This window comes from Drosophila sechellia, chromosome 2R, assembly GCF_004382195.2.
Source record: "Drosophila sechellia strain sech25 chromosome 2R, ASM438219v1, whole genome shotgun sequence".
Classification (NCBI taxonomy): Eukaryota; Metazoa; Arthropoda; class Insecta; order Diptera; family Drosophilidae; genus Drosophila; species Drosophila sechellia.
Window position 1 is genome coordinate 17,778,274 of NC_045950.1, and position 117,891 is coordinate 17,896,164.

The following is a 117,891-nucleotide window of genomic DNA, read 5'->3' on the forward strand; positions in this document are numbered from 1 at the left end:
GCAGATAAATATGAGTTTGAGCTGTCTTTTTATCCTGCCACTAAGCATTATGCACGATATCCTTGCTCCTTGGCTCTGCCTGCATATGGGAGCAACTTTGGCCAAAGCAAACCATTTAAATTCATTTTAATTCAAGCGAATAGCAAACCGACCTCTTGCCACATCCTTTGCCACATATAGCCGATCCCTCAGCTCATAATAATTTCTCAACGCATACACACTAGCCGTAAAATAATTTTCCAGCATTTTTTGTCTTTCCACCGCCCCAGCTGATCCTAGTGTACTGTCTGGCCCGGAAAGTGTTCTGTTTTTCTTGGGGGTTTTCCTATTTTTATTCATTTTCTGGCGTGTCTAGTGCGTCTCAAAGGGTTTCACACTTTGTATGTTTGCGCCAGGAGCCAAAGGCTGCATATGAAAATATGTGAAAGCAGTTTATGTGACTGGGACAAGTCTGGGGGAAAGTTTAAATGTACATATTTAAGGTTGTTGTTGGTTCATTACAAGAAGACTGCCTTAAATTATAGGTTGTAAAATCATGTTAAAACATGATTTTCGAAAAAATTGAGAAAACTTCTTTCATGCTGTATTTTTAGTTCATACAATTTTAATTGCCAGTTGAATGGAGAGCAATCAATTTGTTGAATGGTTCTTGTGCAAACACCTTAAAATGCCATAAATTCTGGACGACTATTTATTGTTTTTATCGGCTGACCCAATTTTCCAGAGAAAACGAGCAGAACCAGAAGCTTTTGTCTGCAAAATGGATGACCCTACTACACATCATTCATTCAATGCCAAATGAAGCAGCCGAAACAGCCAGGCTCCTGTCAGAACCTCTCTTTGACTCCGAGTCGATACCCCAGGCCACGGAAGAGGAAATCAGCAATTTAATAGCGGCAATGGGTAACCACAAGGCTCCAGGCGATGATGCCATCAATGCCATTGCTTTAAAGCTCCTCCCCCCTATTAGCAAGTCACTAATCACGACCATAATAAATAAGTGCTTGCAATTGGGGCACTTCCCTTCATCATGGAAACGCGCCGAAGTAGTTATGATCCTGAAGCCTGGTAAACACGAAGCCAATCCCGCCTCCTACCGCCCGATCAGCCTACTACCAGTACTCTCCAAGATACTCGAAAGAGTATTTTTGACCAGAGTATTGCCGGTGATTGAGGAGGCTGGTCTGATCCCTGATCACCAGTTTGGCTTTAGGCGCCGCCACGGGACACCAGAGCAAGGCCACCGAGTAGCGCAATATATCCTGGACGCCTTTGAGAATAAGAAATACTGCCTAGCAGTAATGCTGGACATTAAGCAAGCCTTTGATCGTGTTTGGCACCCCGGTCTCCTCCTAAAGCTCAAAAACGGCCTGCCCCAGCCATATTTCAAGTTCTTAAAATCGTTCCTGGAGGGCAGAAGATTCGCCGTCAGGTGTGGAGAAACGCGCTCAGACGTCAAAGAAGCCCGTGCAGGAGTTCCCCAAGGAAGCGTTCTCGGTCCGCTCCTCTACAACGCGTATACGGCTGACCTGCCGGTGATACCGAGCCAGTACATTATGGCAGCCACTTACGCCGATGATACTGCGTTCCTAACAACAGCAGATACCAAAGCAGAGGCCTCCCAGACTATGCAGGAGCAACTAGATCTACTGAACACGTGGCACACGAGATGGAATATATCGGTAAACAGCGACAAGTCAACCGCTACCACCTTCGCAACTAGACGCGGCACTTGCCCACCAGTCAGTTTCAACGGGTTCCCAATCCCAGAGGTAGCCAATCCAAATTATCTTGGCTTTACACTGGACAGGAGACTTACATGGAGACCACACCTGCTAAAGAAGCGGAAACAGGCGGAGAACCGAGTCCGTGAATTCTACTGGCTGATGGGCAGACAATCTAAGCTACCGACTTCCACTAAGCTCCTTATCTACAAAGCGATCATAAGGCCAATCTGGACGTATGGCATTCAACTGTGGGGCACTGCATCGAAAAGTAACATCAACATTATCCAGACATTCGAAAACAAAACGCTCCGCACAGTCACAAACGCTCACCCTTTCCACGATAATGCCACTATACACGAGGTCCTCAGCTTCCCCTGGGTGAAGGATGAGATTAAGAAAAGCAGCAGGCAGTACATGCAGAGGCTTCAAGACCACCCAAACAACCTGGCACAAGACCTGATGGACACCAGTCAACGCACCAGGAGGCTGCACCGATCACACCCTTTGGACCTCTCTGGGATTAGACACGCAAATTAAATTAAATTATATACATACATTATTATATACTTCATACATACAATATCGACAGTTATTGTATAGTTTCGCAACAATTTATGTAATCAATTAATTCTCTACCGTTAAGTTTAGTCATCAAATTTAATGATTGTCCGCGAAGGACAGTTTTAAATTAATATATCCAAAAAAAAAAAAAAAAAAATATCTTTCGTTACCTAAGCCATTGTTTTTTGGCCATTGGCAAACAATACGACAAATTGGTATTGCATTGTCTATCTCTGCTCTCTATCGGTTTATGCAATTTTCGCAAATTGTTTTCACGCAAAATATTTGCGTTTAACTGCTGTTTCGAGTGTGTGAGTGTGCGCGTGTGTGTGTGGATATCGGGATATAGTATATCTGCCATTTATATAGGCCATTAATATTGCACTTTTGTTGCACTCGAAACATTCATCGATTGCTGAATGCGATTGTTGTCAGCCCTTTTTGCATCCGTCGCGCTTCGAATATCGCAAATTCCTCGACATTTTCGCAGATTTGAATGTTTTTCGCAGTTTTGCATTTTCTCATTTTTGCAGCGAAATTAATTTGCGTAAATTGTATTAAATGTTTTGCCATGCCCAGCAAACTGTGCAAATTTTAATTGAATGCCTTTTGTTTGCCTTCGAATAATTCAGCAATGTTTGCCTTTGTTGCTGTAGTTTTTGGCCTTGTTAAATCGTTTTTCAACTCCAATTTGATGGCCCCAAAAAAAAGTGGTGCGGATTGGTCGCGGCGCGATAAACGGATAAAGCGGAAAACCACCGCAAGTCCGGTAAATGCAATTTGAACGGTTCGATACTAATTGCTTTATAGATTTCATTATGCTTTAATTATATCTCTAAAAATAAATGTGCCTTTGTCACGTGTAATTTGTTGTTTTCAGCTTATCCTTAGAAATTCTCCTATGAGTTTCTTGAACCGATACTAGAACTACTTATCCTTGAACTCCTTGCAAGTTCATTGGTTCCTTTTAGACATCCATCCATCAATCAATTCTGGCCAAGCATGCCCAGCATCCATAACCATGTTATTGATGAATGGCCTCCCCCCTTCAGCCAGTGGCCAGAAAATATAAAAAAGACTTTAATTAAAAGCCGGCGAGGCGGGCAAGTTGCACTTGCACTGCAACGAATAAATCTTTTGGCGCGACCGCAAGACACGAGGCGCATTCAAAATGCTAAATTAGTAAAATGTCACTTTCGCTTTCAAGTCGAGAGGCAAAATTCCAGGGGGCAAAAATGCGGCGTGCATTGTTGTCGGCACTGATCAAAGCCGCTAAATCCAACGACGACGGAGATGCGGCAGCCACATAAATTATCGCGGCCTAAGCAGGCGCAGACACTTGCCAAATGTGTTGGCCAAAAAAGGGGGGCCACCGATGGGGGGCGGAAAAAGGGGTGAAATGCGAACGGGTGTCGTGCGAAATGTTCCACATGTGGCAAGCGATGCATTGACACACTTCAAAGGCGCCTTATGTGCACCTAAGTGGGCTGAAAAATTTAAAGGGAGAGTTTAACGACTGCTTAGACTTCTTAAAATTTACCAAATAGTATTAAAATTAATTAACAAAATAAGTGTTAACTTAAAGATATGATTATGACATTAGAATGTAAACGCACTATTTTTAGTAGTTTTGTTAAGAAGGCTTGTTTTCATCCATAAAAAAATTTATTGGAAAAAAGGTGTGATTACCAGATTATTATTATTTAAATAAATTAGCACAGTTTAATATCAGTTACCACACATGATTTGTTTAACTACTGCCCTACGGATATCAAATTGAGTGTGAAAATGGTAAAGTACTATTGGATAGCTGGAAATCTATACCATATCTTTCGGTTGGCACACATTTTAGAGAACTGGATTCTTTGCTGTTCGCAATTGCAATTTGAATTGGGTATCGATTCTCGTAAATATTGCCATTTTGGCCAGCGGATATGGCTGGCAACAAGAGGTGGAACTGGATTTGGGCCAATAAAACGACGGCATGCATTAATCTTGAGCCGTTTATTGGACAATCCCCGCTTGGAAGGAGTATCTCATGGATCGTTTAGAATAGTCTAATAATGTTTGCCAACTGGACTTGTGTGCAGCAGATTAGTCAAATGTCGAAAAGATTTATAGAAAGCATTTATGAAATGTATCTTTTATTTCACCTAAGCCCAGTTCGAGTATTGACTTAAAATTGATTTCCATGGGATCCCATTGGACAACTTCATTTTATCGCTGCGGACGTGACTTGGCCGCTTTCACGATGACCATGTCCGTCGCCTAGTCAATCAAACAAAGTTTGCTGTCGAGTAGCTGGCTGCATTTCCATAAGTTAACTACCGTTCTGGCACTCTGAAACACATGTCACGCACTTCCCGAACAACTGGGAAAAGCTGGAAAAGCCCACGCGCTGGCAATTTCAACTGCACTTCACAGCTGGCCAGTCTTTGGCCAGTCGGAGCCACATGAAGCCAGTCTTTGGGAACAAGCCCACGCCGGAGCAAAGTCTCCGGGCCATCTGTAAGTGGAGCGAACAAAATAATCAAAATGAGAATAAAATCAAAACATCGCGGTCACTGGCAATTTGCATGTGCAGTACCAAGATGAATCTGTTGCGATTTCAGCTTGAAAAGAGCTATTTTTGAAATAAAGATATTTGGTAATTAAACCCTAATAAAATTATAAAGGATGTATTTGACAACATATATACTATTTCTACTAGTAGTATGTAGGTATTTATAATATTTTAATAGCTTATTGTCATTAGTACAACCACAATTCAATAGCAACAATTTCATTTTTCGAATATATTTCAGTTTTTTAGCTAGCAAACTACCATGTGCGCATCTCTACGCTGCGGGCTACTTGAAGACATCGCTGGAGGCGCCTCCTTTGCAGTTGGCAGCGCGAAGTGGAGTGGAAGTGTGTTTGAAGACACTTGTTGGCTGCCCGCCAGTTGAGGATGACGATGAGAATGGGTATGGGGATGGGATGATGATGGTGATTGCGAATATAGCGGCGATGATGATCGCGACCGACGACAGCATAACAAATGAACATTTAGATGGAGTTGCAGGCATCTCTGCACTGCCATCCCACTCGAGGAACTCCTCCAGATGGAGCTTTAATTTAAAACATCAAGCTTACAGATAGAAAATTGTTGAACAGAATTTTAAGATGACAAAAATCAAGATATAGCTAAGTCTTAAAATATTAAGGTAGTCAAAAGGTCAAAAGAACTCACATAAAGTTTTAAAACAGTTTGAAAGACATTCTTAAAGGTCTTTAAATATATATATTTTGTATACTAACAAAGACTTATTTTGATTACAACTCAGCATATAAGTCCGCTTAACAACGTACATCTATCCCATCTCTAAAAGTTTCCATTCTTAATCATATTCCTCAACTTGAGTGACTCTTGTTAGTTAACCAGAGGCCGTTGACGGACTCATCGTGCTCATCGCACAGGAGCAGGAATAACTAGGATTGCAGTGACTCCGCCTCCAACTCTAACTCCAATTGCCTTTATTAAACGCTGGGCTGTCAGGCTCAGATTGGGGCTTTTTTTTCAGGGCGCCAGATGCGCGATGAGTTGTTGAAAAGTTAAAATGGATTTTACGCAAAGTTTTTAATTTGCCGCTCTTTTGCCACAAATCGTTGACCTTTGCAGCACGTTCCATTCTCCTTACTGCGCGTAATTAAAATGTTTAACAGAGAACAAAAAACTTTACTAGTGAAAGGAATACAATTATTATAGTTAAAAAGCTAGTGTTCGATTTTCTTTAAATTTTACTTCAAATTTGAATGGGTACTTATTAAAAACTTTGATTTTCATTCCATATCGCAACCATTTTCTTCTCCTGCCTTTTGTGCAAAGGTCTTATTGTTTGTGGTAACTTTTTGCTGTTGTTATGAAACACTTTAAGCCCAGTTTGCCTTCAATTTTATCAGCCACACACTTTTTGCATTAAAAGTTACACAATGCCTTTAAAGGACAACCCACGCACCGTGGATGCAGCTTTTGAGCCAAGTCACCATCGGCGTCTAGACGTTGGTAAACAAAGGACAAAAGACGCTTTTGCCACTATAGCCAAAGAACAAAAGATCCAAGGAATTCAACCAAAAAGTGCGTTGGAAGTTTTAGAGGTTTTCTTATTATACTTTTTGGCTCCTGATATTCGGCATAATGCACTCGACGAACATAATTGCGGTTAGGTGTCGGATTGTGAGGATCTTTCAACGGAACTTTATTTGAGTGTGACTGGCACTAAATTAAATGGATTTCATTGTGTATTTATCGGATATTGTTGAAGTTTTAGCTCTTACAACATGAAAAGTCAAATTGGATTGGATTTTGATGCAATACATTTCATATCAAATGTTAGATCCCTTCTTCAGTTTATATATTCTCGACTATCCAACTGCAGCTCTCCAGTTAGTCAGTCAATCTACCCACTGCGCAGCCTTTCTTTTGGCCATGCTAAGGTATTCACTGAGCAATTTGCAATTTATATTTGGTTAGCCAGGTTGTCAAGGAAGCGGCTGCAGTTGCAGTTGCAGTGGCAGTGGCCGTGGCACTGCTGCAACGTGAGACAATTGCAACGAGCTGCACAAATTAGTTAAATTACAGGCAGTTGATTAGAAAAAGTGGCTTTGGCTGTTGCATCTTCTTCTTGGCATCCAAGGCACTCCACTCGTTTCCCTGCCGATTGTTCGTTCAGATTGCCGTCTCTTTTTGCAGCCTTTGCCGCTAACGAAGCTCAATTCGAGCGCCAAATTGAAATTGATTGTGACATTTGATCATGCGTTTGTCTTGCCTTTCTGCTTCCAGACCCAGATGGAAAGAGACGGCAACAGGGCGAGGGGAAAGAGACGACAGGCTGTCATTGGAATTTGTGCGGAAAATTGCTGAATCGGTAGGCGCGCAGGTGTGCCTAGTTTTCCTTTCCATTTTCCATCTTCTCTTTTTAAGCCGTAGCTTCGGCTTTTCTTGGCTGATACGCACTGGATTAATTGGACGGATGTGCATTGGTTTGATGAGTTGAGCCGAGACAACTGGAGAAAACTAGGGAGCTGTAGGCTCAAATGCCAGCTGGTGGGCCTCTTTGTCAGAGATTAAGATGAGCTTTATTTTAAGGCGCCAGCTGAAAAAAAAGTTTAAATTGCTTCGGTCTTGGGTGAGTGGAAAAATGTTGCCTGTTTACTTGAAGTGTGGGATGTGGTAGTGAAATTTTGATGGAAAAATAACATCTGCAACTGAAAAATATATTTTCCATTTAGTCATTTATAGATTTGCCCAAAGTCATTACCAAAATGTAATTCATTTGATTAACCTTTGCACCAGGTCTAAATAACTATGAATATATAGAAGGTGTCTTTGGGACTTGGGGGCTAACCCAGCACTTGAGTTCATCTGGAGAGCATTTGAGCGGGGAAATGGGGGAATCCCCACATGAATAATTACAGCGCACGCAGTTCATTTCATTTCATTTGAGGGGGTGGAAAACCCTTTCGAGGCGAAAAGCGCGTGGCACATGAATGAAAATATTTAATGAAGAAATTTATAACAAACTTTTGCAAATGGCAGCAGACTGCTGGAAATGGCTGTGGATAAAGAGAAGAACGGCGTGGTAAAAAATTATGAACATTAAATGTAAATTAAGCTAATCAATTTTGTCCAGAATGTGCTTAAGATTGGCAACGCTTTTCTCAGTGCACCGAAAGAAATTGTATATATTTAAGATACACAAGTACTATAAATAAGTAGAATAATTAAAACAAATAGAATATAGAACATGTGAAACTTTGCTTTGTAGTAAATAGCTTTATATACAAGTTGAAATAATATCAATTCAAAATTGTGCGCAGTGTAAACCAGTTAAAGTTCTATCCACTAGCGACTTCCTGCCCATTTGCTGCCTAACCCAATTAGCCAAAGCCGTCGAATTCCTTCGCTTTTCACCCTTCATCCGCTATAAATGACCGACATTTAAATTGTGATCAATTGAGGAGTCTTCTCATCACCACGCCCAATCCCCTGAACCCTTTCAATCCTCTCGAGCTACTCCACAGTATCTGTTGCCATTGCATAGCTGAGTTAATGATTGGAAATTAATTCGTCAGCCGGGGGAATGGGCCAATGGGATTACGCAATTGCGTAGACAAATTGCTGACAATTAGCAGGGAGTTCAAAGACGAAGACAAAGGCATTGTTCGTCAGGCGATTTCTGGGTGATTTCCAGCAGTTCTGCTCAGGTGAACGGACCTCTGGCTCCAGCTCCACTTAGTGGACAATGGCTATCGATCTGCGCCAGGTGTGGCGATGGGGTATTGATGTGAATTAAGTAGTTGATTAATTGATTCTATGGGAGACGGATAAAGTACACAGTTAACACCTAAATAGATCATCAGTCTTTGAATGCATTTTATTGCTATTTATATACAGCTGTTAATTGGAAGTAAGGTTCTTTAACAATGATTCTTCCAGCTTTCTGGCAATTTTTCCTACAACCCAACCACTTTTTTGCTTTCACATACTGTGTAAACTCTTTCTTGAATACCCCGCAAAGTAACATTCTTAATGGTCGTTCTAAACGAACCGAGAAATTCCAGTCAAAAACAATAAAAAGGCGTCACCAAGAACGAGAACTTGCTGCCAGCTTGAATAGCCTAATCAAATTAAGTACTAATCCTTGGCAAAAACCGCGAACAATTTAAAATGATTGTTAAGTAAATTTCCCAAAACAATTACCATGGTCTAGTGCACACTGAGGCGAAATCCTTGAAAGAGATTCAATTTAATGCGCAGGCGCGATGAGAGGAGATTTCTTATTGCATGCGATAAATTTGTAGCATGTCGGGCATAAAGAATGATTAAGGACGAAGGACTGGCGCTTTACATATGTGTAAACTGTTAGCAGATGGCCATTGAACAAGACAAGACAACAATAATGAGTTGGCCCTTTGGTTCTGGTGAGGGGGTAACTTTTTGAAGCAACTGAAGAAAGGATAATCCACTTAGGAGTGCCTTTAGCTACAGTGTGTGTATGGGCAATGTCCTGGCGACAACAAAGTTGTGCACACTGTGAAAAAAACTTAATATCCATAACATAAATTATTACTTATTAAATTTGCTTTCCTACAACTATATTTAATAAGTGCAGTCTTTAACTTTGGAAAGAATTATATCAATATTACCTAAACATTTCAAAAAATAACAGATTTTATTCATGTTTTCTTTGTGTAAACTTGTGAGATGGGGCGAAATTGTTTTATTACCAGGGCGAAGCCGTTGAGTGTGTGTTGACTGAAAACAAAGGTGCGCACAATAAATTACATTGTTACACGGAAACTTACGACCAGGACACGGACACACTCGCATATCTGTGCACACATGTGGAGGAGGTCCTGGCAGGAAGTCAGCAACAAGCGCCGCGTTAATGAAAAGGATTTCTCCGGCATCCACATGTCTGCAGTTAGTTTTGCCACCTAACTCCCATCTGTCAACGGAACTCACTTCCCTCTTTGGGTTATTTAATATTTAAACTCCAGCCAGACAGTGGATTTCCTAAGCAGGAGGACAAGGGAGCCATAGTCCTGTCTTTGATGTCCTCGACCCATTAGTTGAGGTCTGAACTTTTGCATAAATAAACGCCTTAGTTCATTAGTGAGTCTCGCCTTCAGCATCTCCCGATTCTCGATTGCAAAAAGGGTTTCCTTTGGGTTCCCTTTGCGGTTCCATGAGCCATCGGTTACTGCGGTTAGCCTTTCGGCCCAGAGTTTCGGTGAAAGTGTCATAAGCCTGGCTAAAAGGGAAGATTTTATGACGGCCCAAACCGCAGTTACAGCTGGCAAATAGTTGGCTTGTTGTTTTGCGGCTTGTGTTTAATGCCTAATGATTTTTTAATCAAAATGTGAAAATCACTGAAATTTAAAAGCTCCCAGAAGATATTTAAAAATGTCACTTTTTGTATCACCAAGCATTTCAAGCAATCTCTGTGAAACTGAGCAACTGATGTTCTGTTTTTCAAAAACATTCAGTCGAAAACGGTTGCTCAAAATTCCATTGCCTCAAGCCTCGCTTCCCCCTTTCCCGAACATTTTCGGATCCATCCGGACATTCCATGGGTACGGTGGTCAGCACCCTGCAGCGACCCAATCTCTACGTGAGCATGGACAGCTCACATGCGCAGTTCGTGCGGGACACAATCAGCAGCAACAAGGTGGTGATCTTCAGCAAGAGCTACTGCCCCTACTGCAGCATGGCCAAGGAGCAGTTCCGGAAGATCAACATCAAGGCAACGGTGATCGAGCTGGACCAGCGGGAGGATGGCAACGAGATCCAGGCGGTTCTTGGCGAGATGACGGGTTCGAGGACCGTTCCGCGCTGCTTCATCGATGGCAAGTTCGTGGGCGGCGGCACCGACGTGAAGCGGCTATACGAACAGGGCATACTGCAGAAGTATTTTCTGTGAAAATGGGCCTTTTGCTTTTCTGCAGTAATAAAGATAGCAGTTGGGACCCATAAAATACAAAGTATTATTTAATTTAATAAACTTTGATCAATTAAAGCCAGCCCTTGAGCCATTTTAAAAATGTCTCCATCGGGGAAAATGAGTTAAGTGCGGCGACAAAGGAAATGCAAACAGGAGGCGGAAACACAGAGCAGCCTTTTATCTGCTCAATATGATGCTTAAGTTGCACCTGACAGGGATCACAATTGTCTGAGGGCGGGGAGTGAGCAATTAAGGAGCGAGTCCTTTCGGAGGCTCTGCTGAATGCGCTTTCCTTTCACCTGCTGCCGGCAGTCGTGTTCCATTGTTCGCCTGCATCCTCCATCACGGGCTCCATTTTCCACCCCCTTCCCCTTGCAATCCATTTGCATGTGGAGAAGTTGAGTGCAACGTCATGAGGTCAAGGCTCGGAGCATTAAAGTTTCAAGACCCCATCGAAAAATTGTCAAAGGGCATGCACGATAGTGAAATACATACATATTTTTCGTAATTCAGGCAGCAACGTTTGCTTAAATTGATTGAAATGTGCTCCAGATTGATTGTAATTTGTTTGCCAAATTTTGTTCTTATCTTTTTCGTTTTCAAAATTACTTTAACAATGCCGAATGCAATGACGAAATATAATCGCATGATTCATATCATGCTGTCTCTTTCGATGCTATTCTTGAAGCGGTCAGTTAGAGCAAAACAAAAACATGAATAAATTTGAATAGCTAGACCAATTATGAGAAAGTAATGATACATTTAAAGTCAAAATTTGGACTATGATTTTTTTATTTTTGGCCTATGGGGGGAGGGAACCACTGTGCAAACGTATGAAAAATGTCACGACACACGTGTCGTATGCGTAATTTGGCTCATTCAATTGTTTTTGGGGCACAATTTCGCGACGAAAGGATTTATAAAAATTGGTGAGCCATCACTTCATAACACCTGAAAGTGGTAAACAAATTTTGTACTGCTGTTTTTCGTTTAAATTTGGTTATTGTGAAAATATCTTTATAATATGAAGCTAAATTAATTACCAGATCAATTACGACTTAAGCGTTAAGATTTAAAATGTGTATGTTAGTCTTTGAACTTTAACTCTAAAACTTCATTCGACTTATCAAGTACGAAAACTTGTTATGACTACCGACACAAAGAATTTACAACTCAAATGAAATGGAAATTTTTTTACGATGCCCAACACTGTCCATAACTTTTTTTCGCTTTTTTTTTAGCTAGCTACAAAAGCTGAAGGGAGTGAAAAAAAGTGTTGCAGTGGCATATAACTTTGTTTTAATTTGTTGAAGGATGAATGCAATTGCCACCGATGAATTGTGAGAGTGCGACGATGGGTGCCAGTCGCTGACTAACTCAATAAAAAATGCATTTGGCATTTTGATTGCGATATTATCTAGTCAGTGGGGCAACATTGTAGACGGGCCTTAATTTCATTTGCCTAGACATTTTTTAATGGCTAATATAATTGGGCGTGTCCGAACAATGTATGCGGCACTCAATCTTTCAATTATCAGCGTGTTAAGTTCCATAAAACCAGAAATTCCAGCATGAAAAGAATTTATTAGAATTTTCTTTGACCAGACGAGTTGCGGGCTTGCATAGTTTTCGTGGCTCCACACCATTTCCGCCCGCTTCCTGATCCCAAAAATTGTGGCAGCCAGACCAGACCAGACTCCTGTTCGACCCATCCATATATCATATAGTTTCCACCAACTCTCCCTATGCCCTACTGCATGTGCGAGTTGCAGCGGCGGCTCCTTCGCCTTTGATAGACGATTTATTAAGCGTTTTATTATTAGTTTTCCCGTTCGGTGGCTTTTGTGGCATTTTTGATTACAAATTCCAGGGCATCGGAGTCTTGTAATTACCAAAAAACGACTGAAAAATGGCCGGATATCCAATTGTTGGAGATTCTTTTTGCGGCTATCTGTAAGATAGATGGTTCGCTAAAGTGTTTACTCTAACAATTAGCCAACTTTAGTGTTTAAAGCTTTTACTAAGCATTTTTACTTTGTTAAAGACTCAACACCCACGTCTATCAAATTTCCATCGTGCATCTAATGACATCCCATCAGTCGTGAAACACAGGCCTCTCTGGAGTTTTGCGACTTTGGGGGGAAAACGTGTTAAAATTTCTGAAAACGACACTTGCACGTAACATGTCATGCCAACATATAATTATATTATTGCTGTATTTCTTTGTTTTTACACATGCTCAGTTTTGGCCATGGCCATGCAACTGAGATCTTAACCAGCTGATAAACATTACAGGAGTACAGATACACTGAAAGCAAACATGTGGCTGCCTGTTTTTAAAGAAAAAATATAAGTTCACACATTTAAGTTAATAAATTAACTTGTAAAATATTAACTAAGTGTATTCTTAACTTAACAAATTATGTATATGAGATATATTTCTTTTTTAAGTGTACACTGCAATAGAAAAAGCAATAGCAACAATGGGGAAGCAACGCACGTGTTAACAAGGATGCGATAAAAAAATAGTAGAAGTGAGGAAGTAAATGCCGGAATGACAGGAAATATGTGTGCGTGACATTGTTACTTGGCTCTGCCGACCGGAACCAAAAGTGGGTGGCTCCCATTGTCGCTATGCCACGTCTGCTGGATGTCAACACGAAAGCAACAGGATATGTGTATACATAATTATATAGAATATATACCAGATAGAATTTTATGTACTCACAGAGTTATCTGCAATGCAATAAAAGATCAATGCCAGAAAAATCGTAGCAATCTTAGAAGAATTTTTGAGAGTATCATAAATAATAAATGTGGAATTCCGCACCTATACAATACATTTTCCATGAGATGCTAAAGTTGCTACCAAAGTTTGCCACGAACTTTGCGCCCAAACTCCCCGTGGGATCATCGGTCCCATCCCCGCCCACATTCAATGGAAATTTGATACCTTGCGATAGCAAAGCATTTTAGCTAAACTTTCAACTTTTGGGGTCCATTAATCAATTAATTAAGTATTTTATGAATATTTCACGGGGCAGTGACGACTTGGCATCATCACAATCGTTTGGCTTGCGGGAGTTATCTGGGGAAATGGGTATTTTCGAAAGGAGTATACCGCATGAATATTTTAAGGATGTGCTCCAGACAACCGGGAAAAGAGTTTTGCCGGCATAATCGAGGGCCCGTTGACGAGATAATAAGTTAAGGCCGGCAGAAAGGGATAATGAGTTCGAGTTGATGAACAGCCAACTTTCCGAGGAATAAGCAATAAGAATATGCGAGAAAGGGCTGCAAGCGAAAAAAAAAAAAAACTTTCCGACTAATTAATTAAATGTTTGCTGTTCTTGGTCGGGCAAAAGTTGAAGCATTAAAAATGGGCGGCAGCCAAAGGAAATGGCGGAAAAGAGTGCACGACAAATGTTTAAGTTATGCGAAAATGTTGACTCAAAAAATTATGCAGGTGGCAAAAACGGTTGGTTGTTTGAGCTCCCACTGTATTGACATTTTTTCTTCCAGCATCACGATAAGGAAAAGTTTTTAATGAGTTTACCAAATGCCGCGCAATGCTTAGAAGCACTCGAGATGTTCAGTTGCCAGCGAAAAGTTTCGAGTTCCGCTCGTGTATGTCACGATTAATTTATTAGAATTTTATTTGGAGCTTAAAAGTTCCGGAGGCATTTTCAGTTAATAATAATCCAAGGCATTTCTAATTTATGAACTAACTTAACTAAAAAAAGGTCAACGGCAGCTCTATCTTTGGATTATAAGAAGCAAATTTATTAATGATTTATAAAATCTTTATCATAGATATTTATTCGAATAATTTCTTATAAATGGAAATTGATTTATTATAAGTTTCCATTCGTTTGGTGGAATACAAATCCTTTACTATTACTTTAATATTTTTTCTTGTTTCAGTAATGGCATGTAAGTTCCTTGTGCTGTAAATATCCTTGAACCGAGTAGGTCTAGTGTCTAGTGCAGGTTCCTTAGCTCGACAGGACTCACAATCGCTCATTTGTCAACATCATTCACAATAGCTGTCAATGGCAAGGAACTCGGGGGGATTACCAGCGCTATTCAATGCACCTTGCTACCAATTGCACATACACATATACACCCTTGGGGCACATACATTCCCATATTTACCTGCCCCACACATTAATGGTCAATTTCATTCCTATTTGATTGCATAGGATTGTATATGCCTGGGCCAGAGAAGAGTGGACCGGACCTCTTGCAAATTACCGCAGACTCCTGTGGAGCACACTAAATGCGCGTTCGTGGGGCTCATTCGGTTTACGGGCACCCCGAATCTCCTTCGCATCCCCCGAAGGACCTCATGTGGGTTTTGTCAAATTAGCGCATCGTTTGTTGTGCGCTCCATTTGGGCTCGTCGAACAGAAAAACGCAAAAACTTGTTAATTTAAAGTCGAATACCCAGCTGGCCATTTCCTCAGTAGTCGCCACTTGGCTCCAAGTGGTTCACAGTGGGGTTCTAGCATTTATTCACAAGATGGGTATGCAAATAAAACAATACCATTAAGAGAAATATGAACACAGTGGTATTTTTATCATATATATTATAAGGCCGTTACTGAATCAATGGAGGGAGAGTATATATGGTTTAGGAAGCCTTCCTATGATCTATTTTTCGTCAGGTTGCAAATTCCATCCAGAACAACAGACATCAAACTTCAATTAACGAGCCTAGGACGAGTTGTTGAATGTCTCCTATCCGGCAGCTTTCTAGCCGAATTTCCCCCTGGCAATCCGTACACCAATCCGTATCTAACCCATGGCCAACATCGTTGGCATCCGTTGGGCATCGTTATTTGATGTCCTCGAATATCCAGCCGTTACAATTCATCAAACAAGCGAATGGATATTACTTCATCGAGTGCTATATTAAATACTTGAACCGAGCGAACAACGAAATTGTCAACGAACAGCAATTGAAACGACCTCAAAAGTGGGTGGGTGGGCATGGGTCTTTTGTGGGGGGGGTTAGGTAAAAGTGACTGCTGCGAGCTCGAAACAAAAGTAAATTGCAATAAAAGTTTTGTAATTGACAAACGGACAACAAACAAAACTCCACTTCAGTTGTCGGTTGTCGTTGTTTGCTGGACAGAAGCTCGGTCAACGGATGGGATGTGGTTAGGTGGGTGGGCGGTAGTCCCAATCGGTTGGGCTCAAGGGGCTGTTGGGGAGGGACAACGAGGGGTTAGTGGGCTGACTGAAGTCTGCGCTGTTGGAGGCTAAACAACTGGCGCTGGCATCAACAAAAACCGATTTTCCAAAAAACAGGAAGCGGCAACAGCAGCGCGAATGTTGGCAAAATCAGGGGCCCAGTTTTGGGCCACATCAACATTACACTTAAAAATAAAGTTATTAATTTGTACAAAAATTTATAAATTTCTCTTATTTCAATTGTTATTTATTTTAAGCGGTAAGAACAAAGCACGCTTTGAGCTAGCATATAAAGTGTTTCATAGTTTTATTTAATGAATTCTTAATAATTTTTAGCAGTGCAGTTACCAACCTACTGACAAGTCTGTCTCATCATTTCGTACATTTGCGCCCGCATATTGACTTTGAGCGAGGCGCACAAACGATTCACAGATTTAAGAAATAAAAGTTTAGTGCTCCGGCGAGCAAATCTGTAGCCGCCAATGCCAAAACACAGAGAATCGGGTGGTGTGGGTGGTGCACCCTCTGTCAAAGCAAACAAAAGACGCGTCTGTGGTCGTTGCTACCCCTACCGCTCCTCCAGAATCCAGTGAATCAGCCAGCGAACCACCCATCTACAACTACACACTGTGCCTGCGGCTGTCGAACGCAAAATGTCGTCGGTGGCTTGGGGACTTTGACTTGTCGGATCTGGATCTGAATCGGAATCGGTATCGAAATCGGAATAGGGATCCGAAAGGATGCTGGCGCGTTTTGGAGCGGCACAAAAAAGGCCATGGAAAAGGGCAGTAGAACAAAGGGAGAGCCGGGTTTAATCCAAGCATCATGATAATTTCACTTTTTTTTTTTTTAAGATTTTTAAAGATTTTATACGATTTCGACTTGTACATAATAGTGCCATTAAATGCCTTAGTTACTTAACAAACACCTACCTTATGCATGGTCTGTTAAATATACAAATTTACTATAATTTACTTTATTCAAATAAATGCGATTAAATACAGAACAGAACCGTTATGAAAATGCCATTTAAAACAATTTGTCAACGGCACCAAAAACCCAAGGAAACTGGACAGAGGAATCCACAAAGAAACACGGACAAGGAAACTGAAAATGTGAAAATGAAAATAATAATGAAAGAATGAATTATGAACTTATACGCGCCAGACCCGAAGGACCTTGCCAACTGAATATTGCACTACCAACCCACTTCCTGGCCCAGCCCCACCCACCAGTTTGTGGGACGTGAGAGGAAAGCAAAAATGGCGCGGCACAAAAATGATTGTGTATGTTAAGTTTGGCACGCGCCACGCCTACAATAAACCGCAAAAGTCAAAAGGAGCGTCCGGATGGGGGATATAAAGATGGAGGGAGATAGAGTGCCCACAAAAGTATGCAACATATTTCACAGTTCGAGGCAGATGGCGATGGAAAAGGACAAAACAGACCCAAGGGAAAGCCCCACTGTCGCCACACGCCCACAAGCCCACTCTCAAAAGCGTGACTGTTACTTCCAGCATCCCAGAGCACCCCACGCCCCCCATCCGGTCACCCCCGCAACCCCACCCCTTCCCTGAATCACCCCTTCCATTCGAAGCAGAATTTGAATTATGTGCGCTCTGGGCGTAAGTTATACTTAACTACATGCCGCAAAAGTTGCTACGCTCTGTGTCATGTTTATTGCGATTTCATGTGCCATTACACCCACAAGAGCGACAGGGACGGAGCTAAGGAGGGCGAAAGAGATGGCGACAGCCAACGAAACTGCCTGCTAATCTGTTGATAAATAAACAGAGTGCACAACTTGATGGCTTCATATCAACTAAAGGTACACGTAAAAAAAAATTAAAGCTTAAATTAGAGGAAATCGTGCTTGCAGTGCATGAAAATCGTTCTTATACTATACAAATTTTACTAAGATACTTTATAGAATGATAAATACAAAACATCAACCTATTTGTTATGCTTTGTCAGTAGAGCGTACATATTACTTATATTTTCGGATTTATTTATACACAATGAATTATTTTCTGTGTAATAAAGACAAATGTCAAAGCATTTTTACCTGTGCCATGGCCACACTTTCGCACCCCCTACGAATTTTTACATGCATCTCACGTCGCTCTCGCACGCAAATGTGACCAGAGTCATGAGAGCTGCCATTGTTGTTTTTGTCATTCATCACGGTCGTGGAGGAGGGGGGAAGTGTAAATAAAAAATTGTCACTTTGACACGTCTGATGGGTGCCAATTTCCCTATTTTCAACCCACCCTCGACACTTTGAATTTATTCGCCTATTTCCGAGCTTTTATTCGATATCGAATTTATTCATTGAAAATAGCTAGATTTCTGATTCAGGCGAATCGTATTTAGATTAGACTTTGACTTTAACTTTGGTGTGATGTATTAATTTATTTCGATTCAGTTGGTTGACAATGTTAAAGCGACACTATCCGATTAAATAGTAATGAAATAAATAAATTCCAATTTATTCAGTTAGTTTCCATGCAGAGACTTAACGAACGAAATGGGAATTTTTTGGATTGCAGCTATATCGTTCTCGTGGCAATTTTCAGACGCCTTTTATTATATGCCCAAATTCCTTTGCATTCCACCATATGTGGCCATTAATGGAAGCTGCTTGATTCCTACCCCCACAGAACCCACGATCCTGGTAAGGATAACTGATAATAAAATCGTAATTATGCTTTAACTAGCTTCGATACCAAAACTTTTATATCTTTTTCAACGTTTATTATTTGTAGCCCTGTTTGAAGAACCTTCAAAACTCAACGGTGTTTCCGAAAAATCGTGAAGTAGTTACCGTTAGTCCCCCGAATTTAATACCGGAAGATGGTGATACTATCGGAGAAGGCCATTCGAAAGATAAAAAGCCTAATATTCCTATCAAAATACCAGTAAAGGTGACTACTCACTACACATTTATTTTCAAGATAATAATATTTACTTAGCCTATTTCGGAGAATTCACCAATAAATCAAATACCTCAGGAAGCAGGAGCCGGAGTTGAAGGCGATAAGACAAAGGAAGATTTAAGTCCGGTACGGAACTAAGAAGTTATACATCAGTGCACGAGTTCATTTATTATTTTAATAGGCTGTTCCGGATGCAAATAAAGTGCCTACTGAGAGTTCGGAAAATACCTTGGATTTGGAGTCCAATGACAACAATATTGGTAAACCTGAAGACTCCAATCAAAACGAAAGTAATCCGGATAGTATAACACAGGTAAGAACTTTATAGGCGTGTCAACATTTTTAGATACATTGTAATTCATTAAATAGAGTAAACATAAAAATTCGACCTTAATTTCAACAAGTCCTGGACAGGAAACAAATGGAAACAATCTTCCGGAAAAAGGTTCTAATACAAACAGTAAATTAAAACCGGTATGAAAATTGCTTGTTTTTGTAGAAAAACCCAACAGTCGAGGGTTTTCGAGATTAAACACTACTAATATTTTTTTTAGCCAATTTCGGAATATTCCCAAATAAATAATATACCCCCGGAAGAAGGATCATTTGAAGGCGATAATACAAACAAAGATTTAAATCCGGTAATGAACTAAAAAATTACACATCAGTGCTAGTGATTTTTTTTAAATATTCAAATAGACCGTTCCTGAAGAGAGCAAAGTGCCTACTGAAAGTTCAGAAAATACCTTAGATTCGGAATCCAATGACAACTATGTTGGTAAACCCGAAGACTCTGATCAAAACGAAAGTAATCCGGATATTATAACACCGGTAAGAACATTATAGGTGTGCCAACATTCTTAGATCCATTGTATTTCATTAAATAGAGTCAACATGAAAATTCGAGCCTAATTTCGACAAACCACGGACAAGAAACAAATGAAAGCTACCTTCCAGAAAATGGATATAGTACAGGCAGTAAATTAAAACCGGTAAGAAAATTGTATTGTTTATGATTGCAGAAAACATTGTAGTAGAGTAACCCAGCCCGAGTTTAAACAATAATAATAATTACTTAGCCTACTCCGAAAAATTCCCAAATAAATCAAACATCTCCGGAAGCAGGAGCAGTCGCAGGCGATAATACAAACCAAGATTTAAATCCGGTAAGAAACAAAGAAGTTATACATCAATCCACCTGTTTTTATTATTATTTTAATAGACCGTTACCGATGCAAATAAATTGCCTACTGAAAGTTCAGAAAATATCTTAGATTCGGAATTCAATGCCAACAATATTGGTAAGCCCGAAGACTCCAATCAAAACGAAAGTAATCCGGATATTATAACACCGGTAAGAACATTATAGGTGTGCCAAAATTCTTAGATACATTGTAATTCATTAAATAGAGTCAACATGAAAATTCGAGCCTAATTTCAACAAATCCTGGACAAGAAACAAATGGAATCAGAGATCCTGTAAATGGATCTAAATCAATCAGCATATTAAAACCAGTAAGAAAGTTTGCAGAAGATTGCAAAAAATATTTTTGTAGAGAAACCTAACAGTCCTATTTATTAGCCTATTTTGGAAAATTCCCAAATAAATAAAATACCTACGGAATCAGGAGCAGTTGAAGGTGATAAGACAAACAAAGATTTAAATCTGGTAACGAACTACGAAGTTATACAATAGATCACCTGTTATTTTTATTATTTTAATAGGATGTTCCTTATGTAAATAAGTTTAGCTCAAAAAACACTATAAATTCGCAGTCCAACAATACGAATATTAGTAAGCCTGAAGACTCCGACCAAAACGAAAATAATCCCAATATCATTACATTGGTAGATGAATATAGTTTTGTTAACTTCCTTAGATACCTTTCAATTCATTTAATAGAATAAAACTGCGAATTCGAGCGTTACTTTAACCAATCCTGGACAAGAAACAAATGGAATCAGAGATCCTGTAAATGGATCGAGTGCAAGCAGCATACAGAATGTTTCGAAACCAAGAAAGCTTGATGGTAAAAATTTTGAAAGTAACCTAGGCGTAGGAAACGATATTAGGCCTGGAAACATTGTAAGTACTAATGCAGATTTTACATGTTTTATTACTAATACTGCCGAAATTATGAACTCAAACGATACAAAGGCAGAAGACCGCAACCAGAATCTGAAAAAAGAAAACACAATTGTGTCGGTAAGGAAACACTGTTTTTACCTTTGATAAAAAATGACAAGTGTTTCAATAATTAAATAGTCAATTTCGGAAAATCCTACAATGAACAAAACTGGTGATTTACTACCCGAAAACATGGAAAGTCCAACAAAGCTATCAAGTGTTTCCTTAGCTAAGGTAAGAGGGTTTATATACCTGAAAACCAAATTCATAAGTTTGCTATTCAGTTTGTAAATGATTGAAGTTTACCAATTATTGATCGAATACGATTTCAGAATTAATATCCTAAAAGCATAGGCAAACTTGTTTTTCAGATACCTAGTACAAGACCTACTATTTCTCAACCTCCTAAAAAGGGAATTAGTATTTTGCCGCCCAAAATGCCCCCAAGAATTTACTATGTAAGTTCCAAACAATTGTCCAAAAATACGTTATTAAATAAGTCTTTTTTTTAAATTAGGATTTGAATCCTCCAAAATCCGAAATACCTTCGGTAAGCATTATATTATTATATAATATTAAAAATTAATGCCAAATAACAACTCTTTATGTTAGATTTCAGGAGCAGATGCTGGCTTTCTTCCGATAAGTCCTTCAATTCCTGATACAGATAAATTAAGCAGTGGCATCTTACCATCAGAAATACAAATACAAACAGCTTTACCCGGTGTAAGTTATAAAAATGAATATGAAAGAAAAGTTTAATAATAATTTTATTTATTGCGCTAAGGATTTAAATCCTTCAAAAGATCCTTCGGTATGTTCCGAATTTCTAATCTGTAATCCAGACTTTATGAATACTTTGTTGTAGATGCCCGAAATGGTACCAGTGAGAGATCCTTCAATTCCTGACACAGAAAATTTGATTAAAAATACATTGCCATCCGAAGGGCTGTCAAAAATTGTCTCCCCCGGAGTAAGGTTTTAAAAGATTTCTGAATAATATTTTTTTAAGTTCAAATGTATTTAAGGATTTGCATACACCGATAATTCCTGATACTAATGAAGTTATAAATGGTTTATTACCATCCGAACGTCCGAATCAAATACCATTGTCTGGGGTAAGAATGGAAAGAAATTCGTAAAAATTCTTATATATTATATATTATATTTTCTTTGTTAGAATAAGGGTCATCCAAATACTCACCCAGTATGTATTGTAGTCACATCTGACTCCAGTATCATGATAACTATCTATATTTTAGATAACTGGGGTAGTATCTGCAACTAAGCCAGTAGTTCCTGCTCTTCCTGGCACACATAATTTGGTAAACAGATAAAACAAGCAAGAATCTATCAATCCGAGTTATATAAAAATATATGACTCAAATATTTTTTGAACATTATTAAAAACAATAAGTTCATTCTTTATTACAGGTGCCTGTGCCCAAACAGCCAATACTGCCAAAGATTCCTGATGCGGATCATTCGATAAATGAAGAAGATTTGAACGCTAAACCACAATCACCTAAAATTCACATACCCGGGGTAAAGAATTTAAAACAATCATAAGAAAACTTAATTTATTGGTAAGACTATGCTTTTCAGGCGCCGAAGATAATTGATCCCAAAATTCATATTCCTGAGTCAAAAGAGCCCATACTACCAAAGATTCCTGAAACGGATCATTTGATAAATGAAGAAGATTTGATCGGTAAACCACAATCACCCAAAATTCACATACCCGGGGTAAAAATTATAAAGAAGTCATAAAGAAACTTAATTTATTGGTAAAACTATGCTTTTTAGGCGCCGAAGATAATTGATCCCAAAATTCATATTCCTGATTCCAAAGAGCCCATACTACCAAAGATTTCTGAAACGGATTATTTGATAAATGAAGAAGATTTGATCGGTAAACCACAATCACCCAAAATTCACATACCCGGGGTAAAAATTATAAAGACGTCATAAAGAAACTTAATTTATTGGTAAAACTGTGCTTTTTAGGCGCCGAAGATAATTGATCCCAAAATTCATATTCCTGAGTCCAAAGAGTCAATACTACCAAAGATTTCTGTTGCGGATCATTTAATTAATGTAAAAGATTTGATCGCTAAACCACAATCACCCAAAATTCACATACCCGAGGTAAAGATTATAAAAGAGTCATCAACTTTAATTTATTAGAAAAACAATGCTTTTCAGACGCCGAAGATAATTGAGCCCAAAATTCAGATTCCCGAGGATCCAAAAATGCCCAAATTAATTAGACCTGAAGACCTATATCCGAAAGATATAAATATCTATGATCTTTTGCCCAAGGACATGTTTGCCTAAAGCCTTATTTTCACCGGTGCTTAAAAGATAATATATTTTTGAAAAATGACACCGGGCTTAGTTGTGCATTGAGGAGAAGAATAAATGAATATTCAAATGATTTATTTGAATTTTACCATATCCCTCGGTAATAATCATCGCGTGCTTTTCTCTGATGTGGTCGGGTAGTGCAAACTCATATTCTAATTTTATGCAAATTATACGCTGATTATGCTGTCAGCATCACTGGAGGTTCCGCACATTTCATTATGTATCTACATACATGAACATGTACAATGAAATCTCATTCCGTTTTCATTTTGCTGGTCGCCTTTGTTGTTGCCGCTGTGGTTGTTGCTTAATCATTTCAAATTTTATATGGTAATTGTTGTTCGGCTGCCTTTGGCATGCAAATGTTTGCCCGATTGCATGTTGACCATTTGTTGTTTGCAAAACAGTTGCCATTGTGATTCGTAGTATGTCCTCACAACACCCTAGCAAATGCATTCAACTTCGCCACCTGTCACAAGTCCATCGAATTGATTGCTTTTCGTTTGGCAGTCGACTTTGTGGGATAATAATTGAAACATGCTGAAATCATACTCTTGACTTATGTAATAATCTGGATTATTAAAAGAAGAACTGGTTTTACATTACTAAATCTAGGACTCTTAACTTGTCCAGATAACATAATAAGGTTAAGGTATTAAGTTTAAGTCCAGAACTAGGCTTTTCCAACTAATTAAACTAATAAATAATGCTTAAGAGCGCTCACAAGCCTACGATGGTTCTCCAAAACTTGTAATAAGTTATCATATGATAACCGAGCTATTATTAAATTAATTATTGATTGTTATGGCAAAGTATGGTAGTCCCAGAGCCAGTGTACCATATTCAAGGGGTTCCAGCATGTGGTTGCTGAATCTCACCCCCATTATTAATACAAACTTAAATTAAGGCTCAAATCCAGGCCGCCGTCATTATCAGGATATGGCAGCAGCGGCAGGATCAACAGGAATACACAAGCAGCAGGTCCTGCCACATCCGACAAATGCAATGCGGGAAGCGAGGACAGCAATATCGAATCGTACAACATTTCGCAGCGGCATAGTCAAAATATCTAACGCACAACAGCTGGAAGACAAAGCAAAGGCGGCCAAATCAACGGCAACGGATGCGAGAATGTTTATGCCCATTATGAACAGCATGGGATGTGTGGGTGCACTGGGAGAAAAGAGAGGCAATTACTTACAAAAACATGTCGATTGGCTGCACAGTAATAATTGCAGTCCCAGTTTAAATTTAAGTTGGACAGCAATTACCATAGACATTTTCCTTTCGTTAGTCAGAGAAAAAGTGTCCAAAATTTATCTCTGTGTATGGAGAGACATGGGTGCATGTGGGCGGGTGGCAAAGGGGTGAATTGCGGTGCCAGGCATTCACATACCCATCGCATAAACGTTTTGTGCATTGCAAATCTGTTTGCCGCAGGATCCGACCCAGTTGAAATCCTTCCAAATTATGCACGAAAATTATGTGTGCGAAAGCGAAAATTCCCGCAGACAAACTGGCATTGCGAATATTGCGCATACGACATGTGTTTGGCATATTAAAATGGGGCACATGCCGAGCTATTGAAGGAACAACCATCGACCGGGATGTGCATTGTCATTAGCCCAATTCGCGAATCGCTTTAAGTCACCCCTCACCCCTCCGGCGGATTCAATTGTTCGCAATCATTTATCAAATGAGTTTTCACAAAAATGTCACACAATGCAATTTCTGCTGCTTCTGGGAATGGGAATCCGGCGAAATAAATGATGCCAGCTTGCATTCCAGTTTTAGTGTCATAAGTAAATCCCGGCGGTATAGAAAAATGACTAAGAACTGACGGGGGAAAAGTTAAAGTTGCCATGATATAGACTGCTGGCTGGCATTATTACATTGTTGCATAAGACAGGAGCAGAGAAATGTGAAATCCGCTTGTGTGTTTGTGTGTGTGTATCCTGCAACCAATAAGTTGCCAGCAGCCGTTGCCATTGCAGCGAATACCCTTTCTGGCTGCCTGACATTTATGTACGGCTATGTATGTGTATGTGCGATGTGCGAGCATGTGTGCGTGCACATTCGCTGCAGTAACAACATAAAGCTTTTAATAAAAATGTCAAGCGCATTGAAGTGCATTGAGGAAAGTAGCAGCCAAATGTGCACGTCGCCGAAAGGTCAAGGGGATGTAAAGGTACAGAAACATAGATAAGTTTTTTCTATTAATTTCAGTAATAAATTTATGTGTATGTTGTCGTTATGAGTCGTTAATCAAGATGATTGTTACGTATACAGCAACTTCATTGACAGCAGTGCTTACTGTGGCTTTCCATCACAAATCTCCTTGCGCAATCAGTTCTTTTTCTATGAATTCCATTAAGCTTGCAAATATTAAACTTTTAAATGCCTGAGTTTGACCTTTTGCGCCAAGCATTGTTGGCCTGACATGTGTCAAATATGTGTTACCAAATCAAGCTGCAGGTCGCATGTGCTCGCCTTTGTTTCACACGACTAGCTCTCGTTTGAATGTTGGCTAACCAAGCTGGCCCAAACCGCACCCCCTCCATCCTTCCGGCCCTTTGACCCATTCTATTAGCAGGAAAAGGTTGCGAGTGCAGTCAGCTGAAAGGAGGTATGCAAACGTGTTTTCCTTGGCTCCTGCAGTTGGCTGACAGGATGCTGGACCATCTGCAGCAGCTCGGCTGACAATTTTATTGACAGCTCGACATTTAGATTGATTGCAGTTGCAGTTGCGCAATTGCAAACGATAACAATACGTGGTGCAATTTGCTCCCCTGTTTGGCTCCCTTTTCTATTTTCTTTAATTAAAAGTTTAGCCAAATATTGTTTGCTTTGGCAGGGAAAAAACATTCGGGAATGTTAAGGAAATTTCGGTATGCAATTTTCTTCACTTTTTTGGTTACTTTCTCCGGTACTGTTCTGCACCTTTTTTGTTTGCTTATTTCCATTTTGACAGGCAATCGTGTAAAACTATTTCAATTTGGCAAAACACCGAAGGTAAGAGCTTACTCTCGCAAAAGTTTTGCAGAAATGAAATTATACACGAAAAAATCTTAAAAATCTTTAGATACTGAGAGATAGTTATACCCGTTACTCCACGTGGATTGCAGCTTTTTAAATATAATATGAAAGCCGGCATTTAAGCAATCACTATAGCACTGAAAAAGTTGACAACCTCAAAACTTCATACGTTTGGGGCAGCTCCGGTAACATTTTAGTTCACTGTCTACCGTTGTTCAGTCTACATCAATTTTAATTGTGATTTTTCGATAAAGATTGTTATGAAAAAAATGGAAAACCCAAGCGAGATTACTGAGGAACAGCCACCTACCACACACGACTACCAGCCGCGTCTGAACAAGGTGGCCCAAAAGTTTCTCGCAGATTTGGATGAGGAGCGCCAGCGTTTGTCCGCGGAGTTTCCACTTTGCGCACTGCTAATCGACGAGGGTAAAATCAATTCGGCCCCTTTGCAGGGTATTTTAATGGTACTAATCCCACATTGCAGCTAGGGACCATGTCTACGGCACTGGTCGTATTCCAGGTAAGGAGCTCTACGCAGACGTGTACCACCAGAAACCGATGAAGATTATCCAAAAGGTCTTCGTGCCCGTTAAACAGTATCCCAAGGTGGGTTTTATACAATTAGCTGTCCTCTCCGTCCGCAAAATAAATCCGTACCCTTGCGCAGTTTAACTTTGCTGGCAAAATCCTGGGGCCCAAGGGGAACTCGCTGCGTCGCCTTCAGGAGGAGACCCAGTGCAAGATTGTCCTGAAGGGTCGCAGTTCCATGCGCGATCGTAACAAAGAGGAGGAGCTGCGCAGCGACCCGAGATATGCCCATCTTCACAAGAATCTCTTTCTGGAGGTTAGCACGGTGGCCATTCCGGTGGAGTGTTATACCCGCATGGCCTACGCCCTGTCCGAGATCCGTAAGTATCTTATTCCAGACAAGAACGACGAGGTTTCTCACGAGCAGCTGCGCGAGCTGATGGAAATGGATCCCGAGTCGGCCAAGAACTTTAAGGGACTCAATCTGGAGGCCTACAGGTAATGGCGATCTTATACCCCTCGCTTACCGATGCAAATTAACTTACTTAACAAGCTAGTTAAGCATGTGGTATACAGCGGCTTGCCATTAGTCCAATGGTAAATCTAGATTTCGAGTAAAAATCTATTGTTTCTTTGCAGATCTTTTAGCGACAACAGCAACTTGATTAAGCCGGTTGTGGAAAATCCGCCCGAGTAAGTTCCTTGTAAAGTATAATTTTGTATCACTTAATGACCCCACCAGGAGTCCCCGCGTAGTTCCCTGAATCTAGCCAACATGCGTTGAGCCACCAACTAATATTTTCATCTTTATAGAGTCGCCGATATGGATGATTTGGATTATGATTATGATGAACATCGTATGCCCCCCATTCATCTGCCTATGGGCTATGAGTACAGCATACGTAAGTGTTTGGTAGTGCTTATTACAAATAAATTACAAATAATAATCAAATAATTTTATAGCACGTCCATCATTAATAGTTCCGAAATTTAAACGTTCATATCCGTATTCGACTGACATGAAACATGTGCCCGAACCGCCCATAAAGTCCTATAAGCCCAATCCTGGTATAGACACCTACGGTATGAAATCCATACTGGGAGCGCAGTAAGAAAGCTGCATTCAAAATGATGCAATCAATGAAGAAACATTAACATTTATAAAAACGCAATTTCCCACAAACAAAACTTTTATAATATAACTTTCCCGAGTTCGTAAAAAAACGGAAATAAAATGATACGCATTGAATGAATATAATAAATTTTAATTTTTTTCAAACTAACGGTTTGGGTGCCTTGGAGTGGGCGTGAATCTATGTCACTAGAATCTGCATTCTTAATTTCAACATTTTAGCTTATATAGTTCTTGAGATCGAGACTCAAACGGACAGACGGACATGGATAAATATCCATAATATATAACTTTATATGGTCGAAAACGCTTCCTTCTGCCTGTTACGTACTTTCCAACGAACTGGTATAATTATTAATACTCGTATTTAACTATTAAGTCTTTACCCAAACACTTAATGCAAGTGGCGTTAAGTGTTTAAGCTCTAATTAATCAATATCTTTCGGTCTTTTGATTAGAAATTCCCACTTGTCAGCGACTTACTTAGGCATCAACTCATCAATTCTCAGACAGACTCACAGATACATTTTCCGGCTCACACACAAGCCTGTTGACAATGGAAAATGGCCCCTCCCCTCTCTCAATTTTCCGCCCACGCCAGGACACATGCACATATGTGTGTCGTCCTTCCACTCGAACTCGGCGTGGCTGTAAATTATGCATACAAATTAGAAACTACCGTCGGATGGGATGACGTAAACACAGAAATGTTGAATAATAACATTAATGAAAACAATGCAAGGACAGACAAAGCCAAAGTGGGTGGTGGGCTGGAAAAGGAGGGCATGGAAAAGGACAAACAACTACAGGAAGCAAAAGCAAGCAGAAAATTAAACAGAACAATGCAGTAGCAAAGCAGATGGCGACAAGATAAACACATACACTTCATCCATCTAGTCATACACTTCCCAATACTTATAGATACACTGGAAAAAAAAACTAAGTTCATGATTGATACTTCTATGGAATATTTATACTTACAAGCAAGTAAATCATAATATTAATGGTTAAACAATTGCAGTTTACTAATTATTGTTTCTAGTTTATGGATTTTGTAGTGGTTCCCTTTTTTTCCAGTGCACGTGCAACTTTCCCAACAATCACAGTCAGTGCTAAAACGAAACAGACAGTACAGCAAGCCCTATAAATTTGATATGTCCCTGCTGCCGCTTAGCAACGTCACATAAAAAGCAAGGAACTAGACGGTAAAAGGACGAAATCCCATCAGCTTTGATATGTCTTTTAAGTAATATTTGTTAGGCAACAAAACAAAAATAAAGTGCTTAAATACCAACGGAGAAGGCAAAAAAAAAAAAAAAAAAAACAGATGAAACATTTCAAACTACAGACAACACAAAGTTTTAAAACTGCACATTTATGGGAACAGATAAAATTTGGCAAGCAGAAAGGTATATATCTCCAAATCTGTGATTATTTTTGCATGTTAACTAATTCCTTTTGTCCTGGCAACACAGAATTTTTTGTTTTGCTGGGGGATAAAATGGGGAAAATATTCAAATAAAAATGTGTTACCACTAAAACAATATTTACTTGTGAAGGAATAATAAACAATGAAGTTACGCAGCATATAAATATATTGAATAGCTGAAACTACAGATATGTACGTTAAAGTGACGCATGAATTTAGCCCTAATTTCATCGTTCTAAACGCTTTCTTCGCAAGTCTTTCATTTTCGGCTCTGCGGTTTGGTTAGCCGCATTTTCGAATGTCCCGCAAATGAGATATGAAATTACTGACCCCACGACCACCACCCAGTCAAAGTCACCTTTTGCGGCTGGTTTTGGCCAGAGAAGGCCGCTCGCTTATTCATTCGCAACCGCAAATCTTTTATTTGACTTCGGGCAACTTCAACGTGGCATGACTCTTACTTTGGAACACTTTAGCCACTAAAAACAATGCTCGAAAATGCGGTTTTGGCACTGAATATGAGTGGGGGAAATCTTTTCGTGCTAGGTGAGTTGGCGTTTTGGTTTTGCAAAGTTTTTTAATTAATTAAGAAAAGTCTAACTGAAAAGTTGGGGCAATTAAATGTGAGTTAAAGTCACCAGCGGCGAAAAATACAAAAAAATATGAAACAGGATGAGCGAAACGGCAAAGAAAATATTTAATAAGTCACCAAAGATGACGCAGTCACGTTTTTTCGGTTCAACAGGGAAAAGACAGAACGGGGATGAGTTTTTTTGGGCATACGGATGCCCCAGCTGACGGTCCACATATGTGAAACAAATACAAGTATATGTACATATATACTGAAGTGGGCCGGAGAAATATATGTTTATATGGTGTGCTTACACTTGCTCAACAAATATGCGCCTAATAATGCCGGAGGGTGGAGATTTGTCTGTTTCTCTCCCTGGTTTTGCCATGTTCCCAGCAAAGGCTTAAAATATTTGCACGTAAAATGTTTGGCGGAAAATCTCAACGGATACGCACACACTCGAATTTACACACACACAGATACAGCGAGACAAAGATGGAGACACGCATTTGCGTTGTCATAACGCAGCTGTTGCGTTCTACATGGCGTATGCGTAATGCCTTTCAAAATGCCATAAGCATGTGCCTTTAATGACATCATTTTGCCTGCAGAAATGAAAATGGCTGCCAAGTGTCAAGAGTTGATGGTTTTATTGCTATATTATTGCATTTAAAAAGATGAAAATGCAAATTTAAATGGTGCGCCAGAATATAATTTAAACTCGGCTGTGGTTCTGAGACCTCAACTTGGCAAAGAGTAATGTTTCAAAAGAAAATATAGTATTTTAAGAATTTAAATACAAGGCAAGCTGTGAGTGGAGCAAGTATTGTAAGCTAAATAGCCATACCAATTATTCTATAAATAACAAAGCATCTTTTATAGTTCAGTTGGCAAAACAAAGCTCTCGGAACATTTTTTGCAAGCCAAGTATACATTAGTCCTAAGAAACCCAAGAGCCTTACTAAATTAATCAGCATAATTGTGCCTTAGACGCCGTCCTAATTTATTAATTAGTGATTCGTTAGTGGTACGCACTCTGGCGTTTTCCCAGCCGCCACACACAATCCAGTAAGCAGTAACACGGAAAAATATTCCAAAAAACGGCAGCAAAGTGTCGCAAAGGAAGAACCGAGCTCACTCGCCTGAAAGCTGAACACGGTTTACCTGTGCTTAATTAAAATAAATAGACACATGCTCCACTCTACCATTTTCCCCGCCCTCCGCCCACTTTTCCGCACCGCATCCTTGATGAGCCGCTCGTTATTATGCAGCCAGCGTGTTTGGTATTAACCAATATAAGTAGTCGGCTCTGCCAATTTCCATAAGTCAACAGGGGGAAAATAAAACGAAGTCAGCAATTAAAAGTGCTGTTCATCAGGCGGTTAGTTCGGTTAGCCAGACTAAATATTTCCCACTCCTTACCCTTCTGGGGTTTCTCCTTGTTTTACTTTTTTATTCCAATCCCGCTGCCTGGGATTACCCGTATTCAAATCAGCTGCAACGCCCAATTAATGTAAGCGGACACATTGTTGCATACTAATGAGTTTGGAGGAGGACGGCCAAGATTCTAAAGGAAAATCGAAATAAAGATGTGCAGAACGATGTCGGCTACAAACTGGTGGGGCACTAATTCAGTGGTCAGACTTTCGATTGGATTTAACGGGTATAATACGTCAACTATTAGTTTTAATTGTTTAAGGAGTGGTGTGAATAATCCAAAAATTATACATTTTTGTTTATAATACATATGTGTAATTTCACTCCCACTTAATTATTATATTTATGTCTTTAACTTAACTTTGGTCATGTTACACCCACTTAGATAGCTCGTTATAATTAAAGTTGAGCCATTTAAAGAACATTAACTTGCAGACGACACTCGTCTCTGGCTGGACCGCAAGTTTTTCTTTGCCTGACAAATGATAATGTAATGTCATCATATATTACGAATACGCACCGTACTCCCACCACAGCCCACAGCTCAATTACAAAAACTTATAACTTTGAGCTGGCAAAAGAAATAAAGCAAACTACAGGCAAGTCTCGCAAAACAGATTTACACATACTCGTTACTAATGAAAGTTAAAGATGGCGCCGCCGGAAGGAATCCGAGAAAAGAGCAGAACTTACCCTGGTTTTTCCCAATCCAAGCTATGGGATATGGCTGTATGTATGTAGTGCAAATGAAAGTTTTTGTGAAACAAGCAGCAGAGATTAAGAGATGTTAAGACACAGGCAAACTACTTAGGATTGGTATTGCGACAAAAGAAAGAGGAAAAAGTAAAAGGAAAGCTGGGGCGGCGGCAAACAAAAGATTAGTGTCTGGGATGGCAATCGCATTCGAGTGTTCCTACATTTGCCAAAATTAAACAATATAAAGTTTTCATTGGACCGCCAAGCCGAACAGAAGGAAACTTTGCTCCGCATGTCAGCGCCAAATATGTAACTCAATTAGTTTTTCCGCCCCTCATCCAGCTCATTCACAGTGCACAGAGAAAAAATATGCCAACCGCAAGCACATATTTTCGAACAAAAGAAAACTTTTTATTAACCAATATTACCGAATAAACCAAAGATGCCAACTCCTGCGTTTGTGTTTTATTTAAATTAGAGGACTTATAGTACCCCTACATATATTATTCCAGCTGACCCCTTCTTTAATCAAAGCCTATGGAGACCAAAGTCGCTATCGGTTGTATTTGCAATCAGAATACGCTCTGAAAACAATCAGCACTCAGCTAGTTTCGCAGGCAATTGAGCTGGTGGACTATATGGTGGAAGATCTGATCGTCTTGGACTCGCAGAACTCCATTGTGTTGGGCTACTTGGATCGTTTCGACCCCTTCACTGCCGTAGAAGCGAATAAAACCGAGCATAAGCTAAATGCCTTCTATGGCGTGATTGAGGAGTATCTATCGAGGCCCAGTTGATTGCCCTTTGCCTGCAGCGCAACGGATTCGATCGATGGAAGCGCACGGTTCAGACCCGGACAGCCCAACTCCAAAAGCTAATATACCGGAAGTTGAGTAAATTAACGAAGTCTTCTTACTGTTATTTTTTGTACTTTAAATTTGAATTTTGGTTGCCTTGTATTAAGTTAATAGATAGCATTTCAAAATTAAGCTAGATTTTATTATTTTTTATAAATAGACTAAAATTTTTCCAATGAGCATATGGATGCTCCTAGTGAATCTGTATCTGGGCACATTCAATTTATAGGATTTTAAATCGCATATCCTAGCACTACGAACATATTAATAGAAACTTCAATTAATCATCGTCCAAGCTGCAGTCCCCGCAGCCGTCGCCACAATCGCAACATCCACCCCCGCCGCCTTCACCATCATCACCACAACATCCTTCGTCGCAGGCGAGGCACGCGGAGCAGGGGAGTACACAGCAGCCGCACAGGCACAGGAGCGGCAGACAGATGATGAGCAGGCAGCAGAGGAGCACCATAACAACGATCAGGACAATGATACCGAGAGCCATGCTACCCGCCTTGGCAGCCTCTGTGGTGGTGGTGGTGGCGATCGTGGTGCTCCAGGAGGACGTTTCCGCCATCCCCCCTTCTACCGTTGATAATGTGTCATCCATGACTAATCAGTTGTTGACAGTATTAAAGTGCTTAACGTTTAGCTTATTGTATTATTAGAATAAATTACAAAAAATTCAGACAAGTATGAGTGTGTATTCAAAGACTCCTTTAGCACAATTTTCTCTTGTGACCACTTTTAATCTAGCATCATATTTCGTTTTTAATATATTTAAGATCCCCATCTACGAAAGACAAAAGCAAAGAAGCTTATGGGCAGAGGTGTATTCGTCACTTCTCTGGGGGTTGCCACACGAAGTGACTTCTAACGATCAGTCGCATTCAAAATCCTTTCCACAAAAGTGCTCATTAAACCCACGAACACAGCCCCGGTCATACAATGCCCATTGGATTTGTATAGAAATTAATGAAATCAAAAGCATTTTTATATGTGTGTTTAAAGTCACTTACAACCATAAATATACATTTGCATGATTTATCCTTAATGTATATGGTTCAGTTTGCCAACTTTTTTTCCTGTGCACTAGCCGATGCTCCTGCTAAAAGTTTATGTGTAATACATTGTTGTTTTTGCGGTTCTTGTGGCCAGCTAGCCGGGCAACCAAGTTGTCCATCCATCCGAAAGTTGGAGGTTTGTCCATCCCCCACACGATGCCAATCGCCGGTTTCTCTTGAGCGTTTCAATTATGTTAGCCAAGTTCTTCTGGCTGAGGGAGTTTGAGATCCCTTCAGGATCCGCCACCGCAGTCACATATAAATTTCAAGTAATTGCTTTCGCCCTTCAACGAAAGTCAAGCCAAAGTTGTTGCAAGTAATTGCCATCTAATTGCTTATTGAAATTTTTTCCTCTAGTGGCCGTTGCTCTTGGATGTTCGCCAAACTGGTGGCAGAAAAACTCCGAGAATGTTTCGAAATGAATTGAAAGTGATGGAAGACTATTGAAGGGGAAATCTAAGTTTGCGGAAATCACAGATTGAAGTAATTATGTAAAAGATTAAACCTATGTCGATTAAAGGAGTCGCGCTCCATCGTTAACTTAACTTTCGATTACCAAAGCTGCTGACTCATGACCAAATCGATCTGACCCCTTCCATGAGAAAAGGGATAAGGAAATGGAAGCTCTTCACTTTATTGAATCCATTTCTGTTGTTACTTTCAATTGATTGATTTTATTTGGCTTTGGTCCGACTTAAAGTAGCCAAATAACAAGTTAAAGTTGGACCAAGCGAAAGATTGATGGACACATTAAGTGTGGGTTATGGGGATGCGAATGGAGGTCCGGATGAGAAGGGTGACACGGTCCTCTGGCGCCAGAAAGCTTTCGCCAATGAAGCGGAAATCACACAAAGATTTGCCCATATAAATGTCTACTTTGGCTTTGGCCAGATCCATTTCCTTATTTGTTGTTCGTCGCGGTGATGTTGTTGTGAATGTGGATGCTGCTCCTCTCGACCACATTAACCGGAAGCGCCCGGCAGGCAAACTTATGCAAACTAAGCGAACAAAACTTGGCCGAAGAATGAACGGCGACTAAGAAGCAATCCCGGCTGGACCGAGACGATGTCCGAAGTTTTTATGCCGCCGGCTAGGACAAAAAACTGTCCGAAGGATGCGATGCACTGAGAAAAGAAACTATGTTAAGCTAAAACATTAGGGAAACAGTAAGATGCTCTACAATGTTAATCAGCTAAGAAATAAGTTATATATTAATATATGCTTGCTAATGCAAGCATTAATATTATTTATTATCCATTTCGTGGGTATTTAATTTTAACAGCTGGTATTTCCGCGCAGTGTACGGGAAGGCGTTGAAGATGTGCAAAGCTTTTGGTCGCCCCTCTTGGCCGTTCGCCTTATTGTACCGAGTGTTGACTTTATATCCTTCATTTAGTGGACATAAAAAGGATATTATTAAAAGCTTAGAAAAGTAGCCATTTCCGCGCCGTCCCTACACAGCCACCGAATTGCCCCACCATTGCAGTGCAGAAAATACATAAAATATTAGATGACTTTTCAAAGGGAATACAATACAAGCTGATTTCGACCACACAAGACAATGACAGTGGATGTTGCCCTATTGTTCTTTTTTTTTTGGCCTGCTTTTCAGTTGCGGCTCATTTGTTGGTTTTGGGCAGCGACAAAAAAAGTGCTGTTGCCAAAAGAAACCGTTCGTAAAAGGTCCATTATAATTATAAATGAGTTTAGCGCCCATAATACTTTTTATTCTCTTTTCAAATGGATCTCCCTGAGTTCCAGGCAGGTCCTGCTCCTGCGATGATGCTGTTATTACCCGGGGTTCTTTTTGTCAAATTGACTGCCATATTTTAATGAGCCAGTAAAATTGCTGGCCCAGTTATGAAAGGAGGCCAGCAGATATAGCCAAAATGGTAAATGGCCCCAAATTGACAAAGAAACGTTAACTTTTTGTTGCTTGCTGGTAAATATTTATACATTTCCCTTTGACTTGATACCGTTTGGATTGCTTTGTCTTCCGAAATGTTACTCGAGGGTAATGATAGCCGATTTGGAATTTTTACGAAGCTATTTAGGATACGAAATGGAATGGCTAACGTTTTATTTGCGCTAGATGACAAAAGGCTTTTAGAAATCAGTTAGATTGCAAAAGGGAAATGGTGAGATTGAGTCAAATTTATGAATTATTATATACTGCTTAGCTTTCAAATAAATGCTGTATACTTAGCTAGAGCTAGCTTAAATTAAATTATAAATTTATTGAAATGATTGCTTAATTGCGCCGTTGGATAAAGTGTTTCGGATTGGCCATGTGGTGGACTTATTTATAGTCCCATAAGTATTCCCTTTGGCTCAAACCATTTGGTTCATTTTCATTAAAATACTTGTTTGGTCAGATCCTTTTCAGCTGGCGCATATGTGCCAAAAAGGAAGGAAGGATGTCGCCCCACTCCCTTCGTCCCTCGGTGTCTGTGCGCAATATCCTTTTCAAGTCCTTTGGCGGTGGTAGGAGTTCTTTTTATTTGGCGCTGCCACTGCTGCAGCGCAGCAATGCGTGTATAATTGCTCAGACAATGAGCAATTGTTTTTCATTTTCCATTTTTCAGTGTTTTTTTCGTTGTTTGCTTGTTGATTGCTGCGGCTCCCAGTTTTTTTCGCCACTCATTTGTTCGCTCTCCACGTTTTCTTACTTGTTTTTGAATTTTTCACATTGTTTGCATACATTTTGCACTCAGTGTTTCGGGCTGGTGTCCGTGTATTTGTTATGCAAAGAGGCCTCAAAGCGCTCCCCTTTCCACAATTTTTCCCCATTTTTCCGCCAATATGAGATAGGTAGTACACAATATATATATATATATATGTATATGTTTGTCTGCGAGCGCTTGCCATTTTCCAAGCAAATTAGTTTACAAAGGACGACAAACCCAGCCTATCCGCCCGCTTTTCTCAGCCCTCCTGTCTTTTCGAACTGAAATTGAAAATGCATTTTAAAGCAGACGACGTCGGTGCCGCGGGCTAGAAATTATTTCATATATGCCAAGTTTATTTACGTTTATTGTTTGGCCAGACATTTGGGGTAGGGGATTTTTCCATTCCCGTACACACAAAATAAATCTTGCTTATTAATTTCAACAAAAACCATATATCTATGCTAGTTTGACAATTTGATTTATAGATATCATATATGACGTATAAATACTAATTTTTTAACGAGGTTTTTAAATGATGTAGTAACTTTTTAATTTGGTATTTTAACATTTTTTCTGCGCAGTGCCCTGTTTTTGCTTGTTTTTGTTTGTTTTGCTGCAATTGGCAGCTGGAGTTGCTTATAATTAAGTGCGAAAATTGGCCACAGGTTCGAGTGGAGTCCCCACGACCCGAACCCCAACTCCGACCAGTCCTCAGCCTAATCCACAAGCACTCCCACAGATGCATGCAATTAGTTGGCCATTAAAACAGGGCAGCAGATAAACTACAGTTGCGACTGTATCTCAAATTAGTTGCACTTATCCCGCAGACTCCTTGCAACTTTTGCGCCCACGTCGCCTTCCAATCAAGCCTCGTTTTATGACTCAATATTTGGGCACCACGGTAGTCCGCAGACAAACTTGCCACACGGCAACAATTCGCCACTAATTTTAGCGCCATAAAAGTTCTGTTTGCCGGCCATAAATGTCAAAGACAGCGGGTCAGATACTATATAGGAGTATTCATAGGGCGCAAAGGCAATGGAGTTCTCGTTTCATTAGTCGCGAATTATGACGACCTGCCCATGGCCGCGCCCCCTTCGCCCACCGCCTATTTTATGTTCCTGTCTGAGCAATGTGACAAATTTGGTTTTATTTTCGTACCGCCGCAGACACAAGTCCTCAGATACAGATACAGATACAAATGCAGATGCAGATATTTCGATTTATGTTTGCAAGTGCGGGGAAAACGGAGTGCTGATACTTTCATTGCGAAATGGGCATGGCAAGTTTAATTATGTTTGTGTTTTGTTCTCAAGCGAGCATTAATTCTTTTCCGTGTTCAGCGTGCACTGAAAGAAAAATATTTTTTTAAAAATAAATAAAAATCAATAATAAGGTAAGTTATTCATTGTATTACCAGGCGACCATAGCTCATTTCGGAATTATACATATTATTTACTTATTATTTCAAAGCACCATATATCTTAATTTTCTCAGTGTTCCAAACAAATTGCGCAGGAGCAAAGAAATAATTCCTGCTAGTTGCCATCGCCTTCATCATCAACTTCATCGCCATCGCCTGGGTCTCAGACTTGTTTATCTCCCCAAACTCCGCAGTTTTCTCAGGGGCGTATCAAATGTGACAGCTTGGCAAGAAGAACTTGGCATGGACATGGAAGTACTTTGTACTATCGCACTATATGTGTGTGCTGCATGGCTTACGCAGACAATCAAAATTCAAATGGAATATCGTACGAGGTATGCTGCGTGGATGATGACGAGACAGTTGAACATTTTCTCCGTTCAAGTTGCATTTACTTGAAGTCTGCGCCTTGCGTTCCCCAGTTTTTGTGTTCTGAGTTGTTTGAAATGACGACAACTATATCCACACATGCCAGACGAACTAAAGACCAAAGGAGAAGCTGACTTCTCCTGACATGATTTTAATGCTTCTTTGTTAATTTCAGTGCACTCAGAAAAATGTTGATTCTTTTCAATTTTAATTGAATAAAAGCACATCTCCTTTAGAAAGTGCATATTTACTACTTACATTAGTACGAAAATTAAAAAGTTAAAAGTGGTTATGGTTTTTTTTCGCAGTGTTCTTTTGCCTGATTTTTTGATGTATGTATGCTTGTACAATTGTCTGTGCTCCCTTAACCCCCCCCGGAAAAGGTGTTGCATAAGAATGAGCGTTTATCTTTGACTTACACACACAGCATTTGTTGTCTGCAATTAATTTTTTCGGTGGCAAGCCCTTTGACAATCAACAAAGAAAACCTGGAAGCAGCTGAAATGCTTTTCTGCTGTGATTCTGGGAAAAGTACGGGCTTTTAAGAATATCCACGGTATTCGGTTACAAAGAGTTCTGTCTGCTATTTAAAGATTTCCAACCCCCAGAAGTGTCACTCAAAGCACAGCACGCCCCGCGCACTTAATTAGAAAACAACGTGGGTGGTTTTTCCAGAATGGGCGATTCGATTAAAAAGTTTTCCAGTCGCAAGGCAATTGTCAGTTACATCCACTTAACCTGATGGCGTTCCGAGAATTTTACGACAGATTAACGAACGATTAACGGTGTAACGTGGCACTTGGCAAGCAGAACGTGCTCGGGGATTTCGAAGCGGAAAGATCCAAGCGAAGCCCAAACGAAACGAAAGGAAACCCCAGGGCGCTGGCGGCGGTGCTAGGAATTTATATTTCGCAGGTGATTTGTCGCATAAACTTCGAATAACTCATAAGAGTGCAAAAATAACAAGCGGCACCCACACAACGACTCTGCCAGAACGCCAGAAAGTATGCAATGAAATGCCTCAAACTTGGCGTCGCTGGCAACGCGGCGTATGCGTGTTAAAAACTTTTTGCGGAGGGTGATTTCCCGGGTTAAGGTGGGTCTCTACCAGAGTTTGTTATTTCGCTTGTTTGACTCTTCCTTTTTGGGCTCTACCCGCCCAGTTTTCCCGGCTTTTCAGCGCCCTTTTTCAGCATTTTGGTCACATTTTACCCGCATTTTTTGTTTTTTTTGTTTGTTTGTCAGTCTCGTATCTCTAACAATGCGTAAATTGTATCTTAAGCGGGTGTAACTTGTATACGGTTGGATTTGTATCTGCCTTCCGTTTAGCGGTTGACTTTTGCTGTCTTTTTTATGCTGGTGGTGAGGTGAATTGTGGTCGATTTTGGAGGATCTACTTACCTATGATGTAGTTACTTATTTAGTATCCAACCCATTCGATTAAAAGTTCAGTTCTAAGCTATAGATTAAAAGATAGCCCTAGCTTCTGTGGCGTTGTTATTGTTAAATATTAGAATACGCCTACATAGTAATCCTTTCCAGCTTTAAATTTGCTTGTTAATCATAAGCAATCACGACGGATTTTTATTCACCATTTTGTATCTCAATTTCCATTTTCGCCTTCAGATTTTCACATCCTGTGCTTTTTGCAGCTCGCTTGCCCTTTGAAACGCAATTAAGATTGGCTCCACTCATATGCCAGCTGCTGCTGCCTTAGGGCGTTGTAAGCCCGCCCCCTTTTCCGCCCATTTTCCGTGCCATTTTCGTCCCTATTTTCCCCCAAACCCAGAGCACTGCTGACTGCGCTGCTTTGTCGTTTCATTTGCATTCTTATCGGCTTCTCTGCCATGTTTAAATGTCGCCAGCATGAAAGTTTTTTTTCCCCGACGAACTCTACACAATTTTTTTGTTGATTTTAGAATGTTTCTTCTTGTGTTTATCTTTTGTCACATGTGAGTAGGGAGAGAGCAGGCTCCACGTATTTTATTTTCCATTTTTTACTTTTTTTTTTTCCTCATCTCGGCAGCTGTTGATTTTTGATATATGGGTCCCTGCGGTGTTGTTTGCCTTCGCGTGAGTGGGAGTGAACTGTGACTGCGAATGTGAATGGGAATGTGACTGGTAGTCACATTTCAATGCGTTTGACTTTGGTGTGAGCTTAAATACGCATACGTCAAGTGGTGCGGATGTCAGGGGTTCTATGCGGTGTAATCAAGAGTCAGAACAGGAAATTTAGCCAACGGCAAGAAATCAAAGGCGGGAAGTCTTCAGATAAAGGCTTCGATAAGGCACTGTCACATTTTTTCGCCTTTCCACTGAGCCAGATGAATTATATGCTAATGATGGTGCAGAAGCCTTCAGCACAACAATTGCTACACTTTCACTTGATTTACGAAACACGATAATTGCGGCCATCAACAAGGGAGATTTCTCCATTTTCGTTTGGAATTTTGTGGCCCGGCTGGCAAATGTTTACAAAATGTTGGTCAGCTGCAAATTCAATCGAAATCCTAGGCGACTTCATTTCGAGCAAATTGTTATTTCAATTGTCAGCACTCCTCCTCTCCGTATGCAGTTAATTTTGTGCTTGTGACTGCAATAAATTTTAAATGCACATTTCCAATGAAAGAAGCGAACCGAACCCAATGAAACGAAACGGAAAACAATTTTGTGCAATTTCACTAAAACGACATGGCCATGGTGTGCAAAGGGGGTGGTGCTTGCATTGCAGTGGGTCAAAGTGACACACATATGGTCGTATGGTATGGCCAAGTCCTCGCTGCAGGACCTCCAACAACAATCGAGAATCGATGTCCTCGGACCTTAGGAATTCCGAGCTCCGCAACTGACGACAAATGAAATTGTTGTTGGCAAAGTGCTGCGTTTAAGGAACACACACACATTCGCTCGCATATTGCATTTGTATATTGCATTTGGCCAGCTATCCCACTTTGCCATTTGCCGTTTTATGACTGTTTTTAAAGCAATTTTCTATGAGTGTAAATTTGGTATAAGTTGGTCCTTTGCGGCCGGAATTTACACTTATTTTGTTGTGGCAAGTGGAACACATTTAATAGCTAAAGTTCTGTGGCTTTCAAGCATAGGTGTGGAAATCTAAGTATCTACGGGAAAAGTGTAACGATTGGATTGGTGCATATTATTACTTTTACTTTTGACAATCGAGAAATGGAAATCTAATATAAGTGAAATCTTGCTGACAGATTTTACAGATTTATGAAATATTTCTAAATTTGTGCCACCACCGACATTTTGGCAAAGATTTTGAATTTTAAATGCGGCTAATTGGGAATAAACTCATTAGACGACAGGCAACCACCCTTCCAACCGCCTTTCACCGCACACACGAGAATTGTACGTCCTTGTGGCAGACTGATGATAGCATCCCCACTCCCATTTCCATCCATTTCCCAACGTTTCCATGGCAAATTTCAGCGCACATTTGGCTTGTTATCATTTTCATGGTTGGTGCGACACATTGTCGATGGGATAGAGAGGGGGATATGGCGGCAGAAAGAGACGGCTAGCTTGTTGGCTCATTTGTGTGCGCATTTATTGGCTTTTGTTTTGGAATGGAGGTACCATATATTTTAATTATTATGGAAAGCAAATTGCATAATTAAAAATGTTAAAATCATTTTAATTTTTAATTACAATTAATTCGATGCGCAGCTTTTTGAATATTCCAATGAAGCGGAAAAAAAAGCCAGAAGGTAATAGAATGGGAGTCCACTAATGGGTTAATTGCCGGCACTGAGATTGCTTCACACATAGAAGCGAAAATCCCGTAGTTGAGATCCCAATTAATGTACCATATAGAGTTGACTTAGAGCCGGCGCTGTTATCAGGAATGGTTTTTCAGGCCAGACCAAGGATTTTTCGACCCCGATGATGGATGGTCGCTTGCATGTGAGGCAATCAAATGGTCGTAATGTCATCAACACCAGCCATAAGTGGTCAGCAGGAGCAAAGGACCTCGCACTCACACACGTGCACACATGACAGCATGATGATGATGAGTCACTTTGGTCACGAAGCTATTTTTACGCTTGATTACACGATAAATGAAAATCAAACGTTTGATTGCTTAATGCCTGGGACTAAGGGTCATCCGCACTGGCATCAACCGCCCAGCCAAAAGAAGTGCTGCAATTTCGCAAAACTATAAGTCTCTAGAGAAATGGTAGATAGAGTGCAGTGTAAAAAATGTGCTACAATCTCTTAGATATATCTTAGATATGTGATTTTAATTATGTAGACAAACCAACTAACAGTTTCTTCATTGGAATGTATCTAAAGTGAATTTATAATATGAAGCAGATGTATGTTTTGGATAGTTTTTTTTCAGTGTATAAAAGCGGGTTCAGTGAGTGAACATTTCAATTATTTATATGCTTGCTTGCCCCCTTCCCCCCTACCCCTCCTCATTCTCCGATCAGCGTGGGTGGTTGGCTGTGCAGATGGGGTGTTCGCGTATGTGCACGTGTATGATAGCACCAAGAACTATAACACTTGACTGAATTCTCCCGGTTACCATTTATTTTTTGCTTCCCCTGGCCGGACTTTGACTGATTTGATGATAGTTGAGTGCGTTTCAGAAAGTTATTGCCCAGCTCCGAACCAACAGACAACAAATTCCTCTTGGGGTCGAAGATGGAAATCTGCCTTCTTCGCACTTTGATTGATTTGTTAATCCACAAACGAAATACAAATTAAAAGCTTTTTGTTTTGCTCCACTCCAAGACCCGCATAAACCGCTTATGTTAATTAAATTTTAGGGGTTACTCAATGTTCTATGTTAGGAGCCACCGCCGCAATCAATCAATCCGAAGAAAAGTCTTAGGAAGTAGTCCTTTAGGTTGTTTGTTTTTCTTAGCTTTCGCAACTTAGTTTAACGCAAAATGTATTTACATTTTTAACTCAGAACGGAAAGGGTTAAGTCATTGGTGGGTCGGCATTCTACCAAATTGATGAGTGGGGTTAGTTGCTTGTGAAAGCTTTCTTAAACAAGAACTGAGTAATCAATAACCAAAAGCATCTTAAGATAGTTGAAAATGTATCGAGGGTCCCGTTAGAAATGAACTTTTAATGGTTGGCAATTTTAATTGAGTGAATTTTCTTGTATATTAAATAACTGAATAGTTAAAACATGCTTATAATAATCATATTTTCAATTTACCCTTTTTATGCACACCAATATTTCGGTTTCTCCATGTTGTTTTGACTTATATCACTGTTAGTTCCACTTGAACACCTCTATAAGTCTATCGACACCTGATGAATGCTTGGCTGGTTCCAAAAATCGTGGTATCTCAATGTCGGTGACATGTTTCCACCCCAACGACTTTCAAGTTCAGTTCAAGAGTTTTCAGTTGTGCACATTTAATTATATCGCATGCGAGTTAGGGTTAAAGAAATAGGTGTAGAAAATATACAAGCCCCCTTTGGTTAATCGTTGTATTTGGCACTTCTTGATTTGGTTCCAGTCCACCGCCCACTTAATCTTAACCATCCACCCTTCAAGGTCTCCCCAGCTGGCAGTTGTGCACTCTGGCAAAGTTTGCAGTGTATATCAGATCGCAGATGGCAGCGTTGTTATCATAGTTCATCTCGGCCACCTTAAACTCTGGATTAATGGCTATTTTGAGGACATAGGTGCCGGGAATCAGGTCTGTCACATCCACCCATTGGCAGTCCAGATTGTACAGGTACACATCCGAGCAGTTAATGGATATGCCTGTGTGCAGAGATTAAATTAAAATTAAAAACTCTAGGTTATAGTAAAGCTTACCCTGATCTCCATAGTTGGCGCAGTTGTATTTCTTGGCAACTCCCGGCAGACAATTACTGTCCTCCAAACAGAAAGATGCCTTGTGTCCCTGAGCCACTTTGTGTCCTCTTAAATCGAAGATATCAAAGGTGGCAAACACCTCCATGCTGTGAAAATGCCTAGAGAATTGTGAAAGATATGGTTTGGTGTAAGTAGTATATAGGTTTGCCAGAATTTTTCACTGTGTACTCACATATGGCACATGTGCCACTCCCATTGGCTCTTCTCCTTGAATGGCCGGAAATCCGCATTGCCCGCATTGATGGCAGCTGCCGTAAACTTGAGCAATCGCCTAGATCGATAGCGCCAGTGGGGATCATCCCGCTGGATTTGATACGCCTCGTTGGCCACACAGTTTTCCTCCATGGCGCACTGCATCAGCAGCATGGGTCGATCCTCCAGATGGGCCGTCTGTTCGATTTCCAGATAATCCACCACCAGATCGGGGGCTATATAGTCACAGATCACAGCAGCCACGTGCTGCCGATTGCCATGGCAGCTGATGATACCCTGACTTGCATCATGATGCAGGCAGTCAGCCAGTTCCGTTTCGTTGCCATAGCACTCGCTGCCACTCAGCACGGTTCTTGACACATTGGAGCCACCAAAGAAATCGGTTTGGAGGGCCTCACTGGCATAGCCCAGATCCAGCTGTCGGCACACGACATTGGCCTCCAAAAGAGACCAGCCATCGGCGCAAACACTGCCCCACCGACCACCATCCAAACTGACCTCCACACGTCCCTCGATCCGCGATCTTCCGCCTCGCAGTCTTACATATAAACGTGATCGCGAGTGTATCGCGTATTTGGGCAAATCCTCGTCGCGGATGATGGGTGTTGGTACGGGGATCAGTCCATTTTCCGGTGGGTAACAGACAACGCCAGCCGCCTCTCCAGGTTCACAGTCATTCTCGCCCCAGCCCTCGAAATGGCAATCCACTAGTTCGTGCTCGTGACCTTCGCAAAAGAGGTTGTCCATCCAAAAGCGACGACGAGCGGGTCCGAAGAAGCCACTTTTCGTATACCTTCGCATGCCGGGGAAACCCATTTGTCGGCACACAATGTCTGCTTCAGTGGAATCCCACTCGTCATCGCAAACTGCTCCCCACTTGCCATTGTGCAGGACCTCAATGTTGCCTAAAAATATATTTAAATGTGAAAAAAAAATCTATTTACTCTCTGTGATGTGTTATCAGTAGTCGTAACCATAAACTGAGCCCAAATCCTTACCTTCGTACTCATTATCTCCGCCCACCAGTCGTATGGCTCCCTCCTCCTTGTTCAGGACCTTTGTGTACCTGTGCACAAAGCGCTGGCGCTCCAGTCGAGCATCCTCCAAGGATCTATGCTGCACGACTGCATCTGCCAGGTGAATGGCCAGTAAAGTCAGGCACACAAGAGTGGGCCCCATCTTGAGGACCTTTCGATCTTCGAGTGCGCACATTTGTACGCCGCGGCGTTCGCATGAGAACTGAAGCTCAACGCAAATATTTGAACGGCAACAGAATCATTTAACTATGAACTGGCCAGATGCAAAGATACATAGATAGACGGCTAGATGGGTAGGTAGGTAGGTGGCTTGTTAGGTACATATTCAGATATCTGATGCGGTTCAGAAGCTCGCTCATCTGACGTCATTGGCCGCCCGACGAGGGCGCAGATCGAGAGTTAATATCTGGAAAAATAAAGCTGAGAGTGCGGATCGCAGTGAGCACCGAGCACTGGCGATGCCAAATCCGGAGCTGAATCTATTTCCCGCACGTATGCATGTCACTTAATGAGTTTTTCAATTTGAGGCAACACTGACATTGCCGTTGTCTAAGCGAATTGGCCAATGGTGCACTGAGAAAAATGCTTAAGTCCAAATATTAACTAACATATCGCAATAAGGAAAGCTCATAGTAACAACGCAAAAAACATCTGAAATACACCAATTTTTTAAGATACATTTGTATCTTACTGTTTAAATATGACTTTTGTTCGGTGCACGTCGAAGGCCAAACAAATATTGCTCTATAAACAAATGCGAAAAGGAAGCACTAACCCATCTAGTTTATCTCACAACAATAAACCATTATAAGATATTTCTCACACCCATTACAAACATTTAATGAGAGCTTTGTTTGAACCCTGAACCCGCCACCTCCTCCCATCCGTAAAATAATGCATTGCCAAATCCAAAAATGGGAATGAAAATATGGAAAACGAAGCCATAATTCCGACTCCGAGTGAACACGACCCACATATGAATACAAATCTGTTGTACGAAATTTAACTACACATTGTATTGTATCTGGCTTTGAGTGAACAAACCGGCTAAATCATCGTCATCGTGGGGAAGCCCATTAGTTTTGGCATGCAGCCATTTGAAACCTTGCATGCAACATCATGACATTGACAATGAAACCATTGCCACGGAAAAACGAAATAAAAGAAAAATAAAAGCTCACTCACTGCTTTTTCCTTTGTGGGTGAGAGTAGTGGGGGGACATGGGTGGTGGCTCATTAGAAAAAGTGCCAGCAGCATAATCGTAATTGGAAATCAAACTCGATTAGGTCAGCTGAATAAATGGATGAAAACCATTGGAGCGTGCCTCCACACATTTGCTAGATAGATTTTCAAGATCAATGTGGATCAGCAACCGGTAGTTGTCCAATCAGTTCGATGGATGAATGATAGTTCGTTGTTATAAATAAAATAGGGCCATTTCCATGAGGAAAACAAGCTCAGGAAATAGTAAAATATAAAGTAAAAGAATCCTAAACTCAGTCCTTTGATAATTAATTAAATTTTATTTCCATGTTCCTCATAAAATCCTAATTCATTCTACACTCACACATACTGATTAATGAACATTTTTATAAACAACTCGAACGCATAACTATGCCATAACAAATATGTGTGTTATAAGGTCCAATATGCATAGAGTGCTATATGTATGTAAATATCCTTGGATCTGCCCGCACGAAACGATCATAAATATTGGCCAGAGAAATTAATTGGATAAACGTTTTATGATATTGAATTATGATGGCCAAAGGAGCAGCTCCATGGCTACTTGGCCATTCGAAATATTCCCACACAATTCAAAGGGGCGAAATTTTATGAGTGCGTAAATTCCATTTGGATGGCCGCAAGGGCTAAAAGGGCGCAAAGGACATGGCGCAATCCTGGCGCACCGTCATGCACCAAGGTAATAAAATTCGATAGAAAATTGTGTAATAAAATCATTACACACAAGAACCAGCAGCAGAAACAATGTCGGCTCCAGCTCCATTCGACTTGGCATCTTCTGCCAATCCGGGCACTAAAATCAAACGGGTCCACCAACGCCGCAGGCGTCTGACCAATCTGCAGCACCTCCGACTCCTGATCCTTGGGCTCCAGCTTCAGCATCAGCTCGCCTCCTCCGGGGATATAAAAAGTGCGGCAACGTGAGGCGACAAGTCCAGAGCTGCCAGGAGCCTCCTCTGGCCAACAATAAAATGCGAGATTCGAGGAGCGGATGAACAAGAAGTAACGACAAAGTGGAAACCAGCGGGAAAATAATTTGTGTGGGAGTTAACCACCCCAAGGGGATGATTTCCACTGCGGCAGATGAGGAGGAGCAGGAGGAGGATAAGGAGGAGGAGGAGGCGGCGAAGAACAAGGCCCAGAACGGATAAAAAGATAAAAAATGGTAAAGGGATATTGAAAGGCGGTAAATTGCTTTATTACTTAAGTGAGCCAGAGATGATTAGGTTCGCGCTGGCCGCGGTTGCTGTTGCTGCAGTTGCTGCCTTCGGGGGACTCATTAAAACGGAGTTCCTAAACCGGACTTAGGAAATTGAAAATGAGAAAGGAAAACGAGTAAAAAAAAAGAACAAAGGCCCTAAGTGGTAGTAACAAAGTCTTAACTTGTAATAATATAGTTAGAGCAACGGATTTGATAGTTTAAGCTAATATTTAACTTATGATTTCTAGGAAGATAGATTTTGACATCTATACTTTATCTTCTATGGCTATAAAGTATATCGCAGATCTTGCAAAACCCATTCTTTCTCAATTACTAACTGAGAACCATAACTTAATTTGCAGCAAAGACATTAAATCTTTTCATAATGATATCATACAGTCGTATCACACATAGCGTGGCTCATTTGGACATTAATAAAATTGGATGACGCGCTGACAGCATAAATGTCACCGAAAATGCTATAAAAACTAAATTATAGCCGGCATAACCATGATTCATGAGCGGGAAGACCTCAAGTGCCCCACCCTTCGACCCCAGCCGGCGAAAAGAAATCGTAAAAAATATAAAATGCCAAATTTGTAGCTAGCTTATGGCAAAAAAGATTATTAATTCTTAATAAGAAGGCGTGGAATGCATAGAGGGCAGTGTGGAAATGGAAACAAAACAGAAATTCTATAAAAAATGTGGCAAGTGGGGCGTGTGTCTATATGGCTGCCTTGAAAATGTGCCAAAAACGCAGAAATAAATACAAAAAAATGAAAACAAAACATAGAAAAAAGTTCACAATCACTGAATGCCCTGGCTGAAATACCCTTTTTTATGGGAATGCCATAGATTCTTTTTATTTTTTTCTTTTTTTGGTGGGCACAGAATGAAACCGAACAGAAATAATAAAATTAAAATGCGCATTTTGCTTGGCTCGAACTCAGTCAGTTGGACACAAAAAGTCCGTAGCAATAAAAATAATAATGAAATCAAAGGAATAAAAACAACAGAGATACAGATACAAAAACCTACATAGGGCCAGACACGATGGATGGGCTAAATAGAAAAGGCAGCTGGTTGAATTGAAGTCGAAGGACATTGGGAAAATTGCTGGTCGGTTCTCGTTGCGAATCATAATGAGCTTTGCGAACAATTTTCGTTAGCTGAATAAGAAATTATTTCATTGGCGTTTGGAAACCTAAAACGAGAGTGGTACTGAATATTTATAAACATGTGTTCCAAAGCCTTAAAGTTGGTTTTAAAGTTTGCATGGATAATTTTAAAACTTCTTTGGCAATGTAAAAATGATTTATTGAAGCGTTCAAATTCAATGGAACTTCCTGGCAAGCTGACGACATTTTATTTCTATTGAATGGCTTCGCTGGCATGCACTCAATATCACAGCGAATGTGTTTCTGATATATTGTATTCGACTAACAGGTGGTCCTTCCGGTCTTGAATTTGTTTTACTTGTTTTAAACACATTTTAAAAGAATTTTCAGCAACTTGCTCACAGATTTTTACATGGCAGGTTTGTGACTTCTGACATCACAATAAAATGTAAATCCAATATATGGTTAGTCATAAATCCTATGACGTCCCTTTCGGCAAAGTAGCTATATTTTATTTAACTTTATTTCATTTTAATTTCGGCTTTGCCTTCCTTTTTTTCAAATTTTTAGCCCAAGGCGCTGTCTTTTTGCCAAGGATTTGCGACAAAACTTCGCTTATTTCGCTTTTTCTGCTGTCTGTCTGCCCAGACAACGTGTGTAAATATTTATTTTTGGGATACTGAAATTCATGTACTCTTGTAAGACTGCAGCAACGAGCAACTAAAAATATATTCATAAAACAAAAGCCAACATACGCCAAGAGAGTCAATAGAATTGAGTTTAAAATGTGCGCATGGAAATCAATTAATTTTTTGTCCCAGTTGCCGCTAATTGAATTTGCCCATATCGCAAAATACACTACTGAAATAATAAATAATAAATCCAGTGCTCCATTGTTCGCCGGAGAAACGCTAGTTTGAAAAATGTAGCGAGACACATGTTCCATATCATGGAATTTGTCCCCGTGCCGGCTAAATGAATTATGTAACATGTCTAGCCATTTAGTGCCATAATTCAAAGCAATCTATGCCAGCCCAGACAAAATAGTGCCCATCACTGGGCGTCCTCCAATAAAAATGGGGCGTGGCAGGGCTTTATGTGAGACCTAAATTGCACGCAGTCCAGACAAATTGCATTTGCATAGCGTAATTGGAAAATGTCGCGTACGAACAAAAAAAGTGATTGAAAAACTATAATTTGTGCGGCGGCTTTTGGGGGGCTGAAATAAAAGACATATCTAAATGGATTAAAACAGGGAATGTTTTTAATCGTGCTAATTTTAATTTACTGCTTACAAAAGAATAACATTGAAAATAAGGAGCGAAACTGGTTATGCTTAGAAAATTCAATCATTATGTATATTTTTCTGGCCCCCGTTTCCAAATCGCTTAAAACTAGTAACTCCAAATCTTAAAATCCCGTCTTAATCCATTGGACAATCTCCATCGGAAAAATGCCGGTGGCCGTGCGGCTGGTGGAGGTCTTGACCCTGATCACCATTATGGGTATGATTGCATGCATTGGTCTCAGCGTGATCCTGGCCCAAAAGACACTCAGCATGACAATTACATTTCTCGAGGTAAGCTATGATAGCTTTCGTTTATAAACGTTTTCATTTTCATACTTTTGACATTTCAATTGCGTGAAGCCCGCAACGAATATTGCCGATATGGTGCTAGTTGTAACCGAGAAAATTCTGGTATCCTCGCTGCTCTGCGTTTTGAGTCTCACAAATGCGGTGGGAAATGCCCTGCATGTGGCTGGAATCGCCTGATGATCTGTATCTTGCTATATATATCAAACTTTTTCTGATCGATGTTGTATGTCTCATATCCCAATATATTGCTCGCCGCACGTTTTATTTTGCCATTACTGTCCGTCAGTTTTTTTTTTTCGTTTTTTGGCCAACTTAAACGCGGCACCGCTCACTAATATTCAATCAAACAATTTTACGCCCCAATAAACTTTTCTAACCTGCGGCTGGCCAAAACAAAAGTGCAAAAGACCAAAAAGAACTCAGTTCAATTGCAGCAAATTTGCGCCTGGCGAAAAAAGGAATTGGGGAATGGGGAGCAGCACGAGAAAAATAAATATTTTTACCACAAAAGCCAATTTGCCCGCACAAATTTAAACTTCGCTCGAGGATGTGCATAATTTTTGGTGCCTTTTTATGAACTTCCAGAGGGGTCCTTTCACTTTGTTGACAGGTTAAACGATCATGCGTTTTGTCTATCTACTGCCTTACATCAGCTCTATATGATTTTGGCAAAATATAATAATATAATATAGATTTGTGTTTAAATTTAGTATAACTTACTAGAGGGTATGCAATTCTTCGCTTAGCGGTTATAGCCTTATTCCCTTTTCACTTTCAGCCGCCTTTAAAGTTTTAGCACCTCATTGCAGCTGCTTATTCTATTATTTAGTTATTTATCAATGTTCTGACTTTAGTCTGGGCTGGGCTTGGGCTATGGTCCAATCCCAATGGGATCGCCACGCACAGCGGACCACAAGGCCCCATCCCCCATCCACCTTACCCCATCCAGAGTCGTCTGAAATCGAGCGTAGGTGTCTGCGGTTGTAGCTGTTTGCATGAGCATTTTTTGATTTAGTGGCAATTTCGTGTGGCAAAAATTGCCGAGTGCCCCAAGGGTAGACTTGAAAACAAGCGGATTACAGGCGGAAATTGAGGCAGAGCGAGTGGAGGAGCTAACAAGCCGAAAACTGGAACAATAAGCAGTAAAACACCTCAGAGAAATCGGCATGTAAGTGGCGATCGCTGGAGCCAGATCATATCCTTCAGCAAGAGGTGATGCCAGCGGGAAATACCAGTTGGCCTATCTATGGCCTTATGATTTGCATCATAGAGCTTTAATAACCTTATACATAAACTTACTTAATTTAGATTTTTTTCTTTAAAAAAAAAGGAACATGTGTAGTTAAGGGACCTTTATTTGCAATATAAAAATTGGTTGAAGAATGAACTCAATTTCAAATCAACTTATTGGCCTCCTCAACCTCGGGATCTGCTTCTGCTGCTCCATCTGCAGTGGTGTTCTCTTGGTCTCCCTGTTCGGTGGTTTCCATAGGGGAAGCTGGTTCCCAAGCAGCTTCTGGTTGGGCACAGGAGCAGGCATCCTTGGTGTTCTCCGCAATCCAATCGTTAAAGCTGCCCACTCGCGTATAAACACCCGGGGCATTCGGCTGGGCACATCCTTCGCCCCAGGACACGATTCCTGCCAGCTGGTAAGCGTCTCCAGAGCCCAGGACATGCATGGGTCCACCGCTGTCTCCTTGGCAGGAGTCCTTGCCACCCTGCTCCACGTAGCCGGCACAGATCATGTTGTCGGTAATCTTGGACTCGCCGTAGTTGCTATTTCGGCACTCCTCTTGGCTGAGGATGGGCACCTCCACCTCCTGGAGGGTATCCGAAATAGGCCCGCCCTCACTCAGAGCTCCCCATCCGGTGACCACGGCAGTTTGACCCGCATAATTCTCGTTCGGAGTGGGCATGCACACTGGATGCATATCGATGCCAAGACGAACTGGTTCATTGAAACGAATCAAAGCAATGTCACTGTCAAAGTTCCTGGTGCTGTACCTCGGGTGGATGAGCACCCTGGAAACACGACGATCCACGATCTTGACATGGCTATCCTGACGATTGTGCTCCAGCAATCGGACCGTGATCAAACGATGGTAGAAGCCATTCACACAATGGGCAGCCGTTAAGGCATACTGATCGTTAACCAAAGAGGCGCCGCAATAGAAGTTACCAAACCACATGAGCATTATCATCCAGGGATACTCATGGACCTCCGTCTCCTGACCTCCGACGATGCGATGACGGGTATTGATATTACCACAGGAGCACTCTGCGCACTCCCTTTTGGCCGGAGAGCTCCATTCTGCTGGCACCTCGGGTCCCAGGATCGATTGAATCCAGTCCAGAAAGCTACTCTGCCTTAGTTGAGCTAGATTGTTTAAGATCTTCTCAGGCTCGGAGGCGGAACGCAGAGAGGGCGTGGCACAGACCAAATCGCCCAGTGCTGTGGCAAGAATTAGCAGAAGATGAAAATTACACATGGTGTACTAACCTGGCCAACTGGCAATTGGCAACTAACCAAATGGATCCTGGTCACATGCAGCAAGAAGACTGATGAGAACCAGAAGTGCCAGCCGCCAAGCCAAAGAACTGGCTAGACCAGAATCCCCAAAGGAAACCGGCTCCCGAGAAAGGTTAGCGCACTTTATGGAAACTTTTCTTTTAATCAATAAATATAAAACAGCTAGAAAATGGGATCTTCGACGAAGTTGAAGCTGACTTACTCTTGCAAAGGTGGCAAATAGTTTTGGAGCATATATCCCAAGAAAGTGCATAGTTATTTTCGGCGAAAATAGTTCGTTACTTGGGATATGGGATTAGTGATTTTGGAAATAACAAGCTTTTTGTAATGAAAACTTGTCTTTCAAACGGTGCTATTGCATGTTGAGAAGACATTAGAATTATCACATTGGATGGGAGATACCAATTCTGATATAATATTAAACATTGCCAGCCAAGCAAGAGTATTGAACTATTAATAGATACAGAAATAGCCAGATGGTCGCTACTTGATCTTCTTGGTCTCCTGCTGGCAGAGGCAAGCCTGTTTGGTGAGGTTCTTGATCCAGGTTCCGTAGCGATTCACTCTGGCATAGACGCCAGGATAACCGGCCTTGGCACAGCCCTCACCCCACGAGACCACGCCGGCGATCTGATGCTCTCGCGTTCCGCTGGCCACGATGTGCAAAGGACCTCCACTGTCACCCTGGCACGAGTCCTTGCCACCCTCGTCGTATCCGCCACACAGCATGTTATCCGTGATCTTGTTGCCATAGCGACTCTTGCGGCATTCGTCCTGCGATAGAATGGGCACTTGAACCTCCTGCATAAAATAATATTCAAATACATTTATATTGCATTTTATACTTCAATCTTAAATGGGCTAACCAACCTGAAGGGTATCGGAAGTGGGTCCACCAACTTTGAGCGCTCCCCAGCCAGTGACAATGCCATTTTCGCCCTTAAAACTTCTGCCCGGCGTTGGCATACAAACGGGATGGAGCACATCGTTGAACTCCACCGGCTCATCCAACTTGATGATAGCTATATCGTTGTCATAGTTCCGGGCATTATACTTGGGATGCGTGATCACCTCGGCCACCTTGCGGTCGATCTTTTGCATATGCGACATCTTGCGATCATGTTCGAGTAATCTCACCGAGATTCTTTCCTTTCGGAAACCATAGACGCAATGAGATGCGGTCAACAGGAATTGATCGTTGAGCAAGGAGGCGGCGCAATAGAACCTTCCCCCATATAGCAACATGGCCACCCAGGGATACTGATGAACCTCTGTTTCCTGACCACCGACGATTCTCTTCTGTATATTGGCTATTCCGCAGACGCAGTCGCTGCAATTCCTCGGCGGATTCAAAGTGGGCGGGGCCGGAGTGGTTGCCCTCCTGGTTGTAGTGGTGCTGGAAGATGGGGCTGGTGTGGTGGTTGATGTCGTGGATGCCGCGTCCGGCATCATGGAGCTGCTGCTCAAGGTGGCCAGAGTGGCATTTTCCGAATCCGAGCTGCCGGGACGTTGAGGCAAAAGTGAGAGAACCCATTGGATAAATGTATTCTGCGATTGTTTCAGCAGGGGATTCGCTGCCGTTTGGTTCGTGGAATGATCCTGGCTGGCTGATTGGCTTGGACCGCAGCTTAAGGCCAGGCAGATCAGCAGACACAACCAGGCTCGATTCATTTCTCTAGACTTTTTCCGGCTTTCTCCACAGCGACACCACCGATTCACTCGCGTGGCTCTCGGCGAACTGATCGCCCAGCTGCTTGGCCAGCATTTGAAAGCGGCATTTCACCCAAAAAAAAGTGGTTCTGGCCGGTGGCACGTCCACTTTGCCAATCCAATCCGCACAGAGAGAAACACAGGTATTCTCTATACCTATAAATTTATTTTAGCCAATATTGAAGCTTTCTAGATATTATAAACGACTAATACTAATATCATAATATTTATACTACAGTACAGTAAAGTATTATTAAACATATATCATTTTTAATTTATTTTATATACGGAGTATACTTCCCAAAGTTGGTGAGAATTTCTCGCTGTGCATTCTCGCACTCCCCTTGAATTTGCATTTGTATTCTGCGCATGCGTGGGCGCCTCAGGGCATCCACACTATCCACCGCTTGACCATGATACTTCAGTCGGTTGGCTGGCAAGTAAAACTCAACAGAATCGGAGCCACTCATCCACAAAAGTGGGCTTTTGTTGTAATTTGCGCCACTGAAGTAGCGAAAGTTTTTTTCTCGCTTCAAACTTATTGAAATGAATTTTTTTGCTTCTTTTCCGTCCGTCCAATCGATCGCTCGGCGACGCATCGTAATTTTACTTTCTTTTGATTTATATTATTGGGGCTACTTCTCGGCGATTTTGTGGGTCGGCTGGTTCCGTGTTTGTGTGTCGACAGCTATAACAGCTGACAATAAAAAAAAAAAACAGCAACAATGCCACTGACAACAATAAATTTGTGGCACTGTTTACATTTACATCGTTTACGTGGTTGGCTTTGCCAATTTGGCCGACTCATGGAGCTTGGGGCGTTTTAAAAACAGGCTGATATCTGGGTTAAGAACTGTGATCTTACGTAGAAGAATTCCAAAAGGTTTCGAGTTTTATTCAGTAATTTATTATTTTCTTTATTATATATCAAAAATAACATTTTCCTTTAGCAAACGCTGTTGAGTTGAGTTCCAACATTAATTACCCTTTTAGCTTCCCAAGGAGAAGAGCAATCGTCATAAAAGCAAAAATAACCTCCCCCAAGACATGAAACCGTCAGGCTGGACTTTCCTCCCAGCAGAGATTAACGATGCAGCCGACTTGTGGCATCCGCACGTGTCCACTCCAGTCGTGAGTCATATTGGTCATGGGCTTAAGTAGCCCCATTCCACTGGATCATTAAAAGCAACTTGTAGGGCTGTGGAGGCGGCGCCGTTGCGCCTGCGCCACTTGGATGACCGGCCATTGATGGATGGATGGTCGAGGGTCTGCCCTGAAAGGCGGGGAGAATCGGAGGAGGTCTCCCCGAGGAGTCGCCGGTTGGAGCAGTCATTAGTATGCGCACACATAACACTTGGCATATTAATTGTCCGCGTAATGTTGGAGGCAGATGCAGTTCGAGTGGAGCTACATGGAGTTACAGTTTTGACTGGATGGTGGGGGGCATGGGCTTGTGGATGATGATGATGACGAACTAATGTCAGTTCAGCGGAAAAATCTTTGTGGTATGCAGAACTTGATGAAATATAGTATGCGAATTAAGCGCGGGCTTTTAATTGAATTCCCGGTGATTTTTCACTTTTATTTTAATAGATCGTTAGCATCACTGCTGGGCAGTCCCATCAAAGGCATAGTCGCTTGCATTGCCCAACCGCAGTGCACGCAGTTAAAACAAAGTGCCATTTGCATAATGCCCCGGCTAGACAAAACCGAATGAAAAACGCGGAGAAAAAAAACGGGCGAACAAGTTGCATGTGTGAGCACATCTACATATATGTTAAATGGGAGTGGGGTTATTTACGATCCCGAGGAAGGGACCTGCACTTGGCGACGCAATTATGCAAGGCCCACTCTCCGGTAAACGTGACCACCAACAGAGTGACTCTGGGACTGATTGCCGGGAAAGCCTGCCCCTCCACCGAAGAGCTGGCTCTGGCAGATTGGCTCTGGCGGACACGATGGCAAAATATGTTAATTGGCATTGTAATATGCACATTAGATGTTGCCAACTACTAAGCGCTCATTAAACAAGCCCAAGCTCATGCTCGGCCAATTACAGCCGGCAGGTACATGCCAAAAAGTCACCAAGGATGGGTGGCATGTGATAAATTGGGGGTATATGAATCGATTATAAAGCCTGATTGCCACTCCGATGCTGGGTCTATCCTTATAAGGAGTGATTATGGCGAGAAAATTAATCAAAAGGCGGTAAGTAATGTTTTTATAACTAACAATAATAACAACTAGTGCACAAGTAACTCATCAAAAGTACATAACCATATTATAATATATCTTAAATTCAGCTTTTGTGAATCCCAGTAGCCTGTGGAATATATTTTGGCAGTCGTCAAAGGTCTGAACCCACATACATCATTACACCTTGAGTTATTCAGAGCACCAGACCTAAATGGGATAGTTTTATGTTTTTCGGCTTTTTTGTATTTCGGTGTAAGTTTGTGAGCTTGTAACCGGTCCAAATTTTAAGTTGTGTTTTAAGTTTTTGTTGGACAAGTAAGTTGAAATACGCCTGTAAGGTTAGAACTTGACTGTTAATTCTAGTTTGCAGGTCGCTGCCATGTTTTACCATGTATCCGAAAGAGATCAGTGCGTCATCGAGGAATACCTAAGATGCCCCAAAAGCGATGTCCTCCAATGGTAGAGTTGCGGTGGACGGCGTAAGTTGCGGTTGCTCCAATGGATCTTGCCGGAACTGCGGTTGTTCCAACTGCCAGAAGAGGCATCAGCGAAACGAGCGAAGGACATAAGGCTATCCGTGTATTTTTGGATCACCACGGTGGTTAGGAAATCGCGTTGCTCAAGGACTCGCTAATCCTGGCCACCGCAAAAATTAACTTTTCGACTAAGACATTTTTGAGCTATTATTGGATTCAGATTATAATAGCTCTCATATGCTGGGATACCCAACACTGGGATATCCTATACTTGGATAGCATATACCTTGGTACACTATACATTGGTACCCTATACTTTGGTACCCTAGACTTTGGTTCCCTAGACGTCGGTACCCCATACTTTGGTACCCTCCAGTTGAATACCTTCACTTGGATACCCTACACTCGGATACCCCACAGCTTGGATACCCCAAATACGGATAACGATTGACTTGGATTCGAAATATATAGGATAGGTTTATAGGATTACTTGAATATCCTAAACTTGGATACCCCATATTTGACTGTTATTAGGACTGCTGTTCCCAGACTCAAGAAGGAATCGATGATTTAAAACGTTTGTGAACGTTAATTAATTAAAGACATTAATACGAGCCAAATTTTCTTCTTTATTTTTTCGCAGTTTTTCCAGTTTTTTTTTTGTGCGATTTCTCTGCACATTAGGTTGCTTAAAAGATAATTTCATTTCAGAAAAGTCGATCTCTTAATTCCACTGGCTTTAAGGATGTACATTTCCCGCGGCAAGCCGCAAAAAACAATTACAAAATTGTTGGGCAGTCGTTGGGTGTCTGACATGACCTGACCCCGAGTTTTTCGCCAAAACATCGAGCGCACATGTAAATGGAAAATTTTTCACAGACAGTTGGGTGCGTGTAAAAAATTTCACTTTTGATGCGCGTGCCGTGGCGCAAGGTGTGGCAAAAAAAAGTAAAGCAACATTTTAAAACATCCAAGAACTGGAAAATTTTGAGGTAACGCCATAACAACATTTTCTGAATGTTGGGGGTGCATAGCAGAGGATATTGCAACATATTTGCATAGACAACCATTAGGGCAACGACGACCATTCAGGCACTCAACCATTCAAGCCATGAATGGCTATTACACCGAATAGATTATGTTTTGCTATGCACGTTAGCAACCGGCTGCCATAAAATTTTATCTGCCAAGTTAATTAAGCCGGTAGTTAGCCGTAGCCAGTCGACTACTGGGAAGCTGGCAACTCGCAGCTGAACTCAACTCAACTCAACTATCCTGGAATGCTCCTGGCTCTCCTGTTCATTTGCAGTTGAAAATTTAATTAGTTATTCCATTTGCGCGCCACACTCGCTTTTCATTGCGGCCATTCAGACAGCTACCTCTCATTTGCCGGTCAACCCAAAGGATTCGCGAAAGGAAAATGAAACCGAGCTTATTTTTTTAGGTTTTTTTATGGTCTGTGGCGGTGTTGGTTTCGATAGAGAAGGCCATGAAAGTAGACACGAATATCTGATCAAGAGTTTCCACACCTTGGCTGGGAAATCAGCAGAATCGCATCAAAGCTCACGCAAGGAAAACTTTTTTAAGGTGCATGCAACAGCCGGAGTCTCAAGTTTCAGGCTGCAACCCTAGCACGCGATTGCATTTTTTGCACAAACAGCGATTATGACCTGTACTTGTTGAAAGACTCATACGAAAATGCAACGAACAAAAAACAGCTTAAAAATGTGTAATGATTTTTTGGGCATGCTCAACATACTTGCAATAATTTGCATGCGACTCTCGAATGGCATGCAATGGATCCTACTCACGCAAGGCTTCATAATGGATTAATTACAGGGTAATGCGAATCCAGACAGCTCACACACAAGCTGGCAGCTATAAGTAATAAATAAATGAAAATGAGTTTCAAGAAAAGTCCTCCAAAAGATGCCTGTTATAATATTACATTTTCATAATAAAGCAATCAACTCACTATAAAACCAATTAGCCAAGTCTTTTTGTTTTTGGCCAAGATGGTCACCAAAGGCGTTACATGCTTAACCACTTTGAGTGCTTGTTTGACCATCATGAAGAGCAAACATAAAAACTCAAGGAGGCACGAGCACTTCCAAATGGAAATGGGTATGGGAACATTAAATGGAATTTTTAAATGCTCTTGTAACTCTCGGATGATCAGCGTTCCCATTCCCAAACTTGAGATAAAAACAAACAAAATAAATAAAAAATACAATTTGTATGCTGGCGACAGGTGATTCAGATTTTTCGGCTTGGGATCGGGAAGTTGCCCTCGTTTCGATCGATTGCATATTTTATGCTCCCATAACGACTCATTAATTCTATGGGAATGTAGTCGTAAACAAGCCATCAAATCTGACCCGTTATTACATGAAACGGGGGAGAGAAGAAATAAATAAATTGGTGCTATAAAATCTGGTTTGTTGACATATTTAAATGACGTAAAAATTGAATAATCAAACGACCCAAAATGGCCAATAATCTATGTATAAATACTGCTCATCAATTGGAACTCAAACCGGTTTTTCTGTTCTTATGAGTTGGCTTGATTCTAAAAGCTTTCAGTTAAATCAATTCTTTAAATTGAACTTTGTGCATTTATTTTATATGTACATATTAAGGCAAAAGTTATAAATAAACAAGCCGAGAAGAATAAAGTTGCAAACCGCAATTAATTAATCCGCGCTTCATTTAATTGCCGCAAGTGGAGTCAAGGGACCAAAAGAGGTTCAGACCTCTGAAAAAGTATGGCACAAATAATACTCTTTATATGAGTTAAATTAATAAATATATCAGGCAACAAGTTAGAGCTAAAATACAGTACCCAAGGAAAATGTAATTTGTAGTAATTTAAAAGAGTATTTGTTATATCTAGCAACCTTAAAGCAAATGGTGGTGTTCCATTTTAAATAAAAACTGACACAGTTTGTGGTCATAAATTGCGACCAATATTATTTTCAGCTTGATATTCCTTCACGGATGTTTTCAATAATTCATAAATTTCTCTGCGCCGTAACCACAGGTTAATTGAAGCGTTTCCTTGCCAACCGCAGAAAATTCAATGGGTTAATTACAATAAAACAACGATTTTTCATATTTTATTTGATGATGGAAGGGGAGGTAGTTTATAAAACAAAAACGTAAATTGTAAACTACACCCCACTGAAGCATAATTCGTAAAATCGCCTAGTTAGTAATTAATTGGGGAAAATCATTAAGTTGAAATTATGGTTATGAAGTCTGGTTAATTATCGATTATAGTCAATGCGGCATTTAATTGGATTTCCATCTGAACATCTACGATATTTGCATTATGCAGCTCAGAAATTTCCCGAAGGCATTGAACGAATGAAAATTAATTTACTTGTCCAACAACTGGTTGAAATAATCATGCGAAAATTTGTCTAATTTGTGGTCTTGTCCCCTACATAATTCACAAAGCAAGCCAGACTCGGCCATGACATTCTGTCCTCCGGTGTCTGCGATCTGACATTTCGATACAAATAAGGCAGTCAAGCGGCCATTTGCTGGTTCCATGCGCATTTTCTTCATCAATGATTAATTGTTTTGACAATGTTGCAGCGATGTACCTCTGTGAGGGCCGGGCCGCCTTGCCATTTTGCATTTTCCCGTCTGGCTTTCGATGTGCCGAAATATTCCGCGTGGCAGACGCAAACGCAAACGCAAAACCTCTGCCTCTGGTCCATGTCACATTTGTGGCCTGGCACTGATGAATGTCCCCAAATTGATGTATGATTTTGGCAGCGATGCCAAAAACCTGATGGGGCAGTAGTCTGTCTCCATTTCCACAGGCTACCCAGTCTGCGAAACTGCTGCGTGTGGAAGATTAAGTGCAGAGCTTTGGGTTTTGTGGAACATTTTTGCCAAGATATGATATATCTCTCGGTATCTCTTGGTAAAGTTGAGCCAAGTTTATGGCAGTTGCAACGATTAAATTTGGAAGTATGAATTGCAAATGGATTCAGGTCTATGAACTACATATAATGAAATACATCCATTGCTATTGGTTTCAAAAGGAATATCTAATCCCTGTTCTCTTATCTTTCCAATTTAATAACTGAAAATGTCACGGACAGATAGTTGGATTTCCTTTAGTTCTGGACTTTTCTATTCGGTTTCGGTCGAAATAAATCAGGTCTGCTTGTGTAACCCACTTGGAACAATTTCCTTTCTGATGTATTTACACCTTCCTCTGCCTTTGGCGACAGCTAAACAAATTAAAGTTCAAAACAAATAAACTGGAGCAGTGGACAGAGAGTGGCCAAAAGGGTGGCAAACAATTTAGCCTTAGTTGCCCGTTGAAACTTTCACTTGACCCTTGTCAAGCGATTGAAAGTGGGGGGTTGACCCAAGGTGCGGGGTCAAAGACAGACGAGTGTTGTAATCAACGGAAAATTGGCACCAGTCAACGGAACTCCTTCCAGAATCTATCCATCCGCCCCCTTAGTATTAGTCCTGCCATCGGTATCCGTATTTGTATCTGTATCTGTGTCAGTGTCAGCATCGTTTGCGCTTCACTTCCTGCAGGATCTGTTTTTGGGGGTGGCTGCCTTGACCAACTGACTCAGTGCGAGGGTTGCTCCATTTGGCTCCGTTCTGTTGTCGCTGATAAGTCGGCAGGTTCAATAAATCGTCGCCTTAGCAAAAAATACATAGTTAGTGGATAGTTGAAGTCACTTCGAGTCCCCCACTGGGCCATTATCGTTCCGACTGAATCCAAACATGTGACCCCCATGTAATCGCTTGCCATTTACTTTATCATTTGCCAACATAAATTAGGCCCTAAACGGTTGAACTAAACTGAAAGTGGTGCGTGTTTTGCATTTCATTAAATTATAAGTGCGCTGAAAGAAATTTCGTATACTGGTTATATTATTTTCCTCAGTTAACCATTGGCCAACTCTATGCTTTTCTTCTCAGTGTACAAATGGGTATTTATACATAGGAAATGCTAATTAAGTGGAATGCAGCGTTGGCGCCACATGCCAAATATTTGCAGCAGCTGACACCAGTTGGGGGTCAGGAGAACGTGCCGGTTAATTAAGCGGCCATCCAAATGCATTACATGTCCTTGTGCTCAGGTGTAATACCATTTATTAGAGAGAGAAAGGCTAGAGGATAATGCATTCTCTCAAGCTGGCAGCATTTACGTGACAGTACTCATTGGCACCCATATCCTTTTCAAAATGGAAGGAAATGACTTCCTCGGACCGCGTGTCCAACTAACACAATTTATCACACCTCATCCATAGTCAATTTTTTGGTTTAACTTATACATTTGAACCATTGACCGGGTCAACAGACCAAAAAAAAAAGAAAGGATGTGCAAAAAATGTAGACATTTTCTTTAGCGCAAGTCATGCATTCCATTTCCTATTTACATTTATCTAACTCTCGCCAAAAAAGCGGAGAAAAAAAGAACGGATTTAATGGAAAACGATGATGCCTAGGGTTGTTGGCCTCGTCGCTGTGGCGCCTGGCAACCCTGGTCGGCGCCACACAAAAATTCCACTCCGCATTGCGTTCAGTCCGTTTTTATTGCATGTGATTGCTTAATTTATTTGTATATATTTTAAACATTTTTCTATATTTTTTTCGTAGGGTACCAGAAGGTATGTTGGGAGTATCAGTATCCGAATTGTTTCAATAAAAACTGCAACTGTTCAACACCTATGTATATTACTATTAGCCTGTAATTATCTTCATATATTTTAAAGCACAACATTTTATTGTATTTGGTTTCAATTTTATGAATACATAGAATATTTCATTTACACATTGGTATTACAGGGTATTTAATGTACAGTACTATCAAATTCGGCCAGTCTTCTTAGCTTTTATTCAGTTTTGTTCCTCTTTGGTGCTGACCAAATGGTGCCAACTAGACGGGATGCGCCAAAAATTGTTAAACGTTTGCCAAATGCAATGTAAATTGGTGGCATTTGTTGGATAACATTGCGTATGCGTGATTTGTTGCAGTTTAAAAGTTAATAGACCGAAGAACATGAGACGAATAGAAAAATGAAGCTCATAACATAATGGCTCCTCATAAATGTAGTTTCTGCATATTACATACTCGCTTATTTCAAAGTCCGCACATAAATTTAATTCTAAAATTCACTGCTCTAACAAAAAAAGCGTTGAAAAAACTGTAACGAATCCACGTAACCATACATCATTCAATTTAAATCCCTGTAACAAATTCGAATGCACGCGAATCAATTGTTCAATTGTATCCGTAGGAAAATAAATAAAATATAAGCCCAATGCTGTTAGGGATCCCGCGGAAAATGAAGAGGGAGCGGGGTGTTGGGGGAAGGCAATAGGGCGTAGGGACAACAAACAAGTTGGCGGCCATAAATAAATATCGCATAAGCCCAGAGACCAACATTGAATATAAATGTGCACTCTGTTTTCCTCTCTTTGTAGCACAATCGAGTTAATTTTGTAAAAATTCAATTTAAATAATGCCCTGGCTCCATAAAACAATAATCTCGCATGCGAGGTTCTATCTCTATGTGTGTGTGTTGTGGCAGAAAAAATTCAATTGTCTGGATTTGGCTTAAATGGCACACGTAGGTTCTTTTACCCTTCACTCTTGGATAAACTATGTTAAATATTTTGAAAAGTATAAAACAGGTTGAAGAAAGTGCACCTGTGATCAATAGCCGGGTTCATCTGGCCATGTTCGTCCGTCACTCTGTCCGTATGTCTGTCCGTCCATATTTACGCTGAAAGTAAATTAAATTTACCGCTCGAAATATTTTAATTTCCTTCGGACACGATGCGAGTCCATCGAAACCTAATAAAATGCCACAGACACGTACGCACCTCAGACATCCAGGAACGCTGAAGATGACGAGTGGGATTCCCGAATGTTGCACTGTCTACTTTCCGTGTTTTCTTCCCTCCATTTCTGCAGTCCACATATGTGGCAATCTCCTCCAGCAAATTGAAGTGACAGTTGGGGCAGAAACGAGTTGTTGCGGAAATTAATTGAATTCCCTTGAAATCAAAGGGGAGATACAATACATATAGTCTGGAATTCAAATGTCACGAAGATCGTGTAAGTAAAAAGCTCCCTGTTTTTCTGCACCAGAATATGGCTATTTAAGTTTATTTTAAAATAAATCAGGTACCAAATTGAAATAAAATGAAATGTTTTAAATATCGAAGTTATTTTTGGTTCAAACAGGACTTTGTGGATATCTGCCACACACCACGAAACAGGGCTGCAATTAATTTGCCATTGGTGCGGGGCTCAAACATTTTAATCAAATGACAAACCCGAAAATAATTTATTTTGTGGCACATAACTCACAGCGAACTGGAAGCCGGCAAGCGGTTTATTAAATTTTGTTTGCTCTGGCGCCGAAAACAGGCTTCCTACAGTGGAAATGGTTGTTGCTGTTTTCCTTGTTGCCCGGCAGTTGGCCAACTAATAGATTTTAAAAGCGGCTGTCGCTGTCAGCGAATCAAAGTTGGTAACAGCGGGGAAAACGCGGGAAAATCGCGGGGAAAACCGAGTTAGAGGACGTGATAGACGCGGCGAAATAAATTGGTCAACATGCAGTTTGGTTTAACGGGCAGTTTGTTGTGACAGCTGCAAGGCGATAGCAAATAAAAAACAACAGGTTGTCGACTTTACAAAGTGATCGATGAATACGTGTAATCTATAAATACCGCAAAGACTTTTGGTCCTGTAGACTGTGATAGCTGAAAAGAAACAACGTCACGATCGGATAAAATATATAGTCAGGAAATTTGAAAAGGAAGGAATGATTTTCTACTGACCTACGTGATTTAAAAGCAATCAAAGGGATTTAAAACAAGCAATGCAACAGAAAGATATTAACTGACTTAAACTGGCTAAAAACACATTTTTGTTTAGATTTTAATCCAAAACCAAAATGGCATACAATTTACCAACAATTTCTGCGTAGTCAAAAGTCTTCTTGTTTCTTGATGACCAAGTGAGCCATCAATAAGTTCATTTAATTCGCATTACTCACGACTCCCTCCAGTTTCCGGACTCGTTTCGAATCTTTCCAGTAACCGCCTACATGTCTTGTGGTTATTGTGTAATTTGCCATTAAATCGTTGTCAACCACTTAATTGCTCGCTATAAATCTAAAACGCAATTGCTTATCGCTGGTCGGACCAAAAAGCCGGCAATTAAAAGCAAATCAAATGGACTTGCGGCAACTTTTCCGCCACAGAAAGTTGTCTTTTCATTGGCTCCCAATCTTGATGGCAATTTTTGGGCGACCAAACTGTATTTCTCGGCAGGAGTCTGGATTAAGTTGTGCGTTTCTTCGTTCCTTTGTTATGCCGAACGAATTTCAATTTGCTTTAAACTTCACTAAAGCAACACACAACGCATCGCCTTCTGCATTTGCATTTTATTTCCAATGGCTGCGTTTCGCAATTTCTTGGCAACTTTTTTCCCTTCCATTGTTTTTTGGCTTCTCGGGAGGAGAGGCAATTTCACTTTTCAACTTTATTCGAGCGAAAAATTGACGTGGAAATAGTGGGTCGGTAAAGGGAAAATCTGTCTGGCATATCTCAGCGGAGAAAAGTCGTGGAAACTGAAGGAGTTCCAAGGTAGACAGGCGTTAAGGCTTTCAAAACAGACCAACCAAGTGTGGACAGGGCATAATGTAAAATAAATAGGGAACTTAAATGTATATACACTGAGAAATACTTTGTTTTGCAATTTTCCGAACGGTAAAGAGATCCACAAAGAAAACGATATTATAGTTGCATAATCACCTGAACTTCCAGTTTCAAAAGTCCTTCCAACATAATTGCTTTCTTTAAGTAAGGTAAGAAGTTAAAAACCATTTAAATTGTTCGATATTTTCGTTTGGTTTATTTACAAATCGTTGGTAGATCGAGCGACGAGTCCAAACGACCCGTCGCGCTCAGCACAGCAATCTAATTACATAAGCATACTCTATATATGGTAAATCTACTTAACTAGATGGCGGAAATGGAACTGGAACTGGAAGGTTTTTGTTCTTAGGACATATCCTACAGTCGCTGAATTGAGCTGATCAGCCAGGCGACGATGAGGGTGAGACCCAATCCCAATCCGGACAGTCCGCCGGCTGAACCCGTAAGTTCGATAGTGTTGCAACCATCCGTGGAACACTTGTTGCAGTGATCCTCATTGTCGATCTCGCACTCCAATTCGCTTGCACATCCGCGCCGCAGGAGGCCGTTGTTGAAGGATGTGACACATACGTCGTTTGCCTCGTAAATTGGGCACACGGCCAAGCTGCTGGGATGCTGGGCGCAAAGTGGGTCATCAATGGAATTGCAGATGTAGCAGCGTCGTCGATTGTTGGGGAAGATCTCGACGTTGCACTTGGCTCCGGAGCAAGCGGAGCAGGTGCCATCCGCCACACAGCTGCTGCTTTCGGTAGAGCTCAGTTCACTCCAGCATCCACGGTGCGTATGTCCGTTCGCCAGACGAGTAATACAATCGGAGTTGGGCGCATGACAGGTAATGGTGGTCAGCACAGTTGTGGGATCCTGGGCGCACTCCAAGGTCTTGCTGGAATCACAGGACAGACACTCTCCTTCGGCGGGCAGTCGGCTCAGTTCGTTGCACTCGCTGCCCTGGCAGGAGTACAACAGATTGCCCTCCTGCCACTGCTCCAAGCTGGAGCTATTCTGGCTACTAGCACAACCCATCAGCTCCACCTTGCCATCAGTGGCGTACTTGGCGAAACAGTAGTCATTCGTTTTGTAGGCCAAACAGGCTTGGGACTGGGAGCTCGAACATGTGGCATCCGAGCAGGTGTGGCAACTAAGTCGATCAGCCGGATACGAGAAGGTATTGCATTCTGCGCCGGAGCAGGTGGCACAGTTAGTACCACTCTCGTCGGTGCTGCAATCGGAGCGGTCATACAGCTCCTTGTCGTCCAAACAGGATCGAATCAAATCCTCTCCACTCAGAGCCACCAAGCACTGACCCTTGCAACTGCGCTTGCTCAGGTCGGATTCCTTGGGATCGGTGATACAGCTCGATTTGTTGGCCGAATTGCAGAAGGTGCAGCTCACATACTCCTCCGTGGACCAGGCGTCATTGCACTCGTTCGACTTGCAGGTGAAGCACAAAGCAGGATTCTTTCGGCAATAGCGATCCTCGTAGTCATCCACATCGTCTGAGCAACCTCTCCTTCTCACCGACACGCCATCAGCCTCAAAGACAGTCTTACAATCCTGCTCGGGATTCAGCGAACAAGTAACCGCAGGTCCCAGCGAACTCAGACAGTGTTCGCCCACACAAGAGTGGCATTTCAAGGGCAGGGCCTGGTACAAACCGTGCTGACCATCGTCCACCCGGTTGGCCAAATCGATGGCATTGCACTCGCTGCCTGAACAACTGCGGCAGTTGCGGAAGTCACTGGAATCGCACTCGACGATGCTGCTGCAACCGCGGGTTGTGACATTTCCGGAAAGCAGGGTCCTGCAGGTCTCAGTATCGCTGACCCACGGACAGGCCAAGGTGTACGAGGGATCCGATTCACAACTGGAGTCATCCGCAGAGGTGCAGGAGTAGCACACTTGGCGATCAGCCGGGAAGACCTTAGAAATGGGACAATAATTATATCATTTTAAGTTTAAATGTTTCTTTTTGTTGTTTAGTTACCTCACGATTGCATCCATCGACCGAACACACGGTGCAGTTGGCATCGCTTCCTAGAAGACACGAGGCAAAATCAGTCTGGTCGAGATCGTACAGGCAGCCACGTTGGGTTGAACCATCTAGGAAAAAGTATATATGGCTGGATTAAAGAAATATTTGACTAAAAACCTTCTTTTCAAACGTACCATTCTCCAATCTGGTGAAGCATCCTGTGTGGGGCAACTGACTGCAGGTGCTGAAGGTTCCAATGGCCTGGGCATCGGTGGCGCAGGAGGAATCCTCGCGAGAGTCGCAGACGGCACATCGCACGGGGGACTGGAGTTGGGGAACATTGCAGTTGGTGCCATTGCAGACGGAAATGCGCTTCGTCTTGATAATGGCCTCCAGATCCTGGTTGCGGAAGGAGCTCAGGCAGCCGAGTTGCCTCAGATCGTTCTCTTCGTCCACCCACAGGAAGCAGCTATCCTCGGGCTTGTAGATGTCACAGGTCTTGGGCTGTGGATCCTCACAATCGTCGCCCTCGCAGGTGTAACAGCTCAGGCGGTCTTCGGGCAAACTCTGGACGTTGCAGGAGTCACCGCTGCAGGCGGCGCAGGTGGAATCAGAGCCGTTGGCACAGGTCAGTTGGTCAGACGCCTCCTTGTCATCCAAGCAGGTTCGGATGAGATCCAAGCCAGCATCTGTGCTGCCATAAAGAGCAGTCATACATTGGCCTTGGCACTGACGAGTTCTGTGGCTGGCACTTGTAGGATCCCACAAGCAGGAGGAATCCTTGTAGGAGTCGCAGTAAATACAGGTGGTGTACTGACTCAGGGCAGTGGCATTGTTGCAGTTGTTGGACTTGCAAGAAGGACAGCTGCCGGCGTTGGTACCACAATATGTGGAGATGGTGGCATCCGCCCCGACCTCATCCTGGCAGCCGCGTCTGGTCACGGCTCCATCTGATCCAAACACTGTCAGGCAGTCCTGTTCGTTGTTGTTCTGGCACTTGACCGAGGCAATCTCCTCCTCCTGGCAGCCGGTACCCTCGCAGGTAAGACACTCCAGAGGAAGATCTTGCCACTTTCCAATATTGTCATCGGACTTGGCGGTCAAATCGATCTGATTGCATCCATCGCCCTCGCAGTAGACACAGTTCTTGGCATTCGCCTCGCAACTAAGCGAGGAGGCGCAGTTCCTGTAGGTCACCCCATTCCTCAGATTGGTCACACACTGGTCATCTGCATCGTACAGATAGCACACGGTAAGACTACTGGGGTTGCTTTCACAATTGGCGTCCGTTCCGGAGTTGCAGACGTGGCAGGATCGGCGATTAGTGGGGTAAACCAGTTGGTTGCACTTATTTCCCTGGCAGGAGTTGCACGAGGCAGAGGTGCTGTTGTAGCACGAGAGGAAGTCGTCGTCCTCCAAGCTGGAGAGACAACCTCTCTCTGTGCTACCATCGGACAGGACACGGGAATAGCATTCAGGGAAGCCACCCAAGGTACAATCTGTGGATGAAACGACACTTAAGGGACTTATCGCACAGTTGGCCTCGGTACGCGAGCTGCACAGAGTGCAAGTCTGAGTTTCTGGCACGGATTCAATGGTGTTGCAATCGTTATCGCTGCAAGTCAGCAATCTCTTGGAGCGCTTAAGCAGATAGATATCGTCCTGGCTCAATTCACTCAGACAGCCGAGCGAGGTGACCGACCGCTCCTCATCGAACTGAATGTAGCACTCATCGTGCTCCCTGTAATTGGAGCAACTGCTAGCCTTTGGACTCTGGCACTCATCTCCCTGGCATACCAGACAGCTATGCCGGCTGGCCACTAAGTCCTCGGAATTGCACTTGGCTCCTTCACAAGTGGCGCAGAACCTCTTGCTACCGTCTGTGCAGGCATCACGATCCTCCTTTTCCAAGTCATCATAGCAATTGCGGATTAGCGCATAGCTGGGATCCTCAGTTTCGTTGAAGAGGGGCAGGAAGGCAGAGACACAACGTTCATGACACTGGCGTGTCTTCGTGATCTGTGTGGGATCACTAACACAATTCGAGTCCACACTGGAATCACAAACGATGCATTCCACATATTTATCCTGGGAGTCGGCAGTGTTGCAGCCATTGGAATTACAACGGGGGCAGTAAGCGGGATTTTCATCGCAGTATTCGGACTCCTCGAAGACGGACTCTGAGCAGCCTCTTTGAGTAACTGAACCGGATTCACTGAACACGGTCACACAGTTATCATATCCCGAGCACTTCGTTAGGGTACCTCCACCAGAAGCACAATCTGTTCCAGAGCACGCTAGACACTCAATAGGGACATCTTGCCATGCTCCAGGCATGCCATCCTCGCCAATTTTCTCAAGGTTAATGGTGTTGCAACCATCAGCGGAACTGCAGACGCGGCACGTCCTGGAATCGGAGGGATCTGAGCAGGTGAGTGACGAACTGCATCCTCGGTGCGTAATGCCATTCAACAATGTGGTTACACAGGACTCGTCCTGGGAGTAAATGGGGCACACAGTGCTTGTAAGAGTAGCTGGTGAGGCGGCACAGTTGGGTTCACTGGTGGAATCGCACTGATAACACTTCCTACGATCGGCGGGGAATACGGATAACCCGTTGCAACGTTCTCCAGTGCACGTTTCGCAGAGTTTCCCATCGCCAGTGAGACACTCGTAGAAATCGTCTCCACCCAAACTGGACATGCATCCACGAATGGTGTTACCCTGACTATCAATCTGGGTAACACACTCTGTGTAGGGAATCTGGGAACAAATATTGGTAGTGGTCAACTGGTTCGGGTTGGTGGCACATCGAGGATCATCCGTAGAGCTACATTGCAGACAAGTGTTGGGATCGGGTGTAATGCTGTATTCGTTACACTTTTGTCCGGAGCACAGAAGCAAACGTTGCTGGGCCACCAGCTCCTGGATAACTTGCTTTTCAAACTCACTGGCGCAGCCCAGGGCCACCACACCAGAGTCGTCGTAAGCCAAATAGCATTGGTCATTTTCCCGGTAGGCCACACACTTCGATGTTGTCGGGTCTTCACAGAACGGGTCTTTGCAAGTGTAGCACTCCAGGGGATTCGCAATGACATCTTCTCCATTGCAGAGCGATCCAGTGCAGGCGGTGCAATTGGAATGAGTTCCCGCGGCGCAGGATGTTCGCTCCGCTTCATTCAAGTCGTCCAGGCATCCGCGAGTGGGCAGCAGTGCGGAGTCCCAGGATGAGCTGCGAGGATACAATCCCGTCATGCACTGACCCTGGCACTTTCTGGTACTTTCTGGCTTCTCCCATGCGCAGTTCACATCATCCTCGGCATCACAGAAGTAGCAATCCACATAGGAGTCGAAGAAGACGGCATTATTGCATCCATCCGACTTACACTGTACGCACTGGTCTCCGTTCAAATCGCAGTAGTCCAAGTTGGCAGCCAAGACAGCGTCACTGCATCCTCTGGCCACCGCTTGACCCTCGGAATTGAAAACCGTCGAGCACGTCTGCTTGTTGTTACCCTCACACTTCGTGGTTTCCGTACCCACTGACGCACAACTGGCTGCATCGCTACAAACGTGACAGCTCAGCGGAAGATCCGTCCACTTTCCTGGCTCACCAATGTAGCTCGACTGAAGATCCACAGTGTTGCAGTTGGCTCCGGAGCACACTCGGCAGCTACCCGCCTGAGATGCATCGCAATTCAGCTCCGATTGGCAGCCACGACGGGTACGACCGTTGGACAGAGAAGTGACACAGGCATCATCCTCGGAATAGGTACGACAGTAGCTCGAATAGCTCGACGGATTCAGGGCACAATCAGCATCGCTGGCGGAGTCGCAACGCAAGCAAGTCAGCCAATTTGAGGGATACACGTCGTTGTTGCAATTATTCGTGCTGCAGATGGTACAGTTGGTGCTGCCAGCGCTGGAGCATTCATCGAACAGCTCATCATTGGTATCCATAAGGCAACCACGCAGCAAAACGCCTTCCTCATTCAGATAACTATAACACTCGGGATTGATGTAGTGTTCGCAAACAGTAGCTGAGACCGCGATCCCTGCAACACATCCATCATCATAAGTAGAATTACAGACATTGCACGAAACGCCATTCAAATTCAGCTTATCCTTGGTATTGCAATCGTCGCCGGAGCAGAGATAGAGGTCCCTGCGATTGGTTAACAGGAACGAATCCTGCAAGTCGGTGGCACAACCCATGGCCTTGATAGCGCGATCGCCGACATGTATATAGCACTGATCTCCAGATCGATATCCCAAACAAAGTTGACTGGTAAGTGTTTCACAGGCGGCATCCTCACAGACATTGCAGCTGAGACGATCCTCGGGAACATCAGCTTTGTTGCACGTGGCGCCTGAGCAGGAAACACAGTTCTCCAGAGTTCCGGCAGAGCATGCCTCACGATCGTCGTAATCGAGGTCGTCCAAACAGCCGCGAGCCAGATCGTAAACAGGATTGGCCTCCGATCGATTGCGGGGATATAGGCCAGTTAAGCAGCTGCCCTGGCAGGACAAAGTTCGGGTTATATCGCCCACTTTTCTGACGCATTCGGCCTCATCGCTTCCATCGCAGAACAGGCAATCCACATAGGTGCTCAACTCCTTCGCGTTATTACAACCGCTGGACTTGCAGAACTTGCAGTTGGCCGAGTTTTCATCGCAGTATTGAAGAAGCTCAGCATCCTCGTATAGTGTGTCCGAGCAACCACGGAAGATCACCAAACCAGAGGCATCAAAAACGGTGCCACAATTCTGCTCATCGTTGCCAGTACACTTGCGTAAGGTGCCCGAGCTGGCTCCCTGGCAATCGGTGCCGTTGCAGGAATAGCAATTGACTGGCGGAGTTAGCCACTTGCTCGGATATCCAATGTTGGAGTTGAACAGATCCGCCACATTGCAATTGTCCTTGCCTGAGCACAGACGGCAGTGCTGCTTGTCCGAGTCGTCGCAGGTGAACTCCCGCTGGCAACCACGATAGGTTTCTCCATCCACCAACTTGGCACTGCATCCTTCGTTTTCCAGATAGTAGGGACACACCTCGGATGCATCGGGAGCAGATGAGCACGTGGGATCGGTGACTGAGTTGCAGCGCTGACAACGACGACGATCCGCGGGATATATATCGGCGTTACAGCGATCGCCAGTGCAAACCACACAGCTTCCTGTTCCATCGAGGCACTCCTGCAAATTCTCACGTTCTAAGCTGCTCAGGCAACTACGCTGAGTTCTGCCATCTATGAAACACAAAAGAGGATTACCCCATTAATTCAAGGTAGGACATTTGAGAATAAAATTGGATTTAGATAGTAAGTAATACTCACTTATGATGCGTGTCTGACAGCTGGTATACGGCAGGACTCCACAATTTCCAATTAATGTGATTTTTGAAGGATCTGTAGCACAGTTGGGGTCTTCGAAAGAATCGCAGACGATACACTCGTGTGGGGTTGGTAGAATATCGAAGAAGTTGCAGTCGTTGTCATCGCAGAACAGGAGAGAGTGGAAGTTTTCATCCACATACTCCTCATCCAAATCGGACTGGCAGCCCATGCCTCTGATATCTGCGTTATAGTCGAAGAGGATATAGCAACGATCATCGGGACTGTACTGGCTGCATTTGCTGGCCTTCGGGTCATCGCAATCGGATCCTGAGCATTTGTAGCAGGACTGTGAGATTTCGGATATGTTCTCCACATTGCAGTTGGCTCCGGAGCAGGCTATGCATGCCGTATCGGTGCCAGCAATGCAGGCCGCCTGATCCTCCGGATCCTTGTCATCCAAACATCCTCGCACAGTGTCGAAAATGAAGTTCTCACTGGATCTCCTGCGGGAACCAGTAAAACACTGGCCATTACAAAGGCGGCGGGACTTTACGTTTGCGGCATTGGTGGCACAATCTTCGTTCTCGTAGTCGCAGTAGATGCATTCGGTGTAGCTGTCCAAGGATCTGGCACTGTTGCATCCATTGGAGTTGCAATTGTGGCAGCTTCCGCCATTGGCATCACAGTAACTGGCCCAGGTCTGCTCAATCTCCTGGCTACAACCCTTAGCCGACACAGATCCATTCGCACTGAATACTGTCACACAATAGTCGGAGTTACTTGAGCAGGTTGTATTCGAAAGATCACTGGCGGCACAACTGGTGGCATCCGAACAGCTCTGGCAGCTTAGGGGCAAATTCTGTCCCCACAGCCCTGGCTGCCCATCTTCCAACCTCTTCAGGTTTCCAGTATTACAATCGTCTCCAGAGCAGACGTCACACTTTTTCGGGTTACTGGACTCACACTCCACGGATGCACTGCATCCACGTTGAGTGTTACCCAAGAGATCTATAACAGTTATGCACTGCTGATTGGGTGTGTGCAGAAGACAGAGGGCAGAGGCGGAGGGCGATCCTTCACAGGAGGCATCCTTACCGGAATCGCAAATCTGACAGCTCAGTCGCTCCGTGGGTTGGAGCTGTAAAATATAAATTAAATAGATATAAAAAGCTCATAAAATATCCAATTCCATTTGAAAAAAAACCCACCAGCTCGTTGCACAACTCTCCTGTGCATCTGCTGCACTTGGTGCTATTGCTGTCCTTGAGACAGTCCAGGTAATCCTCACCCTCCAAGCTGGTCAGGCAGCCCCTCTCCGTGTGTCCATTATCCAGGATCCTTGAATAGCAATCGGTGTTCACGAGACTTTCGCACAGCGTATTCGTTTCCACATTATCGGGGGCCACGGCGCAATCCTCATCCGTCCGGGAGCTGCACAGCTTGCATGTTTGTGGTTTTGCCAGAGCAGATTCCACATTGCAATTGTCACCAGTGCAGTACCACAACTGCTTGTTGGTTTCCATGAGGGTAACATCGCTCACATTGTATTGACTTAGGCATCCCATTTCGTAGATAGCTCCGGATGCATCGATTTCGATGAAGCAGCTCTCTGGCTTATCTCCAGATGGGACAGCTCGGCAGGTTTTCGATTGGGGATTGCTGCAGTCACCTTTGCAGACATTACAGCTTCCACGGACACCCAAATCCACTATGTTACAGCTTGCCGTACTGCAGGCAACACAATTTTCGAGGGATCCTTCGGAACAGGCCTCTCGATCGTCCAAATCCAGATCATCCAAACAACTGCGAACCAATTCCAACGGAGCACCCACTTCACTGTTTGTGGGGTAAAGTGCTGTAATACATTGTTGGTTGCACTTCCTTCTCTCTGTCACAAGTTCAATGTCGAAGACACAGTTATCATCGCTCTGGGCATCGCAAACCGCGCAATCCAGCAAATTCTCCTTGCTTTTCAGAGAGTTGCATCCGTGGGATCGGCACTCATAGCAATTATCGCCGCTTTCCGTGCAAACGGATGCCAAGTTGTCGCTGCACCCTCTCTCAATCACAGCACCATCGCTGTTGAAGATGGCCACACAACTTTGGCCATCGTTACCCAGACATTTTCGCAGGGCTCCAGATCCTGCAGCGCACTCATCGAGTGTGGAACACTCGTAGCAATTGATGGGGCCCGAATGCCAGTTGTGGGTATAAGCATCTGCAAATAAGAGATATCACTACAATGTTACTATGCTATAACATGATCAAGAGCCAAGTAATTCTGAGTGCAAATAAACCTAATCCACGCGCCCTTCATTTCAGCAAGTAAGCCAAATCCAAGCTGGAAAATACGTTGATAAACGTATAATTAATGACACTGCGGCTTGTTACGTATCAAAGAGTTTATGGGCCGCACGATAATCGAATTTCGCGTTATTTATGACCACCGATGTCTGAAGGCTGCCGTTACCACATCGTTGCGATCTTTTACTCCGCAATCAGCTAATAAATTAATAAACTAGTAATTGCTTTCTGATCCATAAAACGGCCTATTCAATACCGATCGCAAAACACAATCTACTAAGAAGCGTGTTCTTTTGAAAAGAGAAAGTTGGTCATTCGAGATGGTTTTCGATTACTGTATCAAGGCAAAGTGGACATTTATTACATAAATTATGTATGAATGTATTGTAATCAATCATTTATTAGTTTTAGATGTAGTGTGCACCAACAAATTGTTTTCAAACCACTTCTTTGGATTCAATACAAAGTCCAAAAGCAACTTCTAATCTTTTCCTTGAATTAACCCACCTAAATCAAAATGAATGGATTTTTAAGGCACTCGAAAATTTCGATTAAGGTTGCTGGTGTTTCGCAACGTTATTAACACACTAAAATAACTACCATGAGGATAGGTTTACTTTGAACCAATAAGAGTTACATGCTTATGTCACATCAGAAAGTGCAGTTTTTATTGATAGATAGATAAATGTTTTATATACACCATATAAAAAAGCATGGGTATGAGTCATAAATGTCAGCGCGATTGACGGACGTACACTTATTATATTCATTGTCCGATGGCGAATAACACGAGCAGATACTTTTGGTAGATTAGATACGTTAATCTTCTGTTCTATTTTTTCTTTATTGTTCATTGTATTTCCCAAAGAATATTTATTTCGTGTCTGGTAAGTTGTGTTTAGTATTACATGTATTATGTAAGTAAATTAACTTTAAAACATAGCAATGTGTATGACTACAATATGTTGCTATTTTACAGTTTGCGTATCCTTCACGTCACTATTTTTCATAGGTTTCGTTTAAGGAAAGTCATTACGTAAAACACCAAACGTATCTGCGTTTATTCAGTGTTTTATACATATTCCTTTTTAGTGGTTTAGTTTTCGGTAGCTTCAGCTATTTTTTCACTTTAACCATCACGATCACTTTCACTTTACATTGATATTAATCCTTGATTTAGAATCGAACCTACCACTTGAGTGATTTAGCACTAGAAGTAGCAAAGCTACTCCTGCCGCCGTAGATTTCATGATCGTTGAGGGCCACAAAGCGTATTTCCGTATTAGCCGCAAAAATGGATTCCGGCAACTAATTTTTAGCTAGCTTATGTGAGGCCTTTTATAGATTTTCCACTGGCGACAAGCTCGAGCAATCGATCGATCGATGGGTCCTATCGTGGCTGTTTGGTTATTGCTCTATATTAGGGGACCAATGCGATTATATTGTAAGTGCTGTTGCCATAGCTATATGGCCGATAAAGCTTCGTTATTTATAACCGATTGAGGGGAATTAACATAAAAAGCAACAAAAACGATCCCAGATAAGCCGGCCATAATCAGGCGAAATGGAGTCGTGAACACTTTTACACCACTCGATAAGGTTGTGCAACGGACAGCCGAAATATATGTTGGCTGATTAGAGGACTTCTGCCATTTAAAGCCGCCAAATGGGAGCCCCCCTGAAATATTTCTTCGTTTACTGCTAGTTTTGCGAAGATTCGTATCAGTTCAAAGCACTTTAAAAACTATCTGCGTAGGAAAATGGCTTAAAGCTTCAAAAGTCGATGGTCAGTTTGATTATTCGATAGTTATTGTCAAATCATGGCGCTCATTTCACAGTTGTAAATCAAATAGTTTTGGAAAACCCCAGATAGAGGTAAGAGCTATTTCTAAGAACTTAATCTAATAACGCTATTGCCTATTATTATTGCTCCCTATTGGACTTTAGGCAATCCATTTCATAATGTCACGAAGTCACGTCAATGTTAGTAGTTACAAACAAATAAATGTTCAACATGATTCACGTAAAAAAGGAAAGAGAAACATACTCGTAACTAATGAGTCATGAGTGAATAAAATTTATAAATTGATTGTAGATTTTGCTTTCGGAATAACCCAATTTGTTAGTTATCTCGTAAGCTTTTCATATTTCAACACCAAAAAATAATCTCAGACAGTTAAAAATAGAAAATAAATAAAATACTTTGGATTTATAGTAGATCCTGTTTTAAGATATCCAAATTTGATTCTATGAAATGCTTACATAAGTAGGCTGGGCTATGGTTTAGTGGAATTTCGCCACATAATCTGAGCTTATCAACTTTTAATCAATGACATAATATGACCAGCACCGACATAAAAAACGAAAAGATTGTGTTTGATCGCAAAAAATAATTTATGGTCACGTCATAAAAATTACTTTAATAATGTCGTACATAGATTGGAGAAGTCCGTGGGAATTATGGCTAAGCGCCGCCACTTTGCCTATTTAAGTGGGTTGTAAAAACAAACTGTCAATTGAGCAAAGATCAGCAATACGGAAGCGTTCCAACCGAATGCCGAATTGGGTTTGGCGGTTGTGGTTGGAACCTCTTCAGTTGTCGAAGGTTCTGTGGTGGATTCTGTAGTTTCTGGTGAATTTGTTGTCGAACTTGTTGTTGAACTTTCTGGTGAACTTGTTGATGTACTGGTTGTAGAACTTGATGATGATTCAGTTGTCATTGTTGAACTAGGCGTGGACTCCGTTGAGGAACTTGTAGATTCCGTCGGTTCCGGAGTGGTTGGTGAATCATCTGCCCTTACAATTTGATCATTGCAGTGTGGTTGTTCCAAAGGATCGCACAAGTGGCAATTCGGATCAGCCAGGCATTTGACTTGATCTGAAAGGGTTAGGGAGCATCCCCTTCTTAAAACGTCTCCAACCAAACTGGCATAGCAAAAACTTCTGCCAGATCTAGCAATAGGACATTGTACAGCCTTTAGTAGCCCGGGAGATTCAGCACACTGTGCGTCCTGAAGAAGAAAAGTTTTTTAAAAAATCGAATAAGTCTTTTGCTCCTTATAGTTACCTCTGTATTGTTGCACTGAAGACAACTAGCCCTTTTGAATGCAACGTTGTTGCATCTTTCGGTTACACATATCTCGCAATCGATTTCATGTCCTTCATCTGTATCCTCGCATTTTTCTCGCCAATCATCTTCGAGACTTTCCAGACATCCTTGGGCCTGAATTACGCCTGCCTTAAAAACACTCACGCAGGCATCCAACTTCTCTGAGCATTGTTCCTGAGCGCTATAGATTCTCCTTTGGCAATTTATATCCCGACAGTAAATGCACTTTTCCGATGCCAAAACATAGCTGCTGGTCAACACAAGTGCGACCAAGAATTTAGAACAATTTAAGTTTGACATTGTGGAGGGAACATTTAGCATTGAAAGGCTCCCATTTGTTGGTCATCCCTTTATATAAATTCTGGTCTCTCAAGGGGATTCGACTGATATATTTTCCCAGATAGCTGACTGAAGTAATTAAGCTCGTTAAGTTGTTGTCCATCACTTTAAAAATTGCATAAGCAATTCAGTTGTTTTTGTGTGGCTCCTTCAAGTATGGGAATTCTTGTGGGGTAGTTTTAAAGTAGTTCCTTGGTCATAAGTAAACAAACAAGCTTACACTGGTAATGGAATTTTTCGCCATTAATGGGTTATCTCCCTAGATTAGACAACGAATTAGATCAAATTTCGTTCAGATAATTTGGAGTGAACCTATTCAAGGTTGTTGTCATAGATTAACACCGGTCCTATCAATTAAGGTTTTTTGACTCATCAAAGACTTGTCATCTTAATACATGTATACAAAAGTTGTCATACGAATTTCACAAGGAAACTTTTTTAATACTTTCTGTTTTACAGATTTATTTCAAAACAAATACATGCCAATTATTTTTGTATATTAAATATAATCGCCTTTGTTTTATTCTTTTGTTGTGCCAATTAAACAGGTATCATAAATTTGTGAAGATTTATTATACTATTTAATATGGAATACAGAATTTCAGGCAATCTGTCAATTTTATCTATCTATTTTACTGTTGAGAATAATAAAATTACTTTTAGTTCATTTTTTAGGTGTATATATTTTATAATCGCATTTAATTTATTTCTTGACTCATATACAAATATTTCATTATAAATATTATCTCAGGAATCGGATGAAGCGGTTTCCTACATTTGAGCTCTCGACGATGTTGGCAGCATTGCAGTTCCTAATGTCGCCAGGTGAGCACAACAGGCAGTTGGCATCGTTCAGACAGCTCTGCTGATCGGTTTCGGTGGTGGAGCATCCACGCACAATGGATCCTCCCGAGGATTTCACATAGCAATACGAGTTTGGAGCCGTGGGGGCACTGCAACGAGCTGCTTCCATAGCGGCGGCATTAGAAGCGCAATTGGAGTCCTTGTGGGGAATTCAAATGTTAGAATTAAAATTGATTTTCCATTTTAAAACTCTTCATTTACCTTGCTGGAATCGCATTGAATGCAAGCGTACTTCGCAGAGCCCACATTGTTGCATTCTTTCGTGTTGCATTTGTGGCAAGTGCGATTGTCATTGCATTTGGAACGCAAGTCCTTCGGAATCTCCAGGGAGCAACCCTTGAACAAAACCTTGGCTGAAATATATCAAAATAGCCTTGTTTTATATTTGATACAACAAGCTATTTCCTTTCCTTCAACACACCTTCATCGTAGATGGTCACACAATAGTCCAGGGAATCAACACATGTCTGCGTTTTACTCAGTTGAATCCTTTGGCAATTAGCTCCTTCACATGTATGGCAACTGATTGCCGTGTTAGCGGCCACATGACCCACCATAACCACCAGCACCACCGCACTCAACACCTTCGCCATTGTTTGGGCCTTCATTTTTTTGCATCGACTGTCAGGCAATTGGCCATTGCGATCGGCTTTTATACCGCCGACCACTTCAAATGCCCCACTGAAGTGTCCTCGAGAGCGGTTGCTGTCAGTATGTGTGTTTGTGCATGGAAATGGCCAAGCACTTGAGCGCTTTCTATAAAGAACTAACATGTATACAACTATAGATATCTTAAATTACTCATCTACTTTTTGGCTTAAGCTTACTGGGGATACTCCATCCACTCCAAATAGCCGAAAACAATATAGTATATCCCACTGCAAGAAAAATCGGTACATATATTATTTTACTTTTATTTTACATATTTTATGCACAAAACTTTATTATTGTAAAAAATGAATATCGTATATTAATATATAAAGTCGTACATCAAAAAGGCTTTATAATTATTTTATATTGGTAAGTCTTTAAAAAATAATATCGGATGGACATATCAGAAACATCAAATTAAATTTTTAGTGGATATATAAATTTAGCAACCACTGTATTTTGCAGCTTTTTTGAAGTGACCTCTAAAAAAACTGTCCGCCAAAGAATTCCGTCATGATTGAACAGTGGTAGTATTTCAGGGACCACCTGCTAGTTAATTGACGGAAAAAAATTAAACAATCCAAAAAGCCGATAAGATAGAAAAACAAAACATTCAGTAAACAAGTGATTATTCGCTTTATTTTCATATATTTATTTAAAAATTTAATTCAGCAATTTAAGCGAGAGCAGGGCAAAGAAAGCCAAGCCGAAACTCATGAGTTTTTTACTCTGGTCGGCTGAGGATTTGGGTGCCAATTCCAAATCGAAGTTGTTGCAGGCCACGGAATCGCCGGAGTTTTCCGGCAGGCAGAGCGAGCATTTTGAATCCTCCAGGCAGGCCTTCTGCTCCTTAACAGAAAGAGCACATCCTCTCTGGAGGCTGTCCTTCTGATCGCCGACGAACCTGACATAGCAGTAGGAATTGGCGGAGGTGGGGAGGCCACATTGGGTGGCGGCCAAGGAGGCAGTGGCACCCTTGTTGCAGTCAGCTGACTGTGCAGAAAAATATAAGAAATATATGTATTACAGTTGCAACTTTGAGAGATTGGCTTACTTACATCAGAACCCACGCATTGAATGCATTTGAAATCCCTGCGTCCCACATTATTGCACAGCTGGCCACTGCACTTTTGACATTGATCGTCCTTGGCCGCACATTTGGCTTGACCAGCCAAAGAGATTTGGGAAAAGCAACCGCGCTCACTAACAGCAACTAAAATGGAATTTTTTTTGTATTTAAAAATGCAGTATCCTTCGAAGTTCGAAATTACAATCCTCATAGATCGTAACGCAAACGTCCAGTTTATCAGAACAGCTAACGGTGGCGTTTTGACGAGTGGTTCTTGAACAATTTATGCCTTCACAGCTGTAACATTTGGGCGATTCAGCTGAATTTCGCACCTCCCTAGAAATTTCTCCTGAAATTTCCCGAGAAGCCAGGAAAATAGCTAGTAGTATAACGAATTTGCCCGATTGCAACATTTTTGAAGAGCTTCCAACACCGTTGGACGACCAAATCGAACTGAAACTAGGCTGCAGCTAATTTGAAAGGATCGAAAAATCCACAATTGTTTTGCGACACTTGAGAAAATTCACATTAATCAGTCGGCAGACTGATAAAGATATTACAATGCAGTACTTGTTGTGCTAAGCAATTTCAAGATGTTTCCCTATAGATTAGTAGTTTCTATATCACCCCATATACGATTTGTTTGCTTGGCCATTCAAAAATCTTATCTGGCTTATGTCGGACAAATAAGTGAAATGTAAAATAAATTGTTTAAATTTAAATTTAGCAATTATTTATTAGCATTAATTCTGATTTTGTATTATTTTGCTTGCTTCTTATCGAAAACTTTTATGAATTTTTAACAGGTCTTCGAATGGCCCATTGCCGGTCAATTTCTTATTTATGTGCCCTCCGGTTATCTAGAACTTATCGGTTCGGATCGGTCTGAGGTATGACAGTAAATTTTTATGACACACAGGCTTATAATCTTAGTTGGCAAAAGATACGACCGACATTTCTGCCTTTAATTGAATGGTATCATTTGACTTTGACTTCCTCAGCGCAATATTTGTTTATAGCCTAATAATTCTAGTAGTAATAATGAAGTTAAATCTAGCAATTAAACTTAATAATACTGACGCCTTAAATAGTAGAGTTTTTCCATACAACTTTAATGCTGAGGTCAAACTTTCTTGGCCAGGCAAATTAAAGCACAGCTGTACTTATTTGCATACACTTACCACAGATTTTCCCTTACAACCAACACGAGGGGATTACGTTACATAATCCAAAAAACAGAGAGGGCGAGAAAGCCCCGAAATGGAAAATGAAACGAAAATAATACAAACATAACAAAGAAATATGCAAAGCAGATGAATTGGGGATAAAAATGCGTGAGGGAAAATAAAAATGTAGCAAAACGAGAAAACTGAAAGCGTTAAGGAAAAATTGAGGGCTCACAGGGTGGAGTAAAAAGTTTTTAGCCTTGGTAATAGGGAAACCCGAATGATAGAAAAGAAAATGAGAATAGGTCAATATTTTCAGAAGTAAGGGAGTCCTCCAAAAAGTAAATGAAAAAGAAAAATATTACAATTTGTGGCCAAATCATATCTTATAGCTAATGGTCTTTTAAGCAACTTAGTAAGAATCTAAGATATTACTAAGTAGGTCTACCCTCATGGAACCTCTTGCTTTTCGGGAATGGTGGGGAACAGTCCTTTGGGTCCACCATCTATGACTTCATTCTCCCGCTCCAAGCACTTGACCCGCTCCACCCGCGCCATGCTGAGGTATTCCTTGCCCCCACTGACTACGAAATTAAACTCGTCGAGTCCTGCACAGGCGGCGGCATAGATGCCCCGTCGGTTGACCACCACCACGGCTCCATTGAATTCCGTATTGTGCCTCAGCAGGCGTTGCACCACCCACTCGGCTGCCTGGTCTGGATCCTTTCCCGCTCGCATTGCTTCGACGGCCAGGAAGGCGGGCAGGTGGCGCATCAGGACATCGCCATCGCCACTGGCCACCGCACCGCCCACTTCATTATCCGCATAAATCCCGGCACCAGGCACCGCCGAATCACCCACTCGACCGGGAATCCGGAATTGGGCGCCACTCGATTGGCTGGCCACATGGAATTTACCCTCCGCATCCAGGGCCAAGAAGGCCAGCTGATCGTGTTGACCTTGTGTGATGGCATATTCCTGGTGCATCGGATGCTGATGCAAGTGCTCGGGTAGGGGTGAATATGGTCCACAGTTTTCCGCCGGCGAAGGATGTACATCTCGCCAGAAATTCGGCTGACAGCCGTTTGAACTCCACTTTTTCAAGACATTTTTCGTTCTCGCATCCGTGAGGTACTCCTCTTTGTAACCCAAAGATCTGGCAAATTTTGTTGCACTTTTCCCAACCAGAACGGAATGTTTTGTGTATTTCAGAACTGCATCGGCTACTAGAATGGCATTCCGAACTCCATCCATCCCAGCCACTGCACCGTATTCCAAGCTTTCTCCATCCATAATGGCTGCCTCCAGGGTGAGTGCTCCCTCCGTATCTGGAGAGGATCTTCCGGCCAGAAGGAGTCCACATCGCTGGTTCTGGCAGGCCATGCATCCCTGAATCACCGCCTGACGAGTCCTTCGATGTCCTTGCTGCAACACACTCCATGCCTGCAAATTGGCATCCGTATAGTTCCACGTACTTATCAAGAGTGATTGAATCTCTGTCTTCTTGGTGCCGAACAATTTGATTCTTCTCTCTCGCAATTTTCGGTTCCTGAAGTATTTGAGGGATTTTTTCGGGACGCTGCAGATTGATGTGAACAGAAGGAGGAGGATCAGCAGTCGAAGGCAACAGCTTTGCGCCAACATACTCCGAGCAGAACTCAATCATGACTGAATGCCTGGACACATGCCCTAAAAGTCTGACTACTAGTCAGTAGAAGTCATGACTCAAAGCACTTTCACTGTCTCAAAGGTCTTAACCATAAGTTACCGCTAGCAGCTGAATATTATTAAGCCTGAAAACTTTTTTGATCTTAAAACTGTTGTTCGGAAGAGAAGGCTTTTAAGTGACAACCTGTACCATGGATATTTACACAAAACAGACCTTTATTTCCACAGATTAGGCTTTAATGTACCACACAAAAAATAAATATACATTTGGGCTAACCCCAGATTAACGTTTATTCGAAGCAATTTATAGAACCACAAATTGCAAATCATAACAAAAGACATTTACAGAAAGGCGGTCGTAAAATCTATGAATTAGCAAATCGATGATTTTACACCTCACCGTAGGCATTGCAAGCCAGCATGGCTCAGATACATTTGATTTATATACTACAAACAATTTGCAAGTATTTATCTTATTCATACATTGTCAACAAGCAAAATATCTGCCAGACAAACTCATAAGATACAATATTTGCTATGCATCGAACTTTGTCTATATAAATTTATGGGTGTTTGTGTTTGCCTTCTCGATTGTGTAAGTGCGGTGGTGTGCATGTGTGTGCGTAAATATCTGATGAAAACAGAACTTTTGTATCAATCGAAAAGGGGGAAAACAAGTGCCAATTGGTTGGGGCTGTCTTTGGACACCCTTCCTCTGAATGGAAAAATCTGGATAAATATTTCAGCACTGTGCTTTGCAGAAAAAGAAGAAAGATTTTAAACAACTTATATACTTTTTTTGCTGAAATTAAATTTATATCAATGAGATCAATGATAAAAACTTTTTTCAATTAGAATGTTTTTAATATATTAGTTTGCAAATGTTTGAGACCCACTGTCAGAGATTCAGCATTGACTTTCGTATCAATAATTTATTGCAGATTGGAAGTGGGCGAAAACATCGCACCCCCCAAAAATGCACACATATCTAAAATGCTGTTTTTCTCACAATTGACTTCAATCATATTGGGCATATGTATTGACTGCTGATTGATTGATGAAGCCTAGCAAATGGTTGGTTGGTGGAGAAAAATTGCATAAATCCTTGGCGCCCGCCCTTTCGATTTCCTTTCGGCCCACGTTATTCTGACCTGCGTTCTACTCCCTCCCCGTCTCACTCGCTCCCGCTGGCCCTCTCACTCGCACACTCGCGTAATTGCGTTTATTGTGCGTTTGAGATTTGTAATTCGATGGCGATGCATCTGTGTGTGTGCTTGTATCTGCCACATTATGTGTGTGAGCCAGTTTGGGTTTGGTTTTGGCCGTGTTGATTGAAAATGGCTTAAGTAATCGACAGTTGATTGGTTGATTTGATTGCTGGTGTTGTAGTTCGGTTGTCACTGTATATTGTTTGGGGTTCGAATTGGGCTTTGGCATTCGCCAATTGTGCAAATCGCTGTTCCATTAATCGGGTCAGGAAGTTTGGCTTAGAGTGCATGAGTTGGGTTATATATAATTATGGGTGTTTTAGGACATAGTTGAGAAAATGCAAACTAGAAAGCATCCTCTGAGGCTCAAAGCCCATTACAAAAATTAAAGAAATTATGTGGTAGGCTCTTTTCCAAAAATAATGAAAAAGGTAACAAAATTTATTCAACATCTCCATTTGTTTGGTTTACCTTTGATTTGGTTGCAGTGGCCGCAAACTACTTTCAGAAATTAGCAGATTGACAGCGCCACATCCTTTCCCTTCCTTCGCTTCCTCCACTTAGCCCTCCGGCCCAAGTTTTCTATGTCAGGTACAGACTCTCCGTCTGAACCCTGACCCAGATTAGCCGCCATGCTCCCCAAATCCCTCCAAGCCGCCTAAGAACCACCGTCTGCAGAGGCTCTTGAGCGGCTAAATAAGCTTGCTGGCGGCTACAAACACTTTTGCGCCTGGACGCAGCCAAAAGAACCACTTTGAGTCGAGCGGTTTGGCGGTGGGCTTGGCAGAGAGGTTATGTTTGCTGTGTGTAGCAAAACGTAAATAACTTGCCAAAGCAAAAAGCAAACAAACAGAACTGCCACGAGGAGTAAAGGCTGAGGCAGAAGGTAAACGCTAAGCCAGCTGGAGATGCTGAAGCAGAAGCAAACCGAGCCAAAGAAACGTAAAATGCCGCAAAAGGAAAATCCACTTTTCCAGTAAAAAGTTCTTCACATTATTGCTGTGGCAGCCACCGATGCTTGTTACCTGTTACCTCTTTCCATTTGGCATTTGCCATTTACCATTTACCTGTTACCTTTGCTCTTGCCAAAATGCCACCATTATTTCGACCCCAAAATGGCTACAAGTGGCGCTCAACTCTTTATTTTCAGTGGCTTCCACATGCACTCTAATATTTAACATAAACAAATATAAACGAACTACTTAAGCGGTTGTCTCTGTGGATATAAACTGGAGGCTTTCTAATGAAATATCGAAGTATATATAGGGTTGTAAGCTTACCTATATCTCATATATCACTATATTGAAAATAGGGATATTTAAAACTAAGTAAATTTGATGTCATAAAAACTTTATGGCAATCGCAAGCTCCTGCCGGTTACCAAACTGGATTAATAAAATCAGCATTCCACAGAGTCTCTAATCAAATGACCACGAATGGACAACTACGCTTAATCAAGATGAGATCTCCCAACTAGGAAACTAGTTCCAGCGGACACCCAAAGAGAGTTAGTAGGAGATATTCCTAGTTGTCAAACCCTTGGGTGGCCAATTTTAAGCAGAACGCGACATCGAGCAATCAAAACTGCCATGATTAATGTCAGCACAATTGACATAAAGCATTGGCCATGGCCGAGAGTGGAAATCGCCGAGGGCCAACCAGGCCAACTGGAAAAACTCGAACCAGGGAGACGGCCAACTGGAGGATGCAATTATTGATGGATTATTTACTGTCAGCACTGTCCGTTATGTCAATGAGATATGGCCACAGGGCTGGTTGGTCCTCTGTCTGGAGAATGTCTGCAGCCAATGACATCGACTAGACGAGCGAGCAGTTGGAGCGGAGCTGCAGATTGCTGTCCTCGAGCCGGGAGTCATTGAATCTAGCTCCTTTGCTCCTTTTGGCATCTATCGCAGCCCTGACTTTGCAATTTATGGCTCGCAATTATGTGAAGTGTGTGTGCGCATCATTAGTATTCAATATATTCAGTATATTCGACATTGCATTGATGCATTAATTGCGCGCAATCACCTTTCATATAAATAATAGAGCAATAAGGGCGGGGAAGCCGCAGAAGAAAACTCCGACACTGAAACAAAATACATACCTAATGACAAAACATGCTTAGTTGTGAGAAGTACTCCTTACTTGCTTTTTTTCCCGGTGCAGAACTCCCAAGAAGGATCCAAAGTCAAAGTCAAGCGCTGGCGACGCCTTCGCTCATTTACATATTTCGTGTAATTATGCGGGGAAATTACAACGGGAGCGATGGGCCATCACCATCGCCACCGACCATCGTCGTCGAAATAATCATCATCGTCCTCACAATCCGTCGCATAACTTCTTGTCATGGCCCTGAGACTTTGTCTGCCAGTCGGGCGCAGACGTTTGCCGTTAATTATGTTGACAGCATTGACAGCCGCGCTGGGGATCGCGTTTGGGATAGAGAATGGGGATATATGTACATATATATATATATATAGGTATAAGTGCTATAGAACGGAAGGGGGACCACCAGGCATGTTGTGTCAATCGATGAACGTTTAATTGCCTTGAATTGATAATAGCCAAACTGTCCATTATGGCCGCGCTTTGATTTGCCCGCTCAACCACATTTCGAATGCAAAACATCAAATCGCTGCGGAAATGAAGTCCAAAAATTATGATTCTTTGATTCCCCATAATTTGGACAATTTCCATAAATTTTTTGGGAAATTAGGAGAGGCCGTGGGAGTGGTAGATGGCTAAATTGGAATTTCAAAGTTGTCAAAAAAGTCGCAGAAGTTATAAATAAAATATACTGATAAGCAAGCAGTAGCGTGTGCTTTCCCCATAGTTGTTTATAATAATGGGTTTATTTAACACAGAAAATTAAGAGAATTAAATAAAAAAAATTACTTGTGCGTCGGCCGGGAATCGAACCCGGATCAACTGCTTGGAAGGCAACTATGCTGACCATTACACCACCGACGCCGCTTGAATGTACGGAGAAAATAACTGAACTTAGGCGAAGGGAGATAAGCAAGAAATAGAAACACCCACTAAGATAGAGAGAGAATAATCAGCTTAGCCTACACAAACTAAATTTTAAAATCTAAATATAGAACACCTAATCATCAACTCATTTTATTATCTAAACGTGCTTAATTGGAAAATATTTAATTAGTTTTGTGAGTACATTTGTATGTACGATTGCATTTTATGCCATTCCATAATAAATTGCAAAAATCTTAAAAATTTATGGACTGCCATAAGATAAATAAAATGATATTTATGATGATTGCTTATTTGCTTTGAGAGTAATCGCCTAAATTTGTTTGCCCAGCACCACCGCGAGTGTGGAAACTGTGTGGAAACCTCTTGAGCTTCCACCTCCACGGAGGTGTTGCGTAGGTGTCAAAGGTCAATGGGTTTTCTGTTCGACAGAGACCGCCTGTGGACAAACTTGCTCAACGGCTCCAAATGCCAAACGAGCAGGCGGAAAACGACGAGTTTTCTGTGCGAAAAAAGCAGCTGCCTGCCAGACTTTGCTTTTGACAAACTTATTAAAAAAGTTTCTGCCAGTTGGCAAATATCATAATCAACTGCATTTCAGATAGTACGTAGTTATTTTCCCCCCTTTTTCACGGCCCATCATTTCCACCATAATCAGGGAGGACTGTGTTTGGCCTATGCCCTCCGACTTCAGCTCGTCATCGCCAGACATTTTACTTGCAAAGTTTACCACTAATGGCTTACGATGCTCTTTCAAAGCGCTTACGAGTTTTGACTATAACCATTTATTTGGGCCTATATAAATCCCCTTAAATTAATTATATTTTATTATATTCCTATAAGGAACTTTGAATTTATTCTTTTATTTAACAATAGCTGCAGATGTGGATTAAAATTTAAAATGATATTCACCGATCAATTCCGTTTATTAGTTAGATAGTCCCTCATTTTTAAGAGTATGCTGATTGCACTCAAAATTCAACCCACTCTCAATTAATTCAATTAATTATCAAACAGTTTATGTGTGTGTGTGTTTGTATGATTATGGGATTGAGATGATATGCAAATAGTTTTATCAACTGTTTATGCCATTCATACACAACTTAAACAACAAAAGTGATGACAAAGTTGAGCACTTAAATTAAAATGCGCATTTTTTGTTATTGCCTTGGCAAATTAATATGTGCATAACGCTGGTGGCCTTAATAAACAATTTTAATTAAATATTTCCCAAAGTATGTATTTATATTAATTTTCCCCACATATTTAGCTGGTCGAGATTGCTGAAATATTTTCACAGTCAAGGCGAGCGAAAAACATATAGTACCATACAAATTAGGCACGCTAATATGTTTGCCATTTATTAAATAATTTAAATATTTAATTTTATGATTTTATTTGGCTAATTACCAGTTGTTGATTTGCAGGCATACTTTTAGGGGTCGGAAATTAAAAAGTTATGTTTCTATATAGTTTGAGTAAGTGGTATGGAGTAGTTCACTCCACGCAGAATATGCATTATTTATTTTTCATTTATTTATATGCTCGTAAGCCAAAGTTGGGCCGAGGAAATTGTGGTGCCACCGAGTGGCTTTTGGATAGTAAATTACAAAAGCGGACAGTTGCTTACCCCAGTGGCCAGTAGTGGGGCATGAGAGCGTCCATGTTGCCCCAATCTCCTCACACCATGCCTCTAAAATGAAATGTTCAAGCTGTGCGTGCGGAAATTGAAGGCAACTTGCAACCGGGTGCTCATCCACTTGGTCTTCATAATTGCCTCGCGGTGCTTGGGCTAATAGAATTAGAATGTGCACCACATGAGCAATTTTCTGCAAATTTGTCGCTCAGCTCGTAGACTTGTATGTACATATATTTTGCAGCTGCCTTCGCAGAGGATCTCCACTTGCAGCTCCCTGCATCCACGCTAATTAGTTGGCCAAGACCCCGGAGCAGGCCGTATAAAAATAAGCGAGCTGGCGGCCTGCGCTATGTGGATGCCATGTTCGGATCGGAGGAGTTGCAAGGAGGTGGCGGATGTCACCAAAGGTTGATTGGGATCAAGGTGAGAACGAAGTTGTTGCCGCCGCCATGGAGCCATGAAATGTCCACTTTATGGTGGGTGACTGTGAATGTGTGTGGAATTCAATGGGATGTTCGTTGTTTAATTTTCTTTTGTTGGCTAGCCATTGGCAACAATGTATTGGGCCATGTTTTTCGGCATCGTTTTCTTTGTTTATTTTTTTGCAAGAGTTATTCAAGTAAGACCTATTTTAGACTTTTAATTGGGTATGGTAATGTTTAAATGTTTGGAATATCATAAATATTTCAGAAACCATGGATAATTGATGATAGTTAGCTATATATATTTAAGCACAGTATTTTCCAGTTTGAAATAACGGTTTAGCTATATAATTAGATATTAACAACAAAATGCAATTAACTTGCACCATGACCGTTCGAAAAATTCGCGACAATTTAGCGACGCTGTGGGAATGCAAGCCTGTACTGCCAAGAATTCGTGGTCCGCCGCATGACAACGGAAATTAAATTGCATGAAATTGGAAAATTATTACACGCAGGCACACAGAGAGAGTGGAAAATGCATTTGCATAGTGCTGAGGTAGCCATGCAATTTGGCCGGCCATTTAAGCCAAATTAAGGCCCCGCTGCAGGCACTACTTGGCCTACAACTCCGTATCTTTCGACGTCTTCCGATAGCCATTTTAGTTGGCCATGACTATGTGGCGTATGTGCGTGTTCCTGGCGGTCACATGCAATCAAGGCTGCAATTTTCTTAACCAGTTTCCTTTAACCAGTTGACAATTCGTGTGCGTAACGCGGTCTAGAGCCCGTCACTTGGGTTCTAGCCATATTTCTATCGCAGTGTGTGTTACCAAAACCAGACGCTGAATGCACAGAAAAATAAACTATCGCTTATAGCTTAATATCTGCATTTTAAGGTCTGCTGTTTTAGATTGTTAGTAACAATTTTTATGAAAATATACATCTTTTTTTACCCCACATAACTTAATTTCTGATATCATGACATTTGTTTTTTCCACTGCATGTCTGAGAGCCTCATCTTCGTGGGCTCCTTTCAGGTCTTTGGTTTTGGCATTGGCATGCATCGCCAATCAGTTGGCAGTTTGTTTGGCTTAATCGCCTGCGTAATTGATATGCGCCTCTCTCAGTATGCGTGTGTGTATCTGTGTTCTTTGGGAGGCGGGAGCCTAGGTTCCTTTTTTAATTAAACTCCACAGCTCGCTGGCTTTTAGCTGGCAATTTAACAGAGACATTAATGCGGGGAGCTCTGGCCGGCGGATTGAGCGGCAGATTGGGGCAGATGCTAAATGGATGTGGAAATAGAATGAGATGACAGCGATTGATCTGGGGGAGTGTGTGTGTGGGGTCGGGAGGAGATTGGATCTGGTGGATTGCTGGCTATAAGGAAAGATATTATCGTCTAACAGATTGTTGCTTTTGCATTTCAGGTTGGCATGCCTAGGATTGATTTAAACGTATGGTATATATACAAAGATTTGAAATATTTCAACATTCTTAAATTGTTGAAAAATTAAAATTCGATCCCATATTATTTTATTTGAAACCCCATATTTGCGAATGCATTTATGCGTATGTGCCAAAAATTACAATTGCAAATCATTCGTTTTTCAGGCAATTCTCTCGCGCCACCGATGGCCCTTTGACCCCGTTTAACCCTTGTCTGCCGGTGGCACATCGGTGGACAAAGACAAATATTGGGCCGCAATCACCCAGCTGTGAAGATGCCGCAGAGCAAACACAAACAGAATGCTGAGGCACATCAGCCACAGTGGGCAGCAAAAGCGAAACAACGCCAGCGGACCACCGGTCATCATAATACACAGTGGCTGCTACAAATATGCGAGTCCCAAATAAACAAAACGGAACCCAACCGGCTGGGAGCCAAATGAAAAGTGGGCGTGGCACTCATTGAAATGCCAAAAACGTAAAGCGCAGCTGAAAGAATTAAAGCAAAAAGGCCAACAGCAGAGAAAAAATATTATTATATATATAAATCTTAAATGTAGTTAGACTATAAATTAAGAAAAAACAATATTTCATTTTAGGACGTACAGAGTTCTTTATTTATAAAGAAAGCTTAATATTAGACTTTAACGTTCATGTATCGTTAGCTTAAATCAAAACAATCTGAATAGTTTGAGTTAAACCATACTTACCTCTCGATGGTGCTGTGGCATCTTACAAGTGCTGTGAATGTGCTATGCATATTCCAATGTGGCAAGTGTTGCAGCAACCACAACGATGCAGCAGCAACATCGTTGGCCAACCATCTTGAATAGTTTTTGAGAGCAATCCGAGGTCGGAAATTCCAATAAGTGCGTGACTTTGACCCTTTGGCTCTGCTGGCAGACACATAAATCGGGCTCCAAATCAATTATGTTAGCCGTCGGTGGGTCCTTATCTGCCACACTACTCCACATGGGGCTTGATTATAATCCAAGGTCAGTGCGTGTCCAGGGCCAAAATTATGTTGGGTATTTCACGCACGTTTCCAGCATTAATTGATATTTGCAGTAATACGCATAAGTCAAGAACAGGACAGCACCGAAATGAATAGCAAATGAGTTCCCAAGGAGGAGGATAAAAAGGAGGCCGAGTACGAGGGAAAATGTTAGTGCTCGGAAATAGTTATTATACACCAGGAAGTATTTAAATGTTTAAGAGGCTTATTTGAATCATACTTATGTACATAGCTAGCTCATCATAAGATTATTCTAAATTTGCTAATAGTCGAAATGACAACATTTTTCGCAGTGTGTTTGGCACTCTGAAAATCTGTTATTGAGAATTTAGTGCAAACAAAACGCTTTGCCATACGCAATCGGCATACTAATTAATCTCGGTCCAAGAATATTTAAACCCCAGCTCAAAACATCGTTTATTGACCTTGGACCGGACCAAAGATGTTCATCTGTAATGCGAACACCAAATTACAAGCTTAAATATTTGCACGTCGAGGCTAAGGCAATGTCAACCTTATTAAATTTTCAATGCAAATATTTGATTTTAAATTAATGGGCAGAAGTATATAACGCTAGGCTGATCAACAATGCGTTTGGAATGCTTTTAGTTTCGAACAGGAGTTGCATTCACTTGGAATTACAAAGGTTTGCTGATTACTGATTATTGATTTAGCTGTGTGTGCTTATGTTTTATCTTAAGTCATTCAACAATAACAACGATGCGAGTAAACCAATTAGTAATGCTGATATTGCAATAACATGAATGAATATTTTTTATTAAAAAAAAAAGGAAACAAAAAATTTACTTGTGCGTCGGCCGGGAATCGAACCCGGATCAACTGCTTGGAAGGCAACTATGCTGACCATTACACCACCGACGCGCCTTGAGGAGATTGAGAAAGTTAACCCCTATCACTCACGCCTTTACTCTCTTCTAATTGGAAGTGAAACTTGTTCTAAAAATAGAACAAACGATAGCCACGCTTAACAAGTCTTAATTATTGAAATCTTTGTTTTCTCGCTTATCTAATTAGGTCAGCTTGGTAAGCATTGACACACGTTCTATATTTCCTTAGGCTAAGTCAACAACTAATTCGATTTGGCATGTTGCCTCACAAACGGAGAGATAGCTAAATATATGTTTAGGAAACAATTTAAAATAAGTACTCTAACAACGGATTAAATCAAACGTAACAAGGCGGAATTTTAAGGTGCGTTTCGTTACTACGTGGAACTTAAAAATTTAAAGGTAACAAATTTCATCTTCCGGTACACTAACCAATAACTAAATTGTAGCTTAATGGAACTACTTTGTCTAAGTGACCTGAAAAAGTCCTCCAAAAACCGTGTGACAAATTAGTCTTGCACAACCTTTGATTAGTGTTGCAAAGCATTCAACTTTACTACCAGCTCCGAAAGTACTGTCAAATCTTTTATATGCAAATGCGGCGACCGATGGGTCAAATAACTCCACAAACACACACCCACTCGGATGGAAACTAACAAAAGGTTAAAGGCAGACCACATGGGGTCCACGAGCCAAACTATTTATCAACCTTAGCTCTTTTGTACTGGAATATTTATTTTCCGCCTGGCGAACCGTGTAAAACGAAAGACAAACAGCAGTTCGAGCCTAAATAAGCGAACCGTGTTTGGCTGTGATCTTTGACATGGACTCCCTAAAGTTATTTTGAATCGATCTCCCATGTATTTAATTAATTTGTATGATCCGCTCACAGCGTGTCGGTAATTTCCCGTATCCGAAAGCATTTTGCCGGGCCTAACAAATCGCAGGCAATACATCAAAATCTATCAAACGAATGCCCATTTTACTTGGCTACCTTTTTCGACCACTCTATGCGGCACATAATTGATGGGACTGTGCTGGGATTGTGGGATACGCTGGGTTTTCATCTTCAAAAAAGGAGAAAATAAAAGGGGAAAACAATGAAGTTGACACTGATGCCAAATGATGTCATTGCCGGAGTTACAAAGTCGGGCTTTGTAATATTCTCGAACCTGTTGCTCTCAAAAAAGAGTTTCTCCCCTCTAATTTATTTATTCCAATATTTCTTTTCTTTGGTTTTTTGGGTTGCTGGGTCCTATTGAGTTGTCTACTTTGGTTAATTGACTTCATTATTTGGGCTTAATCGCCTAACAAGGTTCTCCAGTTTTTTCAAAAGCTTTTTTTTGTTTAGTCATGGTGGATTTTTGAAGAAAGAGAATGGCCGCAGATATGGTTTGATATTGGAGTTAATCTTTATTTGATGCGGACGCAGCTGGAATGGGGATTAAATTGATTGAACTTGAATTGACTTTTAAATAGTAAATTCTTTTGGTTTCGTATTAACTCATTAACTTTGCTTTAAGCATATGTAGCACATGAAACAAAGTTGTTACACTTTGGCTTAGCATGTAAATTGCTTAAGCTTCTTGGGCTCATTTAGTAATTATTTTTCATGAGCCAATAAAGTTGGTTCTCGAGAATTGCTTGACTGGTTTTTCGAATGTAATGAAACGGTTACGTTAATAGTCCGACTGTACGGGTGTGCGTATCAAACTAATTATGGACCACAAGAACGCTGCATTTAACAGTCCTTGAAATTACATATGCAAAATGCGAGAAAAAAACATATGCCAGAATGAATGGCTTGAAACCAGTAAAAACGGAACGGAAACTGCATAATCAAAAATCACAGCAAGCGGTAATCAACGGACCATATATTTTCAAGATGCCCAGCCCCTTCGGCCCACAATCTGCTCCTCGAGGAGCCCACACACAGCAACTATGTACGGCGTTCGGGCCAGCCAGACGGATGGGAATGGTCAAAACAAGTCCCCAGAGCCAAAGGATGCAAACTCATGTATGTACACAGAGAGAAATTGCAATGCAGGTGAAAAAACCATTCACATGTACAGACCTATATAGACTATGTCGTATGTAGTGTGCCATTTCTCGCAGTGTACGCTGCTGAATGGGCTAAAATTTGTACCGTGACTCGACTGAAGCCCTCCATTTGCCATCCTCACCACATGCGGCATTCTGTTGAAAGGAACTTAGAGAGCGGTTGTCTAAGTTTCCAGACATTGAACTTGAATATGAATTTTTAATTGCATGCGGCATGCGAAACTTGCCTAAGCCAATTAATTACGCATCGATTTGTGACTCGGCAGGTTTTCGCTTATGGCCAAAACCGAAAGCCCACACCGAACAGAAATCCCATACCGAAATCCAACCGCCTGATGGGCAGTAACATTTGCATTTGACAGTGGGGCAACTTAATTGTTGCCTCTTCTCGACTGACTTGGCAACTTTAGGAAATTGCTTAGTGGCAGGCTCGAGGGATGGGAACGAAGTCATTAGTTTTGATTTGGGACATCATCATGAGTGCCACAGTCCTTCGCAAAAAGGGCTCATTCATCAATAATTTCCTGGTAAATCGCTGCAAACTGCATTTCGGAGTGATTGACATCTGTGCCTCCCGCACCTGTGACCTGATTCTCGGATCGCCATGAGTCACGGCATCGAGTTAACTAAGTCAACCTGTTTCAGCTCCATGGCCTCTGGCTAAAATTTACGTGCCTTTTGAATAATTTTCAATTAACTACACGTATACGAAGGCATGGCAGGGAATGCAGCGATGAATAATAATTTCATTTAAGTGTGCAAGCTCTATATATATTGCTATTTATGTAGCTAATGCGATTGGCGGCTGTATTCCATTAAAAAGGAGGAAAAAAAAATGTAGTAAGGAGGAGCGCACACACTCCATAAAGGCAAAACTAATCATACAATAAATGAGTCCTCATCAATTCATGGACAGCAGGAGCTCGCATTCGATGAGAGCATCCATCCTGGCCGTTGTCCCGGTGAGTAAGCCACAGATAGGACCAAGCTTCGCGATCCCAGCTCCTATGGACTAGCCCCCCAAATGAGCAAACAGCAAAAGCAATAAAATTTATGTTAAGTAGCGCGCCCATAAATAGCCAAAAGCGGCAATGGACTGAGTGGCCATTGGACAGCATAGTCATCATCTTCTGGCCTTGACAATAGGAGCAAAAAAAAACAGGGTACACTCAGAAAAATCGTTTTTTGATCGTAAGCATCAATATAAATTAAGCCTCGATCTCAATCAGTATGCAGATATATTTTGAAAATTCTACTATGCAATTTTGTTCCGTGTATTTGTGCAAAGATAGGGAGTGGGGCAAAAAATCGTGAAATCGTGGAATGATAAATGTCAAAGCAAATGACATAAATAATCGAATCGAGCGCAAACTCAGTCAGCCATGAAAGCGATGCGTTCCAAGGAGTTTGGACCCCGGCGGTCCAGGAGATGTGGCAGGAAATCGGTGAGCCAGGGGGTGTTTGCCTAGAGCCTATCAACGGCATTGGCGCCATAAAGAGAATAATCGGAGGACGGAATCGGAATATAAGAATCGGAATCCTTTAACGTCGCCAAGTGTGGTCCGTGGGTTCCATTTGCAGATCCGATAGCACGAGCCGCTCCTCTTTGTACGGGCGATGATGCCAATGCCAGGGCCAGGAAAAGAGGCAAAAAGGCGAAAAGGCATTCTCAATTATTGATAGATTATTTACTGTCAGTCAGCCAGCGAGTCGGGCAGGCAAGTCAGTCCGTCAATCCGTCAGTCAGGCAATGACATTGCCAATGGCCATTGTGCCTCGATTCCGGGAAGAAAAGCTCCATCTCCGTCACAGTGCCATCGTCATCATCTCCCGATTCTTGTACGCGACTTACATTAATCATTAGGCCAAGCACTTTTCCCCCCTTCCAGCCCTTGTGGAGCTGTCATTGCGTGCAATTTGTAGTTCTCTATAAAGCATCGGGCTGCGACTTCATATATCATAGATTCCAACTGGAATAACTAGAATTTGCATTAAAACATCAACAAATGGATGAGGATGATGGATCCATAGAAAAAAGTGTAGATGCGAAGGGGAGACTACACATATTACCCCCTTTTTTAATAGTTTAGATATAATTAAATTTACATTTTTAATCCGTTTGATATAAATCACGCCCGGTAAGTGTTAGCAAACATGTCCCCTCCATCTATAAATCACTCCCGAATAGCCAGATCAAAATAAAATTCTTCGCCGATCATAAATCCCCATGGGGAGGAAATCGGGAAACACTTTCAGTGCCCAATTTCCATTTCCCACCTCATCTGGCCCGTTGGGCAGTAACCGCCCCGCATTTTCGATTTCAATACCTCCTGGCGGTGGAGCCGCTGCACACCTTTATGGCTCATTAACGACATGTCGTGGCAACCACGATAGCTTTTGCAGCCCACAGGCAGCCGGAGGAGCCTCCTCCTCCTCCTACTCCTACAACTTCAACTCCACTGGCTGCGGCAGCAAAACGGGCTCAATAAAAATAAAAACTGTCTGTCGACCGACCGGACTGGAGGACAATAAAACAAAATGGCAATTTACGATTTTATTTACGAGCTGCCGCCAACAAGAGGAGAACGTGGTATGGGTTAACTCAAGCACCAAGGAAAGCTATATAGCGCAGATCCATCTGCGAAGGTGACTTGGGGAGTTTCTCAAGGAAAGGGAACTTCAAAAGGAGCCAGCGGCCCAAACAAAAATTTGTCATGCTCATTGCGCTGAAGCCCCCACCACCAACTGCCGCTCCTCCTTCCGCTTTTTCGATTCCGAGTGAAATGGTTGTCTAAACTTGTGGAACTGCATAAATTATACGATTCTCGTATAGTTTGCGGCCACCAGGCGCAGCTGTCAACGCCCGTCCGCCCATTTTCCCGATCCCTTTCCCATTCTCGCCCGCCCACAATTGTGAACTGGAGCAAATTGTCTTCTCCCGGGACTTCAAAAAATTGACCGACCTGCCGCACCCCTCAATAATGCACTTTAATGGGCGTGGTGCACACACGCACGCACAGACGCCTCCTATTTCTGGTGCCATGGTGCCCCAACCCCAACCGCATCTCCATCCAACCCCCAATCTATGGACATACAATGTGTGGCGTATTTTTGGGTATTTGTCTTAATTGAAAGTTTATTAGAGGCATTCGCCGGGCCCTTAATTAACTTTGTCATGCACTTCAGGTGTGAGTTTTTCGAGGGAGTTTCGAAAAACCGCGAGATTTTGGGGTTAGCCTTTAATGGTTTCAATTAGTCAAGGGGCGGGATAATTCAATAAGTGCCAGCTGTGAAGGGAATTTTCGAAACTAAGATTATCAAAGAAAAGTTAGTGCTGCAGTGCTTATCACCATTTGAAATGTTTTCCTGCATCATCCTCTGAAGAACTCCATGTTCCTAATTATAAGCAAAATACCCAAACACTTAATGCTTTGATCTGCCAGCACTCTTCTATTTATTACAATAATAAAACTTCACTCCAAATTTCCATCATAAAAACTACCGAAAAATCGACCAAGGCAAACGGAAAAGAAATCGTAAAAACTTTCCCAAATCTGTTTTTCATTACGCTACTAGAAAAATTGAACTGCGCTGCAAAAGAAGCTATCTATCTTTGCCGAAAGTGCAGCCAGACGACAGTTAGAGGTATATGAGATGAGTATGCGAGTTGGAGAATGGGTTGGAATATGAATATGGGGCTCTCGAGTGGCGATGGCGCGTAATGCATCATAAATTCACATTAACACTTTGCAGACATGTGCGCTGCGGTCTCCCTTTGGGGCCCCACTTCACATCTTCCTGTCCCGATCTTCGCCAGCCTCCACATTGTTGTCTGCTTTGCATTTATGGCCCTCATTTGGCGTTCTAAAAGATACATTTTGTGTGCCATTTGTGTCATCTATGCGGCGAGTGCACGTGTGTGAGTGTGTGTGTGTCGAGACCAGGAGAACTTCTCCATCTGTTTCGGTTAGATTTTAGATGATATTATACTTGAATGTAATAATACCCTTTTAAGTGGGTGAAGTCACAGAATAGAATTTCATATATCATTACTCAATCTCAATTAATCAATCTCGCTTTAATATTTTAATAAGATATTTTACCAAATTCTTTGTGCCAATCTAGGGTATTCCCTCTTCGAGATCAACTATACGCAACACTTGTTCTGCGTTGTGTTTTTGCTGCTGTTAAAGATGCAATAAAGATTTTTACTCCATCTTTGTGGGCCGGCGAAGGCGACGATGCTTCAGAATATTTACTTTATAATTTTTTATTGCCTATTTGAGTGCCTGGAAGCTTTTGGGCATTTGTCAATTTTCACGATTTACGATCGACATCATCATCAACATCAGGAGTAGCAAAACAAGAGCTTTTCGAAGTGGAATAAGGAGGGAACTCCACTTGAGTGGCCCCGCCCCCTGCAGTCGCTGAAATCCCCTAGCTGAAAAGCGCCGACGACAGAACAAGATTTATGTTAATTTGTTGTGATTTATTGAATGATTTTTTATGGGAGTTTCACGCATGCTGCTGGCCTAAATTTTTCTCTGTTCCCCAGAAATGGAAAACCGGCAGACAGACGGAGGCAACCAAAACATTTGACAAAACCAAATGACATTTTGAGTGCTCCGCATATTTGGTTAATTGAAAAAGGAAAAGAAACGGCATTGAATCGAATGAAATTGAAAGACTCCTTTTGGCACAGTTGGAGCTCGTTGTGGCATGTTTAACCCCCGGTTGCCCCTCTCTTAACACACCAATATGATCAATGTGCGTCTGTCATGCAAATTTAAATTTGTCCAAAACGAAAGGAGGGGAATGGGATGGAGATAAGCTTAAGGCAAACCACAAGCCGCCACACAGGAAAAAAAAGTTCGATTACTTTTAACTTAAAAAACTGATCAATTTTATAAAGAGGAATGGGTTGCTTTACAAAATAATATATTTGACTTTATATATATTTATTTTCATCCTGAAATTTAGCTAATAACAATAACTTTTCATACATAATTCGCCAAACCTCTAAATTTATTAATCAATATTTCAAATGTAAGGAAAACTTTTTATCTATCAGATTTTATTTTTAATTTAAAAATGCATTTAAAAATATCTACTAAACTTATGCATTTGAACCAAAACTAGATGTTTTGCAACACTTTGAAATACATTCCACCTTTTTTATCAGAAAGTATCTTAAAAATGCAGTCAAAAATAAAAACCTTTTTTTTCGTATGTGCGCCGGGATGTTGATGTTGCTTTTGGGCCTAGACAAGCGGCAAGTTAATTTATGCACAACAGCAAAAACAGGCGGCGGAACGGCAACAACACAATGCCAATAAAAGGCTGCAAGGCAGACATAACAACAACAACTACAACAGCAGCGGCAGAGACAACAACTACAACAATTTGAAAATTGTTTATGCGTCTGCGCAGCCGCAAAAGTCGCCTTCGTCTTTTGCCTTCTGCGACTTGTGGCGCGTTTAGTGTTAAACGCTTGATTAAAATTCTTGTAACTGCAACACTTTTGTGGCATGTGTTGTAGTTGCCGTTGCTGTTGTTGCCGTTGTTGTTGTTCGGGATCTTTATGGAGCGTGTTTTGTTTCGTTTTCTTTTCTTTTAGCACAATGATGGGGGTTTTTCTTCAGATAGTGGAGCGCATATAGCATCCAGATCGTGTGTTTCTTACCTGGCGGCTATGCGTCCCGGCTATTGTTGCTGCACTGCTGGTTGTTGCCGCTTGTTGCACGTTGCTCTTGTTCTTTTTTAATTGAATTGATTTGCATTTTTCACGCAGGCGTTGCTCATTGGGTTTGCTCTGCTATCTGGCTATTTGCACTGTCATCAGTGGGTTAAGACAAACCGGAGGGGGTCGATTGGAGCACGGGGAAAGCAGAAAAGCACTGGCGAAAGCAGGAAATGTTTGCATTCGGGGCTGGCCAGTTAAATTAACCCAAAATTAAGAGAAGTATCTTTATTTCAGCGGATGTGCATCGAATAATATGCAACTTATTAGTTATATATGGTAATATAACTACTGAAGATTATTATAAAGAAGAAAAAAATGGAAATCAACCTGTTAGCTACAAGAATTTTACAGATTTAATTACAATAATATTTTACTCACCCCTTTCCCCTTGAAAAGTTTCCAAAGTTTCAATGAAATCGAATATTTGTTAATTATAGCTTACATGCATCAACGCCCGCCCCGAAAGAAAATTGTTATTAATTAATATGTAATTGTAATGGGCAGGAGGCATGACATGGACACACATGTGGGTGGTGCGGGGAATTTTGTGTCAAATCGCTGCTGGCTTTAACAAATTAATAAACTTGACCGTACACGAGAAAACCGCATAAATCAATTTCAGTAAAACGGCGCTAAACAATCATAAATAATAATTAAATGCTGTTCAAACTACTTTGGGCAATAAAACGCCCTCACACTGTCGAATTTCTCGTTCTGTCTGATAATTAAAAACTGTCGGTAATTATTGAAATTTGTGGCCAGCGTCCGACATTGGTTAACCGAATGGCGCGTAAATTACAAAAAATTACTCACAAAATTTAATTCAATTAATTGGGTCCGGCGAACGAAAGGGGGAAATGCGATGGAGATAACCTGGCTGTCATCTCTTTCACACGGCTCGTTACTCGTTTGTTTGTTTCCGCTTCCTGTTCCGATTCCTGACATCCATCTAACCATTTGTAACGCCTAATTGGGCAAAGGGCAGCTACCTACCTATCTATATATCCGCTGTATATATGCATATATACATATATCGAGGCACACATATCCATCTCGAGTGGACACGGTGAACTTTCCACTTCTAATTGCACATTTGTATGCCTAATCGATCTGTCCGATTCGATTTGTTTTCACGTCTCTCATGGAATTTGTGTGCCGTGTTGACTTTTTTCCATACTATACCATACCCTACCCCCTACCTCATGCCAAACTGATACCTTTCATCTACTGTGGGGCTCTTTCTTTCTTTCTCCTTTGAAGGTTACCTGTGGCCAGGTGTCCGTTTGAACGGTTAAAGCAAATGAAGCGTGACATTTTTCACATTTTCCCTTCGTTTTTCCGGTTGGGGGCGGAAATTGTTGGGGGTTGGGGCGAGCCAGCTCTATGCAAATTGGGTGCACGACAAAGGATTTCGATGGGTATGTTTTCTGAACAATCAATTGCTCTTTAACTGGTTGATAGCATGTGTAACAATGGAATGTATAGGGTTAAATTGGTGGATTGTAAAAGTCAATCGAGTAATAGCCATAAAATCTACAGATAAGTTCGTTATGTCTTTGTAATATGCAACGTGTTCTTCTAAAATTATTTTCCTGACTCTATCTGCATCTTGTACTGACATCTTCCTGTTGGTTTTGGAAACATAATGCCCACTGTTCCACACTTTTTGCCCACTCAATTCGCCTTTACAGCCCACTGTCCTTTACGATCTGTCATAAGCGGCTTAGCTGAAGTTGATTAGGAGCTCTCTCATTCGCACATTGATTGCGTGTTGCAACAAACGCTGATCATGTAAATCCTAAGTTGCAAGTTTATGTGCTGCATGCCCTCTCTATGCGAGTATATATACATATATGTACAGACATTTATGCTGGCCAGACGGCCACAAAACCCACATGCAACTTCATTTCGCCGTTGCACGCAATTAAAATCTTCATTAGCCGCGTTTAATTTCCACTTTTGATTAAAATAAAAAAATAAACAAAATGAAAATGAAAAGGCGAAAAGACGAGACGACGGGGCAGAAAGGCAGAAAAATCTTGTGACATGTGTCGCTGCTTATCGCCATCAGCCGGCAGCAACAAGTGGAGTTTTTCGAAAGGAGTTGGGGCTCTTTGGATCCGGTCCTCGGGCAGGACTCTTTGGATTCCAATTGGGATGGGGATGGGGACGAGGGAATGCCGAGCTGGAGCCGGACACTTTGCCTGATTAACGTTGGCCGCTTCGCAGAGTCGCTATCAATGTTGGGCCTAAGTGACAGTTGACTTGTTTATCAATTGACAGACGTTGTTTTCCTTCTTATTTTACGTTTTTCCCCCTTCTTTTTTAGTTTGGGTCGGCTAACTGTTAATAAGCTTGTTCTGCGGCCTGTGAAAATGTTGCTTTTAATTAAAAGTCGCTGGAATGTTTTGGCTGCTTTGCCTGCTGTTTTGTAAGTCGTATTTTAAAGCCCGATCCTGTCACGATAGCGGCCAAAGAGCTCATGTTCGACAACTAAGTAGTTGCCACAAGTCAAGATATTGTGTGTGTGCATAAATATTTGCCAGTCTTTGGCTTTAAATCATGTTCACGCCGATCAGCCTACGCAATGCAAAACATTCGGTTCTCACTCAGATAAGCCTAAATTCCCAGTATCCAAAAGTTATTTTGCAATTGAATATTTGTATTGTGAAAGGGATTTGGATTGGTTAATTGCGGCTCATTTAGCATTATTATTCGAAATAAATATTGCCATATTATTTAAACATTCTTTGTTTAGATTTTTGAACATGCATAGTTTTATTAAAAGTAAATAACATTTCTCAACTATAATTTAACCCCTTTATTTAAACTTTCCACTTGGCTTATCTGTTTTTTCCTCTTGAAACTTGGGTCAGTTATTTATTTTTCGTCTAATTTCTGACTTCTGTTTCTCTGCCATTTTAATTGGTTTTCTTTTGCGGCTTGCAAGCACAAGCAACGGTCGAAACTTCTTGGCAACCAAAACTTTATACTCGGACTGGACATGTTTATTACTTTGCCACAATTAAGCCATATATTTCTTGGGCAAAAGCGGCTCCCCTGCTGATTTTCCACCCGCTGCCAGCAGTTGTGGGTCAGTGGATTACTTTTCCGGCTTTGCAGCATTGTTTTTCCCAACTTCGAGTGCTGCCGAGTGTCTCCCACTCGCTAATGAGCTGTCGCAACTTCAAAATGAAGTTCAATGTTGTGGCTTGTAAATCTCCCCACATGTGCTCCACTTTCCGGCAGAAGCCCATTTCCATAAATATCAATTAAGCGAGAGGAGCGACTATCAAAAGTGACAGAAACATGTGGATGCGTCTCTGGTTTCCCCGTAGAGTTGATTTGGCTCCTGGTCTTGTGGTCTTCAGGTTTCTCCACTGGCTACCTGGCCTACGCAGTTTTATAATTGGACAATTTACTGAGGTGCTGCCCCTGGAAATGCTCGGCTGCCCCTCTAAACTCTGCAATTTGGTTCATCAGCTTCGGTAGTCGTAGTCTGGAGTATATAAAATGTAACTGGGGAAAATTTTACCATTTGGGCGTTGAAGCATGAAAAACCTAGTGCCCCATGTGGGCGTGCCCATCGGAATTGAAGTCGTGTGCTGGGGTTACAGATACGCCCCAATGGATATTCCAATACCCCAAATTCAATTAGTCGAAGTCGAAAAGCTGTGCTCACAGTCGCATAAGCGGCTTAGTTTTCCACAAATACATAAACACCCTCACACACACACACATGCGGGAAAATTGTTATGAAAATGCTTTCACTAATTTCCAGAGCTCTTCTAATTACACTTGGAGTTTGGGTCTGGCGTTTTTTCACCGAGATGATGTTACTACTTAGTCATTTGGCATCCACTAAGCGGTCACTAAGCGTCAATATTTCATGTCTAAGCCTATTACAGATTATTGTGCCAGCTTACTCAGACGCAAATGACAAGTGGCGGGAAAATCGGAGGAAAATCGCTGGAAAATGGAGGCTTGCGGGGCATGCCAACAATATGTGGAGTGCCGAGTCTTGATTGGATCGCTTATTGGGCAGCTGATTTGCATAATATGGGCTAAATAGTTGGACAAGTTTTTGGGAAATTTATTTAGGTTTTCATTTACAAAATTCCGTGGGGATTAAACTTGCACAAAGCTTGTATAGAATGTGATTCAAACATTAAAAAATAATTTCGTTCTATTTACAAATAAATTGATTTAACAAAAACTAATTACTTTGCTGGCATTATTCCATAACGAAATTCCACAGAATTTAAGTTGCGCTGGAATTCAAATTGCACATGTTTAATTTAAATCCCGACCCCATTAAAGCCTTTTAATTTAGCATTAATGAAAAGTGCAACACTCTGGTTGATTCCCCCCAAAACCCCAGACAAATATGGCCCCTTTTCCTGTCAGTTCAAACCCTGATTGTTAGTTAACCTGCGAGGCATTTACACTTTGCTGGCAAACATTTCATGAATTCATTTGTGCGACAGCCCGGAAAATCTGTTGCCAAAATGAAAAGTTACCCAGCCACATGATGCCAGCTGGCGGAGAGAATGAAACGTGATTAGCAGCCAGATTTTCTGCTTTAAATAAATGATCCGCCACACTATCCAGTTTAGTAGTGAAAAGTCCAAGGAAGATGAAGCTTCCGTGGATTCTGATCGCTTTATTTTGCGGCTTGTGCAGTGGTTCAATCGAACGTAGAATTCGGCCAAATGAAGGAACGATTTTCGGGTGGCTAGGTTCAATATTGCTACCTTCAACTACGACAACAACTTCAACTCCGGTAGTGGCAACAACTTCCACAACAACCACAAGAACCACAACAACCAGCAGTACAACGAGCAGTACGAGTACTACGACAACCAGAACCACAGTGGCACACTTTCCCATTGAAAGGGATTGTGTTACTTGTCGCTGTGGCTTGATTAATACCCTGTACAAAATCGTCGGAGGTCAGGAGACCCGAGTCCATCAATATCCCTGGATGGCTGTGATTCTTATCTACGATCGCTTCTATTGCTCAGGATCTCTGATCAATGATCTGTATGTTCTAACAGCAGCACATTGTGTGGAAGGTGTACCACCAGAACTAATCACCCTTCGATTTCTCGAGCACAATCGTAGTCATTCCAATGATGATATAGTGATCCAGAGATACGTATCCAGGGTGAAGGTGCACGAACTGTATAATCCGCGAAGCTTTGATAACGATATAGCAATTCTACGGCTTAATCAACCGGTTGATATGAGGCATCATCGTTTGAGACCCATTTGTCTGCCCGTACAATCGTACAATTTCGATCACGAACTGGGTATAGTTGCTGGTTGGGGAGCTCAGAGGGAAGGAGGATTCGGCACCGATACCTTAAGGGTAAGAATACAGACTTGAGCTTGAATGGGTAACTAAAACATTATGAACTTCAGGAAGTGGAAGTTGTGGTCCTGCCCCAATCGGAGTGTCGGAATGGCACAACCTATAGGCCTGGACAAATTACCGATAACATGGTGTGTGCTGGATATGTCTCGGAGGGTGGCAAGGATGCCTGCAGCGGCGACAGTGGAGGACCTCTGCAGACCACCTTCGATGAGCAGCCGGGTCAATATCAGCTGGCGGGAATCGTTTCCTGGGGTGTCGGATGTGCCAGACCCCAATCGCCTGGAGTTTACACCAGGGTCAATCAGTATCTTCGCTGGTTGGGCTCCAATACTCCAGGAGGCTGTCATTGCATGCCATATCCTGAGGAAGATTACTGAACTCAATCAGCAGATGAATAGAATTTATTGTATATTATAAAATTTAAGATAGCTGTGCTGCATAAATGATCCAAGCTGCTTCTTCAATAACAATTTATGCACTCACTTTTAACTAATTTATGCAAAGTGCACACAAATTTGCAACCAAGCAGCACATCGATCAAAAGTTGCTCACCAACTTTTTGGCTAGATTTTAGCAAATGTTGCATAAACTACTTGGAAAACGCTCAGCTTATCCCCCGGGGAGCACATCCATATCCATAACCACATCCTTAACTGCAGCCATTAAATATAAAAAAGCAAATAAAAAAGCAATTCGAAACTGGGTTACAACACTTGAAGGCAAGCTATTTGGATCCTTTTACCTTTTTGGTGAAAAGTTTGCCAAGCAGATGGAACGAGGGCATATCTCATACATATAAATCCCGATTTGCTGGCGAATATTTTGTGCAATTTTGATTGTTATGCATTTTGCATTTGTGCAATCATAAAATAACTCCCTACCTGCTCGCAAAAATGGGAAGAAAGCCCAAGGACACGCCAAACTCACAGGAGCAAGTTTCACTGCATTTGGTGGCTAGTTCTACAGTGTATAGCTTATTTACAAAGTTTGATTTGAAAAAGGCATACAGATAAGCGCAAAGTTTTTAACAAATGTACAACAAATTATTTACTCAGGGGAACTGGTAAATTGAGTTTCGATTTGTTGGTAATTGAGAGTTAAGGTTAGTAAGTTTGCTGGCGAAAAAAGAAAAGTTATGAATTTGAATTCCAATTGAAGAAACTTTTAAAATTAGTAAATCCTAAAACGCTTTTGATTAAGAGTAATGGCCAATAAGTGATGATATTATTGGAAAGTTTTAGGATATAATAGCTCTTAAATGCCTTTGTTTTTATGACTCCACTTTATTAGATCCGTAACTATATTGCCCACAGTCAACACCTCGTTTCCGTTGGCATTTTCCCACCACAAGACAAATTGCCAAACCTTATAGAGGGAATGCATTCGTGTTGGCCCCCATAAAGCATGCAGATACATATGTAAATAGTTTTACCACCGCTTTGAATCATTAAAAAACTTTACGACTCCGTATTAAAGTCAGACAAAAAACGGGAAAAATACGAGAGGGAAGAGAGAAATACGAACAGTAAAGAAAACATTAATGCCTTGCCAATAAATTTGTCTCCCCGGCAGAAACTCGTAAAGATTTCCTACTCAAACCCATAAAGCAGTCTCAAAAAAAGTTTGTGAGCCTCAGAAGTTAAAGTACTGCCGACCTGCATGGATTTCCAGCTAAACGACAAATAACTTGGCATTTAATAACTCTGCATTCGGAGGGCATTTCGACTTCCCCCCCCAAACTTCTTTGCCCCACCCCCACATTTCTGACTTCATTATAATGCAGCAAAAGTCCCGACTTTATTCCTGTTTCCATAATTTAATACTGGAGCGAATTTATGTGTTGAAACTAAAGCTGAGATTGTGGCCTTTGACCGAATAGGTGTGTGTGGATTGCATTCAATTGGTGCGTGAAAGTTAAAAACGATTCCAAAGCATCTATATATATCCAAATTCCTATCCTGTATCCGAAAATACAATACTTTCAATGTTAAGTTTACAAGTTCAAGCTACATGTATAGTTCAGTGATTTATTCTCCTAGGCACACGCTACACACACCCCCACTATCGAATATCCCTGCTGTTTAGATCATCATTTAAACATCAAATTTAATAATCGGCCTGTCATGTTTATAATTGTGACTCTTGGGGGGAAAGCAGTATGGGAGGAGGATGGCAGCCTGGTCAACTCGGCTCCTCGATGGGCAATCATGGCAAAAGCCACCGAAATGGAGATGCAGAAACATTTCTCAGAAGGCAAAACATGACACATCTCATTATGAGGACTCCCAAAAGAACTCAACCGCAGAATCCCTCGCCTTCTCGCAGTTCGTGTGCTGCTGTCATAGCATTTTGTTTATGATTTTGTAGCTGTCATAAAGTTATTAAAAGTATGTGACATTTTTATGACATTATGACGTCTTGACTCAAGGTTTCTCCTCTTTTGCCAACCGAAAAATCTGTTTTGGGATTTTTCGAAGGAGCGGAGCCGGCAACTAAGAGGATACCCGGCTTTTGTTTTCAACGCTCCAGACTTCTGCGAGTGGGACCAAACCGATTTGGTCCGTCCGGCTGTCTTGAAATATGATATCAAATAAAAAGCAAATTAAAGACGATAAAAATCGTGTCTCGCCTCACGCTGAGTTATATAAAAAAGCGCTTATTTTTTGCGCCTCTTGCAAATGCGGTGCGAGGTACACCGCAAATCCGAAATCCCTTCGAAATCAAGTATCGTTTAGGTTTCGCTTTGGTTCTGGTTTTGGTTTTGGTTTCGTTTTCGGTTGCCTGTTGTTCATCTTGTTATTTGGTGGCTCATAAAACTTGTAAACATCCGACTGATTGTGCCCCTGTCTGGTTTTTTCTTTATTTTCTGGTTACGTTTTCGGTTTTTGTGAGTTCGTGTGGGTGCTGGTCCTCAGTTCGAATTGGTAAGATATTTCCAGATGATATTACACTTTTGATTGGCCTCGGTAATGGGGCACTGAGGGCGTGAGAGATCAAAGAGCGATAAGCGATTTAATTGCCCATATGTCCAAACTTATTGCCTTCGAAGAAGATCAACAAAAGCTATAATGGAAGGTTTAGATATGCCCAATGGAAGATGGTTAAAGGAATGGGCCTAAAGTTGAATAAACAAAAGATATGGCTGAGGTGAACGGTCCGGAGATGACTTTGGAAATGTGTTAAATGAAGCCTCTACAAATAAAATCCTCTTTTAAGTTACTAAACAACGTTTATTTGCGTGGCGCACAAATATGCTTTTGAACTATCCACTCAGTCAAGAATTGGATTTAACAAATTATAATTCCTAGTTAGTTGCCTTAGATATACTATACAAATATTATGACTGTCAGACTCAACGAGGATTTCGCTTGGAGTTGCGAAGATCATAGCGTCGGCTTTTTGGCGGTTCAGGAGCGTTCCTGTACTGCAAATTTTTGTAAACATAATCCTCGTCATCCTCGTCGAAGTAATCCTCTTCCTCGTCGTCGTCGTCCAGGTCATCGTATGGCGAACCCTGCGCCTTGGTTTCGGTCCTTTCTTCGATGACTTGCTCCTCGGAATCAGTTTCTTCTTCAGCAGTATAGGAGACATTTTCGTCACTAGGCTTTAACTTAATGTTTTTTGCGTTTCTAGAATTAAATCCTTCATACACTTCGTCTTCCTTGAAATCTTCACTTTCGCTGGAACTGTAATGGACAGCTTTAGCTTGGCGTTTCGTGGGTTTGGCTTTGGGTTTGGCTCTCGGTTTGGGCTTTGCTTTAAACCTAGTGGTGGTACTAGCCTGTGGAAGTTCCTCCTCCTCGTTAAGATTAGAACCGCCGCACAATTCCTGCATAGCCTGCTCCAAGTCCGAGTCCTCCACTACCTTGCGACCTGAAGATTTCAGCATAGCCGCCGCTGAGGTGGATGGCATGCAGTCCAAGTCGAAGTCCGATGAAATCGGTGGCAGGGCATCGTCTTCATCATCCGAGTAGTTTATACCAATGGGCAGATTCTGCTGGAAACCAATGGACTTATTGGTGGCATCCATAACTATGTCCTTGTAGCCGGTGATTTTGCTACCATAGCGCGGCAGATATTCGGAGAAGAACTCGGTGACTTTGCATAGCTCGACCTGGCCATAATAACCGGCATAATCTGGAGCTTGACCAATTCCGATATTAATCACCGATTCGTGCGGCTTAACGAATTTCGCAAGGGACATTTTACTGGGCGCTAAGTCTACTGGGGCGTAATTGAAAGATGAACGCCCCCTCTTCACATTCAGTTGCGTCATAATGCTTTTGTTGAACACATCGTGACTGTTGCGATTCTTAAGGACACCCAGATCGGCTTGATATCCTAGCAGAGTTTGGAAATGACATCGAGCCACTTGCAGAGCAGAACGGGTTGTGTAGGAAGTGGAGCAGAGATCTCCTCGCTGGACCATCCTGGCAATATGGGCATAGTTCGGGAGATGCAAAGGTGGACGTCGCAGCTCCGCCGTTCCCGGGCTTGAAATTTCAGGTATTTTCTCACATTCCTGGGCCAGTTTATGCAACTTCAGTAACTGACCCTTAACAAAATTTGGATGCCGATAGACCAGAGTGATGTTGGAGAGACGGACTGCGGATTTATGCACATCCTTCAAAGGAACGCGTTCGAATCCGTGGGCCAATAGAGTGCTCGTAAATTGCAAAATATTTCGACTATGAAATATGGAACACCCGCTGGACAAATGCTCCTGCATGGCCTGGTAATCGACCTCCAGTTCGCGGCCATTTGCCGACCACTTGAGGAAGTTAATGGAGTTATTATCGGTGGCCAGGAACAGTTTCACGGCGAATGCATAATGGAGTAGAGGATGGTTTTTTGGGGTTTCCGGGATATGGATGCCCAACTGTCGGTAAATCCGCCTGTGATTCTCCACTGCCTTCTTATTGATGATGAAATCAGGTTTAACTGCCAGATCGAGAGGCTCCTGCTGCAAAGGATTTCTTTCGAATTCTTCTAGCGGATCCTCGGAGTCCTCAAAGTCCTGAAACTCTGGGCTATCCGCGGGCGACCTTGACTCCCCCTGTTCCCACTCATTTTTCCAACTTGTTGCTGCTACTTCTTCATATTCATCACCACTCTCATTGACTTGCTGTGACTGGCGCAAATTGGCTCGGTTCCTCGACATTATCCCTTTCTATATACAAACTTCGATAACTTTTTAGTTCTCGAAAAAATATTTGGGGAAACGAGCAAGCCGGAAAAATATGTGGACTGACAAACGACTTTTGACAACATTTAGAGTTACCTTGCTGTTGTTTTCCATTTGGAGAAAGTGTTGCTAAGTTTTTGTGTTATTCCTCACATTTTTTATCGATGATTTTTAAGAAAACACACTTTTATCAGTGTACTTTAAGCAGTCACACTTAATATTTATAGCTTAATTTTTACATGCTAAATAAGCCTTGCATTCCATTATAATTATCCTGTTGCCAAAATTATTATTGATAAATTAAAGTTACACAATTTAGCTTTAGTGAAAGAGTAGATAGGCGAAAACCAAACAAAGCTCCTTTCATTCTATTTGAATGCACTTCATGTGTTGTTTGCCATAAATCTATTGTTATTTATACCCCCAAAACCCCCAGTTTTAACCCTCCCATTTGTTTCCAAGGGCGGCAAAGTTCAAAAAGGAAAGTAAGGGAAGCCTTTCAATTGGGGATTCATGGGCTATATCAACAATAATGCAGACCAAAGCCGAGACAACAAAAAGCCGCCAACACTGGCACTCAACTGGTCTATAACCAGTCAATGAGAAAGAGAGGGTGACACTGTGCCGAAAGAGATAGCTTTAAATTGACATTCATATGAATATTTAATACACATCCTTTAATCATGAATCATCCATGGCGAACACCCCCAATTATTCTGACTGATGCACGATTTTTTTGGCACAGGCGCAAAAAATCTGACTGACAAGAATTTTATGCAATAATTTCACGTGTCACCAGGAGTAAATTAAAAAAAATGTGGTCAGTTGCTTTAAGCTATTGAATATTATTATACCCTACTCTTTATAGCTCCTTTAGTTATTGTTGAATTACTGATGTAAATAGTTCGTCTACTGAATATAATTATGCATTTCATTACTCAATTACTTTGGCGAATATATCCGACAATTTTATTGTTCTTTTATTACGCTAGTTGTAATGTTTGTTTACAGTCCGAATTTGATGACAAAGTTGTAATTTCCCTGGGAAAATCATAGGGCAGCCCATGAAAAGCTGCATAACAAGAACGGCTGTATATGACGAATAAATTTACAAGTCCAGTTGGAAAAAATAGTATTCCAGCACGCACGTGATTTTGACAATGAAACCCCTTTCAATTTTTTCATTGCTTCCTATTTTTTGTTGCTCTTTCTTTTGGCGGAACGAAAAAGTTTCTTTTGTTGTACATTTTTTACGATCTGAGTTAGTCGTGTGACGGAAGCCCTATATGAATTCATAAAAAGCACTACATAAGTTTCGGTTTCAGTTTAATTTTACGGGTAGAGAGCCAGCGGGCTTTATTTACTCATTATCTGGACAACATTTGATCAACTATATATGGAGATCTCCCTTCTCTTTCGTCAAAAAATATTTTATAAAATGTCGAAAAGTTCATAAAACATAAAAGTAGGAATGCCGCCGCCACAGTGTTGTTTTGTTTTTGTTTAATGCGTGTCAAGTGGTTGTAGATTATGCATTTTTATGGTTTATGGGGCGCTACTCCATCGGTTTTCCTTTTAGACTATTGTTTTCCAAGCAATTAAAGATGAAGACGACTGAGCACGACCTTCTAGCCCCGAATTTCCCAGCTGTTTTCCGCCCTTCCGCTATCTGAATTGCATTTTTACGATTCCGATTCCAGTTTCGATTATATTTCCTTATTCTAGAGTGAGTCACTGCAGCAAGTGATACACTCTATAAGATTCTCGTGGTTTAGTGACTCATGTGAAGACAATGGAGCCCCAATCCATCAATCATTTCACTTGCCTGAAGGCAAACCTTGGGGTCTCATTGAACTTATTTCTCTGCTCTTCGCTTTCTTCGCCTTGAGGTTAAGCTAATTAAAATAAATGAATATATTCCATAATTTTAGGAACTGCATAGTTTGGTGGACTTTGACAATTAGCGGCTAAAATATCACTTTGCAAGTAGAAAAATCATTTTTCAAAACACAATGCATATTAATGATCTTATCGTTTTCTTGAGAAATGCCACAATTAAACATATTGAAAGAGTTCACAATTTAGTTCATTAAGCAACGGATTTCTGGGAATATCAAAGGGATAAATGGCATTTTGAAATGTGCATTGCTTGCTCATCAAATCTTATAGTCTTAAAAGTTGTATATATTTGTAAATTAAAATTAATTAAATTTGTATATAATTTCCTAGAACACAATCAGTTAAATGCAAATGTACCTTCACAATGTATCTGCCGACTGTATCTACAATCTCGCACCCATGTAAACTGTGACTAATTGAATGCCTATTTCTCCCGCTTTTGCTTTTGCTCTAAAAAATCCATTCCCGTTAAGACGAGAAGGCAACTCCCGGTTTTGGTAATTTGATATTTTCGATGTCCACGAATTTTTCACTAAATATGTTTAAACTCATTTCCCCTTTTGGTATCGCTTTCACCCCTCGTATCTGTAGATACTTATTCCATTCCCTTTCTGTTCTTTGTCTTCTGGTTGCACTGTTTTGTCTAATGAAGCGTTTAAACTCCTGTTCGTTGATGATAATTAACACAACTCCATTTCTGAAGAGTACTGTAAAAAAGGGGATCTCATTAACCCTTGACATTTGTCACACGAACGCGGGGGAATTTCGTTTTGCTTTTTTGAAGATGAAGGAGTTTTCGAGTGGGTTCCAAGTTTGAATTGAAGTTTCGGGCTCCTTTTGTCTGCTGTACAAGTCAATCTACGTGACATCCTTTTCGTCCTTACTTTTTTACTCCTTTTTCGCCAAACGAAATTGTTGAAACAGATGTCAAATTGTTGTGCATTTTGTATGTTTTTGTTGCCTTTTTCTAATGTATTTGTTTTCATTTCCATCGCGGCGGTGGCCCCTTTTGTTTTCGTTTGTTTTGGTTCATTGACTTTGCGCGGTTTCGAATTTCTGTGAAATACTCAAAACCCCATCCCCAGTAACTCCTACTTCACCAGGGTTCCTCAATCGATTTGCAGTCCTCGAAAAGGGCAACTGGATATGTCCTCACTTTATTTCGAAGGCAATCGCGGGAGTGCCGAAAATAAAGGGAGCAACACATGTGTCTTCTACATTTGGAGATCCTAAGATAATGCAATCTAGAGTTATGAGCTGGTCTAGTCGAGTTGCCACGGGGAGTCGTATATTTATAGCCATGAAGTTATGCTTGTTTAAGTAGATCTAAAGTGCATCTACAAAGGCCATTGCGTTTAGAATTTATTTGTGGTTAGCATGGTCCGTAAATTTTTAAAGGTTTTGGTGGAATGAAATATTATGGAACAAAAGTTGGTTGAATATTATTGGTTCCATACAGTTTGCATTGTATTATAATTTAAAATGTAAAACTGTTAGTTTTACTTAATGCAACAACCAATATTTTAAGTCTTTTTGTCTATTCCTTGCTTCCTCGTTCAATTTTCCACACCTTTCTGAAATAAAGAAGACGCAAGAAAGACAGCCGCAGACATGCAGAAAGTGCGAAAAATCATTTTGTGATAAATAATACAACTTCATCAGTGAAAAACGAACCCCCAAAAGCGAGGTTCCTCGCCCTCGAGAGGACCACCCCCCCGAAAGTCACCGTCTTCGGAGCGTGAGGCGTGCATAAGTGAAATGTGCACAAGATACAAGATACAAAGATACATTCGAGACAACACCGAACCGAGCAGCCAAAAAGGTAATTAATCATCGTCATGGGGCGTGTGCACGATTCGCTTAACGTGCGCCTTTGGCGGTGGTTCCCCCGCCACACTCCCTTGTTCCATCTAAAAGGGGGGATGGCCAGGGGCTCACGGAGGGGATTACGAGGGGCAGGGGCGCTGACTGAGGGTCACAGTTTGGTCTGTGCAGAGTCAGACAAACATATTACTCAGGGCATTTCCATATGGTCTACTTGAAGTGTACACCTAAAGATCTTAGCTGGCGTTCCTATGATATCTTTATTTAATATTGTACATTAAATATAAGTTTAGGAGATTATACAATTTATTTACAACAAACTCTTTCAAAAACTATTTGTTGTTATATACTACTTATTTTAACTTATTTGACAAAGATATTTCCTTAACATAAGATTAGCATTTTTTTTTCTCTGTAGCTTCATCTCCTTCAGCTGCGAACAAGGGGGCGTCGTGAGGAGGGCGTGGCATGGCGTGGCAATAATCATAACGAGGCAAATTAATGCGTTTCATTCTACATCAAGCAGAATTCCCGTGCACTTTTTTTGCCCACCCTTCTTGGGCGACACATTTGCTGATTTAGCAAATATGGGGAGTTGGTAGATACTTTTCCCCTTAGATATGTATTTGTGTTTATTCCAACCCCCAGAGTATCTAATACATTCTAAGCGTGTGTGTGGCGCCTACTTATTAATTTGCGAGTTTTTAAATTTTTAATTGATTGCGTGGATGATTTCAGCGATTCCGCGAGCGATTTCATTTGGTCAACAGGGCGTTGCAAACTGGATTTATTTAGCTAATTGGATGCTTCTTAATTAATGTGGTGCCGTTGGCTAGCCGCAGTGCATAGATTTAAATTAAGTGGTGGTACTTACTTTTGAAAAATACTATGCAGTTGTTGGTAGTGACAGAAATATCTATATATTTTATGTCGTTTGTATAAAAGCGGAAAAAAGATTGTCTGCTGACAGTCCTGTTATCAGGCTCTTAACATTCTCTGTTAAATGCGCTACCTGTGGCCGCTTTATAAATTCACTTGGATCGAAAAAAATCCACGTGCTTATCAGACAATGCTACAGAATTTATTGAAATAAACAAAAAACAGCTGTTGGTGGTGCAACAGCAACAACAACAGGGCCTATTAAATTCTATCCTCTCTCACACTTATCGCATGCGACTTTCCAAGCAAATGCTCTATAAAGCCGAGAGAGCAAAACCGGTTGGTTCGCT

General features: G+C 41.6%; 16 protein-coding genes, 2 non-coding genes and 2 pseudogenes across 19 annotated transcripts; 8 read left to right on the forward strand and 12 right to left on the reverse strand.

The window, feature by feature from the left end:
• Positions 1-10,295: 10,295 nt before the first annotated feature.
• Positions 10,296-10,808, forward strand: LOC6615435 (glutaredoxin-C4). Its single transcript, XM_002039781.2, has one exon. The coding sequence runs from the start codon at positions 10,403-10,405 to the stop codon at positions 10,751-10,753; it is 351 nt and encodes a 116-aa protein (XP_002039817.1). The 5' UTR covers positions 10,296-10,402; the 3' UTR covers positions 10,754-10,808.
• A 6,511-nt stretch (positions 10,809-17,319) lies between these two features.
• Positions 17,320-17,547, forward strand: LOC116800292. Its single transcript, XM_032714185.1, has one exon. It carries the CDS (start codon positions 17,320-17,322, stop codon positions 17,545-17,547), a length of 228 nt encoding a protein of 75 aa, XP_032570076.1.
• Positions 17,548-18,488: 941 nt separating this feature from the next.
• Positions 18,489-23,465, forward strand: LOC6615436 (probable serine/threonine-protein kinase DDB_G0267686). The gene is made up of 29 exons (XM_032715514.1): positions 18,489-18,644; positions 18,736-18,894; positions 18,943-19,032; positions 19,088-19,219; positions 19,276-19,380; positions 19,461-19,547; positions 19,606-19,737; positions 19,794-19,898; positions 19,986-20,072; positions 20,129-20,260; positions 20,317-20,421; positions 20,489-20,575; positions 20,632-20,754; positions 20,810-20,992; positions 21,065-21,112; positions 21,173-21,268; positions 21,406-21,492; positions 21,552-21,584; positions 21,647-21,760; positions 21,822-21,848; positions 21,903-22,007; positions 22,063-22,152; positions 22,215-22,241; positions 22,297-22,359; positions 22,469-22,579; positions 22,640-22,780; positions 22,841-22,981; positions 23,042-23,182; positions 23,240-23,465. The coding sequence occupies exons 1-29, from the start codon at positions 18,498-18,500 to the stop codon at positions 23,369-23,371; spliced, it is 3,030 nt and encodes a 1,009-aa protein (XP_032571405.1). The 5' UTR covers positions 18,489-18,497; the 3' UTR covers positions 23,372-23,465.
• Positions 23,466-26,599: 3,134 nt separating this feature from the next.
• On the forward strand, positions 26,600-28,221 carry LOC6615437 (KH domain-containing, RNA-binding, signal transduction-associated protein 2). Its single transcript, XM_002039783.2, has 6 exons — positions 26,600-26,866; positions 26,925-27,046; positions 27,108-27,466; positions 27,608-27,661; positions 27,782-27,870; positions 27,932-28,221. The coding sequence occupies exons 1-6, from the start codon at positions 26,698-26,700 to the stop codon at positions 28,078-28,080; spliced, it is 942 nt and encodes a 313-aa protein (XP_002039819.1). The 5' UTR covers positions 26,600-26,697; the 3' UTR covers positions 28,081-28,221.
• Positions 28,222-32,260: 4,039 nt separating this feature from the next.
• Positions 32,261-33,319, forward strand: LOC6615438 (annotated as a pseudogene).
• LOC6615439 lies at positions 33,247-33,794 on the reverse strand. Its single transcript, XM_002039785.2, has one exon. It carries the CDS (start codon positions 33,695-33,697, stop codon positions 33,371-33,373), a length of 327 nt encoding a protein of 108 aa, XP_002039821.1. The 5' UTR covers positions 33,698-33,794; the 3' UTR covers positions 33,247-33,370.
• Positions 33,795-43,987: 10,193 nt separating this feature from the next.
• Positions 43,988-45,947, reverse strand: LOC6615440 (lysyl oxidase homolog 3A). Its single transcript, XM_002039786.2, has 4 exons — positions 45,693-45,947; positions 44,654-45,599; positions 44,422-44,579; positions 43,988-44,367 (listed from the first exon to the last, which is right to left on the reverse strand). The coding sequence occupies exons 1-4, from the start codon at positions 45,904-45,906 to the stop codon at positions 44,150-44,152; spliced, it is 1,536 nt and encodes a 511-aa protein (XP_002039822.1). The 5' UTR covers positions 45,907-45,947; the 3' UTR covers positions 43,988-44,149.
• Positions 45,948-50,625: 4,678 nt separating this feature from the next.
• Positions 50,626-51,169, forward strand: LOC6615442. Its single transcript, XM_002039788.2, has 2 exons — positions 50,626-50,875; positions 50,945-51,169. Exons 1-2 carry the CDS (start codon positions 50,750-50,752, stop codon positions 51,068-51,070), a joined length of 252 nt encoding a protein of 83 aa, XP_002039824.1. The 5' UTR covers positions 50,626-50,749; the 3' UTR covers positions 51,071-51,169.
• A 1,118-nt stretch (positions 51,170-52,287) lies between these two features.
• LOC6615443 (trypsin-1) lies at positions 52,288-53,465 on the reverse strand. The gene has a single exon (XM_002039789.2). It carries the CDS (start codon positions 53,380-53,382, stop codon positions 52,288-52,290), a length of 1,095 nt encoding a protein of 364 aa, XP_002039825.1. The 5' UTR covers positions 53,383-53,465.
• Positions 53,466-53,545: 80 nt separating this feature from the next.
• Positions 53,546-55,157, reverse strand: LOC6615444 (trypsin-1). Its single transcript, XM_002039790.2, has 2 exons — positions 54,294-55,157; positions 53,546-54,224 (listed from the first exon to the last, which is right to left on the reverse strand). The coding sequence occupies exons 1-2, from the start codon at positions 55,092-55,094 to the stop codon at positions 53,907-53,909; spliced, it is 1,119 nt and encodes a 372-aa protein (XP_002039826.1). The 5' UTR covers positions 55,095-55,157; the 3' UTR covers positions 53,546-53,906.
• A 2,544-nt stretch (positions 55,158-57,701) lies between these two features.
• LOC116800616 lies at positions 57,702-58,419 on the forward strand (annotated as a pseudogene). Its single transcript, XR_004361509.1, has one exon. The product of XR_004361509.1 is annotated as an uncharacterized LOC116800616 (transcript).
• An 8,268-nt stretch (positions 58,420-66,687) lies between these two features.
• Positions 66,688-77,443, reverse strand: LOC6615445 (G surface protein, allelic form 168). The gene is made up of 6 exons (XM_002039791.2): positions 77,325-77,443; positions 75,037-76,046; positions 73,829-74,966; positions 68,687-73,741; positions 68,505-68,620; positions 66,688-68,440 (listed from the first exon to the last, which is right to left on the reverse strand). Exons 1-6 carry the CDS (start codon positions 77,380-77,382, stop codon positions 66,878-66,880), a joined length of 8,940 nt encoding a protein of 2,979 aa, XP_002039827.1. The 5' UTR covers positions 77,383-77,443; the 3' UTR covers positions 66,688-66,877.
• Positions 77,444-78,502: 1,059 nt separating this feature from the next.
• On the reverse strand, positions 78,503-79,576 carry LOC6615446 (threonine-rich protein). The gene is made up of 2 exons (XM_002039792.2): positions 79,200-79,576; positions 78,503-79,143 (listed from the first exon to the last, which is right to left on the reverse strand). Exons 1-2 carry the CDS (start codon positions 79,560-79,562, stop codon positions 78,616-78,618), a joined length of 891 nt encoding a protein of 296 aa, XP_002039828.2. The 5' UTR covers positions 79,563-79,576; the 3' UTR covers positions 78,503-78,615.
• A 675-nt stretch (positions 79,577-80,251) lies between these two features.
• LOC6615447 lies at positions 80,252-81,079 on the reverse strand. The gene is made up of 3 exons (XM_002039793.2): positions 80,866-81,079; positions 80,646-80,797; positions 80,252-80,583 (listed from the first exon to the last, which is right to left on the reverse strand). Exons 1-3 carry the CDS (start codon positions 81,050-81,052, stop codon positions 80,323-80,325), a joined length of 600 nt encoding a protein of 199 aa, XP_002039829.1. The 5' UTR covers positions 81,053-81,079; the 3' UTR covers positions 80,252-80,322.
• A 628-nt stretch (positions 81,080-81,707) lies between these two features.
• On the reverse strand, positions 81,708-82,620 carry LOC6615448. The gene is made up of 3 exons (XM_002039794.2): positions 82,367-82,620; positions 82,154-82,308; positions 81,708-82,088 (listed from the first exon to the last, which is right to left on the reverse strand). Exons 1-3 carry the CDS (start codon positions 82,575-82,577, stop codon positions 81,759-81,761), a joined length of 696 nt encoding a protein of 231 aa, XP_002039830.1. The 5' UTR covers positions 82,578-82,620; the 3' UTR covers positions 81,708-81,758.
• A 1,160-nt stretch (positions 82,621-83,780) lies between these two features.
• Positions 83,781-84,974, reverse strand: LOC6615449 (L-asparaginase-like protein GM15681). The gene has a single exon (XM_002039795.1). It carries the CDS (start codon positions 84,972-84,974, stop codon positions 83,781-83,783), a length of 1,194 nt encoding a protein of 397 aa, XP_002039831.1.
• Positions 84,975-89,107: 4,133 nt separating this feature from the next.
• Positions 89,108-89,179, reverse strand: Trnag-ucc. Its single transcript has one exon. It is a non-coding gene; the product is annotated as a tRNA-Gly (tRNA).
• Positions 89,180-94,535: 5,356 nt separating this feature from the next.
• On the reverse strand, positions 94,536-94,607 carry Trnag-ucc. Its single transcript has one exon. It is a non-coding gene; the product is annotated as a tRNA-Gly (tRNA).
• Positions 94,608-107,011: 12,404 nt separating this feature from the next.
• LOC6615452 (transmembrane protease serine 6) lies at positions 107,012-108,408 on the forward strand. The gene is made up of 2 exons (XM_032715728.1): positions 107,012-107,748; positions 107,802-108,408. The coding sequence occupies exons 1-2, from the start codon at positions 107,014-107,016 to the stop codon at positions 108,129-108,131; spliced, it is 1,065 nt and encodes a 354-aa protein (XP_032571619.1). The 5' UTR covers positions 107,012-107,013; the 3' UTR covers positions 108,132-108,408.
• Positions 108,409-111,004: 2,596 nt separating this feature from the next.
• Positions 111,005-113,023, reverse strand: LOC6615453. The gene has a single exon (XM_002039797.2). It carries the CDS (start codon positions 112,913-112,915, stop codon positions 111,107-111,109), a length of 1,809 nt encoding a protein of 602 aa, XP_002039833.1. The 5' UTR covers positions 112,916-113,023; the 3' UTR covers positions 111,005-111,106.
• Positions 113,024-117,891: the final 4,868 nt, after the last annotated feature.

Coding starts and splice junctions, on each gene's coding strand:
- LOC6615435 (XM_002039781.2), top strand. CDS start 10,403: ATGGGTACGGTGGTCAGCACCCTGCAGCGACCCAATCTCTACGTGAGC.
- LOC116800292 (XM_032714185.1), top strand. CDS start 17,320: ATGGGGGATATAAAGATGGAGGGAGATAGAGTGCCCACAAAAGTATGC.
- LOC6615436 (XM_032715514.1), top strand. CDS start 18,498: ATGGGAATTTTTTGGATTGCAGCTATATCGTTCTCGTGGCAATTTTCA. Junction 19,381..19,460: donor CAAACAGTAAATTAAAACCG/GTATGAAAATTG, acceptor TATTTTTTTTAG/CCAATTTCGGAATATTCCCA. Junction 20,073..20,128: donor CAAACCAAGATTTAAATCCG/GTAAGAAACAAA, acceptor TTATTTTAATAG/ACCGTTACCGATGCAAATAA.
- LOC6615437 (XM_002039783.2), top strand. CDS start 26,698: ATGAAAAAAATGGAAAACCCAAGCGAGATTACTGAGGAACAGCCACCT. Junction 27,662..27,781: donor GTTGTGGAAAATCCGCCCGA/GTAAGTTCCTTG, acceptor TCATCTTTATAG/AGTCGCCGATATGGATGATT. Junction 27,871..27,931: donor GGGCTATGAGTACAGCATAC/GTAAGTGTTTGG, acceptor ATAATTTTATAG/CACGTCCATCATTAATAGTT.
- LOC6615439 (XM_002039785.2), bottom strand. CDS start 33,697: ATGGATGACACATTATCAACGGTAGAAGGGGGGATGGCGGAAACGTCC.
- LOC6615440 (XM_002039786.2), bottom strand. CDS start 45,906: ATGTGCGCACTCGAAGATCGAAAGGTCCTCAAGATGGGGCCCACTCTT. Junction 45,600..45,692: donor CGGAGATAATGAGTACGAAG/GTAAGGATTTGG, acceptor ATATATTTTTAG/GCAACATTGAGGTCCTGCAC. Junction 44,368..44,421: donor CGCCAACTATGGAGATCAGG/GTAAGCTTTACT, acceptor CTCTGCACACAG/GCATATCCATTAACTGCTCG.
- LOC6615442 (XM_002039788.2), top strand. CDS start 50,750: ATGCCGGTGGCCGTGCGGCTGGTGGAGGTCTTGACCCTGATCACCATT. Junction 50,876..50,944: donor TGACAATTACATTTCTCGAG/GTAAGCTATGAT, acceptor AATTGCGTGAAG/CCCGCAACGAATATTGCCGA.
- LOC6615443 (XM_002039789.2), bottom strand. CDS start 53,382: ATGTGTAATTTTCATCTTCTGCTAATTCTTGCCACAGCACTGGGCGAT.
- LOC6615444 (XM_002039790.2), bottom strand. CDS start 55,094: ATGAATCGAGCCTGGTTGTGTCTGCTGATCTGCCTGGCCTTAAGCTGC. Junction 54,225..54,293: donor CCACTTCCGATACCCTTCAG/GTTGGTTAGCCC, acceptor TATTTTATGCAG/GAGGTTCAAGTGCCCATTCT.
- LOC6615445 (XM_002039791.2), bottom strand. CDS start 77,382: ATGAAATCTACGGCGGCAGGAGTAGCTTTGCTACTTCTAGTGCTAAAT. Junction 76,047..77,324: donor AGTGCTAAATCACTCAAGTG/GTAGGTTCGATT, acceptor TCTTATTTGCAG/ATGCTTATACCCACAACTGG. Junction 73,742..73,828: donor CTGTCAGACACGCATCATAA/GTGAGTATTACT, acceptor TGTGTTTCATAG/ATGGCAGAACTCAGCGTAGT.
- LOC6615446 (XM_002039792.2), bottom strand. CDS start 79,562: ATGCTAAATGTTCCCTCCACAATGTCAAACTTAAATTGTTCTAAATTC. Junction 79,144..79,199: donor TTCAGTGCAACAATACAGAG/GTAACTATAAGG, acceptor TTTCTTCTTCAG/GACGCACAGTGTGCTGAATC.
- LOC6615447 (XM_002039793.2), bottom strand. CDS start 81,052: ATGAAGGCCCAAACAATGGCGAAGGTGTTGAGTGCGGTGGTGCTGGTG. Junction 80,798..80,865: donor TGTGACCATCTACGATGAAG/GTGTGTTGAAGG, acceptor GATATATTTCAG/CCAAGGTTTTGTTCAAGGGT. Junction 80,584..80,645: donor TTCAATGCGATTCCAGCAAG/GTAAATGAAGAG, acceptor ATTCCCCACAAG/GACTCCAATTGCGCTTCTAA.
- LOC6615448 (XM_002039794.2), bottom strand. CDS start 82,577: ATGTTGCAATCGGGCAAATTCGTTATACTACTAGCTATTTTCCTGGCT. Junction 82,309..82,366: donor CGTTACGATCTATGAGGATT/GTAATTTCGAAC, acceptor ATTCCATTTTAG/TTGCTGTTAGTGAGCGCGGT. Junction 82,089..82,153: donor TTCAATGCGTGGGTTCTGAT/GTAAGTAAGCCA, acceptor TTTTCTGCACAG/TCAGCTGACTGCAACAAGGG.
- LOC6615449 (XM_002039795.1), bottom strand. CDS start 84,974: ATGTTGGCGCAAAGCTGTTGCCTTCGACTGCTGATCCTCCTCCTTCTG.
- LOC6615452 (XM_032715728.1), top strand. CDS start 107,014: ATGAAGCTTCCGTGGATTCTGATCGCTTTATTTTGCGGCTTGTGCAGT. Junction 107,749..107,801: donor TCGGCACCGATACCTTAAGG/GTAAGAATACAG, acceptor TATGAACTTCAG/GAAGTGGAAGTTGTGGTCCT.
- LOC6615453 (XM_002039797.2), bottom strand. CDS start 112,915: ATGTCGAGGAACCGAGCCAATTTGCGCCAGTCACAGCAAGTCAATGAG.